Raw genomic sequence first — 144,179 nt, 5'->3', positions numbered from 1 at the left:
TAGTCACTACTTTTATCTTTAATATCACTACCTTTACATATCAGCAGTCACTGCTCATATCCCTAATATCACTTCCTTTACATATCACCAATCACTACTCATACCCCTAACGTCACTTCATTTATATATCGACAGTCAATACTCCTATCCATAATATCACTACCTTTACTTATCACCAGGCACTACTACTATCCCTAATATCACTTCCTTTAAATAGCACCAGTAACTATTCATATTCCTAAAATCACTTTCTTTACATATCACCAGTCAGTACTCATATCCATATTGGCATTTCCTTTACATATCACCAGTCATTGCTCATATCCCTAATATCACTTCCTTTACATATTGCCAATCAATTTTCATATCCTTATTATCCCTTTCTTTAACATATCACAAGTCACTACTCATACCCCTAATGTCACTTCCTTTACATATTACCAGTTACTACTCATATTCCTAATATCACTTACTTCACATATCATCAGTCACTTCTAATATTCCTAATATCATTTCCTTTACATATCACCAGACAATACTCATATCCCTAATATCACATCCTTTACATATCTCCAATCACTACTCATATCCCTAATATCACTTCCTTCACATATCATCAGTCAATGCTCATATCCCTTATATCACTTCCTATACATATTGCCAGTCAATACTCATTACCCTAATATCACTTCTTTACATATCGCCAGTCAATGCTCATATCCTTACTATCACTTCCTTTACATATCACCAGTCACTGCTCATATCCCTAATATCACTTCCTTTATATAACACCAGTCAATGCTCATATCCCTAATATCACTTCCTTTACATATCGTGAGTCACTACTCATACCCCTGATGTCAATTCCTTTACATATCACCAGTCACTGCTCATATCCTTACTATGACTTCATTTACATATCATCCGTCACTACTCATATCCCTAATATCACTTATTTTACATATCACCACTCACTGCTCATATCCCTAATATAATTTCCTTTACATATCTCCAGTCACTACTCATACCCCAAATGACACTTCATTTACATATCACCAGTCACTACTCATATCCCTAATTTCACTTCCTTAACATATCGACAGTCATTACTCATATCCCTAAAATAACTTCATTTACATATCACCAGTCACTACTCATATCCCTAATATCACTTCCTTTACATATCACCAGTCACTACTCATATCCCTAATATCACTTCCTTTACATATCACCAGTCACTGCTCATATCCCTAATATCACTTCCTTTACATATCAACAGTCACTACTCATATCTTGAATGTCACTTCCTTTACATATCACCAGTCACTGTTCATATCCCTAATATCACTTCCTTTACATATCACCAGTCACTACTCATATCCCTATTGTCATTTCCTTTACATATCACCAGTCACTGCTCATATCCTTAATATCACTTCCTTTACATATCTGCAGTCACTACTCATATCCCTAATATCACTTCCTTTACATATCACCAGTCACTGCTCATATCCTTAATATCACTTCCTTTACATATCACCAGTCACTACTCATATCCCTAATACCACTTACTTCACATATTGTCAGTCCCTACTTATATTCCAAATATAATTTCCTTTACATATCGCCAGTCACTACTCATATTCCTAATATCACTTCCTTTACATATCATCAGTCACTGCTCATACTCCTAATGTCACTTCATTTACATATCATCAGTCACTACTCATATCCCTAATATCACTTCCTTTACATATTATCAGTCACTACTCATATCTCTAATATCACTTCCTTCACATATCGTCAGTCACTGCTCATATCCCTAATATCACTTCCTTTACATATCGTCAGTCACTACTCATATCCCTATTATCACTTCCTTTACATATTGCCAGTCACTGCTCATATCCTTAATATCACTTCCTTTACATATTATCAGTCACTCATATCCCTAATATCACTTCCTTTACATATCGCCAGTCACTGCTCATATCATAATCATCACTTTACATATCACCAGTCACTGCTCATATCACTTCCTTTACATATCACCAGTCACTGCTCATATCCCTAATGTCACTTCTTATATCAGTCACTACTAATGTCACTTCCTTTACATATCGCCAGTCACTACTCATATCCCTAATATCACTTCCTTTACATATCACCAGTCACTGCTCATTCCCCTAATATCACTTCCTTTATATATTACCAGTCACTGTCATATCCCTATTACCACTTCATTTACATATCACCAGTCACTACTCCTATCCCAAATATAACTTCCTGTACATATCACCAGGCACTACTCCTGCCTATAATATCACTTCCTTTACACATCAACAGTCACTACTCATATCCCTATCGTCATTTCCTTTACATATCACCAGTCACTACTCTCATCCCTAGTATCACTTACTTCACATATTGTCAGGTACTACATCTATCCCTAATATCACTTCCTTTACATATCACCAGTCGCTATTCACATCCTTATTGTCATTTCCTTTACACATCACCAGTCAGTGCTCATATCCTGGCATTACTTGCTTTACATATCACAAGTCACTAGTAATACTCCTAATGTCACTTCCTTTACAAATTGCCAGTAACTACTCCTATCCCTAATATGACTTCCTTCACATACCGTCAGTCACTGCTCATATCCCTAATATCACTACCTTTACATATTGCCAGTCACTACTCATATCCTAATTTCACTTCCTTTACATATCACCCAGTCACTACTCATATTCATAATATCAATTCCTTTACATATCACCAGTCATTGCTCACTTCATATCACTGCTCATATCCATAATATCACTTCCTTTACATGTTACCAGTTACTGCTCATATCCCTAATATCACTTCCTTTACATATCACCAGTCACTGCTCATATCCCTAATATCACTTCCTTTACATATCACCAGTCACTACTCATATCCCTAATATCACTTCCTTTACATATCACCAGTCACTGCTCATATCCCTAATATCACTTCCTTTACATATCGTCAGTCACTACTCATATCCCTAACATCACTTCCTTTACATATCACCAGTCACTACTCATATCCCTAATATCACTTCCTTTACATATCACCAGTCACTACTCATAAACCTAATTTCACTTAATTTACATATCGCCTGTCACTACTCCTATCCCTAACATCACTTCCATTACATATCACCAGGCAATCCTCCTATCCCTAATATCACTTCCTTTACATATCACCAGTCACTACTCATATCCCTAATATCACTTCCTTTACATATCACCAGTCACTGCTCATATCCCTAATATCACTTCCTTTACATATCACCAGTCACTGCTCATATCACTAATATCACTTCCTTTACATATCACCAGTCAATACTCATATCCCTAATATCACTTCCTTTCCATGTCACCAGTCACTGCTAATATCCTTAATATCACTTCCTTTACATATTGCCAGTCACTACTCATATCCCTAATATCACTTCCTTTACATATCACCAGTCACTAGTCATATCCCTAATATCACTTCCTTTACATATCACCAGTCACTACTCATATCCCTAATATCACTTCCTTTACATATTGCCAGTCACTACTCATATCCCTAATATCACTTCCTTTACATATCACCAGTCACTGCTCATATCCCTAATATCACTTCCTTTACATATCACCAGTCACTGCTCATATCCCTAATATCACTTCCTTTACATATCACCAGTCACTACTCATATCCCTAATATCACTTCCTTTACATATCACCAGTCACTGCTCATATCCCTAATATCACTTCCTTTACATATCACCAGTCACTGCTCATATCCCTAATATCACTTCCTTTACATATCACCAGTCACTACTCATATCCCTAATATCACTTCCTTTACATATTACCAGTCACTACTCATATCCCTATTACCACTTCATTTACATATTGCCAGTCACTGCTCATATCATAATATCCCTTCTTTTCCATATCGACAGTCACTACTCTTATCCCTAGAATCACTTCCTTTACGTATTGCCAGTCACTACTCATATCCCTAATATCACTTCCTTTACATATCACCAGTCACTACTCATATCCCTAATATCACTTCCTTTACATATCACCAGTCACTACTCATATCCCTAATATCACTTCCTTTACATATCACCAGTCACTGCTCATATCCCTAATATCACTTCCTTTACATATCACCAGTCACTGCTCATATCCCTAATATCACTTCCTTTACATATTGACAGTCACTACTCATATCCCTAATATCACTTCCTTTACATATCACCAGTCACTACTCATATCCCTAATATCACTTCCTTTACATATCACCAGTCACTACTCATATCCCTAAAGTCACTTGCTTTACATATGGCCAGTAACTACTCATATCCCTAACATCACTTCTTTTACATATCATGAGTCACTCCTCATATCTCTAATATCACTTCCTTCACATATCGTCAGTCACTGCTCATATCCCTAATATCACTTCCTTTACATATCACCAGTCACTACTCATATCCCTAATATCACTTCCTTTACATATCACCAGTCACTGCTCATATCCCTAATATCACTTCCTTTACATATCACCAGTCACTACTCATATCCCTAATGTCACTTCCTTTACATATCACCAGTCACTGCTCATATCCCTAATATCACTTCCTTTACATATCACCAGTCACTACTCATATCCTTAATATCACTTCCTTTACATATCATCAGTCACTACTCATACTCCTAATGTCACTTCATTTACATATCATCAGTCACTACTCATATCCCTAATATCACTTCCTTTACATATTATCAGTCACTACTCATATCCCTAATATCACTTCCTTTACATATCACCAGTCACTACTCATATCCCTAATATCACTTCCTTTACATATTGCCAGTCACTACTCATATCCCTAATATCACTTCCTTTACATATCACCAGTCACTGCTCATATCCCTAATATCACTTCCTTTACATATCACCAGTCACTACTCATATCCCTAATATCACTTCCTTTACATATCACTGTCACTACTCATATCCCTAATCACTCCCTTTTACATATCATGAGTCACTACTCATATCCCTAATATCACTTCCTTTACATATCACCAGTCACTACTCATATCCCTAATATCACTTCCTTTACATATCACCAATCCCTGCTCATATCCCTAATATCACTTCCTTTACATATCACCAGTCACTACTCATACCCCTAATATCTCTTCATTTACATACCACCAGCCACTACTTATATCCCTAACATCACTTCCTTTACATATCACAAGTCACTGCTCATATGCTAAAGTCACTTCTTTTACATATGGCCAGTAACTACTCATATCCCTAACATCACTTCTTTTACATATTACGAGTCACTCTTTATATCTCTAATATCACTTCCTTCACATATCTAGTCACTGTTCATATCCCTAATATCACTTTACATTTACATATCCATTTCACTTACATACCAGTCACTACTCCTATCCCTAACATCACTTCCATTACATATTACCAGGCAATCCTCCTATCCCTAATATCACTTCCTTTACATATCACTGTCACTACTCATATCCCTATTGTCATTTCCTTTACATAGCACCAGTCACTGCTCATATCCTTAATATCACTTCCTTTACATATCACCAGTCACTACTCATATCCCTAATATCACTTCCTTTACATATCACCAGTCACTGCTCATATCCCTAATATCACTTCCTTTACATATCACCAGTCACTACTCATATCCCTAATATCACTTCCTTTACATATCGACAGTCACTACTCATATCCTTAATATCACTTCCTTTACATATTGTCAGTCACTACTCATATCCCTAATATCACTTCCTTTACATATTGCCAGTCACTACTCATATCCCTAATATCACTTCCTTTACATATCACCAGTCACTACTCATACCCCTAATGTCACTTCCTTTACATATCACCAGTCACTACTCATATCCCTAATATCACTTACTTCACATATCGTCAGTCACTACTCATATTCCTAATATCATTTCCTTTACATATCACCAGTCACTACTCATATCCCTAATATCACTTCCTTTACATATCACCAGTCACTACTAATACCCCAAATATCACTTCATTCACCTATCATCAGTCACTGCTCATATCCCTAATATCACTTCCTTTACATATTGCCAGTCACTGCTCATATCCTTAGTATCACTTCCTTTACATATCACCAGTCAGTGCTCATATCCCTAATAACACTTCCTTTATATACCACCAGTCACTGCTCATATCCCTAATATCACTTCCTTTACATATCATGAGTCACTACTCATACTCCTAATGTCAGTTCCTTTACATATCACCAGTCACTGCTTATATCCCTAATATTATGTCTTTTACACATCACCAGTCACTGCTCATATCCCTTATATCACTTCCTTTACATATTGTCAGTCACTAATCATATCCCTAACATCACTTCCTTCACATATCACCAGTCACTGCTCATATCCCTAATATTACTTCCTTTACATATCACCAGTCACTACTCATACCACTAATGTCACTTCCTTTACATAACACCAGTCACTCATAGCCCTAATATCACTTCCTTTACATATCGTCAGTCACTACTCATATCCCTAATATCACTTCCTTTACATATCACCAGTCACTACTCATATCCCTAATATCACTTCCTTTACATATCACCAGTCACTACCTATATCCCTAGTCACTTTCTTTACATATCACCAGTCTCTACTAATATCCTTAATATCACTTCCTTTACATGTCACCAGTCACTGCTCATGTCCCAAAAATCATTTCCTTTACATATCACCAGTCACTGTTCATATCCCTAATATCACTTTTTTATATATCACCATCACTACTCATATCCCTATTGTCATTTCCTTTACATATCACCAGTCACTGCTCATATCCCTAATATATATCACTACTCATACTCCTAATATCACTTCCTTTACATATCACCAGTCACTGCTCATATCCCTAATATCACTTCCTTTACATATTACCAGTCACTGTCATATCCCTATTATCACTTCATTTACATATTGCCAGTCACTGCTCATATCATAATATCCCTTCTTTTCCATATCGACAGTCACTACTCATATCCCTAATATCACTTCCTGTACATATCACCAGTCACTACTAATATCCCTAATATCACTTATTTACATATCAAAAGTCACTAGTCATACCCCTAATGTCACTTCATTTACATATCACCAGTCACTGCTCATATCCCTAATATCACTTCCTTTACATATCACCAGTCACTGCTCATATCCCAATAATCACTTCCTTTACATATCACCAGTCACTGTTTATATCCCTAATATCACTTTTTTTATATATCAGTCACTACTCCTATCCCTAATATCACTTCCTTTACATATTATCAGTCACTACTCATTCACCTAATATCACTTCCTTTACATATCTCCAGTCACTACTTATATCCCTAATATCACTTCATTTACATGTCACCAGTCACTGCTCATATACCTAACATCACTCCCTTTTTCATATCGACAGACACTACTCATATCTCTAATATCACTTCCTTTTTCATATCGACAGTCACTACTCATATCCCTAATATCACTTCCTGTACATATCACCAGTCACTACTAATATCGCTAATATCACTTCCTTTACATATCACCAGTCACTGCTCATATCCCTAATATCACTTCCTTTACATATCGACAGTCACTACTCATATCCCTAATATCATTTCCTTTACATATCACCAGTCACTGCTCATATCCCTAATATCACTTCCTTTACATATCACCAGTCACTGCTCATATCCTTAATATCACTTCCTTTACATATCACCAGTCACTGCTCATATCCCTAATATCACTTCCTTTACATATCACCAGTCACTACTAATATCCTTCCTTTACATATTTCATTTACATGTCACCAGTCACTGCTCATATCCCTATCACTTCTTTACATATCCAGTCACTACTCATCCTAATATGACTTCACTTACATATCACCAGTCACTACTCATACCCCTAATGTCACTTCCATTAAATATCACCAGTCACTGCTCATATCTCTAATATCACTTCTTTTACACATCACCAGTCACTGCTCATATCCCTAATATCACTTACTTTACATATCAACAGTCACTACTCATATCCCTATCACTTCCTTTACATATCACCAGTCACTACTAATAACACAAATATCACTTCCTTAACATATCATCAGTCACTGCTCATATCCCTAATATCACTTCCTTTACATACCACCAGTCACTACTCATATCCTTAATATCACTTAGTTCACATATTGTCAGTCACTACTCATATCCCTACTATCACTTCCTTTACATATTGCTAGTCACTGCTGATATCTTTCCTATCACTTCCTTTATATATCAACAGTCACTGCTCATATCCCTAATATCACTTCCTTTACATATCGACAGTCACTACTCATATCCCTAAAATCACTTCCTTTACATATCACCAGTCACTGTTCATATCCCTAATATCACTTCCTTTACATATCACCAGTCACTACTCATATCCCTAACATCACTTCCTTTACATATCAGCAGTCACTACTCATATTCCTAACATCAATTCCTTTACATATCAGTCACCAGTGCTCATATCCCTAATAACACTTTCTTTATATACCACCAGTCACTGCTCATATCCCTAATATCACTTCCTTTACATATCACCAGTCACTACTCATATCCCTAATATCACTTCCTTTACATATCATCAGTCACTACTCATACCCCTAATGTCACTTCATTTACATATCGCTAGTCACTGCTCATATCCCTATCACTTCCCTTTACTTATCACCAGTCACTTATCATATCCCTAATATCACTTCCTTTACATATCACTGTCACTACTCATATCCCTATTGTCATTTCATTTACATGTCACCAGTCACTGCTCATATACCTAACATCACTTCCTTTTCATATCGACAGTCACTACTCATATCTCTAATATCGCTTCCTTTACATATCACCAGTCACTACTCATACCCCTATCACTTCCTTTACATATCGCTAGTCACTGTTCATATCCCTAATATCACTTCTTTTAGATATCACTTCACTTCATATCCTATCACTTCCTTTACATATCAGTCACTACTCATATCCTAATGTCATCACTTCTTTACATATCAGTCACTGCTCATATCCCTAATATCACTTCCTTTACATATCACTACCCATATTCCTAATATCATTTCTTTTACACATCGCTAGTCACTGTTCATATCCCTAATATCACTTCTTTTAGATATCACTGTAACTACTTATATCCCTATTGTCATTTCCTTTATATATCACCAGTCACTGCTCATATCCTTTACATATCACCAGTCATTGTTCATATCCCTAATATCACTTTCATTACATATCATCAGTCACTACTCATATCCCTAATGTCACTTCATTTACATATCACCAGTCACTGCTCATATCCCTAGTATCACTTCCTTTACATATCGCCAGTCACTACTCATATCCCTAATGTCACTTCCTTTACATATCAGTCACTATCCTTCCTAATATCACTTCCTTTACATCACCAGTCACTACTCATATCCCTAATATCACTATATCACTGAGTCATCATATCCACTACTCATATCCTAATATCACTTCATTCACCTATCAACAGTAACTGCTCATATCCCTAATGTCACTTCATTTACATATCACCAGTTACTGCTCTTATCTCTAGTATCACTTCCTTTACATATCACCAGTCACTAGTCATACCCCTAATGTCTCTTCCTTTACATAACATCAGTCACTGCTCATATCCCTAATATCACTTCCTTTACATATCACCAGTCACTACTCATATCCCTAATATCACTTCCTTTACATATCACCAGTCACTGCTCATATCCTTAATATCACTTCCTTTACATATCACCAGTCACTGCTCATATCCCTAATATCACTTCCTTTACATATCACCAGTCTCCGATTATATCCCTAATATCACTTCCATTACATATCACCATTCACTGCTCATATCCCTAATATCACTTCCTTTACATATCACCAGTCACTACTCATATCCCTAATATCACTTCCTTTACATATCACCAGTCACTACTCATATCCCTAATATCACTTATTTTACATATCAGTCACTGCTCATATCTCTAATATCACTTCTTTTACATATCACCAGTCACTGCTCATATCCCTAATATCACTTCCTTTACATATCACCAGTCACTGCTTATATCCCAAATATCACTTCCTTTACATATCGTCAGTAACTACTCATATCCCTAATATCACTTCCTTTACATATCACCATTCACAACCTATATCCCTAATGTATCTTCATTTACATATCGACAGTCACTACTCATATCCCTAGTATCATTTCCTTTACATATCGCTAGTCACTGTTCATATCCCTAAAATCACTTTTTTTACAAATGGACACTAACTACCCATATTCCTAATATCATTTCTTTTACACATCGCTAGTCACTGTTCATATCCCTAATATCACTTCTTTTAGATATCACTGTAACTACTTATATCCCTATTGTCATTTCCTTTATATATCACCAGTCACTGCTCATATCTTTAATATCACTTCCTTTACATATCAACAGTCACTACTCATATCCCTAATATACCTTCCTTTACATATTGTCACTATCTTCCATATATCACTATCCTTCCTTATCCTTCCTTTACATCAGTCACTGCTCCTTATCCAGTCACTTCTTTACATATCACTTTTATCCCTAATATCACTTCCTTTACATATCACCAGTCACTGCTCATATCCCTAATATCACTTCCTTTTACATTCACCAGTCACTACTCATCCCTAATATCACTTCCTTTACATACCAGTCACTTCATATCCCTTATATCACTTTCTTATCACCAGTCACTACTCGTATCCCTAATATAACTTACTTTACATATCAACAGACACTAATTATATCCCTAATATGACTTCACTTACATATCACCAGTCACTACTCATACCCCTAATGTCACTTCCATTAAATATCAGTCACTGCTCATATCCCTATCACTTCCTTTACATATAACAGTCACTTCCATATCACTTATCTTTACTATACATATCACCAGTCACTGCTCATATCTCTAATATCACTTCCTTTACATATCACCAGTCACTACTCATATCCCTAATGTCACTTCATTTACATATCATCAGTCACTACTCATATCCCTAATATCACTTCCTTTACATATTATCAGTCACTACTCCTATCCCTAATATCACTTCCTTTTTACATATCACCAGTCACTGCCTTCATATCCCTAATATATATCACTTCCTTTACATATCACCAGTCACTACTCATATCCTAATATCACTTCCTTTACATATCACCAGTCACTACTCATCCCTAATATCACTTCCTTTACATATCAACAGTCACTACTCATATCCCTAATATCACTTCCTTTACATATCACCAGTCACTACTCATATCCTTAATATAACTTCCTGCACATATCGCCAGGCACTACTCCTGCCTATAATATCAGTTCCTTTACACATCAACAGTCACTACTCATATCCTAATATAATTTCTTTTACATATTGCTAGTCACTGTTCATATCCCTAATATCACTTCCTTTAGATATCAACAGTCACTGCTCATATCCCTAATATACCTTCCTTTACATATTGCCAGTCACTGCTCATATCCTTAATATCACTTCCTTTACATATCATCAGTCATTACTCATACTCCTAATGTCACTTCATTTACATATCACCAGTTACTGCTCTTATCTCTAGTATCACTTCCTTTACATATCACCAGTCACTACTCATATTCATAATATCACTTCCTTTATATATAACCAAATCACTGCTCATATCCCTAATATCACTTCTTTTATATATCATGAGCCACTACTCATACCCATAATATCACTTCCTTTACATAGCAGCAATCACTGCTCATGTCCCAAATATCACTTCCTTTACATATCACCAGTCACTGCTCATATCCCTAATATCACTTCCTTTACATATCACCAGTCACTACTCATACCCCTAATGTCACTTCCTTTACATATCACCAGTCACTACTCATATCCCTAATATCACCTTTTCATATCACTTGTCATTGTCACTACTCATATCCCTAAAATCACTTCCTTTACATATCACCAGTCACTGTTCATATCCCTAATATCACTTCCTTTACATATCAACATCACTACTCATATCCCTATTGTCATTTCCTTTACATAGCACCAGTCACTGCTCATATCCTTAATATCACTTTCTTTTCATTTCACCAGTCACTACTCATATCCCTAATATCATTTCCTTTAGATATCACCAGTAACTTCTCATATCCCTAATATCACTTTGTTTACATACAACTAGTCACTACTCAAATCCCTAAAATCACTTCCTTCAAATATCATCAGTCACTGCTCATATCCCTAATATCACTTCCTTTACATATCGCCAGTCAATACTTATATCCCTACTATCACTTCCTTTACCTACTATCACTTCCTTTACATATCGCTAGTCACTGCTGATATCCTTCCTATCACTTCCTTTATGTATCACCAGTCACTTCTTATATCCCTAATATCACTTCCTTTATATATCACCAGTCACTGCTCATATCCTAATATCACTTCCTTTACATATCATGAGTCACTATTCATACACCTAATGTCACTTCCTTTACAGATCACCAGTCACTGCTCATAGCCATAATACCACTTCTTTTACATATCACCAGTCACTGCTCATATCCCTAATATCACTTCCTTTACATATCACCAGTCACTACTCATACCCCTAATGTCACTTCATTTACATATCGTCAGTCACTACTCCTATCCCTAATATCACTTCCATTATATATTGTCAGTCACTACTCATTCCCCTAATATCACTTTCAAAACATATTGCCAGTCACTACTTTTATCTCTAATATCACTTCCTTTGCATATCACCAGTCACTACTCATACCCCTAATGTCACTTCCTCTACATATCGCCGGTCACTACTCATATGCCTACTATCACTTACTTTGCATATATCGTCAGTCACTACTCATATTCCTAATACTATTTCCTTTACATATCACCAGTTACTACTCATATCCCTAATATCTTTTCATTTACATATTGTCAGTCACTACTCCTATCCCCAATATCACTTCCTTTATATATTGTCAGTTGCTACTCATATCCCTAACATCACTTCCTTCACATATCACCAGTCACTGCTCATATCCCTAATATTACTTCCTTTACATATCACCAGTCACTACTCATACCACTAATGTCACTTCATTTACTTATCGCCAGTCGCTACTCCTATCCCTAATATCACTTCCTTTACATATCGCCAGGTACTACACCTATCCCTAATATCACTTCCTTTACATATCACCAGTCACTACTCATATCTTGAATGTCACTTCCTTTACATATCACCAGTCACTGTTTATATCCCTAATATCACCTCTTTTACATATCACCAGTCACTACTCACATCCTTATTGTCATTTCCTTTTACATTTCCCCAGTCACTGCTCATATCCCTAATATCATTTCCTTTAGATATTGCCAGTCACTACTCATATCCCTAATATCACTTAGTTTACATACCACTAGTCACTACTCAAATCCCTAAAATGACTTCCTTCACATATCATCAGTCACTGCTCATATCCCTAATATCACTTCCTTTACATATTGCCAGTCAATACTTATATCCCTACTATCACTTCCTTTACATATTGCTAGTCACTGCTGATATCCTTCCTATCACTTCCTTTATGTATCACCAGTCACTTCTTATATCCCTAATATCACTTCCTTTATATATCACCAGTCACTGCTCATATCCCTAATATCACTTCCTTTACATATCATGAGTCACTATTCATACACCTAATGTCACTTCCTTTACAGATAATCAGTCACTGCTCATAGCCATAATACCACTTCTTTTACACATCACCAGTCACTGCTCATATCCCTAATATCACTTCCTTTACATATCATGAGTCACTATTCATACACCTAATGTCACTTCCTTTACAGATCACCAGTCACTGCTCATAGCCATAATACCACTTCTTTTACACATCACCAGTAACTGCTCATATCCCTAATATCACTTCCTTTACATATCGTCAGTAACTACTCATATCCCTAATATCACTTCCTTTACATATCACCAGTCACTGCTCATAATCCTAATAACACTTCCTTTACATATCACCAGTCACTACTCATACCCCTAATGTCTCTTCATTTACATATCACCAGTCACTACTCCTATCCCTAATATCACTTCCTTTACATATCACCATTCACTACTCATATATTGAATGTCACTTCCTTTACATATCACCAGTCACTGTTTATATCCCTAATATCACTTCATTTACATATCACCAGTCACTACTCATATACCTATTGTCATTCCCTTTACTTATCACCAGTCACTTATCATATCCCTAATTTCACTTCCTTTACATATCGACAGTCACTACTCATATCTCTAATATCACTTCCTTTACATATCACCAGGCACTACTTCGATCCCTAATATCACTTCCTTTACATATCACCATACACTACTCATATATTGAATGTCACTTCCTTCACATATCACCAGTCACTGTTTATATCCCTAATATCACTTCTTTTACATATCACCAGTCACTACTCATATACCTATTGTCATTCTCTTTACATATCACCAGTCACTGATCATATCCTTAATATCACTTCCTTTACATATTGACAGTCACTACTCCTATCCCTAATATCACTTCCTTTACATATGGCCAGGCACTAATCCTATCCCTAATATCACTTCCTTTACATATCACTAGTCACTACTAATATCCCTAACTTCACTTCATTTACAAATCACCAGTCACTAGTAATACTTCTAGTGTCACTTCCATTACATATTGCCAGTAACTACTCATATCCCTAATATCACTTTCTTTACATATTATGTCACTACTCATATCCCTAATATCATTTATTTTATATATCGCTAGTCACTACTCATATCCCTATCATCACTTCCTTTACATATCAACAGTCACTACTCATATCCTTAACATCACTTACTTTACATATCACCAGTCACTACTCATATCCCTAATATCACTTCCTTCACATATCATCAGTCACTGCTCATATCCCTAATATCACTTCCTTTACATATTGCCAGTCATACTCTTACATTTATACATTCCAAGATTTTACAGAGGTGGAAGTTACTAAAAAAAAGCCTGCATGCAACTTAGTGGATTATATAGGCAGCAATTATGCATAAAGATAGTTTTTGCATTTCAGTAAGAGGTTGAGAATATTATGTTTAAGGAGAGCACCTGGACAGTATTGCACAGTGAAAAAGTTTTAACCCTGTGATGAGCATGTAAGGACAAGAATTGGCTAAGATACTGTTTAAGCAGTAATTTAAAACTAATGAGTTTGTCAAAGAGTTTTATTTCTGTGGGGATAATATTCCAGAGTTTAGCCACATATTGGGAGTAGAGCCGGTGTCCTGCAAAATTATTTGACTTATTTGTAAGTAATAAGAATGTGTTACTAGAACAGAGGTCCCTTACTGGACATTAGGGTACCAATAAGTTTTGTAGTACAAGGCATTTTTTTCTGGATGATGAATGAGTTTGTGTGCTGTTGTCAGTTGTGAACATGTTAGATAATTGTGCAGTTCAAGCCAGTTTAATTGCTTTAAGCTAAGACAATGGTGTGTCTACTCAAAAGAAGGTTTTGAGAAAAAAGATTATATCTAGCCACATGGTAACATCTATAAGATTATATTTTTTTGTATTGAGATTTGACATTACAAGCCATAACATACCCCTACTGCCTAATTGGGTTAATAACATATACATTTGTTATCTTCTTTAAGTTACTGGATGAGTGGTGTGTATCCTAGCAGTGTTGTGATGTTTTTTGGAATGCAAAAAATTTATTGTAAGATAGTTAAAATTCTATATATGTTTAGTTTTTTTCAGTTCTAGAATTATGCATATGTTACTTGTTTACTGGATTAACCTTTCTCCTTCAGAGGATAGTGGTATATGGTCAGGCACTAAGGAAATTCTGAAAGAGAGTTATGTCACCTTCTCTTCTCATGCTATTATTTCTCAACACACAGTAATCATTACTCACAATGCTTTGACAAATCCACCGCCCCCCCATGACATGCATAGTTAATTCAGGTACAGGATTATTCAAAATAATACTCACATAAGATGATTAACATAGACTTGTGGAATGTAAATGGCTTATAGAACATTAAGAAAAAATAGCTAGTTATGCATCTCATATACAAGTCAAAGTCAGATAGAACTTTTTTTGCAGGAAACACATATAACTATGGAACAATGGAACAAGGGAACAGAAAAAAAAACTAAGTGGATTCAGCAAATAATAGCAGCTGTGGAGAGTACCTCATCAAGAGGAACAGCCATAATAATTAAGAAATCTTTTAAAGGGAACATCATTAAACATAGTAATGATACTAATGGGAGATGGTGCTATTTCACGTTTGCTTCCAGCATACATAAAACCTGTATTACTTTGTAATGTTTATGGTCCTTGTAACTATCAGCTTGATTTCTTAATTGAAATTTATAACTTACTAATTAAGCACCCAGATCATCTGATTATAACTGGTGGAGATTGGAATATAACAATTAATCCATTCAAAGATAGATCGAATGAATATTATACTCAATCTCCCCAAGCCACAACATTTTTATCAGAACTAATTGAAGATTTCAACCTAACAGATCCTTTGAACTTAACAACACAGACAGACTAGGTAGCAAATACACATATCTTTCCCCATACCACAAATCCTGTTCTAGAATTGACATATTTCTAATTTCTCAATGCTTTGCTCATTATGAAGTGCAATATAACTCAGAACCTAGATTATATCAGACCATTCAAAAATAAATCTAAGAATTACACAAAATAAAACTGGTATTACTACCCACATTACATCAAACTGGACATTAAACTCAAACTTGTTGAAAATTTAAGAAGTGGAACAAGAGATTATAAACTCTCTTATTCACTTAAATGAAAACTTTGCAAACAGCAATACACATTTGGATATTCAATGGGCTGCCTTTAAAGTTATGGCTAAGGGTACCCTCATCCAAAAAGCATCATATTACAAAAAGTAAAGAAGGGAAAATATAAGTAAAATAGAAAGTAAGCTAAGATTATTGGAACCATAACTGCAAAGAAATTACACTTTTAATATTGAGAAACAAATAGCAAGTCTATAGAAACAGTTAAATGAGATTATAACACAACAGTGTACATTTACACAAGTTAGAATGCTGCACAAATATGCGGAGTGGGCTCAAACTCCTTCTAAAATGTTAGCAAGACTTATCAACTTAAGGAACCCCACATGTAAAATACAAGAAATAAGATATAAAGACAAAATTTATAACTCTGATATTGAAATAATAGCAGTTTTCAAAGAAATATTTCAAACCATTTACAGTCCACAAGATCATATTAATGACAACCTATTCCAAACATTTATGGATAATCTAGAATTCCCTCAGATTAATGACATTCAATCTAATAATCTCAAAAGTCCATTAACAGAAGAGGCAGTAGCTAAGGCTATTGATAAATTAAAACCTGGGAAAGCTCCTGGTCCTTATGGGTATGTAGCAGAATTTTATAAACATTTTAAGCAACAAATAACACCAGTACTTTTAAAATTATACAACTAGATAATAAAAGTTGGGATGTCAGACCTTTATCTGAACATCTCAAAAACCGTACTTATCCGAAAACCAAATACAGATCCCACAAATCCGAACAACTATAGACTCATAGCTCTGATAACTATGGATATTAAGATATTTTCAACAATTTTAGCACAAAGGATACAGAAAGTAGCCCCAGCTATGATTGCACCTGAACAGCTAGGCTTTATGAGTCAGAGACAAGTAAAGGACAACACATTAACCCTTAATGCCCTAACCCACTTATGTGCCAAGGACAAATCCCCTTAATACGCATTATCAGTAGATGCAACAAAAGCCTTTGATAGAGTCAATCAAAAATTCCTCCTCTTCGTACTTTATCAATTTGTATTCCCAAAAGAATACATAAAAATGTTTAAAACGTTATATACTAAAGCAACTACAACTCTCTATATTAATAAGAAAACTTCTAACCCAATACAAATAGCTAACGGAACCAGACAGGGATGCCCACTCTCACCAAACCTGTTTAATTTCTGTATAGAAACATTACTACTGCAAATTACCCAAAGAACATACCATAATCTTATTTCAGTATCAAAAACTCAAATAAAATATATAGCTTTTGCAAACGATCTCAATAGCATTCTATAGCTATGTCAAGAATCTCAATGGCAACACCCAGATCTGCTCTGAGTTACAGCACAAAGGCACAAAAATTACAGAACCAACTAATATTGCCAACATTCTGGCAGATAGGTTCAGTGCTAACTTTACCCCTCCCCCCCCTCACCTCCTAAAGGGCCCATATCTGTACAGGAAGAATGCAGAGTCCCTGTAATCACAACTACACAGGTGAAGGCTGCACTCTCTAAAGCCAAAAACTCAGCATCCATGGGACTGGACAACATCCTAGGCTGTGTTTTACATGAACTTCAGAATGAACTGGCTCCTCACATAAGCACCATGTTCAATAATAGTCTTTCATCAGGCTTTGTGCCCACTGAATGGCACACAGCAACAGTTATCCCACTCCACAAAGGGGGAGCCACCACTGATCTTGGGAACTATAGACCTATTAGCCTGATGAGCCTTGTCTGCAAGGTCATGGAACGTATCATCATGGAACTCATAAACAAAGACATTGGTAACCTCCAAACTCTGGATCCCACCCAGTTCAGGTTTGTGAAAGGCAGATCATGCCTCCTGAACCTGATCGACTTCTTTGAGGCAGTCACCAAAGCCATAGATGAGGGTAAGGTGGTTCACACATCCTATCTTGACCTCATCAAGGCTTTCAACACCATCCCCCATTCTGGAATTATAGCTAAACTCAATAAACTAGGCATAAATCCCTATGTCACAAGATGGGTTGCCAACTGGCTCACTGACAGAACCCACACTGTAAAAGTTGCAGACTCCAAATCTGACCTCAAACCAGTGACAAGTGGAGTACCACAGAGTTCCGTCCTGGGACTGCTCCTGTTTGGTATCTACTTCTCTGAAGTACAGGCTAACACAGAAGGCCTCTGGCTAATGAAGTTCGCAGATGACTGCAAACTGGGAGCCATAGTCAAGTCCCCAAATGATGTGAACATCCTACAGAAGGGCCTCTCTCAGACAGATGCCTGGTGTCAGAGCCATGGCCTCAAGCTCAATGCCACAAAGTGCAGTGTCATCCCCTTTGGTAAAAACTCTGTACCCATGAACTACCACATAGGCAGCAATCTGCTTAACACTGAATGCGTGATAAGAGACCTTGGGACCCAGGTGGACAGTAGTCTCTCCTTTGATAGTCATATTGCCACAGTAGTCAGGAAGTCCTTCTACATGGCACACCTTATCATAAAAGGGTTCTCATCCAGGAAAAAAGAGGTCATCGTTCCCCTCTACTCAACACTCATTAGACCTATTATAGAGTACAACGCCCCTTTTGGAATGTACCTCACAAGACATCTGCAGCAGCTGGAAAGGCCACAGAAGTACCTCACAAAGAGGATTACTGGACTCAAACAAATGCCCTACACTGACCGTCTCAAAAAACTCCAGCTTTACTCCGTAGCATATCACCTACTCCGAGGTGATCTCTGCCTAACATATAAAGCTGTGTCAAACCCAGAGCTGTTGGACATGCTACACCTAAAGAAATCCCAATCCCTCCAAGCTACATGCTGTAGGGACCTAAACCTTGTCACCACAATAAACAGGACATGCTGGAGGGATAGATTCCTATCCCAGAGACTTCCCATACTCTGGAACAGGCTACCCATCTATGTCAAGCAAAGTTCTTCATTAGCACTCTTCAAGAAAAATCTTGATGAGTGGATGGGAAATAAGAAATACACCCCAGGAATCACTTCTGTGTCTCTGCTCGACAGTGGCACAGGAAAATAACTTTCTTGGGTGGCGTAAGCCAGGGAACCTTGTTGGCTAGGCTTACATAGGCCCTTGGGCCGATAGCCTAGTACCTACCTATGAACCTATGAACCTATGAATATTTACTTTCAATATCCTAATACTGATTTAAATAAAATCCTATCATTCATAGATAAGTTTTCCCTAGTACCCAACTATGAAATTAATCCTAAGAAGTCCAATTAACCCACTGGGACATAATGAATTTTACTTTATGGAGACTAATGTTAAAGTGCAATATACTTTGAATTATTTAGGTATAAATTTTAGCCATACACAATCAGATATCTTCAATATTAATATAGTTAGAACTTGGTCAAATATAGTCAGTAACATTAATAAATGGGAAAAGCTTAAACTATCTACATTATCAAAAGTTTCAATTGTAAAAATGAACATGGTGCCTAATATTTTATACCATCTGAATGCCACTTTCATGAAAATTCCAGTTACCTTCTTCAACAAGAAAGGTCGACTGGCAAAATTCATATGGTACCCAAAAAGTACAAGAATAAGCTATAATAAGCTAATACCCTCAAAAGAAAAAGGAGGCTTATGCCATCCTGATTTTCAATTGTACTATGAAATTATCATTGCAAGTCACATCATGCAGATTCCAAATCATGATCCTATAGGTAATGAATGGTACCCATTGTGGATTAAATTATTTCACCAGAACATTACAACATATAAAGTTAATCCAAAAACAATTCCCTTCTGAAAACAAGAAACTCTTAAGACAACAAAAATTAATCCAATCTTGATAAACAGTTGTGAAATTTTCAAGAAGCTACTGATATCAATAAATTTAAAAGACGTGATTACTCTTCTGCAACCAATACATAACAACCTAGATATAAAACTAGCAAATACTATGGTAAACCTAGATAAATACCCTTTAATAAAAAATTATACAGTATGGGATTTTTACCAATTAAATAACCTTTCAATGGAAGATATCATGAAACTACTTAAAGCAAGCAATAACTATAAAATAATTAAACAAACCTTATACCTAGTAAGTACTATAACCAAAGACATCACTGTAGTTTAGCAAGATGTTAACGTAGCACAAAAATTTCTAAATTGGGCGGTGCAGTGGTGCAGTGGTTAACGCTGTCACCTCACAGCAAGAGGTTCTCCGGTTCGATTCTCAGCTGGGGTGCCTTCTGTGTGGAGTTTGCATGTTCTCCCTGCATTCGCGTGGGTTTCCTCCAGGTACTCCGGTTTCCTCCCACATTCTAAAGACATGCTTCTGGAGCATATCTCCCCGGGCCTCCGCTGAAAACAGGATCTGTGGAACCTAGTCGGACTTTCCCAGTCAACAAATGTTAAATAAATAAAATAAATAAAAATTTGCTCTTGAATAAAAATAAAATTATATCAAATACATATAAATTAATAGCAAATATTAAATATTAAAATATAATTCTTTTTTCAAAGTTTTGGGAAAGAAAAGATAACACCATAACAGACAATCAAAACCAAGTAGCTATTAGAAATACAATGAAACTGACACCATATAAAAAGTTAACATACACACAGATCATGATCTTCAACAATGCCTACCGTGCACCTGTTAACCTTAACAAATTCAACCCATCCAAGTCACCATATTGCCCCTTTTGTCCTAATAAAGAGGTAAATATTCTCCCCATCTTTTGGAGTTGCAAATCAGTTTATAAACTATGTTGCTCAATAAGATTTCTTTTAGAGAAATCAAGCTATTAAAAATTCACATTGTCATGGGAGACAGCTATACTACAAGTACTCAAATGCAATAATAGTAATTTCTCTAAACATATTATAATAACACTATGCACTATGCACCCTATTAATAGCAAAAAAATGGATAGACAGATCAAGATTAACCTGGTCAGAATATAAAAGCATGGTGAAAAAACATATATTGGCCAAGAAGCTTTATACAAAAAGTCAGAAGAACTAAACCTGCTACCAGAGGTACTGCAAAGCATTAATTGATATTCTGTCATAAACAGTAAGTTAAATGCTAAATATATAAGGATACTAAACACATCACTTAGTTGAGATTAATAACCACAATAATTAAGGTGACATATTTGTATATATGGACATATGGTATAGTAGAGTAAATTGTTATCACTCTATAGGTTTATGTTATACCTCTAGTACTGCTCATAATTGCAAAATAATGTACAAGAGAACTGCTATATGATAAAAGTTCTTGGACTAATCACAATATAAGCATATCCTCGTAGTAATACAAAATTGTAGATCTACCTAATTTGAATGTTAATTAGTAAAGTGTGCAATTTCTCTTATTACTTGCCTATGGCATGCATTCTGTAACATCAACTGTACTACATATATATATCTTGTTTATATTCTTCTGCATATTTTGTGAAAATATTTAATAAAAAGAAATTTGATAAAAAAAAGATAATGGTGTGTCCTATGATTGAGACTGGTGCTAAATTTATATATAAATATAAATAATAATTTGAATTGTGCTAGCTTTTTGTTTTTTGTTTAAAATGTAAATAATAAATACACACATGTATCTATATATCTACCTATCTATACACTACACACACACACACACACACATATATATATATATATATATATATATATATATATATATATATATATATATATATATGTATATATTTATATATATATATATATATATATATATATATATATATATATATATATATATATATATGTATATATATATATATATATATATATATATATATATATATATATATGTATATATATATTATTTTTCATTTATTGTATAGTTAAACAACACAAACACTGATGCACAGTATAGTATTTAAGTATTCACAATGCATTGCTGCATAACTCATTTATATTAGAACAGAATGCTCATAATGCTCGTGTTGAATCTGATCACCACAAAGAAAAGTAGGCATTGCAACCTTTCATTGAAATATCAACCAACACCATATTAACATATCACAAATATTTCATGCAATTACAGAATCATAAACTTCACACATTTAGGACCACCTTTCAAGTTAGCATACCAATTACCCACTCAAAGAAACTTGTCCAACCCAAGGTCTGTTTTTAAAACCTGACCTCTTGAGAGCTCAATGTCTGTCACTGCTCATGCTCAATTAAGTTTTCTATCAGTCAAAAAGCCTCAGAAAAGCAAGGGGAACCCAAAAACAGGGGAATTCCACCCCGCAGTAGGCCACCAGGCAGACATGTGCATTCTCCCTGTTTCCTAGCTGTACTGCTTGACCAGACTGAAATCCTATAATAAAATAACCCTTCAAAATTATATTATAACCAATGATATATTAACTTCAAAATGGAAAATGCTATATAAAAATATGATATAAACAACTGTCGAATTAAATCACAACAAATCATGAATCATCAGTGACAATTTCAAATTAAGCAGATTGTGGCCAATGTCTGATAGGTGAATGCCGTCTTGGCAAACCCAAACCAAATCTTTTTTCTAAAAATTTCAGTAATCAATTACTTGAAATAGTAAAGCTAGGGCTGCTTTGTAAATTCTGTGGTTAAAATTTTTTTATGCGGCCTCTGTTCCCCTTCCATGAAAAGATGATGGCTGACTAGCCTACCATTGTAATAAGATACTTGCTCTGTATTAGAAACACAATTCTAAACATTACAGAAAATGAATGCCTTTTAGGCAGCAGTCTAACATCATTGACACCGAAAGACAGCAACACTCCTCAAGGAATGCCAAGCTGATGAATAACAATTTGTAGAACAGGTAACATATGGATACATCATACACCTGGATACGCTCTCCAAACTACCTGTACACAAGCCAGGTCTAAGCTCTAGTTGTGGCCATTAGCTCTGACAGTTGCCTTTCTGGCTGCTAAAAACAATGTAAGAATTTTCAATGATGACAGTGTGAACCAACGTTTAAAAGGGAAGATGAAAGTTAATGGGATGTGGAAAATCACTATTTGAAGTATTTCAAAAAAAGCAGATTAAGACCAACCCCCCCCCCCCCAATTAAAAACATCAGTAGATTGTCCTTTCCTGGCCAGGCCAGAAGCTCTACCAATGCAAAAACTGAGAGGTAAACCTCACAGTCAGGAGGATCTGGATTTGAAGGGCTTTGTGTATCAGGCTACGTAATGCTCTAGATGTGATAAGTCTGTCATGGGGTCTTTAAAATACACTTCTACATATCAGGGGTGTAGCTAGGATTTTCAAATTTGTACTCACAGTTCTCAAACTGCTACCCCGCTACCCAGCCAAGCTATGGCCATTCTCGTATTTCACGGTTCGTTCTTTTAGTATCGATGAAGAGGCATTCGCTGTAATGCCTCTTCAGTAATATAATATAGATTCACTCAAACTCGGTTCCTTGAATTGAAAATGAACCTGAAAGGCAGTTCTTTGAAAAATGCAGCATGGTAGTTGGGGTAGAGGATTCATGCTTTTGTTTTCTGTAAGTATGGTACAGGTTTTGAGCTTGAGTAAATTACTAACCACCTGCTACCCCTAACTAGGGTGTTTCATTCACACACACACACCCCACCTACCTCTTAGTGCAAGAAATATGGACAAAGCCTAAAATAAACATGGACAGATATTAAATAATGCTCTCATGAACTTAGAAAGTTGCTAGAATAACAGGATTTGTGCTAGCATGAGAAAGTTGCTAGAATAACAGGATTTGTGCTAGTATGAATTTGACATGAAATCTGAAACTCAAATATGTCATTATTTAGCAACTTCAGCCTTCAATGATTTTCTAGAAAATCACAAAATTTATGAGGAAGAGACAAAAAATATGTGGCAAAAATCTGGACATTCTGCAAAATTCGGACAGTTGAGAGGTATGCTACCTACCACACACACACACATTCCTCTCACCCTCTTAGAGCAACAAACCCATAAATAAAACTGAGGCAAAGGCCCAAAAATAAAGACTTTTTTTTTAAATATTGCCCTTATAAATTTAGAAAGATAATAGAATAGTAGTAGGTCTTGCATTAGTACGAATTTTCTGAAAGGTATGAAATCTGAAACTCAAATGTCTGCCATTATTTTCTAACTTCAGTCTTTAATGATTTACCACTAATTTGCCAGAAAACTGCAATTTTATGAAAAACGGACCAAAAATGTGATGCAAAAATATAAAATTGCCAGATAATACAGCTGGGAACCTGTCAAAGAAGGGACACCATTTTAATATGACCACTGTTAACTTGTGCAGCTGACAAAATTAGAGAATCTACATGCATTTCTGAAATAAAAGTAATTTATAACTGTGATCATTAGTTATTTATAATTGTAAAGCCTCCACGTTTTCTTCCAAAATTGCTATTTTGTGGAGGGATTATTAGGGGTGAGCAACATTTTGAGCCAAAATTCGGAACAGTTGAGAGGTTTGGATATTCCTAATTCTATAAAGCGATTTATTTGCATGTACCTCTCAACCTCTTAATGCAGGAAATCTGGACAAGGCCAAATATATTGGGGGAACATACAAACAGTACTAAAAATTGATCTTGTATAAACTTAACTCAGTTGATAGAATAACAGGTCTTGCTTTAGCATGCATTTTTCTGAAGGTTATGACGTCTGAAACTTAATGTCTGTCATTATTTAGTGACTTAATTCCTAAATGATTTGCCAGAAAAGTTTTATTTTGCATTTTACAGCATGAACACCAATAAATATCTGCTAAACAAAGCAATGCAGTCTCACAATGAAACTAGACTTAGCATTAAAACTTCTCTTCCCTTGAAACTCACATTCATTGAAACAGCATTGAAACTCACATTCAAAGAAAATACATTTTGCCAGTGGCAGATAAAGATTAACTTTATGCTGTTTTCAAATCATAGGCCCCTTGCACATGAAACATACACGTGCTCTTTGATACACCTTCCTGATTGTATTAAATTATATTCCTTGTACAATACAGTATAGTTGTTAGAGAGCGTTTTAAATTTATTGTTTTGAACATTTTTCCAGTAAACAATGAAACAAAATGCATGCACCAATAATGACAAAACAGCCCAATTCAGAACATTTCCATCATAAAAGTCTACTCAAACTTCTACAGTCCACCAGTATCAGTAAATATGCACAATCTCTGAACTAGTAAAAGCCATCTACACAATTCCACATTAAAGAAATCTGTAACTAATGAAGAGGTTGCTGCTAGCAAACAACTTTATATTTCTTTTTTTTTTCATCTACAAATAAAGTGCCTGTTGCCCTTGAGGAATAAATTGCCTATGTTGCATTAAAAAAAGTGATACGCTAGTAATATTGCAATAGGAAATGGATGGCAAACTGATAACAGGTTCATAGTTAATACTAGATATCTTTGCCAAAAAGGACTACAGCATCCAGCCCCATTTACAACACAGTGCAGTATCAGCAATGCAACTATCTACTATGGGAGAAGAACCTACAGCCTTCTGCATCAAAAGCAAGTATATTACCTGTTGTGCTATTAACAACATAAGCAGACTCAGCATAAGCAGCACTAAACTTTAGTTCCCCTGCAGCTCTCAGCTCCTTGTAAAATGTACTCAACACTCAGCTGTATCTCTGAACTTTGCAGCACAAGAAATCTGGAAAAAAACAACATTTATTGTGTGTGTGTGTGTGGGGGGGGGGGGGGGGACAAAAGCCCAAAAACCAGGAAAACATTTTAAACATTGCTTGTATAATTTTGGAAAGTTGCTAGAATAAAATGCTGTACTATCACCATGCATGTCTTGAACCCAGAAACATATGCACTACAGTCAGTGCAACATACCCCTATGCTAAATCAGCAGTTTGAAAAATAGGAAGCCTGAAACTTAATGGCTATTAGATAGCTCCCAACCTCTTAGCACAAAAAACCTGGACAAACAAAGCCAATAATGAGGGAATACAAATTCAGTTCTCACTTCACACCTTAGCACAAAAAACCTGGACAAACAACAAAAATAATAATGGGGGAATACAACTTCAGTTCTCACTTCTCACCACAACTGGGGAATACAACTTCAGTTCTCACCATAGCTCACAACTGTTAGAAATAAAAATATGAACAACCTTCAGAAATGGTGGTGGTTAGGGACTTTAGGCTCTTCTTACCCTGAAGCAAAGGTACAGGGTTTGAGCCTGAACACCTGTTGTGTTATGTGGGAGCATGTATACACACAGGCATATATTGCAAGGTCTAGCAGTCCTGTGAACAACAAAAACTGAAAGCTCCTTATTAACCCATTTCATTTTTATTTAGATTACAACTCAATCAGCAGGGTCTTCAGCAAAGACTCAAGGTACAGAAAGTGTAAAATGAGCATAACACTGAATTTCTTAGCTGTCCCACCATGAAAAACTGAAGATATCCAAAGCAGCTGGGATACAAGTGCAGCATATGCTGGTCTACAGAGTAGGGGCAGACAGCTAACCACTTGTATAACTTGACTGCCAAACACACTCAGCAGACAGCTGCGGACATTTTTTCTTTCATTCTGTTCAAGGACCAAAAAAAAACCACAAATCCCTTAAGAAATCTACACTCAAATGTATCTGTCTTGAGGTAACTCCCTCCTGCCAAACTCTGAAAAACCATGCTGTGAAGTTCATATCACCATTCCATTACTATCTTGCAAAATGGCGTCAAAGTCAGGCATAAATACATATACATAGAATGATGCTTCTATTGCACTGTGTTCCACATAAAGCAAAGGACTTCTCTTACTTTATTCAAATGTAATTTGGATGAACAGATGAATAACCACATATTTAATCCCAGTACAGAACTCCTGCTCTTTATGGACGGGGCAAACATGTAAATGTCTCAATGTATCCATTTTCATCCTGTCTTTGGATTATTCATATGCAAAATACAAGGATTAAAATCTATTATGGGAATGTTAGACTAGGTGCCTTAATTTTCTTAAGGGTCAATAGCCTTGTAACTACCCATGAACCTACAATGGCACTGATCAAATTGGTAAAGGCCTGACAAGGGTATAGGGAACTGAGCATTCAGTACAAAGTACAAAGCATCCAAGTGCCAACTAACCTGGGTTTGTATAGTGGGAATAGGCACTGAAGGAACCAGCCAAGGATGCATAGGTGTGTGAGTGGCAGAAGCCACCCCACCCATTCCAGGAGGAGTGTTTGGGTATGGCAAGCACTGCCTGGAGAAAGGCTTGGGGATGCTTTCAATTTACAGGTATGAGGTATGGGCAGCTTACCAGGGGGTTCATGGACTGTGCTGAGGTGGATGAGGTTAGCTAGTAGTTCTTTCCTTCTCTGTTTGGTCCAGCACTGTGGGTTGGAGTTTACATGCTAATCAAAAGATGGGGAGGAGATTAGAAAATGTGGCCTAGCCCTGGATGATAGCTCACAAGATTCCTGAAATTTCAGCCTCCAGTACTGGCTGCAAAAGAATGAGAGATTCCAAAAAGATGAATTCTTCTTGGAGAAGGAGGGTTCAAACAGGATGGGGGGTTAGGGGAATTAGTTGAGGATGGCGAATATCATAAACAGAAGGTCAGAATTAAATACAGGATGACTGGCTGAAATGGAATATATTGAAGCCTATATCACAGCAGTCTATACACTAAATATGCTGTTCACTGCCTGAATAAAATACTAGAGCAATATGTTAAACTTTCTGGCTGAACTCTAACAAATTCAAAAACTGCCAGCATTTAAAAACGTAGCTGGTTGGTGTTTGCAGTGGTTGTTGTGTACCTGCTCTGTTCCTACAGTGAAAAGACTTTTCCAGCAGAAATTTCTCATTAAGAAAAGTTTGCAGAGTCCTTATTTGATCAACCATGCAACTATTTACAGACACATCATTGTTTAGGCTTAGACAAGGATCACATATAGGAAAGGTTGCTGTATTCTTCCCATCTCAATGTGTATGACAAGGCTGGCACTGTATCTAGAATTACATGTGATGCCAACACACACACACACACACACACACACACACACACACACACACACACACACACACACACACACACACACACACACACACACACACACACACACAAACACACACACACACACACACTCCATAATTTCCCGATCTGTTTCACACATACTCTCCTTACTTTCTTGATCCGTTTCCCGCTCGCAGTCCTATCTGTTAACGATTGCTCCATTCAAGCTAATTTCCCACTCACAGTCAGCCAGACATGAAGACAGCTCCAGTTTGCCTTCACCACAACACCCAGCAAGCATCCTTAAAGAGCCAACACTTTTTTTTTTTTTTAGTTAAAAAGCTACCGCACCCAGCAAGCATCCTTAAAAAGCCAAGGTTTTTTTTTTTTAGTTAAAAAGCTACCACACCCAGCAAGCATCCTTAAAGAGCCAATGCTTTTTTTTTTTTTTTTTAGTTAAAAAGCTACCCTCCTTCTAAATAAGTTGCACTGAAATCAGTACAGTGCGTATGCCTCCTGACATCCCTGCTACATATGAGTTGGAAGCTTAGTAACTAAGAAAAGTCTTATTCCAGCAAATAGAGCATAACATGATGGGCGGGTACCAGAACAACTGGCCAGGCTCAAACTGAGCAGTCTTGGAGCAATGAAGCCAGATGGAAATGGAATGATAAAAAATGTAAACATCCCCCAAGGTAAAATGATAAAGCATTTCACCAACTTTCGTGTTTTCTTGGACAAATCTTGTAAGGCCACTTGATTATCTGAATGAAACACTATTCTGCTCTCATGGAACTGATTCTGCCAAATAATAGTAGATGACCAGATAAGCATATGCAGTGTGATGTCTTTCACAACCTGAGTGGAAGAAAAGACTGGCTAAGGAAAATAAATCCAATGACCTTGAAAATACACCTCCATCCCCAATTACATGGGTGCATCAGTGAATTTATGCAACTCAGAAGAAAAACCTTTAAACCTTTCTGTCAAAAAATAATGGTGTTGCACTTGGCTGAAAAGAATCACCAAATGTGGAGATCCTCCATCACCTAGTGTATGTGATGCAAAGCCAGTGGTTCTTTTGCCTATCAGCATTAAGTAGGTTAGCCAAAGTTTGATGGAAAGTCCTGCCTGTGGCAATCGCCTGACTAGTAATCTTAAGTTGGACTAGGAGCTGAATGATGTGTGAAACTGTGACTTTCTTCACCTTTAAAAAGATGTCTATGTGACCCTGCAGATTCAATTGAATTCAATTTTGGGGGAGGTAACCTAAAAGTGGAAGAGGTAAAATCTGCCTCAAGACCCCAAAAACACAAAGGATTTTGATCTTACTCTTTCTTCTTTGATAAGTGCTCACCTAACTTGTGACATAATTCTGAAAAATAAATTCTAAGCATTATTTACCACCATAAATTATAAAACGTTCAGATAATGGACTGCTAGCTGTGATGAAGCTCACTACTGCTGTCCTCAATGAAGGACCAATCTGAACTTTTCACAGGTAGAACACATGACTAAACTCCCCATGGGCATTGCTGTGTCAAGGTAAAATGCCACATCTATGGTCATAACTAGAAAAGGGCAATCTTCAGGTGGAATAGGAAGCAGGTATAAGAGACTCTATGTTAAACTTAGCCATTAAAGAAACTAAAAACTGATGTATGATGCTGACAGCATCCTCAAAAAGGAATACTTTACCTGGAAAACAGACTTACTGCCATTTTGACCAAAGAACCTACTGGGGAAGAAACATGATGGATGACCCTGTATTACCCTGATGACTTCTTATATACCAAACCTTGTGAAATACCTGAAAGGGTGTAAAAGGAAAGGAATGGGCCTGCTACAGTGCCAGCTATAACATCCTTTTATTGATGAGTTCCTTAAGAATTTCCAAATTAGCTGACGACAAATGAGGCTGACACAGTTCTGGAATTTGGGAATGGAATGAACTTTTAGATGAAAGCAAAAAGCAAAAAAAAAAACAGTAATCAGCTCGTGTAAAATGAAAGTGTTGAGGTACTCTGCTAAGGTGTTGCCAAGAAACTCCACTTTCATAGGGAAGGCCAGTAATTTTGTTCCCCATGAGGGCCTTGAAAGGAAGACCCCTCCCCTTGTTAACTATGAAAAGAGGCACCTCAGTCTACCCCAGTATCCAGCTTAATCCTAATGAAGCTGATTCTGAAGAAGTACTGATTTTGCTGAGTGTATGTGCATCCTTTGACCAACCCCTTGAAAATAGGTAACCATTGCTGCAATGGGAATCCATATGAAGAAAGCATCGGGAAGATTAATCACATCCCTTAACATGGTTTAAATCTGTTATGACCTTCCTTGGTGCTTGTTGAAGCTAATGACCTAGACTTATCAATCCTAACTGTCAACCATATGTCCACATGTCTTTCTTCCTAAGTGAAAAATCTAGCTAAAGCTTTTAACTTTCTACATTTTTGGTCATTCTACAGCAAGGATAGGCCACCCCTAAAATGCTGTACTTCATTAATGGTACTAAAATAAAACAATAGAAGGAGTGCCTGGTTAGGTCTCTTCTCAAGTGTAATGGCCATAAAACATGAGTCTGGAGACACAATTATCCCATTTCTAAGCCTATATTTTACCTGAATAATTCTTCCCAAGCAGTGCTAAGGCTGCATTGAGATCTCTAATTCCTGTAACCTGAGCATCCACGAGTTGTTGTACCCTTTTACTGTTCACTAATTAAAAAATGTATATGGTCTCACCTTTTAAAACCTTGTCTTTTATTGAATGGAATATGACATATGATATCTGAACCATGAGAAAGGGAGCTAGAACCTAACGCAGAACTATTAGCTACATTGTTAACTTTTTATTTAAAGGAAGATGGGGAAAACCTAGGATGCCTGGGGGTTAGAGTACAGGCTTCCTTTTTTTTGGTTAACAAACCAAATGACTTTGCTTGATCCTGTTCTGATAATGCATATTTTAAAAACAATCCAAATATTCTTCCACTGCCTGCCCTGAACTTGAATCTTCTCTGATAATGTTTGAATCAAAAACCATAACTGAGGGAGCAGATTGTTTCTCTAACACAACTGAGGAAGGAGATGGTTCCTCTAACACAACTGTTCCAGCCTCCTCCAGCACTGGCCCAACTGCCTATTCCTGGCCCTTTTGAAACTACATCCATGAGTCATTCCAATAGAACTCTCCGTCCATGACCAAACCCACGATTGTGTTTGTGCTGCTGTTCAGAAGCTGGGACTTCCTTGAACAAAATCTTGGTGTGAGCAGCAATGGCCTCCAATCTGACCTGATTTTCTTGTATCATAGCTCTGAAAATAACTAAATAAATAAATAATTAAATAGATGAATCTGAAAGGATGCAAAGAAACTGTAGGGGGAAAGTCAGCATTATTAAAACTAAAGCACCTGCTGATGACGAAATATAACCCTGCAGTATTCTTCCATGATGAGCTATAAACTGTGACTAAAGACATCAGTTACAAATTCACAGACTATCATGTAAATTAATTAACAGTAGAAAACTGACTATAACTATAAATCACATAAAACAATCCTAAAATGTTGCCAGAGGCTGAAAAAGTGACTTAGTAACTGATTGTGCAAATGTTAATACACATTAAACTACAGAGATGTTCTAAAACAGATGAACAATTACTTTTAGCAAGACCTGAATTACTGTAGAAGATAAAAATAGAAGTCCTTGTATGGCCTTCTTGAAGCAAAGTACCTTAGGGTCTATATTAGATCACCGAACTCTTAAAAAAGTGAACGGTGATTAATCGACCCTATGTAAGCGAAAGCTTACAATCTTGAACTGTCAGAACAGCAATTTTTTTTCCTAGGGGAAAAAAATTGCTGTTCCAAAACATATACACACAACACAAGCACACCAAACAAACAGCAATCCACACACATACACCTAAAATCTGACACATAACCCTACACTAAACTATACACACACCACTAACTATCCACTTACCTTAACCCAAACCCTAACCCTAAGGTCCGTCACTATCACACACTCACCTCACCTGCTACCTAACCCTAACTCACCTAACCCGCCCTAACCCTCACATCCACACAACCGCACACTTACCTGAACCCGACCCGTAACTTTCCACCACAGCACTGAAAATACCGAAGCAACAGAAAAGGACAACCAAATTCTTTCCCTAGGAAAAAAATTGGGTTTCTGTTGCTTCGATATTTTCAGCTTTAGCTTACTTAGGGTTGATCAATCACTGTTCACTTTTTTAAGCATTCGGTGATCTAATATAGACCCGTACCTTATTATTCAGTTGGACATTTAATGATAGCCTCCTTCAGTGAAATGATATTAATTCATCAGAATGCCTTTATTTTATGGTCTGTTAAGTATATTTGTCAATGGAATCCTGCTCACCATGCACAATGAACATGACAAAATGATATGCAACCAAGCTTTATTAAACAGGACACAATATTGTAGCAATTGTGCAAAGAAAAATGTAAAACTAATGATTATAACAGCCAAATTAGCATGGCAATTATTTGTGTTATATAATTGCTTCAAGGATTGACTTTGAAAGGGTCTTTTATTTTGCTGGTATAAAAATATTACCTTTGTGTGAATTTCTGCTTATCTTGCTAGAAGCTCCATTGTGCCTGACTGAGAGTGCTTCTTAAACAATCTGGAAATACAGAGATGACATAAGTATATTTTTTGCACTTTTTCTAACTGTTCAGTGTTTGTTAATAGTGCTGCACTGTTTTTATTTATTTGCTTGACTGAATTAATTAGCTTCCTGTGTCTGCATTTATATACTTGCTCACCTCTGGCTGAATTTTGTTTTTCCCCACTCAACTGCTGTTGTGTCCTTAACATTGGTGGCTTTTCCAGTTGCCTGCCACTACTGTAAATATGATCTGGGACACTCCTCCAAATCAGTGGCGGCTGGTGACTTCAAATTAAAGGGGGGCTGCAGGAGACAGCTGAATGGGTGGGGCCAATTGGAAGGGGTGTGGTCAACTAGAAAGGGGTAGAGCTATGTTCAAAACCACAACAACTGGAACTTTAAATATGCTGCCCTGGGTGCCAAACCATCATAATGAGAGTCCAATCAAGACAAAATGAAGTGTAGAAGAAAGAAATATTTCAATGCATTGGCTACATGACAGCTTACTTAATATCTAGACGGAAATGCAAAGGTTGCGAGGCATGAAAAAATAAATTACTTTTTAAATGCATTACTGGAATGCCAGTCAAAATCAAGTATAAAAAAAAAACAAGCAGCACTCAACTCAAACCACTTCTCCTTGCACTGCAACTCTAATTATAATTTATATTCAGCTTTATAAAATTACCAAGTAACATGCTGAAAGTAGCAATTTCTGTGATACCCCCACTTGTAAAAATGTTTCTTATCCAAAAAAGACCTGCTGCCTGACAACTATCTACTTGTTTCATGGGGAAGACATGATCAAAGTAAAAAATGAACAGCAAACAAAAAACAAGTTCAAGATAAATTGCTTAAAGGATTACTGCAAAAGTTATGGACCACACATGATAGATGGGCAGTTTAGTTTACAGGTAAAGCCTGCAGAGATGACTGCAAGTCTCCAACAAATGTAATGCACTTCGGAAAATACTGTAATCCTGTCCTTTATTACAAATACTGTCATATGCATTTCAATACCTAAGGCTTATTTGTTATCTAATTATGCAAATATTTTCTGCATGGCAACAACAAAAAGGATTTCAATGTTGGTCATTCTTCAACAGTACACTTATTAAAGCTTACTTGCATCTTAAATCTCTGACAAGCTTACCTGATGGTCATTAAAGCATTGCTACTTAAACACAGAGCAGGAGGGCACTGCGACAGCATGCATTTTCTGAATAATAAGAAGCATAAATCAACAGTATAAAAATATGACAGTAAACCAGAACATTCTGCAAAATCAAGGACAAATGAAAAGCCACTGTTCTACTTCTGTCTACCTTGGATGGGGGAATACTCTGCACACTTGCAATGCATAACTCCTCCTTGCCTTGCTTGGACACATCCAGAGTCACTACATGGGGGAGTGGAAGTATGTCACAATTTGAAATGTCTTTGGCTGATGGTGACGGCTCTGACACTCATACCTCTCAACCTCAGAGCAAGAAATATGGACAAAGCCATACATAGAAGTGGGACACAGGCCAAAAATAAGGACAATTTTTAAATATTGCTCTTATAAACTTAGAAAGATAATAGAATAGTAGTAGGTCTTGCATTAGTATAAATTTTCTGAAGGGTATGAAAGGTATGAAATCTGAAACTCAAATGTCTGCCATTATTTTCTAACTTTAGTCTCTAATGATTTGCCACTAATTTGGCAGAAAACCAAACGGTTATGAAAAATGAATCAAAAATGTGATGCAAAAATATAAAATTGCCAGACAATACAGCTGGGAACCTGTCAAAGAAGGGACACATTTTTAATATTAGTACTGTTTACTTGAGCAGCTGACAAAATAAGAGAATCGACATGCATTTCTGAAATAAAAGTAATCTATAACTCTGATCATTACAGTTATTTATAATTGTAAACCCTCAACGTTTTCTTAAAAAATTCCCATTTTGCAGAGGGATCATTAGGGGGAGAGCAACATTTTTGCCAAAATTGGGGACAGTTGAGAGGTTTGAATATTCCTAATTCTATAAAGCGATTTATTTGCATGTAGCTCTCAACCTCTTAATGCAGGAAATCTGGACAAGGCCAAATATATTGGAGGAACATACAAACAGTACTAAAAATTGCTCTTGTATAAACTTAAGATAGTTGATAGAATAACACGTCTTGCTTTAGCATTCATTTTTCTGAAGGTTATGACGTCTGAAACTCAATGTCTGTCATTATTTAGTGACTTAATTCCCAAATGATTTGCCAGAAAAACACAAATTTTATGAGGAACAAACCAAAAATAAGAAGCAAAAATCTATTAATTCTGCAAAAATCTGGACAGTTGAGAGGTATAGTTCAGCCGGGGCTGTCTTTGAGTTTGCTGCCCTTTCCCCCTCACAAAATGATGGTCGAATGAAGCCTCCTCCCTGCAGCCATTCCAATGTCCTATTCCTTGGTTATTTCACCCCATTTACCATAAACACTGTAATGTGCATACTGCTTTACTTCTGCGATGATTTGGATTTCATTTGAAAGTTTTATTTTGCATTTTTACATCACATACACTAATAGATATCTGCTAAACAAAGCAATGCAGTCTCACAATGAAAATAGACTTAGCATTAAAACTTATCTGCCCTTGAAACTCACATTCATTGAAACAACATTGAAATCCACATTCAAAGATCATACATTTTGCCAGTGGCAGATAAATATTAACTTTGGGCTGTTTTCAAATCATAGGCCCCTTGCACACGAAATGCCCATTGCACACAAAACATACACATGCTCTTTAATACACCTTCCTGATTGTATTAAATTATATTCCTTGCACAATACAGTACAGTTGTTAGAGGGCATTTTAAATTTATTGTTTTTGAAAATGTTTCCAGTTAACAATTAAACAAAATGCATGCAGCAATAATGACAAAACTGCCCAATTCAGAACATTTCCATCATAAAAGTCTACTCAAACTTCTACAGTCCACCTGTATCAGTAAATATGCACAATCTCTGAAGAAGTAAAAGTCATCTAAATAATTCCACATTAAAAAGATCTGTAATTAATGAAGAAGTTGCTGTAGCAAACACTTTATATTTCATTGTTTCATCTACAAATAAAGTGCCTGTTGCTCTTGAGGAATAAATTGCTAGTAATATTGCAATAGGGAATGGATGGCAAACTGATAACAGGTTCATAGTTACTAGGTATCTTCGCCAAAAAGGACTGCAGCATCCACCCCCTTTATAACACATTACAGTATCAGCAATGCATCTACCTACTGTGAGAGTAGAACCCACAGCATTCTGCATCAAAAGCAAGTACACTACCTGTTGTGCTATTAACAAGGCAAGCAGATGCAACATAAGCAGCACTAAGCTTTTGTTCCCCTGCAGCTCTCAGCTCTTTATAAAATCTACTTGACACTCAGCTGTATCTCTGAACTTTGCAGCACAAGAAATCTGGAAAATGCCAACATTTATTGGGAGGGGAATACAAGCCAAAAGAAGGGACACATTTTAAATATTGCTTGTATAATGTTGGAACATTGCTAGAATAGCATGCTGTGTTACTACCATATATTTTACTGCCAAGACTTGAACCCAATACCCTGTCCAAAACAGTCAAAGCAACATACCACTATGCCAAATCAGCTGTTTTGTGAAAGAGAGGAAGACTGAAATTTAAATTGCTACCATTTAGTGAATTTAGTTCTCACCATAGCTGTCAACCTCTTAGCACAAAACACCTGAACAAAGCCAATAATGTAGGAATACCATCACTAAACATATTCAGTGAATTCAGTTCTCACCATAGCTCTCCACCTCTTAGCAAAAATACCTGGACAAAGCCAGTAATGGGGGATTATAGCCCGCAAACATTTTCAATGAATTCAGTTCTCACCATAGCTCTCAACATTAGCACAAAAAACCTGGACAAAGCCAATAATGGGGGAATACAGTCTCAAAATAGGGCCAAATTTCAAATATCCATCTTATAAACTTAGAAAATTGCTAGAATAAAAGGTTTTGTGTTGCCATGTACTTTCTGAAGAATATGAAGTCTGAAATTCAAAAGCCTGTCATTTTTATTTATTTAACATTTGTTAACCAGGAAAGTCTGACTTGGAACAAAAGGCAATTTTCAGCAGAGGCCCAGGGAGAAACACTCCAGACACATGTCTTTGTAAGATGGGAGGATACCTGAGCACCCAGAGGAAACCCACACAAACACAGGGAGGACATGCAGACTCCACACAGAAGGCACACCAGCCAAGACTCAAACCAGAGAACCTGTAGCTGTCAGGCAACAATGCTACCACTGCCCATGTAAGGAAAATACATAAACCACAGACTTTATGAGGAACAGAACAGAACAAATATGAGGCAAAAATCTGCAATTTTTTTACAAATGGTGGTAGGTAGGGAATTCAGGGTCTTGCCACCTGCACACAAGGTACAGCGTTCAAGCCCACCACCATGTATTCTGAGTTCTCTCTAGCCACCAGTATATAGCAACTGGGGCATTTCTCACACACACAGATTAATTAAACTAAAAAAAAATAAAAATTAAAGACTGCTTAACCTCAAACAAACAAACCCATGTCATTGAACCTGGCACCTTCGACAGCATGAACTCACTTTAACCACTTTTCATGCAGACCTCTCAAAGAATAACTTCCCAATAAAAGTTTTTAGGTTGGCTAGGCCTACACATTCTGTAGACAGTAAACTCTTGATTACCATCAGCAGCACACCACACATGTATAAATTATAAAAAAAAAACATATTTCTTTTCTTTTCTAACCAACCATTATGGCCCTTTGCCAAACAAACTTCCTTTCTTCTATCATATAAACCTTCATTATGACATTGTCTTAGAGTAGACTTAGAGGCATATAAAGAGCTAAAAAAAAATTCACCTGCTTCATTGCAAAAGACCTGTCTGTGCCATGGTGAACTTATTTAATAAGGATGCTTGGCTTGCTTGTCATTACACACACAAAAAAAAAAAAAAAACAACTCAGCAAGCTTCAGCAACGATATACTTGCTGTCTAGAGATGAAATAGGATTATTTTAGTAAATGTACTACAGTAGTATTTTGTATTTGTTCCCCCTACCTAAAAGTTAAAAAATGAGTGACTGTCCGATGTCTCCAGTCACAAAATCAATCTTTTGAACTCTAGCGTAAGCAAGGCAAAGCAAAGCAGACAAGCCAAAAAAATAATTTCTTGTTTAAAACCATAGAAAGTAACCATCCAAAGCACTGTGCTAGTGGTAGTATTGATTGTTTCTTGCTCTCTTTTTCAGGAAGCGAGCGAGAACCAATCAGTAGCCATACAGCTGTCCATGTCACGTACAAGACTGCAGACGTAGAAGTCCGACCCCCCTTCTATTTTACTGTGCAGTTAGACCGCAGAGCCTTCTGGGCACTGATGCCTTCTTTTTTCCTTAATCTGGACTGCTTTTACAGCAGTCTAGATTTAGATTTAGAGAGACTAATTTAAAAAAAAAAAAAAAAAAAAAAAAGGAACTCACCGAGCATGTGCAGTCTGAGTTCCAGGTCTGTGCGAGTCAGTTGGACTCACTTAGAGACACAACTGCCAGCCAGTTAATTATTATTTAAATAGTAATTTATAAATATATATTTTTTAAACTTTTCTTTTCAACTGGGGTGACTGCAGTCCTGCAGTCTGATGGCATGAGCCGCCACTGCTCCAAGTTCTATCTCATTAGCTCATTCTACCTAATACAGAAAACAGTTGGGAAGGCCAACCCCCTTAGTTCCTTAGCCTTGAATTATCTTCCGTTCCTCCTTTCTCCCTTTCCACTTTACCAAAAAAAAAAAACAAAAAAAAAAAAACACTTTATTCAGCTGTTTTTACTGTATTTGTGTTTCTTCCTCCTATTCTATCTCTTCATCTTGCTTTTTCTGCTACTTGCTGCTTGTTCTCAAAAGTGTTCTTCAATTGCATCTTTTCTTTTGTATTTATTACTGCTTGTTTATAGCCTGTTTAAATTGCAAGTGTTATGTCCAAGCCTCTTAATTTTGGTTTAAGCACTTGGGCTTTATGCCTACCCCTTAGCTCTGTATACCACATGCAAGGAAAAAATCCAAAATGAAGAACCACAGCTACAGAACAAAATAAAAGAAATTTATTTCTCTGTCTACCACCTTGGCTCAAAAAGCCTTCACTGGAGTACAAAAACCATCAAAGACAAACATTAAATACTCACAGTAATAAAACAATTAACAATTAAATAAAATCAATTAATTATATACTTCCAATTACAATTTCTATTTAACCATTTAGGGGCTAATGAGTTATACTATAAAATATAAATAATTTCTTTATACAACAGTTTATCCTTAAAATTTCCCCTTCGCCCATTTGTAGTACAACCTGTTCTAAAATGCAAACTTTTAATAAACTAGCATCACTATTATGAAACTCTTTAAAATGAACCACCAGAGGGCTTTCCAAACATACCTTTTTGACATTTCTAATGTGTTCCTGATATTTAATCTTGAAAGCTCAATGGCTTTCACCAATATAAAACAGCTTACAAGGATATTGTAAAGCAAAAATTACTCCCTGAGTGTTACAATCAAACTTTTGCATAGGTCTAAAATTTATATTGTTAATCTTAGGAAAATAATTTGTCAATAAGGGACATACAGAGCATTTTTCACACTTATATGTACCATAGTTAATTTTAAGAAGAGGACTAATTTGTGGAACAGGAAAGAAAAATTATGTATTATAAAATTTGCTATACTCCTACCTCTTTTATAAGAAACAGGGAAATCTATTAATTTGATTATACAGATGTCTATCTATTAATAAAATAGACCAATAATATTATAAAAGTTGAGTTATCTGTTCACTAAGTATATCATATGTGGTGACAAAATAAATATTCTCCCTTTCTGTATTATTCCTCAACTCCCCATGTAACTAATAAGTATTATACTCCATCCAACTACCATCTGCTTTATTGTATTTATTCCTCTAGTTACTCAGACTTTCAGTATCTCCAGATAGTATGTTACTATTTGTTTTGTTACAAAAATTACCCTCTGTAAAGCATCTTTAACATCCTTACTATTGTATCCTATTCTAATAAATATACAAAATGTTTTATAAACTTAATCAAAAAAATCTTTATCTCGATTACATAACCTATTATGCCTGAGAAACTCCCCAAAAGAAAGTGCAAGAATTAAATGGCAAGGATGACAACTGCAACCATGTAAATATATTGTTAAAAGTAAAAAAAAATGTTATTTAAACAAAATAAAATAATGTCAATAATAAAAGTGGTTTTAGGTGTATCTCCCAAAAAGTAATACAATGCTTCTACACCATGCTCATGTTGGATTTTCGTATATAGGCTCACCACATCCAAAGTTATCCAATACATATCCTCTTCCCACCACAAAGACGTCAGCTTTTGCAAAAAAAATCCTGTGTCCTTAATATAGCTAGGATGGCAACTGAGATCATGTAAATATATGTTGCTTCCACTTGATTTTCTATAAACAGAAGATAACATTTTCTGATATTTAATAGATCCAGTTAAAATCATATCCAAAAAATTAACTTGCATCCTCATTTGTAAACTGTCAAACCTAAACTGGAACCTGTTAATCTGTAAATCACTAATAAACTGTTTCACTGAGCTACTACTTCCTTTACATAAAAAAAAAAACAAACAAAAAAAGAATCATGAATATAATGGAAATATTTAACTACATATTTAGTAAACAATGGATGTTTATAAAAATAATCTAACTCAAATTTAGCCATAACTATATTGGTGTACATGGGGGCAAAAGATGTCCCCACAGCCAGGGGTGTAGCTAGGATTTTCAAATTTGTACTCACAGCTCTCAAACTGCTAACCCCCCCTCCCCAGCCAAGCTACGGCCATTCTCGTAATTCACGGTTCGTTCTTTTAGTATCGATGAAGAGGCATTCGCTGTAATGCTTCTTCAGTAATATAATATACAGTCACTCAAACTCGGTTCCTTGAATTGAAAATGAACCTGAAAGTCAGTTCTTTGAAAAATGCAGCATGGTTGTTGGGGTAGAGGATTCATGCTTTTGTTTTCTGTAACTAAGGTACAGGTTTTGAGCTTGAGTAGATTACTAACCACCTGCTACCCCTAACTAGGGTGTTTCATTCACACACACCCCACCTACCTCTTAGTGCAAGAAATATGGACAAAGCCTAAAATAAAGAAGGACAGAAAGTTGCTAGAATAACAGGATTTGTGCTAGCATGAGAAAGTTGCTAGAATAACAGGATTTGTGCTAGTATGAAATTGACATGAAGTCTGAAACTCAAATATGTCATTATTTAGCAACTTTAGCCTTCAATGATTTTCTAGAAAATCATAAAATTTATGAGGAACAGACAAAAGATATGGGGCAAAAATCTGGACATTCTGCAAAATTCGGACAGTTGAGAGGTATGCTACCTACCATACACACACACATACCTCTCAACCTCTTAGAGCAACAAACCCATAAATAAAACTGAGGCAAAGGCCCAAAAATAAATACTTTTTTTTTTAAATATTGCCTTTATAAATTTAGAAAGATAACAGAATAGTAGTAGGTCTTGCATTAGTACGCATTTTCTGAAAGGTATGAAATCTGAAACTCAAATGTCTGCCATTATTTTCTAACTTCAGTCTTTAATGATTTTCTACTAATTTGCCAAAAAACTGCAATTTTATGAAAAACGGACAAAAAATGTGATGCAAAAATATAAAATTGCCAGACAATACAGCTGGGAACCTGTCAAAGAAGGGGCACCATTTTAATATGAGCACTGTTAACTTGAGCAGCTGACAAAATTACAGAATCTACATGCATTTCTGAAATAAAAGTAATGTATAACTCTGATCATTAGTTATTTATAATTGTAAAGCCTCCACGTTTTCTTCCAAAATTGCTATTTTGGGGAGGGATTATTAGCCAAAATTCGGAACAGTTGAGAGGTTTGGATATTCCTAATTCTATAAAGCGATTTATTTGCATGTACCTCTCAACCTCTTAATGCAGGAAATCTGGACAAGGCCAAATATATTGGGGGAACATACAAACAGTACTAAAAATTGATCTTGTATAAACTTAAGACAGTTGATAGAATAACAGGTCTTGCTTTAGCATGTATTTTTCTGAAGGTTATGACGTCTGAAACTTAATGTCTGTCATTATTTAATGACTTAATTCCTAAATGATTTGCCAGAAAAGTTTTATTTTGCATTTTACAGCATGAACACCAATAAATATCTGCTAAACAAAGCAATGCAGTCTCACAATGAAACTAGACTTAGCATTAAAACTTCTCTTCCCTTGAAACTCACATTCATTGAAACAGCATTGAAACTCACATTCAAAGAAAATACATTTTGCCAGTGGCAGATAAAGATTAACTTTACGCTGTTTTCAAATCATAGGCCCCTTGCACATGGAACATACACGTGCTCTTTGATACACCTTCCTGATTGTATTACATTATATTCCTTGTACAATACAGTATAGTTGTTAGAGAGCGTTTTAAATTTATTGTTTTGAACATTTTTCCAGTAAACAATGAAACAAAATGCATGCACCAATAATGACAAAACAGCCCAATTCAGAACATTTCCATCATAAAAGTCTACACAAACTTCTACAGTCCACCAGTATCAATAAATATGCACAATCTCTGAACTAGTAAAAGCCATCTACACAATTCCACATTAAAGAAATCTGTAACTAATGAAGAGGTTGCTGCTAGCAAACAACTTTATATTTCTTTTTTTTTTATCTACAAATAAAGTGCCTGTTGCCTTTGTGGAATAAATTGCCTATGTTGCATTAAAAAAAGTGATACGCTAGTAATATTGCAACAGGAAATGGATGGCAAACTGATAACAGGTTCATAGTTACTACTAGATATCTTTGCCAAAAAGGACTACAGCATCCATCCCCCTTTACAACACAGTGTAGTATCAGCAATGCAACTATCTACTGTGGGAGAAGAACTTACAGCCTTCTGCATCAAAAGCAAGTATACTACGTGTTGTGCTATTAACAACATAAGCAGACTCAGCATAAGCAGCACTAAACTTTAGTTCCCCTGCAGCTCTCAGCTCCTTGTAAAATGTACTCAACACTCAGCTGTATCTCTGAACTTTGCAGTACAAGAAATCTGGAAAAAAACAACATTTATTGGGGGGGGGGGCAAAAGCCCAAAAACGAGGGAAACATTTTAAACATTGCTTGTATAATTTTGGAAAGTTGCTAGAATAAAATGCTGTACTATCACCATGCATGTCTTGAACCCAGAACCATATGCACTACAGTCAGTGCAACATACCCCTATGCTAAATCAGCAGTTTGAAAAATAGGAAGCCTGAAACTTAATGGCTATTACATTAGCTCCCAACCTCTTAGCACAAAAAACCTGGACAAACAAAGTTAATAATGAGGGAATACAAATTCAGTTCTCACTTCACACATTAGCACAAAAAACCTGGACAAACAACAAAAATAATAATGGGGGAATACAACTTCAGTTCTCACTTCTCACCACAACTGGGGAATACAATTTCAGTTCTCACCATAGCTCACAACTGTTAGAAATAAAAATATGAACAACCTTCAGAAATGGTGGTGGTTAGGGACTTTAGGCTCTTCTTACCCTGAAGCAAAGGTACAGGGTTTGAGCTTAAACACCTGTTGTGTTATGTGGGGGCATATATACACACAGGCATATATTGCAAGGTCTAGCAGTCCTGTGAACAACAAAAACTGAAAGCTCCTTATTAACCCATTTCATTTTTATTTAGATTACAACTCAATCAGCAGGGTCTTCAGCAAAGACTCAAGGTACAGAAAGGGTAAAATGAGCATAACACTGAATTTCTTAGCTGCCCACCATGAAGAACTGAAGATATTCAAAGCAGGTAGGATACAAGTGCAGCATGCTGGTCTGCAGAGTAGGGGCAGAAAGCTAACCACTTGTATAACTGACTGCCAAACACACTCAGCAGACAGCTGCGGTCATTTTCTTTCATTCTGTTCAAGGACCAAAAAAAAAACACAAATCCCTTAACTAAGAAATCTACACTCAAATGTATCTGTCTTGAGGTAAAGCCCTCCTGCCCAACTCTGAAAAACCATGCTGTGAAGTTCATATCACCATTCCATTACTAGCTGGCAAAATGGCATCAAAGTCAGGCATAAATACATATACACAGAGTGATGCTTCTATTGCACTGTGTTCCACACCACATAAAGCAAAGGACTTCTCTTACTTTATTCAAATGTAATTTGGATGAACAGATGAATAACCACATATTTAATCCCAGTACAGAACTCCTGCTCTTTATGGATGGGGCAAACATGTAAATGTCTCAATGTATCCATTTTCATCCTGTCTTTGGATTATTCATATGCAAAATACAAGGATTAAAATCTATTATGGGAATGTTAGACTAGGTGTCTTAATTTTCTTAAGGGTCAATAGCCTTGTAACTACCCATGAACCTACAATGGCACTGATCAAATTGGTAAAGGCCTGACAAGGGTATAGGGAACTGAGCATTCAGTACAAAGTACAAAGCATCCAAGTGCCAACTAACCTGGGTTTGTATAGTGGGAATAGGCACTGAAGGAACCAGCCAAGGATGCATAGGTGTCTGAGTGGCAGAAGCCACCCCACCCATTTCAGGAGGAGTATTTGGGTATGGCAAGCACTGCCTGGAGAAAGGCTTGGGGATGCTTTCAATTTACAGGTATGAGGTATGGGCAGCTTACCAGGGGGTTCATGGACTGTGCTGAGGTGGGTGAGGTTAGCTAGTAGTTCTTTCCTTCTCTGTTTGGTCCAGCACTGTGGTTTGCAGTTTACATGCTAATCAAAAGATGGGGAGGAGATTAGAAAATGTGGCCTAGGCCTGGATGATAGCTCACAAGGTTCCTGAAATTTCAGCCTCCAGTACTGGCTGCAAAAGAATGAGAGATTCCAAAAAGATGAATTCTTCTTGGAGAAGGAGGGTCCAAACAGGATGGTGGGTTAGGAGAATTAGATGACGAAGGCTGAGGATGGCGAATATCATAAACAGAAGGTCAGAATTAAATACAGGATGACTGGCTGAAATGGAATATATTGAAGCCTATATCACAGCAGTCTATACACTAAATATACTGTTCACTGCCTGAAAAAAATACTAGAACAAAATGTTAAACTTTCTGGCTGAACTCTAACTAATTCAAAAACCGCCAGCATTTAAAAATGTAGCTGGTTGGTGTTTGCAGTGATTGTTGTGTACCTGCTCTGTTCCTACATTGAAAAGACTTTTCCAGCAGAAAATTCTCATTAAGAAAAGTTTGCAGAGTCCTAATTTGATAACCATACAACTATTTACAGACACATCATTGTTTAGGCTTAGACAAGGATCACATATAGGAAAGGTTGCTGTATTCTTCCCATCTCAATGTGTACGACAAGGCTGGCACTGTATCTGGAATTACATGTGATGCCAACACACACACACACACACACACACACACACACACACACACACACACACACACACACACACACACACACACACACACACACACACACACACACACACACACACACACACACACACACACACACACTCCATAATTTCGCAATCTGTTTCACACATACTCTCCTTACTTTCTTGATCCGTTTCCTGCTCGCACTCCTATCTGTTAACAATTGCTCCATTCAAGCTAATTTCCCACTTGCAGCCAGCCGGACATGACGTCAGCTCCTGTTTGCCTTCACCACAACACCCAGCAAGCATCCTTAAAGAGCCAAAACTTTTTTTTTTTTAGTTAAAAAGCTACCACACCCAGCAAGCATCCTTAAAAAGCCAAGTTTTAGTTAAAAAGCTACCGCACCCAGCAAGCATCCTTAAAGAGCCAATGCTTTTTTTTTTTTTAGTTAAAAAGCTACTCCCCTTCTAAATAAGTTGTACTGACGTCCCTGCCACGGCCGTACCCTGTTTCTGATGGTACACTTCATTGTTAAAACTAAAAAAATTGTTCTTTAAACAAAATAAAATAATTTCTAAAAATAAATGTGGATTTAGGTGTATCTCCCAGGAAGTAATACAATGCTTCTACACTATGCTCATGTTGGATATTCGTATACAGGTTCACCACATCCAAAGTTATCCAATACATATCCTCTTCCCAACACACAGAAGTCACCTTTTGTAAAAAATCTTGTGTGTCCTTAATATAGAAATGAATCTCTTGTACAAAAGTAAAAAGATAACTGTGAACCAAATACCTACGTTATGCAAAAAATATTTATGCGCAGATACAGTTGAATGCCCTTTAAGTTCATTTAAGCCTTTATGTATTGTTGGAAGGCTATATAATATGGTTAAATTACAATTTTTAGAACTAAATTTCTTTTCAACATCATTTTTTTTACAAAATAACATAGTCTATATCCTTTATCAAGTAACTGTTTATATTCCAAAATTGCATTGCTAAAATTTCCCATATTACTTCTTTCATAAGTACTGTTATCATGAAGATGGTCATAATACATTTTTGCATACTGTTCGTAATTCTTTACCACTGTCTTACTGCCTTTATTTATTTATTTTATTTAACATTTTTCTTACTGGGAAAGTCCAACTTGGAACAAATCCAATTTTTGGTGGAGGCCCAGGGAGAAATGCTCCAGAAACCTTTCTCAGCAGGTTTGACTACCAGATCTTTATTTCTACCCAAATCCAGCAAAGATTGCCATTCATTTTTGGTTATATTATAAGCAACACTATATTTATCAAAATTCATCAATAGTTGTTAAACTGCAAATCTTAAAGCCGCACAAAAATGTTGAATTGTGACATTTGAAAATGGGGGTAAAATGCACTTCTACTTTCCACACTATTTGTATTTAAAACACAATACACATTAACACTATCAGAATCATCAATTTCATAATCAGAAAAACAGGAATGAAAACTCTTCAGAACTGAAGGTAATTATATCAGGTTTACTTTAGCACCTCAAAGGTTTAATAGCTTGAATGCATATGGATCGAATCATATGCATCGAACTATTAAACAATCGAAGTCCACAAAAAAAATATTTAAAATAGTGTAGGCAGGGGGGCCTCCATCTGGGGGGGGCTGCACCCCCCACACCGCCGCTACTTAAATATACCAACTCCGAGATCGCACTACATTGAAGTAAATGGAAATCTCCACCTATGGAGATTTCTGTTTACATTTTCGATGTTTTGTGCTTTCGGTGTACTCGTGTCGAGCATATCGTATTCTATATTCTTGGACTTCAAGCACATAAAGTAGACCCCTTCTATCAATATTACCATGGCGAATATTATTACTAAATAGACAAACTAAGTGTAATTTTCGTATTAAATGGAAAATTTCACAGTGCACCACATATAATCTTGGTAGCACAGTAGGACATATTTAAGTCCCAATTTAACACTGCTAAAGTTATAGCCCTAAAGTGGTCCCATAGCTACCTGTCTAATAGGAAACAAGCCACTTTATAGAACAGCAAACTCTCTGCCCAGCTCCCTATAACTGTTGGAGTCCTACAAGGTTCAATCCTGGGGCCATTTATATTCACAATTTTTACTAATGATCTTAATACTGCAACAAACTCAATATTAATTGTACAATACTCTGATGATGCTTCCTTAATCTGCTCAGCCCCCACAATCACAGAGCTCCAAGGAAAAACCCAAGCAACCTTCTAAAACATCAAAAGTTATCTAACAGCCCAGCAACTTATTCTAAACCCTTAAAAAACAAACTCATGGTTTTCCAGCATATCCTGACAGCCAATAATTTAGCCGCTATCTGTATTTCCTCTTCCAATGGCACTAAAATACAGCCCATTGAATATACAAAACTTCTCAGTGTCACAATTGATAGTGGACTGAAGTTTGACAAACACCTGGCACTAACTATTGAAAAGGTGCATGTCAAGCTAGGCTCACTCTACAGGGCCAAAGTATACCTCACTGACCAAGCTAGACTCATAACAGCCAGAACCCATCTATTATAATCTGTTCTATACTGCTCTCAAATATTTACCAATCTTCACAAATTTGACCTAAATAGACTTGAATCTTGCTATAACGAATTTGCAAAATTTGCTACCAATCAGTCCAGTAAATCTAATTACTGTACTGTCCTTCAACAGCTAAATTGGTTAGAGCTCCCTCATCAACTTACCCTGAATCACTTACTAGCTGCACACACAGTCGTATATAAACATGACAACTGCCCATCACTATCAAATCTTGTTGAACCTTACTGTAATCAAACTTCCCTTGGTTCTGCTGATAAAATATTCGTAAAGGTTACCAAAGAACTCATATGGCATCTTCTTGTATTCCCATATTATCACCAAACAATGGAATTCTCTTCCACAACATATTCTGTCTATTAATTTTACACATACATTTAAGCTTACCCTTAAGGAATATTTCACAAAACATAGACATTGTTCCTGTTCCCACCCAGGCTAATCATTTAAGCTCACCAAAATTCCATCTCCTTTGTTCATATTACTCTATACCTCCTGGCTTTATAAACCTTCTTATACTCAAAACATAACTTGTAAAAAAAAATGTTTGCTAAATCTTTTGTAATTATTACTTACTTTATATACACCTTGTATTTGGATCTTCTAATTTAAATGAGATATGCATGGTAAAAATGTTTGTTTAATTTTGCTTTCTTTGTAGACATTATGTTAAGAACCTTAGAGACTGAAGTTCTATTTTGAGTTTGTATTTGCATCTGCATGAATATTTATGTTCTATTTTTTTCTTGCTAAAATTTGCTTATCTCAAATATTATCTCAAATCAAACATTCTATGTAACCTTCTTGGAGCTTTTTTCCCTGGGTCTCCACTGAAAACGGGCTTCTGGCACAGTTGGACATTACCTGGTTACAAATGAAATAAATAAATAAATAAAATAAAAATATCAGTCAATTGTATTCCTAATATATTAACAACCATATCATTGTCATTACAGATTAAATTATTGCCATCTACCTTTCATTGTATTTTGTTTAAAATGTCCATACATTCTTTCACATTGTTGTCCCTGGCCATTACTCATCCTCTTCCAATTGTTATTAGATGAATGCTGTCCACTATCAGAGCCTCTCCAAAATCTATTCTCATGATTTACTGGATCTTGCGCATTTGATGAAAGGGGATAACCCCCCTCATCACTGTTTCAATCTGTCCCAAAATCTGTCCCATCTGAAGAAGCAAATGTAACAGAAGTCAGTCTTTTATTGTTTCCACTATCATGTGACACCCCTGGTTTACTGTGAGACTTAAACATCCATAGAAAAGCCGTGTCATTCTTACAGTCTTGCAAGTCTAATTGAAGCTTATGTTTTTTTTCTTTCTATCAAATCATTTTCATATGACTTGAGTTTTTCATTAATCTCTACAAGAAAATTATCTAAACAGGATGAGGTTATGTTGTGCAGTTAAGTTAGAACAAAGCTTGGGAGCCTCATCTTTTAACTTCCACTGCTTAAAGGTATCACGTTCAGTTAAGATCCTGACCCATTCTAATTGGCAACATTATGCAGCAGCTACCCAATGTCACTTAAATTCTTTATCTTCATTATTGTCAGGATCAAAAGATGTACTGGGGCTTTTGAAAACACATACGCCTCTTGATGATGTTTCTAGTTCTAAATATCTATGGAGGTTCAATATATTATAATGCATACTAGTTTCTTTAAACAACAAATTTACTAACTTACTGTACATATTTTGCAGTTTTAATGGCAAAGAGGTAACTTGAGTATCACCCACAACAGAAAACGGATTGTCCATCCTTCAATCTCTGTCCTTTAAAAGCATTTCCCAAATACAATTTCATTGATCCACATTCTTATTCACTCTGTCTTTCAATTGGAAAACATACTGTTCCATGATATGCTGCAAACCCTCTGAAGCCTCATCTTGAAAAATATGAGGCAAATTAAGAGAAAGGTCTGCAGCTATGAACATCCACTGTATATATATATATATATATATATATATATATATATATATATATATATATGGAAGTGGCCAAGAGAATTCTTTCCCAGGGAAATAATTTGCTTAAAAGCCGCTTTGCTATTTTGCCTTTTCGTTCTTTTAAGTTTGATCAAGGTGCATTCGAAAGAATGCATCTTCGATTACTTAATAGGAACCCAAATATTACCTGTGGTAACAAAATAAATATTCTTCCTTTCTTTATTATTCCTCAACTCCCTGTTAAATACATTTTTTTTTCAATTTCTACACTGCATGGCTAGTCGCATCTCCACACCAGTGCCTGCATGCCATTTCTCTCCCAAGCCTTCTCCTGTGTTCTGACTCTTCCCACCAGAGTTTTACAGCCACAGAACCATTGCTAGCCTCAGGCACCTACTTATTCCTAACTTTAAATTTGGACTCAGTTGAAACTGTCCTGACACTGCTCTGCTAAACTTATAAAGTTTCTCTCCCAAGCGTTGTCCTGAGTTCTGAATCTTTCAACCAGCGTTTTGAAGCCACAGGACCATCGCTAGCCTCAGACACCTTCTTACTCCTAATTTTAAATTTGGACTCAGTTGAAACTGTCCTAACACTGCTCTACTAAACTTATAAAGTGTAGGTGTCATTTAATTACTTAACTTGTATTAGTGCAATACTTTTGTCAGCAGCACTGGTATGCATAACACTGGGACAACAGCCGTAGGCAGTATTGTATCTGTCTCCATCTCCCTTATCCCCCCGGACTCCCACTACTTCTCAAATCTCAGTTATGTTCTGTCCTGTTGCCTAATACTTTTAGTTGCTGAGTGGCAGTGCACTAACTACATAACTCTTGAGCTGTACTTTTCTAGCCTAAGTTGAACTGAAAACAGGACTGATATTTCCACATATTACTTTGATAATACAGCAAAAGAAACAGTTTGTTTACCTGTCTGTAGATCGTTTTTTTTTTTTTGCTCTATGCTTACAGTGTAGCCTCCCCCATCCCCCCTGGACTCCCCTTCTTCTCATATCTCAGTTCTTTTCTGTCCTGTTGGCTCCTACCATTAGTTGCTGAGTGGCAGTGCGTTGACTGCATAACTGCTGAGCTGTACTTCTCTAGGCTAAGTTGAACTGATAACAGGACTGATATTGCCACATATTACTCTGATAATACACCAAAAGGTACAGGTTTCTTGCCTGTCTGTACATTGTTTTTTTGCTCTATGCTTCCAGTGTACAAGGTGGTTTCAGCCCACTCCATTCCCCTATATTACTCCCATTCTCACCCACCCCTTATTCCTTACATTTATATCCCTTTAGCCACACCCAATTGCTCATTGACCAATCCCATTTCCACTCCCCTCCTCCACACTTCCTGTCCCACCTCTCATCAGCTGTCACCCCTATAGTATCTCTCAAAATGTTCCCTTCTTTATACAATTCAATTATTTTATGCTCTCTTTTCCTAACCCTTTCTCTTCCCATCCTGGCAACATCTCTAAACCCACACTCAATATCACAGAATACACACTATGCAACCAGCTCTACTTTCTCCCCACAGGACTTTTATTCTAACACTGGCCCTAGCCTATATCACACATGCCATATTCCTCCTGCAAGCAAACTTACTATTTTCACCAACTATTCCTTACACTACTGTCCCAATCCCTTTGACTCCTTTCCACAATATATCTATTCCAAAGTATCTTATATTTTTCACCACATTTCACATATTTTCTCTTCCCTCATCTGTTGTGAAGACATCCACCCTAACCCTGGGCCCTCCAACTCTCCCTCCCCATCTCACATTACCTCTGCTCAGTGTTGTACAACTCTCCATATCACCACCCTAAACTTCCAAAGTATCTGTAATAAATCCCTGAACTTCAAGCCTGGCTCTCTCAAAACACAACCAATATTCTAGCTGCTACAGAAACATGGTTAAAACCTTCCATACAGGACTCAGAATTTCTCCCACCAAACTTTAGTATAATTAGAACAGCTAGGATTAGCAAAAAAAAAAGAGGTGGAGTTGCAATCATATATCCCAATACTTTAAGAATCTCCTCATTCATACATTCTATCCCTCAATTCCAAAATGCTGAAATTCTGATTTCCTTTTTGGAAATCAACTGCTAAAAAAACTCTGTATTATTGTCATATATATTCCTTCTGGAAATAACATATCAATCTTAGAAAATATCCTTTCCTGGATTTCCTTCAACATAAAAAAATGAAAGTATTATTCTTGGAGATATGAATATCGACGGGGCATCCATTTCCTCCATCAAATCATCCCCCTGCATAAAATTGTTCCATTTTACCCAACTTATCTCCACCTCTACTAGATACAATAACGAAACCAATGAAGGCAAAATCTTAGACTGGATTCTTGTCACTGACCCCCTCAAATACATAACTTCTGGTACCATGTCTAATTCCATTAGTGACCATCTCCTTGCCTTTACTGTCCATGCCTACTCCTCCACTACCAAAGTCCATAATACCAAAATTGTACAAAATCTTTTAAAATGTAATCCCTTCTTTCAACAACATCCTAAAAAGCATTAACTGGAATAGTCTTAAAATTCTCCCTTTAGATTATGCCCTTCTTCACTTCAGTAATACCTTTCTACATATCTTAGAGAGTCTAGCTCCCTCCAGAACCAAACGTATCAAAAGTAATTAAGCCCCTTGGCTGACAGGACCTACTAAAGAAATAATGTCTCACAGAGATAAAGCTTGGAAAACCTCACTTAGATCTAAAAATCCATCAGACCTCATATATTATAAGAAGCTCAAAAACCAGGTTAAAAACACATCGCTAAAGAAAAACAACATTTTTTCTACAACCAGCCTCCTGAACAAATTGCCAGTATTTTCACTGCCTTCTTTATAGGCACCATTGCCAACATAACTGTTACCTTCTCTCTACCTCTCCCAAATATTCCTATTTCCACCATTGCAGCATCCCAATCCCCTTCTCAACTATTCTCTCCTCCATTTAATATCACACAAACCCTGGTCCGCACTACTCCAAGCACCAATATCCCAACCCCAAACTCCACACAACAGTGTTTCCTTAATGAGTTCAATCTTTCTTTCATCCTTACCTCCGTCATTAAAAAATTACTCTCCAAATTAAAACCCTTTTCAAACAGCTATCAAAATCCCTGCCAAGTGTTCTAAAAATCACTACTGATTCTGTAGCCTACCCCATTAGCATCCTGATAAACAGATCAGTTCAAGAATTATATGTCCCTTGTCTGTGAAAAAAAGCAATCATTCTTCCTCTTCATAAGGGTGACCCTTCAACTGATGTCTCCATCTTTTGTCCGATTGCTATATGTTACCCTATCTCTAAAATCCTTGTAAATGTGTATAAAAAAAACTACTAGATGTCCACCTTAAGAACAAGATCCTCTCCTCTACACAGCATGGCTTTTGTCCAGGTCATGGTACATCTACTGCTTTGATTTCCTTTCTAGACATAGCTAACAAAGCTAGAGATTCAGGACACATTGTGTCTGCCTTTTTCTTACATCTGTCAAAATCCTTTGACACCATCTCACATTCTATCCTCCTATCTCAGCTAGCAAGCATAGGCATATCGCCCCTAGCACTTAATTGGTTTAAAAGCTATCTCTCCAATAGAAAGCACTCTGTTAAATGGCAAAACTCAATTTCCCCCTATCTACTTCACCCCGCAGGCATCCCCCAAGGTTCTATATTGGGCCCCCTGTTATTTAATATTTTTATTAATAATCTCCACCAGGCTAAACCACAGGACTCCCTTGTCCAATACCCAGATGACTCCACCATAGTCTGCTCTGCTGCCAATGCAAACATATTCAGCAAAAAAAAAAAAAATAGACAGCTTTTTCCACTGTGGAGACATGACTTCACAATAATCAGCTTTTTCCACTGTGGAGACATGACTTCACAATAATCAGCTTTTTCCACTGTGGAGACATGACTTCACAATAATCAACTTTACCTTAACTCAAAAAAAAAACCTAAACTCATGATTTTCACACCCAAGAAACAATCCCATATAAACAAACCCAACCTTAACATACACTCTTTCAACTCTACAAAAATTCAGATAGAAGCCCACACCAAATTGCTAGGCATCATAACTGATGAAAACCTTAAATTTGACTTACATATTCAAATCAATATATCTAAGACCCACAAGAAGCTAGGATTGCTATATAGACACAATAAGTTCCTCTCGGTCCCATCTAAACAAACTCTTGCACAGGCATACCTTTTGCATTTTCTAACCTACAGTGCAGCATTATTAACCAATCTGCAATCTTCCCTACTATCAAAATTAGAAACATGCTACAATAAGATCACTGAATTTGCTACTAACACCTGCCATTCAACTCACCACTGTATTGCCCTAAATAAATTACAATGGCCTGTACTTCCTCATGACCTGTTATTCCTCCATCTCACATTTACTCATAAACTTATTTACAAACCACAAGACTGCCCTGTGCATAATTCTCTGTTCTCCCTATATAACCCAACTAAGTCTCTGTGATCTGAACAACAACAGCTGCTTCAATCCATAAACCCAAATACCTGCAGGACAGTTATTATACTCATGGACCATGTACAAAAAAATGGAACACCTAATCTCCTTCAACATAATCTTTGCCACTTTAAAAATGCTCTTCATAACTACATCCTCACTAACAGGATATGTAACTACATAATTTCCTCATCTGCCATTACTTAATATGCCCAATGAACCTGGTAAGCTCATCTCTTCTCCCTGCTAATAATCTCAACTGTAGCCTAATTCTACTAAATAACTTATTACTAACTACAACCCCCTTCACTTCTTCCAGATTACTAACTGCCTTTGCAATACCTTACTCTTTCTAAGTCATAGTCTGCTTCTCCATTTAAATAAATAAATACAACTGCCCACAAACCTATATTCAATCTATCTAACTACCCTGGCCTTTCTTCTCTATTTACACTATACCACCCTAGCAGATATCTCTGCTCTGAAAATCAAATGTTCTTGCAAGTAGAAAAACCTAACCTCTCCACTGGTCAAATGCTCCACTCCTTTTCCACTGCTAGACTATGGAACTCTCTATCACCTTCACTTAGATCCACTAGCTTTAGATCTCTCTTCATGTTCTTGGGCTAGTTCCTTACAACCTGTAACCTGACTTTATCTCTCTACTACTAATGTTTCCCTTGTTCCTTACCAACATCCTATACTACCTTCTAAAACCTCACCTTGTTATTTGAAAGATAATCTGTTTTAGTACCTAGGTACACATGTATTGTCAGTAGATAGATTTATGTACAGCTGCATTGCCTTCTTACTTTGTTAAAAACTTTGTTTACTGTTTAAAACTTGTTGTATTTGACAGTTTCAGTTTTTATTGAATGTATGCATTTTATGAATCATTGTGGAGCTTTTCTCCCCAGGGCTCCACTGAAAATTGGTATTTTTTGGCCCAGCAGACCTTCCCAGTAAACAAATGCAAATAAATAAATACATAAATAAATAAATAAATTATGAGCATTATACTCCATCCTACTACCATCTGTTTTTTTGTATGTATTCCTATCATTACTCAGACTTTTAGGGTCTCCAGATAGTATGTTACTAATTTTTTTCTTTCAAAAGTTATCTTCCATAAAGCATCTCTAACATCTTTACTGTTGTATCCTTTTCTAATAAACATACAAAATGTTTTATAAACTTCATCAAAAAAAATCTTCATCTCGATTACATAATCTATTAAGTCTGAGAAACTCCCTAAAAGGCAGTGCAGCAATGAAATGGCAATGATGGCAACTGTAACCATGTAAATATATGTTGCTTCCACTTGATTTTCTATAAACAGAAGTTAAGATTTTCTGATATTCAATAGATCCAGTTAAAATGATATCCAAAAAAATTATCTTGGATCCCCATTTGTAAACTGTCAAATCTAAACTGGAACCTGTTAATCTGTAAATCACTAATAAACTGTTTCACTGGGCTACTACCCCTTTACATAAAAAAAATCATCAATATAATGAAAATATTTATCTGCATATTTAGTAAATAGCAAATGCTTGCACAAATAATCTAACTCAAATTTAGCCATAACTATACTGGCATACATGGGGGCAAAAGATGCCTCCATGCAGGATCATACCCTGTTTTTGATGGTACACTTCATTGTTAATACTAAAAAAAATGCTCTTTAAACAAAATAAAATCATTTCAGTAATAAAAGTGGATTCAGGTGTATCCCCCAAAAAGTAATACAAAACGTCTACACCATGCTCATGTTTGATATTTGTATACAGGTTCACCACATCCAAAGTTATGCAATACATATCCTCTTCCCACCACACAGAGGTCACATTTTGTAAAACAAATCTTGTGTGTCATTATAGGAAGGAATCTCTTGCACAAAAGGAGAAAGATAACTGTGCAAAAAATATCTAAGTTATGCAAAAAAATATATATTTATGTGCAGATACATTTGGACGTCCTTTAAGTTTATTTAAGCCTTTATGTGTTTTGGGAAGGCAATAGAATGTGGCTAAAATAATTTCAATTTTTATAACTAAATTTCTTTCCAAAATCATTTTTTACAAAATAACCTAGTCTATACCCTTTATCAAGTAACTATTCATATTCCAAAATTGCATTGTTATAATTCTCCATATTACTTCTTTCGTAAGTACTGTTATTGAGATGGTCATAACACATTTTTGCATACTTTTCATAATTCATTACCACTATCTTACTGCCTTTATCAGCCTTTATCTACCCCTTAGCTCTTCCTGTCCTTTCTCCCTCAGATTCTGACAAATAGGGATGGACAGTTTCCTACAGTTTCTCCTGCCAGTCTGGTTGATATGAGCATCCTAAGACAGTGTAGCAACTGCCTCATATACATGAACAACCATCTACTACTACCACCTAGGAACACAATTTGTGAAAGATGCAATTACATTAGGAATCCAGAGTCTATGCTCTCTCCCTCACAAGCCAGTATATCTGGCACTGAGAAGGATGTCAACACAATCACTACACCTCAAACACCTCCCACACCTACACAACACACACCCACATATGTGGAGGTCCTCAACAAAAACATACCCAAACAAAGGACACCTCCTTGGCAAAAACACATGCGATCTCCACAGCCCTCTACACCATATACCACACATAGTCCACACACCTGTGTCTCACAGCCAGTAAGGCTTAACCATAAACACAACATATTAATCACAGGAGACTTCATTGTGAGACACACAGATGTGTCTCTCACCAGGCTGGATAAAGATGAAGTCACGGTTCGTTGTCTGTCAGGGGACGGAATCCACCATATCACATAAGCACTTAAGTCTCTCAACAACAGGTACTGTTATGACTCTGTCATAGTCCATGTTGATGTGAATGACTTGAGATGCACCTCCCTGAACTATATGAAGAGACACATGATTGAGCTCACTGAATATGTGTCCCAGGCAGGTATGTTCCTAGCTTTAAGCAGCATTCTACCATCACCCAGAATGATACCTCAGTACAAACAGAAAATGATTGACTTTAACAATTGGCTTAGTTTCTAGTGTCATTCCAGGGGGATCCAGTACCTGACAGCCTGGGAAGATATGATCAACAGACCAAGATGCTTTGCCAGAGATGGCCTGCATCTATCTCACTTGGGCTTCAGGTTTCTGGCAAAGGCTCTTGCCTCCCCCATAGTGCCCTTTTTAGGAAAAGTGATGAGGTTAAAACTACTAACTTAAAATTTCAACAAAATGCAAATTAAAGGTCATGCTGCTAAACTCTGGGACTCTAAACATGAAACTGCACTCATTGTAAGCATTCTTAACCCTGGAAAATGCTGACATTTGCGTAGTCACAGAAACCTGATTCAAAGCTGCAGAGAGCACCTCAGTCTTACCTGATTACTCATCCTATCATACATTCAGACCCCAAACTATGGGCAGTAAAGCCAAAAGAGGTGGAGTTTCAACATATATTAAAGACATACACACCTCCAGTGTGGTCAAACAGTTTGATGCACAAGAGACAATACAGATGCAGTTAACCATTGACAATACCCCTAGTCAAACCTTAGCTAGCTACTGCCCCCCAAATATGACTCAAGATGTCAAATCTGCCTATATGGACCTCTTCAAATCTATCAAGATTCAACCTTTTACCCTGATTCTGGGTGACTTTAACTATCCAAACATAGACTGGAAGAACTACTCATGCCAGAACACAAATGCCCAGAGATTCCTCGAGTTTGTCAAAGCAAATGCCTTGGAACAGCTAGTCAATACCCCTACAATAGTCGATAATATCTTGGAATTGGTATTAACCAACATGAGTAACCACTGCAGCATCCTTGCAGTATTATCCTCCTTGGTACGATCGGACCATAAAGTGGTCACTTCCAAAATCACCATCTCCCTGACCCCCCCCCCCTTTTGCTAAGGTCAAACAAACTTCTCCAAAGATGATTACAGCCTCCTGAGGGATATAATAAACAACTTCACAGCTCCCTCCCTTCTCTAGGAACTTGCACCAGTATCCAAAACTGCAGTAAAGCACTATATGAGCATTTATATACATGCATATAATCAGGAATACCTGACAGGGCTAAATCATCCTCCGCAAGGAAGAGTAAACCTGTCTGCTGGACATCTGCAATAAATAAACTCTATAACAAAAGGAACAAATTGCTGTCCAGGACCAAGAAGGAGCAGGTGCCAAATTGGAGGTGACCTCTCCTTAGCCTGAACAAGCAAATAAGAGCACTAGTGAAATCCTCAAAAGCAAACTTTGAGTCCAAATTGTCTAGCTGTATTAGATGCAATCATAAGGTCTTCTTCACATATGTCCACAATCTCAAAGGAAGCACCTAGATCTGTTCAGAACTGATGGTCAAGGACACTACATATGCAAATGCTGTAGATATAGCAAACTTGCTGGCTGACAGATTCAGGGAAAACTTCACCCCTTTGCCCCCCCCATCAGTAAATCAGGACATCCCCAGTACCAGTCGCCTTCCTCTTATATCTAGGGAACAGGTCATCATTGCTGTCTCAAAGCCAAAAAATACAGCCTCCATGGGACCCGATAGCATCTCAGGCTGCATCGTACATGAACGCAGCCACAGGAACTTGCAGCACCATTAGGCTGATCAACTTCTTTGAGACAGTCACCAAAGCCATGGAAGAGGGGAAGATGGTGCACACTGCCTTCATTGACCTGGCCAAAATCCTTCGACACTATTCCCCACTCAGGCATAATAAATAAACTCTCTCAACTAGGCATCAATCTGTATGTTACCAGATGGGTAGCAAACTGGCTCACTGATCGAAACCACATAGTCAAAATAGGGGAAGCCACCTCAAGCAGTAGACCCGTAATGAGCAGTCTACCCCAGGGTTCAGTCTTGGGGCCTTTGTTATTTAGGATATACTTTTCTGAGGTGTAGGCCAGGCCAGAATCAGTGAGTTATGGCTGACCAATTTTGTAGATGACTGCAAGCTGGGCTCTGTCATCAGTTCCCCTAGTGATGTGGATATCCTCCAAGTGGGTCTCATCCAGACAAATGACTGGTGCCAGAAACATGGCCTCAAGCTGAATACCAAAATATGCATCATCATCCCTTTTGAGGAGAGTGACATCCCCACAAATTATGACATTAATAGCAATGTTCTAAGCATGCAATCAGTCATGAGTGATTTGGGCACCCAGTTTGATAGCAACCTGGCTTTTGACCACCATGTTGCTTCTGTTGTATGGAAAGCTTTCTACATGGCCCACCTCTTAAGTAAGGGTATCTCATCCAGGGACAACGAGGTCATAACATCCCTGTATTCTTCCCTTATAAGGCCCATTATTGAGTACAACACCTTGTTCTGTATGTACCTCGCAAAGCACATGCAGCAGCTGGAGAGACCACAGAGGTTCCTCACCAGGAGAATCCAGGGCCTCAAAAATCTGCCATACACAGATAGGCTAAAAGCCCTATCCCCCTACTCTGTTTCATACAGACTACTCAAAGGTGATCTTTGTCTGGCATACAAAGAGATTTCGCACCCTGCCTTGATGGGACTGCTGCATATCCACAAGTCAAGTTCCACTCGAGTAACCCACATGTGCGGCCTCAACTTGGTCTGTGACATCAATAGGACTTGTTGGCGGGACAGATTTGCTTTCTGCAGACTCCCCATCTGTGAACAACTCTCCCGCTCCATGTCAAGAAGAGGACCTGTTTACCCCTTTTTAAGCACAACCAAGATAACTGGATGGGAAACAGAAAATACATCCCCAAGATTCCACCCGTATCACTACTGAACAGGGGCATCAGGTGCCAACTTGTCTAAACATGGGATAAACTCTTGGATACACTTATAAGAGGCTCAGGGCCAATAGCCTAATAACTTCCACTGATCCTATGAAAATATAACTGCTTATAAAACATAGACTAACCATACCAGGTGGAGTTCACAGACCAATCTCTTATAACTAAATAACTGTCTAAAGCAGTGTTAAAATGCTCACTTTAGTTATCCACAATCCATTACCTATCAGGAGCAGCATACTTTAATGCTAAAAATGAATCAACTAAGCCCAGGGAAGAAAGGGCAACATATGTAACACCGTAAACAAAATGGTAAAAATATATGAATACTACTGACATGTAACTGGAAACAAACCAAATAAATCTGCAATACCCTAGCTCTTCGGCTTCTACCTTCTCTGAGGGACAAAATCTTTATTTCCACTCAGTACACCATATAAATAACATGAGAATCATAGGTATTTGGCTTCCAAAAGACACAAATTATATGCTGAATTAAAAAAAAAAACAATTGTCACATAAAATTTTCATTACATACTGCAAGGGATACCACTAAATTCATGCCTCTTTGTGCCATAGTGTTTTATTTTAGAATTATTCTGACTTCTAATTTATTATTGCCATCCAAAAGTCACCACATCTTTGTAACTTTGCTGAAGCTATTACTAAGAACCTAAAATAATCTAAACTGCTGTTATGGTCTAATAATGAATATGTGAGTTTTCCAAACTTTGTGACATGCATTGCATTCACCACATTTGCATACGTACATAAAATTAACTACATTTGATAATATTTACCATGCAAAACATTTCTGCTATATTTAAAACTCTAGTAATAAAAAATAAAGTTTATAAGCTTGCAACATTCTCTAACATAGTTATCGAGCGCCTTCTTAAAATTTATTTAAAACGTGATGAAAATGCGGTATAGTTATACAATAAATGTTTTCTGAAGGCTTTCCTTTCTCATCCCTCCTTAATGGAATCTGCTTAGATATCTGCCCAGGAGGCTGCCTAAAATTGCAAGATATTCCTCATTATCTTTCCTAGTCATACTTCCAGAACAACCACTTAAACCACTAACCCAAGTACTGCAAACCCACTAATTCCTTAAATGAGAACACTAAATCCATAATAAAAAGGACAACCATACAGGTCCAATCAGGACCTAACTCAGTAAAGTGCACCCCACCCTACTTAACTGGCATGAGATCCTTGTCAGCTAAATCCTAATGGTCTAATTCTGAAAAATATAGGGAGAGGAAGCTCTTGCGGTCCTGTGACTTATAGGCTCATAAGTTCATAGGTAGATACTAGGTTATCAGCCCTAGGGCCTATACAAGCCCAGCCAAAAAGGTACCCTGGCTTTTGCCACCCAAGAAAATGATTTTCTTGTGCCACTGTCGAGCAGAGCCACAGAGGTGATCCCTGGGGTGAATTTCATATTTCCCATCCAATCATCAAGATTTTTCTTGAAGAGTGTTAATGAGGAGCTTTGTTTGATATAGATAGGTAGCTTATTCCAGAGTATGGGAAATCTCTGGGACAGGAATCTATCCCTCCGGCATGTTCTGTTTATTGTGGTGACAAGGTTTACATCCCTAGAGCGCATAGCTTGGAGGTACTGGGGTTTCTATAAGTGGAGCATGTCCAACAGCTCTGGGTTTGACATAGCTTTGTACGTTAGGCAGAGATCACCTCTGAGTAGGCGATATGCGATGGAGTAAAGCTGGAGTTTTTTGAGATGGTCTGCGTTGGCATCTGCTTGAGGTCAGTAATCCTCTTTGTGAGGTATTTCTGTGGTCTTTCCAGTTGTTGTGTGGGGTCTTGTGAGGTACATACCAAAAAGGGCATTGTACTCTATAATGGGTCTAATGAGTGATGAGTAGAGGGAACAATGACCTATTTTTTCTGGATGAGAAACCTTTTGTGATAAGGTGTGCCACGTAGAAGGATTTCCTGACTACTGTGGTGATGTGATTATCAAAGGAGAGACTACTGTCCACCTGTGTCCCAAGGTCTCTTATCACACTTTCGGTGTTAAGTATACTACTGCCTATGTTGTAGTTCATGGGTACAGAGGTTTTACCAAAGGGGATGACAATGCACTTTTTGGCACTGAGCTTGAGGCCATGGCTTTGACACCAGGCATCTGTCTCAGTGAGGCCCTTTTGTAGGATGTCCACATAGTTAGGAGTTTTGATTAAGGCTTCTAGTTTGCAGTCATCTGCGAACTTTGTTAGCCAAAGACCTTCTGTGTTAGGCTGTACTTCAGAGAAGTAGAAACAGGAGAGGACCCAGGACTGAACCCAGTGGTATTCCACTTGTCACTGGTCTGAAGTCGGATTTGGAGTCTGCTACTTTCACAGTGTGGGTTCTGTTAGTGAGCCAGTTGGCAACCCATCTTGTGACATAGGGATTTATACCTAGTTTAGTGAGTTTATCTATAATTCCAGAGTGGGGGATGGTGTTGAAAGCCTTGGCAAGATCTAGATAGGCTGTCTAAACCACCTTAACCTTGTCTACTGCATTGGTGACTGCTTTAAAGAAGTCTATCAGGTTTAGGAGACATGATCTGCCTTTTACAAACCCGAACTGGGTGGGGTCTAGAGTTTGGAGATTACCAATGTCTTTGTTTATAAGTTCCATGATGATACATTCCATGGCCTTGCAGACCAGGCTCGTCAGGCTAATGGGGCGGTACTTCCCGGGGTCCGTGGTGTCTCCTCCCTTGTGGAGTGGGATAACCGTCACTGTGCACCATTCAGCAGGCACAAAGTCTGAGGTGAGGCTATGACTGAACATGGTACTTAGGTGGGGTGCCAGTTTGTTCTGTAGTTTGTGTAGAACTTAGCCTTGGATGTTGTCTTGTCCCATGGATGCTGTGTTCCTGGCTTTGGAGAGTGTGGTTTACCTGTGCAGCTGTGATTAAAGGAACTTTGCATTCTTCCGGTATAGAGATGGGCTCTTTAGGGGGTGAGAGGGGGATAAAGTTAGCACTGAACCTATCTGCCAGGATGTTGGCAATATCAGTTGGTTCTGTATATTTACTGCCATTGTGCTGTAAATCAGAGCAGATCTGAGTGTTGCCATTGAGATTCTTGACATAGCTATAGAATGCTTTGTGGTTGTCTTTATAATCAGTGGCAATTTTGTTTTCATAACTAACTTTGGAGGATTTTATCAGGGATCGCAGCTTCTTAGTGAGGCTGACCAGGGAGCTCCTCCACTCATGGGATTTTACTCTCTTTTGCAACAGTTTTTTCCTTTTGTCGTACAGTTTGTTTATGGCAGGGGACCACCAGATTGGCTTCCTTTTTTTGGAGGATAGCGTCTTGGTTCTGTTTGGGATAGCACGATCCATGCACTCATGTGAGTGCTTATAAAGTGCAATTGTGTAGGATTCAGTAGTCATAACTGTATTGTCCATCTGCATGGGTGTCATGAAGTTCAACACTTCTGTCTTAAGAAGCATGAAGTTGGCTTTGGAGAAATTTTTTACCATGGTTTCCTTAATAAGGGGGTGGGGGCAGGATGTGGATATCTAAGGTAATTAACTTATGGTCGGATCGGACCAATGAGATGTTGACGTCACTCATGTTGGTAATGACTAGATCTAGGATATTGTTACCCCTGGTGGGGGTGTGGATAAGTTGATCCAGGGGATTGGAGTTTATGAATTCCAGAAAGCGTTGAGCGAAGGAGTTGGTACATGAGTATTTTTCCAGTTAATGGTGGGGTAGTTGAAATCGCCCATTATTAGGGTGTTTGGTTGAACCCTAATATTTTCCAGTACATCAAGAAAAGAGGAGTGGGAATCCTGGGGCATGGTGGGGGATCTGTAGCAAGCTACAATCTGGACTGCAGTTTTGCCCAGTGTTAGTTGCACTTGGATATCCTTGGCTGCATTATGCTGAGCAACTAGCCTGGAGGTGTGGATATCCTTAATGAATATGGACACACTTCCGTCTTTGGTGTTCCGGTCCAGGTTACATGGCCGAAAAGTGTGGTATGAGTTATAGCCTGGTAGTGCAGGGGTGCTCTCTGCAGCCTTGAACCAGGTCTCAGTCACTGCACAGATATCGATGTTCTCCATTTTAAGGAGTGCCTCGAGTGAGGGCATTTTGAGATTTAGACTTCTAGCATTGAGTAGCATCACCCTCAGTTTTTGATTGCCTGTTCCTGTTATGGTGGTGAATTTGTCATTTGAACCTTGCCTAAAAAAGGCACTATAGGGGTGGCAAGAACCTTAGCCAGTATCCAGAATCCCAGGGGTGACAGGTGCAGGCCATCTTTGGCAAAGCATCGTGATCTGTCGACCATGTCATCCCAGGAAGACAGATACTGGATCCCTTTAGAGTGGCACCAGAAGCTTAGCCAATTGTTGAAGTCAGTCATTTTGTCCTTGTACTGCAGCATCATTCTGGATGATGGCAGAATGCTACTCAGGGCTAGGGTCATACCTGCCTGGGCTACAAGATCGGAGAGCTCTTCCATGTCTCTTTTCATGTAGTCCAGGGAGGTACATCTCAGGTCGTTCACACCAACATGGACAATGAATGAGTCATATTTGTACTTCTTGTGGAGTGACCTGAGTGCGTGGGTTATGGGGCAGATCCTGGCACCCAACATGCAGCTGACAGTAACCTTCTCCTTGTTTAGCTGGGTGAGTGGGACATCAGTGTGCCTGACTATAGAGTCACCTATGACTAGTGTGTTGGGTACATTGTTTTGCCTTATTGGTGTGGTTGAGTGGCACACTGAGTCTGCGGGCTATGTGTCATTTGGGTTGTGTTGGGGGGTGGAGGTTGCTTGCATTTCTGCTTTGGAAGTCTCTGTTGCTTGAGCAGATTATGACTGAGAGCCTCTGTGAATGTTTTTGTGTTTCTATGTGTGGATTTTGGTGGTGTAGCTTTAGTGAGACTGTGATGAGTGTGGTGTGGTGCAAGTGTTTACCTTCTCTTCTTGGACTGTCAAGTTCAGTTTTGATTGAAGAGAGCTTTACCTCCAGTTTGGCTAGATAAGTGCATCTCTCACAGGTTGTAGTGTTGGGTGGTAGGAGGAGAGGGTTGTCTGTGTACATGAGGCAATTTCTACATTGCCCCAAGATGCCCAAATTCATCAGACAGACAGGAGAGAACACTGGGAGCTGGCCCTTGGACATGCCTGAATAAAAAAAACTTTTTTCCTCTAGATAAGTGAGGAAAGTGAGTACAAGAGCTGTTTTTCTCTAAGCAAGTGAGGAAAGTAAGTACCAAAACTGTTTTCCTGTAGGTAATGAGGAAGGTTGAGTGCTGTAGTAATTAGTAGGTTATTTAGTGCTTACAAGTTCTGAACAAGTGCTGATCACGAATAAGCAAATTCAAGTGCTAAAACTAAGAATCTGTATCTGGACTAAACTAGTTAGAGGAAAGGGGGGAAACAAGTGCAGAAAGTTGAGAGAGATGGAAAAACTGCCCAAACGGCCAATAACTACAATTTCTGGGCCAGAACCACTCCTTATGACATACAGTCCTGGATACAGCAAATCTGAATCTGGACTACACTAGTTACAGGAAAGGTATTGTTTTTATATATACATACAGACAAGTTGCTAAATCAGCAGCCAAAACAATTCAAATGCAGTGCAAGCTAGCACACTTGAGTATGTAGCAATGTTAGACCAAACAGTTTAAAAAATGCAATTAAATTAAAAATGACTACAAACAAGTGCAGAAGGAGTCTATTAGGCAGAATGAGGTAAAGAGATGGGAATGGGGGGAGCGTCCCAGATCAAATCTACAGGGCAACTGCAAAAGTTTCCAAATTTAAACAACACAGGAATAGAGAGGATGGGTATGGGAAAACCAACACCTTCAGCAGAGATCTGAAAAACTATACAGTGAAGCAAAAATAACAGTGCACAACTCTGAAGTCAGCCAGCAATTATATAAAATTAGTCAAACAACAATTACCAGTACACAACTTTGAAGTGCCAGAAAAATATACTCAGCTCTGTATATCTCCAGATAGTTTGAAGAGCACTCTGTCAGGACACAGGAAGGCTCCAGCAATGATATATTATAAATGTCCAAACAGTCTCTGTGGCTGGTATTCTCACCATCTCTATCCAAAAAACTCAAATCATTACCATCCAGATGAAAACAATGCTGCTAGGTCACTAGAAACTGCCCAAACCTCTTCCAATACAGAAAAAGCTGACTCCTGTACATACCTATGCATCCCTGTCAAAGCACATCCCTTTAAAATGGGTCATGGCCAGAGAAGATCCTCATGGTCTAAACTGCTTATCTGGGTGTTAAAAAGATATACAAGTGACCCAAAGTCACACCTTTCTTGAATCCTGCAAAACAAAACAAATCAAGAACAGCTAATTGAACTATCAGACAAATTAAAATGAGGATGGTACTGGTGTTTTTAGTAGGTGTGGTGGCTTTCGATCAACTATAGTGTTTGTTCTGAGCTGGACCAGTGTATTTTAGAAGTCAATATGGGAAGGGGTTCAGCTGTAGAGCATGGGGGTGGAGGAGACCCAATGGAGTTTTTGGGTGGGTTTACAGCTGTTCAGGGTCATCTGGTCATTTTGTGGTTTCCTTTGAAGGATGGTGAGTGTTCATTATCTAAGGCACAGGTGAAAATATATCACTTGCAGGTGGAGGCAAGGAAACTGCAGCCAGTGGGGGAAGTCCCAGCTATAGCAACTAATTTTAGCATTGCCAGCAGCAAGAACTATAACCTAATAAGTGACCTCTTTGTTAGTCTTCAACCTTCCCATGCCAGAAATAATACTGATTCCCTTCACCAATGTCAGTAAGAAGCAACTTGCCCCATCTAGAATTATTGCACCACCAGCAGAATGTACAAATGACTATCATTGTCCCTAAAACACCTAATAGCCTGTAACCTTTTCTAGTCATCATCTCTTATTAAAGCACTTATTACCATCACCACACTACTCAGCTGCCCCTTATGCTTAATATCCATTTGTCAATAAGACTTACCCTATTACTTACCACATACTTTGCTTAGGACAGGGCCCAGCCATAACACCACCCTGCTGTAAGGCAAGTATGCTATCTGTCATGCCAGTCATTTCAGAATGTGGACATAAACTGCAAAATCATCACTCATTGGATCCAACCATAACCTTATGTTCTCAACCAACACATGCACTATAACTTCTGGGATGCTTATGATAAACTTAACCTTGTCTGACCTCAATCAACAGCAATCCACTGAAGCCAGTGCAACAACCAACATTTCCCTCTTTTTCTATTGACAATACAGGGGTGGAAGGACAAAACTTGGGACAATTTTAAAATATTACTTTGATTCACTTAGCAGTTTAATAGTATGAAAGGTTTTGTACCAATATGACTTTTCTGAACATAAAAGAGTAAGACTTTCTTAATATGTAATCTTTTCACCTTGTCTGCAATCCTCAGTGATTTAGTCGAAAATTTGGGAATGAAGAAAATTATAATAACGTCACAGGCATCCTGTATAATCAAAGAGAACTGAGAAGCATGTTCCCCACACAGCTATTGACTTATTTACTCAAGAATTTGCCACATACACAAAATAATGGGATGGGGCACAAAGGCCCAAAACCAAGGAAAGTTTATAAATATTAGTCTAATTCACCAAAATAAGTTATTTACTCAACAGTAATCATAGTGTGCCTTATCAATACCTTAAGAAGTGGGAAACTCTAATGATGGGCATGACTGACTGACCATAATCCTTAATGATTTACAATAACCACACATTTTCTGAGCAACTGGACAATAGAACAACAGGCTCAACATCAACATGTATTTTCTTACTATTAAGAAGTATGATAATCTAATATTAGGCATTATCGTCTGACAGTGATATTGATTGGAGGCTTCTTAAGTAAAACTCCTTTCAAAAATAGCTTGACATGATAAAGCCTTGAAAAAGGAGGATCCATGGGTAGATATCCTGAAATGGCTAATAAATGAACCATGATGAAGGAGTAAGGAAGGCCATAGGAATGTAACCCATACAAATATTGTAAAACCGGAGAACAACTAGCCCTGAATGGGTGCAGGAAAAGTTGTTATTGGCACCAGTTAGAATAACTTCTTCATTTGCTAATATATGATATTCTAGCAGCAAGTGTTTTGCCTTCATTATTACCTGGTATATGTCCTCAGTAATCAGTGCTCAGTGCCTAGAGGAAAATAAGACCATATCATACATGTAGTCAGTTGAAGCTGAATGCATCATGGTGTATTAAACACCCCTGATCTTGTTTAAGGAAGCTTGTGGCAATTGCCCTTAGCCATTTCCAAAAGAAGGTAGAACCACTGTTGTCAGGATCGGAAAAGGAGTTACCGTATAGATCTTGAGGTATTCTTTATGAATCTTCAGAAGTAACCTGGGTATCAGTGGAAAGGGTAGAAAAGCATACAGAACACTCAAAGGAAAAGAAAAAGTCATCTGTTTTCTGGTTCTTCTAGCATGAAGTCCTGGAGCAGAATCTTCCCAGGTGACTATTTAGAGAGAAGTAAATGGGTCTACTAGATGAACTCCCCACAGATAGATCAAGTTTTAGAAGACCCCTGATCTAATGTGCATTCATAAGCATCTGCTCTGTTTTGTTCAGCTTGTCTGCCACACATTATTGCTCTGTTTGAAAGAAGGATGTGTTTAGAGTAAGATTTTGCTATGAAGCTACATACCAAGCTAACATAAAGCATCTGCAAAGGGATTATGATCTGGTTCCACCTACTTGAAGTTGTACCATGACTGTAATATTGCTTGAAATAACCTGAAGAGGTCTTGGAGACAAAAAATGAGAGCTGTGTGCCTCGGTCAGGGCAAGTATCTTTTTCATATATATGTGCTTGCATCTGTTGTAGGTCTCCCATACACCTCGCACTTTTAGCCCACCAGAGACTGCTCCAGAAGCAAAGTCTAAAACATCTGCAATGACTGATTGCTTTGGAACAGTGAGGGATAAGAAAGATATGCATTTAGGGGATATTTGCTGTCTCCACAATATAATTTTTCTATTGACAAACCTCAGAAATGAGATTTAAAGAAAAGGGATGTTGCTGTCAGGCCCAAAGAGACTTTAGATACCATTGGAGCTTTCTCATGTGGAGTCTTGCCAGGGTTATCATGAGAATCATACATGCCATGAGACCAGAAATCCTGAGGTATTCCCTTGCAGTGACTGAGGTCTGAGTGGATAACCTTAGAAATAGATATAGATATAGATCTATTTTTTCCTGTAGAAAAAATGCTCTTTCAACTTTGTCCAACTGACACCCTAAGAACACAATATTGTATGAAGAAATCAAAAAGGAATAGCATAAGCCTGCCGTCAATCCTCAAAAGCCTCAGAGGAGCATACACCCCAGTAACAGTAAAACAATGAAGGGCTTGGTACACAAACTTGTCTTTTAGTCAGCCCAGCTCAAGCTGCCTGACAGATTGGGTGAGTGAAAGGTGCCCTAAAGATTTGGAAGCTAGCGGGCTGTTATATCCTTGACATAATGTGACTCGTACGCTAAGGCTACTGCAGTAATATCAGTATGATGAACATCAACCACATAGATATGCATTTTCTGAACAACAGTATGAAATATGAACATTTAATGTCAGACATTCTGTAATTCTCAGCAATTTTGCAAACCCAAGCCTAGCAAAATGTTGCACTACTTTTTATGTTCCCTTGCAACAATAGCTCCATTGCAAACTTTCTGTAATTCTCAGCAATTTTACAAACCCAAGCCTAGTAAAATGTTACACTACTTCTTATGTTTCTTTATAGCAATAGCTCCATTGCAAACTTTACAGGTTCAGCATGTTTAATATTACCTTCAAATAACCAAATATAATTATTTTATCTGACCAACCCCTTGATTTTTTTCTTTTTTCTACACCCAGCTCTTACAAGCTATTTTCTAATCACTTACAATATATATTAACATATTTCTTTTTCTGCTGCTATGAACCATACAATGCACTTGCATACAATTCTATATTTATAAAATGTTTACACTGTATTTTTACATCAATAATGTATGCATTCTTTTAAATTTTGTTTAATGTTTTATTAAATAACAGTCAGCAATTATCTATGTTTTTGTACATGCAATCTTTGTCAAATGACTTAATGACAGTATTTTTTGTCCTTGTTTTCTGTTTTGTACTACTAAGTGCATTTCTTACACATTATTGGCTTTTCCACTGTGACATGGGTGGTGACTGAAAAAGGTCCCTAGACTAGTTCACTTACCTAATTAACAATGTTTAACTAATTAATTAACTAAATAAATAAAGCGTCAGTGTGGCTATAACAGGTTGTGCATCAATATGCATTTTCTGGAATAAAAGAGGTCTGAAACTCTGTAGTCAGACATTAATCCTCAATGAGTTACAATAAACCAAAACTTCTGTGAGGGACAGGGTAAAATGTTCTGAACAGTTGAGAGGTATACCCTACCCTGCTCATGCTCACCTCACTCACTGCAGAACGTCAGACAGAATGAGCAGTCAAAAAGGGCTCACCCTCCCTGCTTAACCTCCAATCTTGAGTTGCAACATCACCAAGTGAGTGCTGCCACCTCTGAGGCTGACAGGCTGACTAAGGTTCAATCATGCTACCACAGAATTATTATTCTAGGTGCCAGCAGACCAGTTTCTTGCTCTTAAGATCCCTCACAACCACTGAGACACTCCATCAGACTAAATGACCCAGAACATTGACTATTTCTTGTCACCTGCTTCGAAGAACACCAGTCACCTAGCTTATTTATAGCCCATTAAACCACTTTACCCAGGTAAGCGAAAATTTACTCTCAAACCTTACTGTGACTAATATGATTCCCCATAAAATCAGATTACACAAGCACACTCCCTCATTCTACCTTGCAGATGGCTCAATGCCCACTCCTCATTTCCACAAGACCAATTCTTTAATTTCCTTTACACCCATGCTCCAACTTTTACCCCACAGTTTTTCCCTTTTTTCTTAATTAACTACCATAACAACATTACAAATACCAAATTCAACCACCTCCACCTTACCAAAGAAAAGATATCATACATACCTGAAGCCTTTCTATATCCTTCTACCTTTACTAGTTGGCCTGGTCTACTCCAGAATGCTGGCATTTGATGGGCATTCTTAATTCAATTGCCAACACCAAAGAGAGTGTTATCCTGTGACCTTGACCTAAATGTTCAGTTGCCAGATGCCTTTCCAAATGTCCTCGCTTCCTGCCTACCTGTCCTCCAAATCCCTTTTTGAACACATTTAACTTCTTTCCCCATCCATGCTTCTTAGCTTTACCTACAATCTCCTCCATTTTCCTATCTTACTTGGCAGAAATCAATGGGCAAAAGTGTCTGCCCACCAAACCCTCTTTGTAGACAGGCTGATTAATAAGAAATGGAAATGTAGAGAATTACTAAAGACAGTGATAGAGATAAGGACACTGTATCGGGCCTGGATTTGGATTGAGGTGGGCTCAGAGAAATTTCTGCCTTAGTTATAAAGCTGAAAGGGATTCCAGTCCTAATATAGCCTGTACTCGACCCAATTTGGTTTAAAAGAAGCTGAAAATAAAGAGTCTTCCTACTGTAGACAAATAGACATTACATCCCACATATACAGTTCATTATCCTTCTTCTCCACCATGTATAATGCAATCAGATCTATGGTTACTGTATATTATAAGGAAGAAAAAATGACCGCATGTGGGTAGCTAGAAAGGACAGTTTTGGACTCATTTCCAATTTGTACACTTATTTTCCCTCTTAAATTCTGCTCCACTGAAGCATATGTTCACATAATACATCCGTATTTTAATGTTAGTATTGCAAATTGGTAAAATAAATGTTTTATTTTTAAGTTTAAAAGATATTCAAATGACAATTTCTCAATATTATCTTTTGATAAATGATTTAAAAATTGAATCTTTCCAATATGCTGCATCTTGAAGTGAAGCAGTTTCCTATTGTGCTATACACATTAAATGAAAATTAGGAGGATATTTAACCAGCACCATACTGTAGAGGAGTAAAGCCCTGACAACAGTGCAAGGGATCCAAGTTTGATTACAAGACTTGGCATTAGTGAAACTAGCAGGGGAAGACAGTCATGGTGGTTATGGAAGATGAGGAAGAAGGGGTATAGTCACAGGGCACACACTACACTAGACTACCCTGATGGAGGCCAGAAAAATAGTCACATTTTACTTTGTAGGGTGTGAGGGATGACATGCCAATGCCATTCTCCTTTTAGAGAGAGGAGGAGATGGGTGCTGCCTGCCCATTAAAGCTTCCATCCATGAGATACTACTGTGGACATGTTGAGTGAGAGAAAAGAAGGAAAAACACATGCAGAGCAGTATGACAAGAACTAGGGATGCATTGCTTGCCACACCAGTCTCAACTCTGCTCAGAGTAAGTCTATGGGAGGTCAGAAGGGGTACAAAAAAATAGGAAAACAAGGAGAGGCACTGGGTCCACATCTGACTAGGTAGAAGGTACAAAAAGAATAAAAAAAATAGGAGACTATATTCATATAGATAACTAACTATGAATTTATGTTCTGTGTCTGTGCTGCTTTTTTAAACTAAAATGTACTGTTGTATATTATGAGTTAATGCAAGCCATTATGAACAAAACATAGGATTCAAAGACAGTCTACAGACTGTTCACCAGTCCTAGTAGAGAGGCAATCTTTCCTAACCAAAAATAAACATTCAGGATTCATAAAAAGAATCACACACCTGTTAGACCAAACTTAATTTCTTTTGTGACCTGAGTCATACAATAAATTAATGGTACTCAGGAGTGTAGTGTTGCAATATGAATATGGAATAGCAAAACAATATCCAAACTCTACAGTTATAAAAGGTGCAGGAGGTACTTGCTGAGAGGAGTATTCATGTTGATGTATGCATGATATTTCTGGTTCTATACCCATACAGGAAATTGAGCAAGAACCAATTGGACTGGCATGAGGTGAGGTTATAATATTTAGAGTAACACAGCAAAAGTATAGCAGACTATGCATTCTTCTTGCAAGGGGGCATCCGGGTGATACAAGCAGTTATAGTCATAAGAACTACAAATTATCTACCAGTTATAACTACGTAATAAATCAGTACAAATCATACTTTTCAGGGGATGGTTTAGTTAGAATGTAGGAGGACATGACATGCTGCATGTTCTCTTCATGAATACTGCATAATGTACTGTGCTGAGGGAATCAGAATGACAATGTTCAAAAAGGCAGCCCTAATTGCCCATCATCCAATTAACAGTGCACATGGTACAGTGTACAGAAAATATTACACTTACAATGAGGATGCAAAAGTGGGCAGAATGTATGCTCCCATAGTGCACAAAGTTCTGTGCAGAAGTACACTTTCAGTTTCAACGAGGTATGAAGTAGGGAAGTTTCATTATCACAAGTCCTGAGCAATTGATGTATTGTGAGAGGTGCATGTAAAACAAACATGTCCAGGAGAGCAGCACAGTATATCTTCCTTATAAGCAACATATAGAGATCTGTGCAGAAAGCAGTTACACTTATGAATTGAACAGGAATGTGTATCATAATTATAAACAGTGCGCAACATGAAGGCCATGATGGTTATTAGAAAAATGAATATGCATAACAGGGCATCACTGTGTACCTTACTTATGAGTTGTGCATGAACTGTTCGGGTGGTAGATTACAATTTTATGAAGGTGCACAGAAATGCACTGAACATCAGTTAACCCCTTCATCTCCCTGTAGTAAAAGTGCATGGCTAACATTTGGTAGATGCAGATCAGCAGAGCACTCTAAACATTCAGTGTTATAGCACCTGTGTGTGTATATAACAGCCATTTGGAAACCTATTGTACAATGTTTAATGTGTGCACAACTCTACATAGTGTGTATAAATTCTACAAGTTGTACTATGCAGACATGAGAAATGAAGTTTGGGAAGTTTCTGAAGTACATTCTTCTCATTACCAACTCCTTGATGTTACTGCATCTCAGTTTTGCTTCTTACTCTGAGAAAGATGTTATAAACCAGACATGTTATTGGCCTGTATTTGCTTGCACACTAATTACTACCCATTGCTACCTATGGGAGTCATAAGGATGCTTTTGAACTATACTACATTCCTTTCTACTAGTCCTTCTCTGTAAGTGCAACATAACATAGTTTTTCTACACAGCTTCAGCATACAGCATTATTATTAGTTTTTATTTTTATATTTTATTTTATTTATTATTTTTTATAATTAACATTTGCCCATTATACACTTACTGCCATCAGCTCTTAACAGTTTGATTTCCAGGAATGTAGGTAAAAGTTGTTGCAATTAAAAAGTTAAATCATGTAACTGGACAAGAGATCAGTTTCTTGGTGATTGACTTCTTCTCTGAGCATAGCACTTACTGATCCCTTGAGGCTATGAAACAAGTGTTCTCTGAACCAAAGGATTTACTTAGGGAAAAATGAGTGGGTCACTTGAATACTTTAGCTAGACCCAGTGAATTGCTTTTCCTTATTCTTATTCTTGATGCCATTTGGATTACATTGAGGTTTTTTTCAAATCTGTGTTGCATGCCAAGTACACACTTGTTGTTCAGTAATGTATACTTTTATGGCCATATCGCACAAATGAAAATGAATCTCAAGCTGACTTTTCCCCTACAATTCTCTTTTATTGACCCAAAACTTCATACCATGCCTCTGAATATTCCCCAAATAAATTATGGTATAATGACAGAGACATCTTTATTATTTATTTGAAAGAAAAATAAAACAAATGTATTTTTTATTGAACATAATTTATTGAAATGTAAGAGATGACGTCCTATCAGCAAAATCAGTATAACATTTTCAAAAACCTCATCTTGCCCAGAGAAAATCACATGACATTTCAAGGCTTTGCATTTTTGCAGCTACATCCTGTTGTTCAGAAATACACTGCTAAGACCTATGTTGCTGCTCCCACTTTAATTTATTATGCATTATGTTACTTTTGAGGACAGGTTAGCACTTATTAAAATAATTATGTTACCCAAAAGTATATATATACATATATATATATATATATATATATATCTATATATATATATATATATATATATATATATATATATATATATATATATATATATATCTTGCATTAAATAGCTTTAACTTTTAACTTCATTCTTATGGTATCCTAAAAAGCTAAGAATTGCTTATAGAAATCATATAAGATTATGTAAGTATTGTGGTATTAGCTTCCCAGATGTAGAATCTTATTTGATTGCAGCAAATGTTAATTTTATTATACTCTGGATAGACTTAACTTACACTAGTCAATGGAAAACCATCCAGGAGCAGATTATACTAACTTCTTATAAGTTTATTAAATATGATCAATTAGAAATGTGTCACAATCCTTTCATCTAGTTAACATAATTTACCTTAGAAGGAAATTCATTTCAGTCTTTAGAATCTGCATATAAGAAATCAGTTTGAAAAACTAAGAAATATGTTTTTTAAACTCCATTAATAGCAAAATGGAAATTTTTGTGCTTTCACATTGCACCCACCTCAGGATTTAAGGAAACTTAGAACAGTGTTGAAATGAATTTACCAAAAAGGAATGGATTAGTATTATGATCTGTTTATTTTGAAAAAGGAAATGCTAAGTACTCAGGATATAAGTTGGAGTAATCAGCTAACCAGTTAATATTATCCATCAGTAAGAAAGTAAATTAATTTGTAGATACTATGAGTGAAGAAGAACAAAACACTATTCTCCCATTATATGAATATATGAATGCTATCATTGAAGGTAGATTGACTTACAAAGTAAGCCTATCCAAGTTACATAAGTTAATTAGAGCTAATAATAATAATAATAATAATAATAATAATAATAATAATTTTGATGCAAAATTCTAGCACTTTTTAGACAGTAGTGGATTGGGTGACTCAATAGATGGTACAATTAAACTTTGTTACTTGAATCAGTTAGTCAAACTTCAACTTTATAATGGAAAGTTTTTATGTGGAAATATATGCATAGAATATTTGTTACTCCCTATAAAATCTCTAGGGTTATTAAAATGACTTATTCATTTTGCTGGGTATGTAGTAAAGATGTAAAAGCTGATTGGATACACATTTGTGGATTGTGAGAAAATAAACATATATTGGGAAGAAATATGTTTTTAAGGGGTTATGGTATGATAATTGTTGATTTACTAGATCAGCAATAATAATGAATATTCCACTTCCTGTTTCTGTAAAAGCCAATGAGCAAAAAATGTTTTGGGGTCTCTTGGCAGTTGCTAGAAAAGTTATTACAAAAAACAATTGGAAATCAAACCCATTTCTTACTTTCAAAGACTTTTTAAATTTAACAGCAGTACTGTATAAAACTAAAAAAGAAGTGATCAGAATAAGATCTGTAAATCATGCTGAGACTTATAGTGGTTGGGATAACCTTGAAATGTTGCTATTGAAATTCTAAGACTCTTAATATGTTAATTGCATAAGATTAACTAGATTATTCAAAGTATACCTGTTGTTGTATAAGAATATGTGATGCTGACATCTTCCTTCTGTGTATATATTGTAAATATGTTTAATTAACAACACTTTCTTATAAAAATAAGGTCTGTATGCCTAATAAATCATTATCTCTTTATCCTTTTTTAGAATAGGTGCTATAGGGAAAACGTAAAAGAAGTTGGAATAGTTTTGCCATCTATATTTACTAATATTTTATTAAATAAATAAATAAATATTGTTTTTATGCATAAATTTGTAAATGTATTGTATAAATCCATCTATATATTGTGACTATTTTAAATCCTTTAATTGTATCTGTTACTGTTTTTACCTTTAGTTTTGTTTATATTTGTTATTAAAGTTTGTGAGTTTTTTTAGTATAATTTACTTACAATGTTTTTATTTCTTTCTTATTAGTATTCTATATTTTGCTGATTTATGTTTTGTTAGTTGTATTTAAATTATTATAATATTTCCCCTGTTTCTGTCACAGGTCTGGTACCTCTAGTACATTCAATATCATCATTGTTAATACATTTTGTATCACTTCAAGTGACATTAAGTACAAATGAAATTTCAGTTTCTCAAAGGTAATGGCCGTTTTATGATTAAATAATTCTTAGTATTTTTTCTGTTAGTCTGATTACCTATGCTTTGTGTTTTCCTCTTTTTTACTTTAGGCTTCACTAAATTTAATTTTAGGTGTATTTCAGATAATTTCTGGAAGTTCAATAGGAGAAATTAAAATGCTCGATAACATTCTAAAGAAGGTGGTTGTTTATATGGCAAGCATTCTAGTCTGGATTGCATTTATTTCTAGTTTTTTCAATTTCCCAATTTTTATTATATTTTTACTTCAAGATATGATTTCCTCCATATATGTAAAATTTAGTAGAATCGCACATCATCATTATACTAGAATCATCTCTGTTATTAATATCTATGTAGAATTGGATTGCTTCCTGTAACCAGTTTTTGGAAATCCTCTTGTTTATTTATATATATTACACTTTTGCTAGTCCAAATTTATGTATTAATATTCATTAAAATTCTAAAACTTAAAGTGTTATGATCAGATTATGGGCAGGAAATTATTTTAATAGTATTTGCTTCGGAAAACTAGTTCAGTGACATGAGCATTTTGTCTATCCTTAAATACATGAAAAAGGTGAAACAGTAATGTGGAAAGTTTCATGTGTCAGCATCTATATGAAATAAATCTTTGATTACTAACATTTCTGTCTATTTTTAATGCTTTGACTATAACTGGAATCATTAACTCCTTTTATGTGCTTACTTCAGTTTTGAAAAACATACAATTAATGTCTCCCAATAAGCTCAAACTGCCTTTCATATTAATATATATATATATATATATATATATATATATATATATATATATATATATATATATATATATGTATGTGCTAGATTTTGTTTGCAAATGTGTCATCTAGTCCTGTTATCTAATAGATGTTGGCAAGTGTTATTAAATTATTTTTAAATTTAATAGCTATCTCAGATACCAATCTATCTCTGTTGTTATATTTTGTTTTCATTTTTGGTGTAATTATATTTTTAAAAAAGATTCATTGCACCCATTTCTTTACTATTAATTTAGGACTGAGATAAAATTTTATATTGAATGAACTTAAATCTATCCTTTTCATTTTCATTAACATGAGTTTCTTGGTGAAACACTACCCGTGCTTCTTAAATTTCTAAATATCTAATGAATACTCTGTTATTTTGACTATTCATATTAATAGAGATTAGTTTCAAGTCCTTTTGATAGTAAAATGTAATTAAGTAGTTTAATATAGAAAGCATGTGTAGACGATTGAGCTTTATTGTGATACCACCTTGTGTTTACAGATTTGCTTTCTAATCAACCTCTTATTTCTATTTAAATATTGTGTTTAATAAATTATTTGTTCAGGTACATAAAACTGAATTTAAAAAATGTGTTATTAAAACCTATTCCCATTTCTAAACCCTTTCTAAAAATATATTTTTCTAATTTTATTAGACTGTGCTAATTAACCCCACCCCTCACACTTTCTGTCTGGAAGATAAACTACCTTCAGTGCGTACTATGTACTTGTTCTTCAAATATTAAAGATTACTTTGGACCTACCAATCAGTACCCACATATGCAAAGAAAATCTCACTGAATATTCATAATGGTATCTATAGGGCGACCATGAATATTCTTTACAGATTGTTAAATGCAATAAATACAATTTACTTTCTACTTTTACATTTTGCAGGGTGGCTGCACCCCCCACCCCCGCAAAGGGGGGGCTGCTCCCAAACCCCCTGCAAATTAAATATACCAACTCCAAAGATTGCATTTATATATATATATATATATATATATATATATATATATATATATATATATATATATATAAATAAATACATAAAATATATAAATATATATGTGTGTGTGTGTGTGTGTGTGTGTGTATACATATGTGTGCCTGTTTTACTCTATATCAAATTGACCCAATGTCAGTATATGCTAAATGTTGATGCTATGCTTCAACACATGCGAAATTTAACTATAAAACAATGAAAAATATAATTTTGCAGAGAACAAGCCCCTTTCACCTCTAATATGGGAGGCTATGCCCCTACACCTCATCTAATTATATATACTAACTCCAAAATCACACAAACAGGAGGTAAAAGCATATTTCTCAACCCTGGAAATTGCTTTATCTCAGACACCTGTCAGCCAGCTGCTTAGTTAGTCATAAATGGTCATCTAAACAGATGCTGATGAGACTGACATTTGCTCATTTATTTTGTCACCTTTTTATGGTTTTAAATTTACAGTCCTTATCTTTGGTTCTGTGTATCTAATGTAATAAAACTATTAAAAATAATCTGATAAAGATTCCTTACACTACATCAAAAACTCTAATGATATAATGTATATAAGATTAAAGTTGCAAGTTATCATATCTTGTTTGAAACAATATTTTATAAACTAATTTTATCTAAGACATTTGAAATATAATTTTTCCTGAAAGTATATATAGGTCAGTGCTGTCGATTGATTATACATAATTAATTTATAGTCAGGTTCATTCATGGTTTGTATGTTATAAAAAATATTAATTCTAACAATATAAAGGATATTCTAATGCTTTCCTTTCCAATCAACCTTCTTCTTTTTTTATATCCTGTCACCTTCTTTTAATTTATCTGTCTTTCCTATAAAATTTATCTCATAAGATTTTGTTATTGTTCATCAAATATTTCTAATTAATTTCATTAAATTCTTTCATTTCTCTCAACATTTCAACAAAACAATTCTAATGAAGACAAATAATAAGGGAGATTTTTTACCTTAAAATCAAGAATAGAATAGAATTCAACGTTGCTTTATAAACCTATAAACTTATAATGCTGCCAATATATATATATATATATATATATATATATATATATATATATATATATATATATATATATATATAATTCTTCAAAATGTTGTGGAAATCTAAACATTTTACTAGACTTTGGACAGATAGCAGATACACATTTATTGTACAAGAATTAACAGACACATATATATTTAATATACGCAACCTTTCCATTACCCTTCCCAGTTATTTAAATTATATACAAATATGTTGAAAATCAACAAAAAAATCTTTCGATGTGATTACCTACTGTACTACATTAAAATTAACTCAGTCATATAATTAGTTAACTCCTTCACTCCAATGGAACTCAGGAAGTCTGCACTATAATTTCCAATGGAGAGAGCATATGCCTTTTGACAAAATCAAATTATGTCCTCACATTTCAAACAAATGTTCATATCTCTGGAACCATATGGGTTATGAAAGAAGTACAAATGGCAAAGCCTTCAACACAAACTACTTTATAGTGTTAGTATTCTTTAGGGTCTAGGTCTTAAAGTGAATTTTACAAGTCATAGTAAACACAGCAACTATTATGTTTGTAACATTTTGTAAACAACTTACAATATCTCAGCAACCACTCAACACACGTACTGTCAGCAACATTTTATTCATCTAGCTGACTGCTTTCATGTGAGGCTAAGGAGTTCTGTCTGTGTTACTTGGTTGTTGAGATATGTAGAAAAATGGGAAATGATATCTATATAAATTAATATCATAAAAAACACAGTTAATATCTCTTTACCTGCACTAGGCAGAGGTCAAATATTAAAGCAGTTGAGTTTGCTATCATGTAAGCTTTACGATTAAATCTTTTAAAACCTGGTACATAATATGGTTTTGGAATTACTGATGCAAATCTGAACAAGCAATATCTGATGTCAAGAGGTGTCAGTAGGAGATAACTACAGATGCACCTGGAGGCATCACTCGGATGAAATGAGTTAACTCTATTCATTTAAAATATACAGTGGCATTTTCTTTACTGTACATACCTCATCTTCTTCTTTATTTTCTCATATTCATAAATGCTCCAATCATTAACTTGCATAGTACTTAATGCTCTTCTTTCTCTGGTCTTCAACATACTTTTTCTCAAGACTAACAGAGTAAAAACAGTTTTAATTATTTTTATTGTTTACTCAATTATTTCCTTGCATTGCAAAATAATTTCCATATTTACTAAAGCTACATCCATATGTTCATGCTGATGTCACTAAACATCAGTCCATGAGGAAGTAAGTAATAATCAAAGTTTTTCTTATAAACTAACAATTTGGGGCAAATAAAATCCATAAATGATATACGTATTTGCATTCACTTTATTTAAATAGCACCTGCTTTCTTAATCATTTAATTTCCTCACCTTAATGTTATTTTATTTATTGCTTTGTACACATTGTGAGTGCTGTGCTCACATATTTATAGATCTAGTGTGTCTTTGGTTCATTGTATAACTAATCCAATAACTGCCTGCAAACAGGATCAGAATTCCATCAGCTGTTGTTCAAGCATACCTCTCATCTTCTTTCAAGAAGAATTATGGACATATTGAATGGTACTGTGGGGGGAAACAGCCAAATAAGGACAATTTTAAATATTACTCAAATTCACTGAAAACATCACATAACAATATGTGGTGAATGAATATACACTTTTATAATATTAAGAACTACAAGCCTCCAAACTTTAGCATCACCACATGAATTGGAGGTTGACATAATGGTTAATGTGTTTACCTCACAAATACAAGACACATGGTTTCATTATCACCTCGAAAGGGAAAGTGGATCTGCTTAAAATGGCCTGCAGGCTTAGCTAATCTAGTATTTATCTATGAATATATAAACTTACTGTCTGAATGGCTGCAATCCTCGGTAATTCACCAGAAAATCAAAATCGTACATGGAAAATCGCAAAAACAGAAGGCAAATATCAAGGGCATTCTGTAAAATCCTGGAAAGTTGAGCGGTATGTATCCAAACCCAACAGAAAACTAACAAATCACCTAACAAATCAGAACTTACAACATGTAGCCCATGTATATCATAAGCCTCAGTAAAGAAATAAGACTAACAGTGTAAATATCTGACAGTTGAAAACATCTAGTTAAACTTTGTTTTAGGTGATAATAGTATATTGCAATGAGGATTTTTATTGTATTCAATTAGTTAAGAGTTAGCATTCATGATTTATCTGTTCTGCTTTATTTCAATGACTTCAGTGTTTATGCTGCAATCTTTATAGGTGTTACAGTCATATATTAGGATTAACACATGAGACATATTTCAATAAAAAATGACACCAAACAACTTAAAAATAGAAAAGTGAAGTTTATCCATCTCTCTTTTGCATTTCTACAAATGTGATGTGCCAGGAGATAGTTATTAATAGAAATATCAAATATGTTATTGAACTTTTTATTCATGAATATGTTTAGATGATGAGCATATTCATTTTAAATATCTTATGTTCAAACAAAGCATTATAAAATCACAAAATAATACTGATTTACTGATCATATTAGAGGGCTTTAGCTTCAACTCTTTACTATTAATATGGGAAAGATATATGCATATGCATTTATTTATTCATTTTCAATTAATTGTTTCTTTGTTGAAAGACATAACATTTTTTCACAGCTAGTCCTAGTTTATTTACATGTAATAATTTTCTATTTTTATTATAGATAAATTTGAGTCTGCATTAAAGGTATTTCTTCAATTAAATGTTGATTTTTGTTTTACCAATGTTTTTATCCACTTCAGAATATTTTTTCCATTAAGTTATTAAATTAATATTTAATGTTATTGTTTATGTTTTCTTCTCTCTATTTGTTGATGCATAAGATGAAGATGTAGATGATGTGAGTACTCAATGCTTTTTATTTGAAAATTCATCCCAGGCATTCTTTTCTAATGCTGTCTTCAGTGATGTACTGGACCAGTTCATTTTGTCAGTTACAGGTACTATAAATATTCTGGGTCACTTAGCAATAGCTGGATAAATATATTGTTCCTTGAAACATTTTTTTCAGCACTTTGATAACAATTCCAGCACTCTAATTTTTCTGAAGTTTTCATGCATAATCACTGTCAAATCCTGCACTGTTTGAACACATTTTGATAGGAGAGTTTGTGTAACTGGTTTGAAATCAGAACTTTATCCTGATAAGATAAGCAGTGACCCACAAGAGTTCTGAATAGAGTTGGGGTGGCTCTATGTGCTCTTTCCAAAATATAGACCTTCCTGTAGGTTTACTACTTGCATATCCCAGGATGTTAAGAAAGTAATTATATCATTGAATTCATTTATTAGGGGGAGACATTCCAAATATTCTAATGTTATTCTTTTATTCTGTCTTCTGAGTCTTCAGTTTTAATAATTGCCTAAGTATTTTCTTTAAATAAATATTTTTTTCTGAACCTCTTCTTCTTTTAATTTATCATGAATATCAATGAGTGCACTCTTCATGTCAAGCATTTTGGTGTTTTGTTTTTCAAATACTTTAACATCTTAATTTGTTTTATACTGCTCTATTGAAGACTGCCTAATTTGTTTTGGAAGTTATCCTTTTGTATATTTAATCCTTGAATTGGTGTAAGTGCTTGCTGGGAATCTTTTTTCAGTGACATTTCACCATGTGAAAATTTAGTAGCACTTATCAGTGCAATTTGCCAAAGTCAGTTTCCAAGGAATGTTATTTTAACAGAAATTTTCTTCTTTAGAAACAATTCTTTTTTGATGACAGTTTTATATTTCCTCTTTTAAAACTACTGCATTCTTATAGGTTATTGTTTTTGAAACATTCCTTTCAAATTCCTAATGTTCTCTGCAGTTCTGATATTGTTAGGTGTTGTTCTAATTTCATTTCACTTTAATCTAAATATAACAAATGCCAAAAGTCATACACTACTGTGTAAGCATTTGAATTTTTTGGCTTTATTATCTACCCTAGGACACAATGATAAAATAGTTCAAGATTGACTTCAGTTTGAGACACTGTTGAAATAGCTTGGAAGAAAGCGCAATTATATAATTTTTGTCTGAATATACTGAACAAATGGAGAAGGGCAGCAAAAGAAACCTGACACATTATCACGAAAGCCCAATCTTCAGTATACTCCTGTTTACAGAGGAGAAGGACAATAGTAACCTTACACAATGCTAGAAATGCACACAACTGATAAACAAAAATGAAGCAGTTGTAGTATCTCTTTCTGGAAGAAAAAAAGAATATATGTTTTATAAGAAACGTATTAATGTTTCTTTACCACAAAACTGCAGCTAAGTTAATAAAAGAAGTCTGCCAAGAATCTTGAAGGGAAGAACCCATAACTGATTATATGGATCCTCATTTAAAGAGTCTGGCCACTGTGATAGTGAAGGATTCCTGTGTAGAGACAGAAAGAGAAATTAAGCATAGTCCTATGATACCCTCTGGAAGGACAAAACATAGGACTCTACAGCTGGTTCTTCGTAGAACAGAAACTACTGAGGTAAGAGTTCAGGAATTGTCAAAACATAAAGCAGAAGAAAGTCAGTGGCTTGAGTTACCTTTTATAATTAAAGAGCTAGAAGAAGAGAGACATGCAACTATATTTTTGGTTAAAGAGGCTGCTCCATGTACTTCATGTCAGTGAACTGATAAATATATGCCTGACTTGGCAAATGTGCAGAAAACCAATAAAATATTTAACAAGCCACAATTTAAGGATGATACATTAAGCAGAATCAGAAGACACATAGCCAGAGAAGAAGGAAAGATGGCTAAGCAGGTTGGCCTATCCCATACACATATCCTGAGTTAAAAACATGTACATAAAGAAAGACAAGTAATACTATATAAACTGTTATTTCCAAAACATTTTAGAAGATTTATGATTATATTGACAAATAATCATATTATGGTAGTACATTTACAGATGTATTAAAACAAAGCTAGACTTGCAGCAAGGTATTATTGACGTAATGTAACCACAGACATTGAGAGTTCTTGTACAGCATACTCAGAATGTAAAAGCACTGTGCCACATCCTATGTTTGGAACTCCACTGATACCTAGGGACATTATTGACCTCCACATATAACCATTCAACTTGCAGGGCCAACAATGACGTCAACTAATGGATACTATTACTTTCTAGTAATTACTGACTATGCAATTTAGGATCCTGAAGCAAGTCCTTTAAAAAAAGGCAAAATCAATAGCTAAATATTTCTCTAGAATAGGAATACTCAACTGAGGACTCACAGTCCAAGTAGCACAATATATGTTCCAGACAATGCCCCAGCTTTGCGAGTGTTTTCAAGTAAAATAATTAGGAACTTTCATGTAATACCTTCAAACTAATTGGTCAGTGGTGTATTTTAATAAAACTCTAAAGACTGTGCTAAGGAAGACCACAAAACAAGTTGGAAAAAACAGGGACCAGGCTTCAATAGGATCTACCTCATTTAAATTATTTTATGGGAGGCATTCCATGATGCTTGCTGGATGTAGCAAACGAGACTTGGAAGAAAGAGGAATCCCATTTAAAAGTGTAATGTAGAATTTACAGACTTGAATGACAATTTCAAACTGTTATGCAGGGTTGAAAGAACATATACAAAGGCACAGTAAATGCAACAAAAAGTGAACAATAAGAATGCCAGACTCAGGGAGTTTAATGCAGGTGGCAAAGTTTTGGTATTAGTCTCCTCTGCTGAAAATAACTTAATAGTAAGATGGCAAAGTCACTTTGAGGTAGATTATATGAACAAAAAGAATTACAAAATATGACAGAATGGAAGGAGAGCACCAATGCAGATGTATAATGTAATATGTTATAGTCTTGAAAGGAAGCCAAAGCCACTGTTGTTAGCCTCAAGGCTGAGACCATTACCAATAGAATACTACCAGGCCATTCTATCCCTGCTGTCCAGATAGATGTAACTTTGCCTAACGCCAAGAATCAATGAAATAGTTATTTCTATGAAATAATTTATTGTTATGAGTTTCTAGACAAAGCAAATTTAATTCAGTATCATACTGAACCTGTGCCAGGGAAGAAGGCAAAGCTAAATCCACAGAGGTTGCCAGAATTACAGACAAAAGCAAAATATGAAAAAGTCAGAAAGATGTTTAAATGGTGAGTTTTTTATGAAGTCCCAAAGTGCATGTAACCATACAGTTTACTTGGTTGGTAAGCCAGTTTGTGACATATGATTTTGTAAAGGCTTCTGGAAAGTAAATGGGACATCCACTTTCAATACTTAGTGGATGATTTCATATTTGTCTAGGCAAAGCAAGCAGTTTTAGCTTTCATTTGACTAATAGGTATTGAAAGATTCCCCTTTCCATTGGCACAAATGAAAAGACAGCGTGTTCCATTCTTGGAAGTCTTTTTCTTTACACTGTGTTATCTTCTTTGATTCATTGAGCTTCTGTCACTTTTTAAAGACTGGTACATAAAGATTTGAAGCTTTATGCATACCTTGTTGACGTACTGATTTATTTAGAAGACTGGAGTCACATTTGACCAAAATGTAAGATGTACTGGAATATTTAAGAGAAACAAGCCTTATTGTTAACGCTGCCAAAAGTATGTTCTTTATGACAGAAGCCAGATATTTAGGGTATATGATTAGCTGAGGAATAATTAAACGACAAACATACCAAATGTAAGCTATTAAGAGCTGACTGACACCCAGTACCAAACATCAAGTGAAAACATTCCTAGGACTACCAGGCTACTACAGAAAGATTGTACTCAACTTTGTTACTTTAACCTGTACTCTGACATTACAAAAGATAAGGCCTAAATTCTAAAAAGGTGGACTTTATCAACAGATGAGTCTTTTAAACAAATAACAAATAATTTGTGTTGAGGTCCAGTTTCATGTACTCATCACTTCAATAAATCCTTCATCTTATAAACAAAAATGAATTTAAAGTAGGGATACTGATATACTTTCTCAAGAAGTAGGTAGTGAAGAACACTCATTACGCTATTTTAACAGAAAGTTAAGCAGGGCTGAGACAAAGTCATTAAATGTACACACTTCATTACAATAACACTTAATAGGTCATAGTTTCTGATTGGCCACTGACCATGCATGCCTGCAATATGTATTCGCAAGCAGTAGTACATTAACAATAAATTTTATAGGCAGGCTTTGCCAATGAACTCGATTTTACAGTCAAACACATAATGAGAAAAGAAAACCAACAGAGATGGATTATCCAGGTCCTGTAACCCATCATAATCATTATACATCTGGGTATGTTATTGTAGCCTTGGAAATATTGAAAGCTTATTACAAAGCTATGAACATACATTTAAAGTTAAAATACTATTCTTCATTAAAAAGTAAAGCAATGCTGTTTTATTATGAAAATGCAGTATTTTGTCATAAAAATGCTGTTTATGCTATGAAAAACTGTCATTAAAGTTGAGCTGTTACGTATACTATAAGCAATTCAATAAAGCATTCATTAGTGCTATACAAACTGTATCAGAGACTGAGACCAAGGGTCATAACACTTGTAGGATTCCAGCAGGAGAAGTTACTTAAAATGAACACGAACCAGCAAGAAGACACCTCCACACCTCTACCTCTGTTTAGGTTTGCCTCAGGTTACTTTGAACTTCCCCTGCTATAGAAGTAAGCTTCTTTTTTTTTTTTTCATAATCTTTATTACATTTTAATAGTTGATGCAAAGAAAATATCTAATACAGCAGTTGCTGACACTGAAACATGGAAATATTGATCAGGAAGAGCATTAAGTACATAGTCAAAGAGTTTCAGGACAATAAACTATATGCAAAGCTATTTACAAAAGTGCTAGTTGCCTTAGAAGAAAGAGCAAATACTTGAGTATAACTAATAACAGAGTTTGTGTAGAGTGATAAAAATAAGTTATAGGCCCTCCCAGAAAAAGATGAAGATGAAGAAGGAGGAGGTAGGTAGAGTGACTCATGTTCTTTAAATTTTCTCTCAGTTGAAGATAACAAATGGGTTATTGCAAAATGTGGTCAGATAATATACTCCAATAATCAATGAGATGTGGATAAGTTTTATGATTACCATTTAGAAGCTAGTGAGCTGAAAGGTATTTAATTATCATCTGTTTAAATCCCCTCCAGGTAAGCAAGGGTCTGTCTTTCCAGTTTAATGTAATATAGAGTTCAATTAGTGCAAATGATGTGATTAGAATGCGGGTTTGTAACTTTGTCAAACCAGGTGGAGATATGTGAAACACAGTAAATTCCCAAGAGAGGGTAGATTTCTTATAACCCTCTCCGAGAACACTAGAGTTTATAGGAACATTTGCAACTCCAAAGAATGTGGAGAAGATCAGCTCTTTGAAGTTCATTAAGGACAAAAAGGGGAGTATGAGGTGTTAAATTTATTTTTAATGGTAGGAGTGATGTATGCATTGTTAATAATCATACATTGGGTGTAGCTGAGTTTTTTAGAGGGTATTGCTTTAGACATTAATTGGATAGAATGGATGATTTGGTTGTTTGACATGTCAGATTTAAGTTGGTCCAGTACTTTGAGAGTAGGATTTCGTTTTGATATCTAAGACAAAACAATTAATTTATACATGTTTCAGATCATTTTCTTCTTCAGTGAGACTAGGGTCCAGAACATTTTGCAAGTATTTATGTCATTATCATCTAGACTAGTGTTGGATAAAATTTTGGAACACAATTCTGTAACTTGTCTTAAGATGATATAACTCTTAGGGATATTTAGTGATGCGCTCAACTCTAATATGGATTGATCCCTGAAAGGAAAGAAATCAAGTACAGTGCACTCCTTTAAAAGAGGGTTATTTAAGTTTAGCATTGAGTTGTTAACTTTTAAATTTGGGTTGAGGTATAGTGGCTGCAAGGTAATGAAGGTACTGATTAAGTTCAATGATTCAACTAGATTTTGTAAGTTATTTATATATTCTTTAGGGAAATGTGCAAACTTGATCTTTTCAGGCCCAATTTATTCAGAAAAGGGAGGGCTTTGGGATCTTTGGGGTTAAAATTAAGAGACCTGACATATTTATAGTATAATTCTGTCCAGGAAGGGGACCATGATTTCCTATTTGGGTTACAGTCTGCTATCAATACTATTCTGATACTATTAATTATATCATAGTATAGTCTAAATTAAGGATGGTTTAATCCCCCTTTATCTTCAGGACCTATCAACGTTTGGTAAGAAATTCTAACTGATTTAGGAGACCATATGAATTTAGTAAGTGTAGAATGTAGTCTTTAAAAAATTGTTACGTACTATCCTGTGGAAATTTATGAAGATATATAAAAGCCTTGGTAATATATTATTCTTGACAATCAACACTTTGGACAGGAAGGGTAGCTGAAGCTTGTTCCATCTTTTGCAATCTTGTTGTAAGGTTGGCCACAGACTTGTGACGTTATTTTGATAGAATATCTTAGGGTCTTGCTGAAATGAGATTCCTAAATATTTCAGGGAGTGTCTTACATTGATTTCAGCTGGCCAGGGATATAAAAGAAGTAGGTCAGATGAGTTAATAGGGAAACCTGCACATTTGTCAAGATTTAGTTTATAGTTGGAAAATTTTGAAAACGTGTTAACTGAAATCAGAACTTTTGGTATGTCACAACCTGGCAGAGTAAAGTAGAGGTTTAAGTAATCTGAAAATGCTGAGAGAACAATCCTAGTGTTGGCATGTGGTGAAAGGTTTTCTGAGTAATAAGTAAGAATAAAGGTGTTAAAAGGTATGGGGAAAGATGGCACCCTTGATGTGTTCCATGTTTAATATTAATCCAAGCAGAGGTAGCCTTGTTTATGTACAGTGAGGTATAGGCATTAGTATAGAGTATCCTGATGGTTTGAACAAAGCTTACAGGTATTCTGAAATAGGGTAGTACTGCGAGCAGAAAGTCTAAACTGAGTCTGTCAAAAGCTTTGGAGACATCAACTGTGAGTGCAAATATAAGATTGTGGTTTAGGTTAGAAAGCTTGGTCATGGCATCTATTGTGAGTGTGTTGTTGCAGGTTTGTCTGTAATGAATAAAACCTGCTTAACCAGGTGATACAATGTGAGAGATAATAGGTTTTAGTCTGTTAGCCATTATTGTTGCAAAGATTTTACATCCAAATTAATCAGGGAGATGGGCCTGTAGTTCTTTTGGATTTTGGGATTGGCATTTTCTTTAAGGATAAGTATGGTTTTAGAGGAGTTAAAGTGAACATCAGTGATGGTTATCATTATGTAGTTAAATAAGTATAATAGGACTTTGGATATTTTCAGACAGAAGGTCTTGTAAAACTCTGCAATAAAAGCATATTGGCCTGGTGCCTTATTAGGTTTGAGGTTATTAATTATGGTTATTATCTTTTGCTGAGTAATAGGTGAAGAAATGTACCATTGATGAGTTTGTTCAATCTTAAGAACATTTAGTTGGTCCAGGAATTAGATGTTCTCCTCTTCTGATGCTAAGGGTGTTTGATCTCCATAGGTTTTGTGAGTACAGCTTTTCAGAAAGCTGTACAATATCATTGTTATAAAAGTATGTCCCACCTTGATATATTATCTTAGAAATAGTAGGAGAAGACTTATTTTGGCTTATTACTCTTGCTAGGAGCTTAGAAGGGATCTGCAACCATTCCTAGTAACTGGCCAGGATCTTAGTTTCATGAAAAGCCAGTTGTCTTGCATTAAATAAATATAAATCTTTCTGGAGAATATTTAGTTGACTTTCAATCTCTTGGTTAAAGTTTGTTTGTAATTCTGCATCTAGTTTGATGATCCTATTCTTTATTGAACTCTCTTTGGCCTTATGTAGTTTTTTTTGTAATAAGTTGGTTTATTAATAAGGAACCCTCATATTTGGGTTTTAGTTGAGGCCCACTCAATATCAAGGGGAAGTTGGGAAGTGGGCAGTTCCTTTAGGAGTGTTTCCAGAATCATGCTGACCCCCTCCTACAATGTCCTCTTTCACTAGTAGGTCAAGATTCAAGGTCCATCGTAACCCTAAACTGAAAACTGGTTTCGTAAGACCAGTTAATAGTAAGTGTGACTTTCAAATCATCAGGAAAACAACTGGGTTCAGTAGAGAAGTTTATATCAAGGTTTAGTAAGAATTCAGAAATTAAGAATAAATCAATCTAGAACAAGCTTTATGACAGTGTGAGTAAAAAGTAAATTTGTCTTTTGGTTATTTTTTTCTTTTGGAAATTATATGGATCAAATAACACAAAGTCATTTTTAACTCCAAAATTGCTGTAGTGGTGTGGATATTATATGACTTATTTGAGTTTGATCTATCTAGTAGGAGGTCTTGATAATAGTTCCAATCAACTCCTAAAATTAAGTAGTGATTCTGGAAGAGAGTTAGTATCTTGTATAACAACATAAATAAATGCTGTTGTTTAGAGCAGGGGGCATAAAGGTTAAGTAATAGAATAGGTCTATCAGCATGTGGACATCTGAAAGTTATATAGCACCCTCTAGGTCTGTTTCATATTGTAAAATATTGTCTTGTAATAACTTTTTAACAATTATAGCTGCACCCACACAATTTGATTCTTTCCAGATGCAACAATAGTCCATTTCTTTGTCATGTCCTGTGACCAATGTTCAGTGAGCATATGTGTTTCTTGCCCTAATATTATTTTGCCTTTGATTTAAAGATAAGGCAAAAGAAGAGTTTTCTCTTTTTATCCATCTGGATCCCCTTTACATTCCATGAGTCAGTCACCCACATCCTATGGTATTATGAATAAGGGTAAATAAAATAAAGTGCCCTGAGTTAACTTTAGAATTTACATTTACAGTTGAAGGGCCCATTAACCCATGGGATGACAAATAGCACATATCTCTTTCTGCCCCTAGGCTGTGCCTAACCACTAACCTAGTAGGCCTAGAAGAGAAGGGAAATGTAGAATCTGGAGATGTACATAGACAGCCAGCAAAACATTTGGAAAACAGATTGTCTGCCTTGTATATTTTTATTAAAATAGATTTTCCCAAAATAAAAATATACAGTAAGTAGAAAAAACATGGCATAACTTATCTAAACACATTAACTAATCTCCACTTAGCTCCTTATTTTTTTTTTAATAAATCAAGTGGTACAGAGCTAAGACAGCAAGAGAAAGAGGAAAGATTAAGAAGAATTAAAAGGATTATCAAGAAAAAGACCCCTGTAGAAGTAAGTAGCCTGTTAGATAGAGAAGAAAAAGGGCAAGTTTTAACTAGAGATAGAAAATTCCAAATCACCAGTATATTCATACATTAATAAAAAGCACAGAGAAGTTTCCTATCTTACAAATGATTATGAGGGCTAAGCATCTAACATAAAACACTGATAATCACAGCATTCTAACTGAAATTCTGTTACTAGTGTAACCTTTTGGCCCATTGGCCTTTCTCATTGACAAGCAGTGGTAAGAGTGGCTTTTCATCACTGTACTAGAGAGACTAAGTATCTCATATTTTTAAAAAAGGTAATGCTGAGCAAATAATAATTCTAGAGACATCAAGAAGCCATTTCAAAGTTTAGTGCTGATACATCTTGCATTAATAACCAGTAACAGTATAACTGCAATATCAGTCATACATTTCATAAATTTTAGACAGCAGAATTTATATGTAAAGATGCTTTAATAAAGTCATGAACCCATTCATTTCAACAGTATTTTGCCCAAAATGGCACTAATCATTTAGCTTAACTAGTAGGACACAGACTGATTTAGGGTCATAATCAAATTATAACTTCAATATCTATGGAGGCAGGCATGAAAGACAAAGTCAACAACAAGGAAGAGTATAAGAAATGGGTGCTTTAAGCCAAGAGTAAACTAACGTGCTGGGTATATTAACTGTCACTATTTTTAGATAGGGCTTTCAATTTAATAGATAAACCATTTCAAATTAAGTTCCGATCAGACCTGACTGTACAGACCTTTTCAAAGATTTTCTCTTTTCCTCTATTTTCTTTTCATGTATTGCTGTTCTTAGCCTTGAGTTGTAGATGCCCTGAGTTTCTGATTGTCAGATCTGGGAATCATATTGCTTTAGATGAATATGCAAGGGTTAACACAGGATGCAGTTTCAGAGAAGAGGAAACTCTGAAGGGGGATGATTTCTGGTGCACCTGTAAAGAGATAGCAGATCAGGTGGAAACTCATACTTCCAAACTTATGTTTTTTGTGTATGTGTATGGTTTTTATGCAGCCAATGCCAGCCAAAACAAGACTGAGTCTGATCATTCCTGACAATTAAATATCTAGAATAAGAAAAGAAAGCAGGTTAGTTGCTTCTAATGTCTGGCATTCATCAGCAGTCAGTGGTTATGTTGATGGGTTGCTCTTTGAAAGCAACCAAGAAGGTGGTCTTTGCTTCCCTGGCAGTTGAGGTAGTATATATGATTTCCTTGTGCTGGAAGGATAGGGTATTTGCATACCTTATTTGAAACTTTATCTTTTTCTGTATCAGGAACATGCAGAAAGGGGAAAGAATTTGTCTTGCTTGTTTCATCTGGATTGGTAAGTCTTGTGAGAAGGAAATTTTGCATCCATTCCAAATAAAGGGATTTTTCTTCCTGGTTGCTGATTATATTTGTTAAGACATCTTGCTGATTCAAGAGTTTTACATATGCTTGTCTCGGTCAGCTATTAGTTTGTGTGAGTCTAATTGCCCGATGTGCTCTCTCAATTACTATTTCTTTACCGTCGCCCAGATTTTCCAGTAGGGTTCTCAGAATTTGACTGATCATGTCCATAAGATTGGGGTCTGCATGGTATTCAGGAATTCCACGGATGATATTGTTTCATCTTAATGTTGCTTCTAGGTTAGTGATTTTTGATCGCAGGTCTTGCATAAGTTTGGTACTGTTTTTAGAGTCCTTCTGTAGTTGATCTACTTTAGTTTCATTGGCAAAGATCTTTGCCTTTGTTTTTTTTTCTGGTTAGGATCTAATTAAAAGATTCACCAAATGACTCGAGTTGCATGGAGAGATCCTGTATGGCTTGTTGTATAGGTTTTAGAGCTAGTTTCTGATCATCAAGGTTTGTGGGATGGTCCGTTTTTGTTTTATTGGATATTTTAGAAATTTCCTGCTATCAGCCATTCCTGGGTCTTTTGGGGATAGTTTCTTTTTCTGGAGAGGCAACCACTGAAAATTTTGCTTTTGTAGTCTGGCTTTCTGTACCTTCATCCTCGTTTGACTTCTTTGGCCTTTTCTTTATTTCTGGGTGTTGAGTAGCTGGCCATTAATACCTTGTGGTTGTGGCCAGGTGATTGGGATCTATTCAGTCCAGCTGAATCAACTTCTTTATATGGCACAGATCCAGTTTCTAAGTAAGGATACAGTGAATTATCAAAGTTTTAAGCAATTAGGAAGGTTTATTTACATTATTTACTTGCGCTCAGGACTGATAGGCATAGATTTTCACTGGAATTAGGTCGGAGCTAAGGTGCAACAGTGTCTACAGGATAGTAGCCATCTTTGTCTCCCAGAAGTAAACTTGTTTTAATTTTACCATTATATGCCTTACTACAAAAATGTGCACTTAAGTTGAAATCATTTTCAGTGTGTATATATGTATCTATACAGAGACAGTATGCATTGTTTGTTGCATACTCTGTGTGTGAGTATGCATGCATGTGTCCACACACACACACACACACACACACACACACACACACACACACACACACACACACACACACACACAGATATATATATATATATATATATATATATATATATATATATATATATAAATATATATATCTATATATATATATATATATATATATATATATATATATATATTCAGAAGCCTGAAACATCATAAGCCTGAAAATCAAAATCCTAAAACCAAACACAAATAATGCTAATATGTCACTATAAAGGCACTAATATATATATATATATATATATATATATATATATAAAAGCTGTTTGACTGGCTGCTATATACCTGCAATCAACTGAAGCACAAGCTGAGTTAAGTATACTTTGTTCTGCACTTGCACTGTTACAGATAGTACTGCATTTTATTTATTTATTTGTTTGTTTCATCAAAAATTGTGGTCTCTGTCTCTCTGCAGTTAGCTTGCTAGAAGTGTAGCAAACTGGTTTCACTGGAGGTTATTGTTTCACTTCTTTGATAGCCAGTGTTTAACTCTTACCATAGAGGATTTCTCTGTGCTTTCAAGTGTTAGTCACATATCTCTGTATTTATTTCTTCTCAACATCTAAGCTGTTTGGCTGGCTGCTATCTACCTGCAATCAACTGAAGTACAAGCTGAGTTAAGTATACCTAGTTCTGCACTCGCAACGTTACAGATAGTACTGCATTTTATTTATTGGTTTATTTATTTGTTTCATTAAATATTGTGGTCTGTCTGTCTCTCTGCAGTTAGTTTCCCACCCTCCCTGCCTGTTCTTGTTGTGGTATTAGTCATGGTGGCTTATAACTGCCAAATTGTAAATTTGTGTTTGAACACTCCACCTGGGCCCATCTCATTTGTTCACTCAATTGAGTACAGTGAGATCATATTTTGATTTCAGACACTCCTACCAGTCCCATCTCTTCAGCTATATCCACTGTGTACAGAGAGACCATTTGGGAAGGACAACCTCTGCAGTCTCTTAATTGTGATATATTCCATCCCTCTCCACTAACAACAAAAATATATATTTATACTTTATTCAGCTGCTCTTGCGGTAACTGTCTTCTACCTTCTTTAATACCTTAGTTTGCTGTTCTGTGTGCTCTTACGTGTTCAAGTGCTCTTATTCTGCTCTTATTACTGCTTGGTAGTAACCTCATTAAATTTGTCTGTTATTCTAAGCATCTTAGTTTTGGTTTTAGCATGTGTGCTTCAGGCCAGTTTTTTTTTTTATATTTAGGATTTTTGTGGACAAACCCTCATCAAACCCTGCTCTCCCTATATCCACCAAGTATTCAGAGGACTATGTCTGGAGGGTCTATATTATGTGATGGAACATTTAGAAGACTGAACACCTAAACATCAATCCATAAATGTTGAACTCTGACAATCACAAATGGCCATTTACATGAATTTTTTTTCCCTGGGGAAAAAATCACTTGGCCGTCATTGGTAGTTTGTCCTTATCCTCAATGCAGAGTGATCTTGGAGTTGGTATATTTAGTTAGGGGGTGGAGGGGCACAGATTCCCATGTCAGGTGGTGTAGTGGAGCAAAACCCCCCACTTAATTAGTGTTTACACGTTTGTTTTGTTTCCTACAGCCAAGCACATGTTTTTCTCAGCGAAATAATTTGCATAAATGGCCATTCGCAGTTTTAAGGTTTCAACATGTACGGGTCGACATTTAGGTGTTCATTCAGCTTAACATTCATTCACATAACATAGATCCTGTCTGGACAATTCACATCAGTTTCCCCTGCCAGTCTGGTCGACATGGGCATACTGAGATAGTGTAGCAACTCTCTCATGTTCACGGACAGTCCCCTTCTCCTAGCACATAATTGTTCTACTTGAGAGAGATGCATCTACATCAGTAAGCTGGAATCCATGCTCCCTCACACCACAGTCAGTACTCCTGACAAAGACGAGATTACCAGAACAAGTACCACACCAGCCACATCACAGAGCCACACACCCACCTATGCAGGGGTCCTCAACAAAAACTTACCTAAACAACAGAGACTCCCAAAACACACTCACATTCCACACAATGCCAATCACATCGCATAAAGTAGTCAATACACCAGTGTCTCACAAACACAGCTCAGTAGGCATAACAATAAACCAATGCAGCCCATAAGGCATAACAGTAAACCAAATATACCAGTCATTGGCGAGTCAGTAGTAAGGCACACTGATGTCCCCCTCACCAGGCTCAATAAAGAGAATGTCACGGTCAGCTGTTTGTCAGGCGCTAGAATCTGCCACATCATGCACGCACTTAAGTCTCTCCACAACAGGTACAGATATGACTCTGTCATTGTCTGTGTTAGTGTGATAGACTTGAGACATACCTCCCTGGTCTATATGAAGAGAGACATGATTGATTGAGCTCTTAGAATATGAGCTCTAGGCAGGTGTGACCCTAGCTCTGAACAGCATCCTACCTTCACCAAGAATGATGCCACAATATAAAAAAAAAATAATTGACTTCAACAATTGGCTTAGTTTCTGGTGTCTTTCCAAGAGAATCCAGTATCTGTCTGCCTGGGATGACATGGATGACAGGCCTCTTTGCTTTGTCAGAGATGGCCTCCACCTGTCACCCCTGGAGTTCCAGATCTTGGCCAAGACTCTTGCCTCCCCCATTGTGCCTTTTTTAGGCTATGTCCCAAAGACAAGTCTTTCAACATGAAAGATCTGTCAAAAAGCAAATTGAAGGTCATGCTGCTCAGGGCTAGGAGCCTTAATCTGTAAATGCACTCACTGGAGGATCTCCTCACATTGAAAGATGCTGATGTCTGTGCAGTCACAGAAACTTGGCTCTGGGATGCGGAGAGCAGCCCTGCCTTACCAGGCTATACCTCATTCCACACTTTCCTACCCCAAAATGAGGTTGGAGAAACTAAGGGTGGTAGAGTCTCTATCTCCATTAAAGACAGGCACACTTCCAGACTGGTTTACCAGCTTGATGCCCTGGAATTACTCCAGATGCAACTGACAGTTGGCAAGACACCCATCAAAGTTATAGACAACTATAGATTATCATTCCATGTCTTAGGATACCCACTCCTCCTACCTGGACCTACTTGGCTTCACCATGGTACCATTTAACACCCTGATCCTTGGTGACTTCAACTACCCTACCATAGACTGGGTGAACTATTCCTGCACTAATGCACTCACCCAATGATTCCTTGACTTCATTATCTCTAACGCACTAGACCAGCTGGTCTCATCCCCCAGAAAGGGAGATAACATACTGGACTTGGTTCTCACCAACATGGGTGACCATTGCACTACTCCCATAGTATGTTCTTCCATAGTGAGACTCAGATCATCAGTCTGTCTCATTTGAAATTTCTATCCCACCCAACCCCTCCCCAGCCATAATCTGGCTAAAAAGCTTCTCAAACGCTGACTACACCCTCCTAAGGGAGGGTATCAGCAGCTTCACACCACCAACCCCCTCAGAGGATGCAAACAACTATGCTGAACAGTACACCAGTGCAGTTTACAAGCACCTGTACAACTAAATTGAAAAACCATAACAACACATAAAAAAAAGATCAAAGCAAAAAAATCCTCTTCTGAAACCCAAAGCAACAAACAAATTGAAACAAAGGGAAGAAACAAAGAAAAGTCTTAAATCTAAGTGTTGATGAAACAAAACAAAAATCAAGCAAAACCCCTCGTAGTACTCAACAAGCAAATTAGATCACTGGTGAAAACTTTTCAAATAATTGCCAATGGTTCCAGTCCAGCTCAGAACTTCAGGAAACCTCAAGTCTGCCTTCAAGCACAGTCAACTAGCCCAATCAACATCCCACCCAGTACATCTCCCCAACATAAACATCTTATCCCCCCTGATCTTGTCCACAAACATCAAACCTACTGGGCACCATCTTGCAAAGAAAACTTCACCTGTATAACACACTTTCTCCAGCATCAACATACAATTAAAGCCCTACACCCTACATCTCCACAATTGAGCACCAGTATTCAATCTGGTTTTATGCCATTGACTCACCAAACAGAATCTCTTAAACCGGAGGGTGGATCCCATTGAGCAAAGATTCACCCACATCATAATTATCAAAAAAGCCATTAGCACTGCCATGGACTGACTATCACCCCATTTGGCAAACATTAACACCACTACAAACAAGGACACATATCCCCTTATTTGGAGATCTGATCCATTTTGATTTGACAGTAGCAGATCTCTGACTGTAAGGACATAGCAAGACCTTGCCACTGTCATAAGCGGCTGGATTACTTGGGACAGATCTTTGCCACTTGGCAGCGCTGAGGCATTTTTGACATTTGCTTCCCACCTGGGCATCCCAAAGTCAACACAGAACCACCACCTAACCTCATCTGAGGAACCCACCATGGGACCATGGTAGCATCATTGAAAAATGTGGTAAACTTGGTATTAATACCTATCTCTGTGCAGAACTATATTTAACCAGAGATCATGAGAACCATAAATCTGTTTTAACATGTACCTGGTGAACCTACTGACAGCAGAAGCATCACACCAGGTGTTCCCAGCTATCTAGAGACTCACCCCTACTTATCATACTCTTCACTGGTGAGATCTATACATAACCAAAATGCAAAAAGCTACCCAAGTTTTACGACAAGATGTAAGCCTCAATTGCTATGCAAATTATCCCATCCTACGCAACCCATTAAGCAAGCAACCTCTACAACTACATGCACTTGGTGGGTCTAAGCAACAATCTACCATTTGATCTGCAAAAAGAGGCAGGGGTGCAAAAAGCCTAACATTTGACCATCATGTGCCAGAAGGGATTCAGAAAAGAAAAAGCACGCTATATGTGAAATCTCAAAAGGATTACTCAGGTTGTTCTCAAAGTATTTGACCATCTCTGTATTATAGGACCATTGAACCTACATAACTTGAAGGCAGGCCAAAGTAAAGGTAACACCCATCCAAATACCACAACACCTGAATCTGTACAGACCACCACCTTGACTATCCAATTGGTATCCTGCCCAGTTCTCTTTACTACTCAAACACTATCACCTCAATTGGCCACAGGAATACCATCCCTGCCCAGGATGACCTCCAATTCCTGTGAGGTGATCTCCATAGCCGATATCACTCAAGCACCAAGCATCTATAACTCAGTAGGCAAGGTGCCTGAAGACCTGCTCAGTAGGCCTAAAGAGGGAAGAGACACATTGTCACCCCAGAGAAGAGACAGATTTGTCTCTAGAAGCTGCCTGTCTATGGAATAGACTATCCAGACTATTCAAAACGCTTAGACATATGAATGGGAAGTTGGAGCCATTTGTCCCTTGTTGAGATCACATATTGTCCCAGTTGTGTCACCTCATTGAAAGCCCTCTTTTTGGGGATAAAGGGCCCATTGGCTGGCTTTTGGGTAACTGCCCTGAGTTTATATACCTAGATCCCTATAATATTATATATATATATATATATATATATATATATATATATATATATATATATATATATATAATATATTATATATATATATACTACACACACACACACACATATATATATATATATATATATATATATATATATATATATATATATATATATATATAATATATATATATATATATATATATACTACACAAACACACACACAAACAAGAAAAAACTCAAATATATAAATATATATATATAAATGGGAAAATAAATAAGCTCTGTAGAAAACCAGTTAATAAAACAGAGAGATCTTTTCAGAGAAATAAAATTCAGATAAAATGGAAAACTAAACACATTTAAAATAACAAATAAGTAAAATAAAACAGATTAGCTCTTTCAATTCAAAAATTCAGCCAATAAAAGAAGATATCACAATAACAGATCAAAAAAAACCCATAAATCAACCCAAACCCATAATCAACCCATTCACATCAACGCTCCTGCACCAATATCCTGACACAATAGAAACATAGCCACCACTAATGGAAACAAAAATAACCACCAAAAACTACATAAGTCACCAGCTCCCATATATAAACAATCTATAGGGTATATACATATAAAAAATATATTCTCATGTTAAAAATATCTATTAAAAATATAATCAAAAAAATCAAATTCAACTGGTCAATTATTCTCCCAAATTAATAATATTCAGCAACAGCCAATCAATCAAATGACCTATCAAAGAAAAAAAAAAAATTAATATACTGCATTACTTATCAGAAACTAAAAGCACAAACTCAAAAAGCAACAAACTTCAAAACTGGTTACACACTATCTAATATAACAAAAAAAAGACAAATAAAATTACAAAATAAATAAATAAATAAATAAAAAATAAATAAAAAACATGCTAAAAAAAGAATACCATACTATAGAGATAAAATACATTAGATGTACAAAATATATAGAGTAAGAATATAGCAGAAAGAAATAAAAATAAACCAATACGAACAAATTATACTGAGAATATTCACCCAAGATAAAACAAAAAACAGCTCAAAAGATTATAGTGTTATAAAACAAGAGATAGCTCAATCCCAATCTATAGATACAAACATGAGATCCACATATATAAGATCTTTCCAGAGATTTAAGTATTTCCTGTTTTTTGCCTGTTTTTTTTTATTGTACAACTGCTTTTTTCTTCTATGGTGCTTATTTTTTGATAGTTTTTTTTCTTTTTGAAGTCTGTACTGCTTTTAATTTCTCTTTGATTTTTTTTTGTTTGCTTTTACTGCTTTTTTTGTAAAGTAGATTTTTGTAGCTGCTTTGCCTTTTTGCTAGCCTAATTACAGTGTGTGCTAAGTGTTTACTGTCTGTTTGTCTGTTTATATCAGTTTAGTGTGTTTATGTATTGTATTTTCCCATATATATTCGCTTTTTCAGGTTCCTAATTTCTATATATATTGATTTTCTTTTGGTTTGCTGCTGTTTCTTACTTGGATTTCAGGTCCTCCTCTCTTTTTCCCACCTTTTGTGTTAAGATGGTCTTAATTTCGGGTTTGAGCTGGAGTGGATTTCAGTAGAGTAACTAGTAGCTGGAGGAGGTAGCTTGGAGCTTCTATCTCTTCTATGTTCATCTCTTTTGTGATTTTTAAAAGCTATCTTTCCGTTTAGGTTTTTTAATACTCTTTTCAAGATGACTTTTTGCAAAACATTTCTTAAAACGGTTTAAACTATTCCTGCTTAAAAAGCACTTTTTGTGAACTTTGAGCGATTCTTTGTAACTCTTCACATTCTCAAAATTTTCATTCTCACCTTTTTCTCCCTAACTGCAGTATATGCTCTTGTAAGCACTCAGAGATAAATTTAATAAAAGCAAACTATACACCTACGTATTTCGTTCCTCTATAGTGGCTTTATTAAAATTAAAGCACTCATAAGCCTAAGCTTCCTTTATAAAAGTAGTTCTTTATATACTCCTTTTTGTTGTCAAAAAGTAGTTCTGGTTTACTCTCCAGCAATGCAAGTAGAATCTTTGTGGTTTATTCTGGAATGTCCAACTGTCAGGGTCTTGAATATTTTATAGAGCTCTCATTATAGAATCACAAAATCATATATAGCCTTCCAATGCAAGCTACTATACGACCTATCTGATAACAAGCTGTCCCCATAGTGAGAGATGCTCATCATCCAGATAGTCTCACAGCCACCTCAAACCAAAAGGCACACCACACATAGAAGTCCACAACAAAATGTGTAAAATCACAAAAACAAAATGCAACAAGACCTATCTCAAACAACAAAAAAAACACATAAAAACAAAACATACAAGGAATCACTAAAACCACAATCACAGCAGTTCACACAGTCACAGTGCCACAGTCACAAGAAGTTAAAGCCCTTAACACCACTACCACACAGACTCTATGATGTAACACTCGGACTAGCGTCAATATGCCCACTGATCCAAGGGCTTAACATAGACAACAGGAGCTGTACACTGCCTGTGTCACTGATTGTTCAAACACACACTGGCGTCTCCTCAACATAACAACATGGAGAAGGTCACTCCAAAGCTGCCTGTCAGGTGGTGTGAATGACCTGAGACACAACCTCCCTGGACCTACATGAAAGAGAGTACGTATATAGCTCTGTCATTGTGTAGACCACGATAATGTATCTGACTGACTACACGGAATGACCTTAAAAGAGACATGGGAAATCTCACATTTTAAAGACAAAATGATGACCCTGACAGCAAGGGGGCCATACCTGCAGGTCATCCAGTGACATTCCAGACGGGATTAGCAATTTTGCAACTTCAGCTGAAAACCTACTGTCACACGCTAGGGATCCAAGACCGGTGGGCTGGGAATCTTTGGGGCCTGGCTAATACACCTAAATAACGACCATAGACATAGGCTCAAAAAGATGGGATAAATAATGGAAACAGAACCCCAGAAGAAAAGATAAACCACAGAAAAGACAACACAAAAGAAGTCTCAAGAAGGGTATCTCTGCTCAGCTCACTCCTCATATCTCATCAGTAACAGTACTGAGCACCTGGTGCAAGCTCTGGAGAGCACCCCAGCACTACCAGTCCCCAAAACTGGTTCCCCATTCTTTGGCCCCAACAGGTTAGGACCACAACCACAAAGGAGCCCCAAAACCATCCAAGAATCCCACACCTACAGTAGCCATATTCATCAAGAGCACCACACAAAACATCCATGTGCAAAAAAAACAGCATCAAAAACTGCCTTTGTGAAGCTAACCTGCAACAAACCCTCCCCCACTCAGTTCCTGAGAATACTGGAGGAAGACGAAGGAACCTCTCCAAACATCATTCCAATGGGTGACTTCAACTACCCAAACATAAGACTTAAACATAAGATGGGAGCACTTAGTGGTTCCTAGAAATTTATAAACTCAAATGCTATGGAACACTCACAAAATGCTCCACAACAAGGAAAACTATTAACCACATGAATCAAAACATATTGACCCTCTATGTTCCATACATGGGGTACCTTTCCCCTGACCATAGTTTCTGACCACTAAATTAATCTCACTGGACATCCACCCCTCCCCCCCCACCCAAAGAATCCCCAAAGAAGAACTCAAAAGCAAAACACCACACTTTTCACCAAAAGGTGGATCTTCAAAAACCCCCCCCCAGTGGAAGGAATATGGCCCAAACCACAGAATCTTTTACAAACATTCTATGCACACTATGGAGGAATGCAGGATTGTATCCCAAATAAAAAAAAGAAGACTCACTCCTCCAAAGCAGGGAGACCTGTCTGGTGGACCCAGCCCATAAGCAAATAAAGGAAGAAGGAGGAAGCTACTAAGCAGTAGAGCAAAATCCCAAAAAAAGAAGGCATCTCGATCAGTACTAGCAAAAGAAACGATGATCCTCAAAAAAAAATCATCTAAGCCAGCTTTGAAAGAAAAATTGCGCAAGATGCTAAAGATAATCAACAAGGCTTTTTTGTTATGTCAGGAACCTGGGTGGCAACTCCCAGATATGCTCTGAGTTAGGGCAAAATGACAAAAAATACACTGAACCCACAGATATTGCCAACATCCTGGCAGACAGGTTCAGTGCAAACTCCCCCCCCCTTCCCCCCAAAGGAGCAAATGTCTATCCCAACAGAGTGTAGCCTCCCTGATATCACAGATGCACAGGTGAGAGCTGCCCTCTCCAAAGCAAAAAACACAGCATCATTGGGACCGAACGGTGTCCCGGGCTGCATCTTACATGAGCTCCAAGAAGAACTGAACCCTCACATAAAGTCACTGTTCAATCTCAGCCTTACTACAGGATATGTACCCAAGGAATGGCGTACAGCAACAGTGGTCCCACTTCACAAAGGTGGTTCCACAACAGACCCCGGAAACTATCGCCCTATAGGCCTGACTAGCCTGGTCTGCAAAGCTATGGAGCGTATCATTATGGAACTCATAAAGAAAGACATTGGGAACCTCCAAACACTGGATTCTACCCAATTCGGCTTTGTTAAGGGCAGATCTTGCCTCATGAACATGGTCGACTTCTTCGAAGTAGACACCAAGGCCACAGATGAAGGGAAGGTAGTCCACACAGCCTACCTGGACCTCACAAAAGCCTTCGACACAATACCCCACTCGAGCATCATAAATAAGCTCACCAGCTTAAATATGAACCCCTATGTCACAAGATGGGTTGCAAACTGGCTCAGGGATAGAACCCACATGGTCAGAATTGCAGGTGCCATGTCAGACTCTAAACCAGTTACAAGTGGCATCCCACAAGGCTCAGTCCTGGGACCTCTCTTATTCGGTATATATTTCTCTGAGGTACAGGCTAACACGGGAGGACTATGGCTGACCAAGTTCGCAGATGACTGCAAACTGGGTGCCATAATCCACTCACCGACTGACACAAGCATCTTGCAAAATTGTCTCACAGAGATGGATAACTGGTGCCAGAGCCATGGCCTAAAGCTAAATGCCAAAAAGTGCATAGTCATCCCCTTTGGGAAAAACAAAGTGCCCACAAATTACCACATAGGTGGTAATCCATTAAGTACGGAAGAAGTAATTAGGGATTTGGGGACTCAAGTAGATAGCCATCTCTCTTTTGACAATCACGTTGCCAAAGTGGTTGGAAAGACCTTCTATATAGCCCACCTTATCACAAAAGGGTTCACATCTAGATCAAGAGAGGTCATTGTGCCCCTCTACCCATCAGTCATCAGGCCCATAATTGAATACAATGCCCCATTTGGGATGTACCTTACCCGACACATGCAGCAACTGGAAAGACCCCAAAAGTACCTCAACAAGAGGATCAAGGGACTCAAACAGATGCCCTACGCAGTTAGGCTAAAGAAAGTCCAGCTCTACTCAGTTGCTTACCGCCTACTCAGAGGTGATCTGAGCCTGACGTATAAAGCCATGTCCAACCTAGAATTAATGGACTTGCTTCACCTCAGGAAATCCAAATCCCTTAGAGCTACATGTTCCAGGGACTTAAACCTCAGCACAAAAATAAATAGGACATGCTGGAGGGACAGATTCATATCCCAGAGACTCCCCTCACTCTGGAACAAAATCCCAATCCATGTTAGGCTGAGCCCCTCAATGACCCTCTTCAAGAGAAATTGTGACGAGTGGATGGGAGATCGTAGATTTACCCCTGGGATCTCTTCTGTGTCCCTACTAGACAGAGGCACAGTAAACTAACGTTAAATGGGCTATCTTCTGTGACCTACTATACAGAGGCACAGTCAACTAATCTAAAAGGGTGGCAAAAGCCAAACACACTCTGGCTAGGCTTATAAATGCCCTAGGGCAGATAGCCTAGTATCAACCTATGAACCTATGAACCTATAAAGTATTAACTACTGAATATTAAATAAGTACAGCCAATCATCACATATAGAGCTCAAGAAGTGTAACACTGATCATGAGATCATAAAAAGAGACTACATCTTTCAAATAAAATATAGACACTATAAAGCTATAAAAAATATGTACACTGGTAAATACTAAGCTCTTTGGTACTTCAGTGCACTTATTATTTTAGTGGCCCATTGAGCACCACTGATGAAGAGTAAACTTAGTAGTACTTCAGTGCACTTGCCATTTCAGTGGCACGTTGAGCACCACTGATGAATAATAATCTCATCAGTACCTCAGTGCACTTAACATTTCAGTGGCAACCTGAGTACCATTGATGAATAGTTTCTTTAGCAGTACTTCAGTGCATTTATCACTTAAATAAGAAACTGAGCTTCATTAAATATCTCCCTGACATCTGTCAGGAGTGCTCTGTGTCAAGAACATGAGGAGAGGTCCATAACTATCCAGAACCCTATCCATCATTCTTGTTTAAAAAAATAGATGGAGCTATGTTCAATGCCAGGATTAAATTCACATTCTGTTCTATTATGATTATATACTAGTCACGCAAACTCTTCTCATTGTATGGCACCTGTTGCAATCTGAGTTTATTCTCACTCAAAACTCCTCTTATTGTAATGTTATGTTTTGTGAACCATATCTTTTTTTGTTTGTTTGTTTGCTTGTTTTGTTTACCTGCATGGTGATTAATGGGATAAGACACACAGAAATGCAAAATGTGCAGTGTGCAGGTTGATCAGAATTGCTTAGTCTGCCTTATATTTCTATCACCTTACCTACGAAATAACCTCTCTCACCCTGTACTGCACTCTAATTGCTCTTTGCCTAATTCAAGCATGAAGATATCTATTGTTTTGATTCTACAACATCCACAGGAAGACCATTTCATGTATCTGCAATCCTGTCTTTGTAACATTTCCTTTTTGCATCACCCAGAAGCCTTTCTTCCAATATCACTCAGTCAAGCAATCATTCAGTCATTCAGTCTGTTTGTGTGCCTATAGAGCTATGCAAGCTGCAGTATAAAAAATTATGAATATCTAACAACAAATCACTTAAAAACAGTATGTCACATAAAATTATGTAAGCCAGTAATTAAAAGGGTTAAACAAACGTCTGTGGAAGAGATACTCCGTAAAGTACCTCTTATGATACTGGGTTGCTTGCTTCTAGGATAGTCACATTATATTTATTTAGTCCTTCTTGATTTTTTATTTTGTCTCTCTCTCTCTCTCTATATATATATATATATATATATATATATATATATATATTTTTTTATATATTTTATATATATATATATATATATATATATATATATATATATATATGTATGTATATATATATATATATATATATATATATATATGTATATATATATATATATATATATATATATATATATACGGATATATATATATATATAGATACACACACACACATACACACACGCATGTATATTTACACTTGGTGGACAAAAATCACAGACAGCTGATATCAGTCATATATAACATATGACTGATATCAGCTGTCTGATATCAGTCATATGTAACATTGTTCACTTGGTGGTGCAATGACATCCACAGACTTGATTAATCTGAACAATGGATGTATAAAGTGCAGTTGACAGCGGATATGTTGCAGAGAAAACTAGTGTCATCACTGGCAATGCTTGCAAAACTACATTTCCCAAAATCGAAACTATGGCTAGCTATTCAAAGGATGCGTCTTTTGTCATAGAAGACAACTAAATGAAATGGACTGGTCTTGAACCTTTAAGCTATCCAAACAATGTCTTGAATGTCAGACTATAAAGAAGACCAACACTGGATATGAGTTACTGTAAAGCTTGCCTTATCATTATACCCATGAATTACATCTGCTGTAGGAGCAGGTGAAGCTCTAAGTGCAATCAAGGCAGAGACAGCAACATCTGATGTACCCCAATATGCAGAGTTCCAGACAGATGAGGAACAGTGATGCAGCACCTATCATTGCAGGTGTTTGCAAAGAGATGAGTTAGGGCTTAAACAAAAATACCTTTCAGCAGTAAGCTGATGCTACTTCAAGTGTCTCATTCTTTTCAAGAGCCCAAAGCATGGGTCAAAGCAAGTCCAATGAAAGAAGGGGAATGTCAGGCAAACCATGTCTGGTACACCAGACGCAAGCATGGGTCAAAGCAAGTCCAAGGAAAGAAGGGGAATGTCAGGTAAACCATGTCTGGTACACCAGACTCAAGCATGGGTCAAAGCAAGTCCAAGGAAAGAAGGGGAATGTCAGGCAAACCATGTCTGGTACACCAGACTCAAGCATGGGTCAAAGCAAGTCCAAGGAAAGAAGGGGAATGTCAGGCAAACCATGTCTGGTACACCAGACTCAAGCATGGGTCAAAGCATGTCCAAGGAAAGAAGTGAAATGTCAGGTAAACCATGTCTGGTACACCAGACTCAAACACGAGTCAGAGCAAGTCCAAGGAAAGAAGTGGAATGTCAGGTAAACCATGTCTGGTACACCAGACTCAAGCATGGGTCAAAGCAAGTCCAAGGAAAGAAGGGGAATGTCAGCTAAACCATGTCTGGTACACCAGACTCAAGCATGGGTCAAAGCAAGTCTAAGGAAAGAAGGGGAATGTCAGGCAAACCATGTCTGGTACACCAGACGCAAGCATGGGTCAAAGCAAGTCCAAGGAAAGAAGGGGAATGTCAGCTAAACCATGTCTGGTACACCAGACTCAAGCATGGGTCAGAGCAAGTCCAAGGAAAGAAGTGGAATGTCAGGTAAACCATGTCTGGTACACCAGACTCAAGCATGGGTCAAAGCAAGTCCAAGGAAAGAAGGGGAATGTCAGGCAAACCATGTCTGGTACACCAGACTCAAGCATGGGTCAAAGCAAGTCTAAGGAAAGAAGGGGAATGTCAGGTAAACCATGTCTGGTACACCAGACTCAAGCATGGGTCAAAGCAAGTCCAGGGAAAGAAGGGGAATGTCAGCTAAACCATGTCTGGTACACCAGACTCAAGCATGGGTCAAAGCAAGTCCAAGGAAAGAAGGGGAATGTCAGCTAAACCATGTCTGGTACACCAGACTCAAGCATGGGTCAAAGCAAGTCTAAGGAAAGAAGGGGAATGTCAGGTAAACCATGTCTGGTACACCAGACTCAAGCATGGGTCAAAGCAAGTCCAAGGAAAGAAGGGGAATGTCAGGCAAACCATGTCTGGTACACCAGACGCAAGCATGGGTCAAAGCAAGTCCAAGGAAAGAAGGGGAATGTCAGGTAAACCATGTCTGGTACACCAGACTCAAGCATGGGTCAAAGCAAGTCCAAGGAAAGAAGGGGAATGTCAGGTAAACCATGTCTGGTACACCAGACTCAAGCACGGGTCAGAGCAAGTGAAAAAAAAGGAGTACCTGGAATGTCTAATAAATAAGTGGAGGCACTTGTGAATGCCAATAATCATCTGTGAGGTGTCAAAAAGGCTACAAAAATGTTTTAAGGATTTTGTTATCTATGACCTTTAGGATTCTATTAACTATGTCTAAGTGAAAGGCTACTAATTTAACATTGCCGTAACCTGTAAAAGCAAAATATTTCTGTGCATATTTTGCAGAAGCCTCATATCTATGGACTATTAAAATTCAGTCCTCTGCGATTATTTAGTACATTTGGAGGAATCATATAGCAGAGTGGGTTGCAGATTCCAAAAGATGGAAAGCACACAGACAATATACAATTATAAGGGATGTTGAAACTTAAATATAAAGGAACTAGAGAGAGGAAAAGAACTCTGCATAGCAGTGATACAAAGAACTTAATAAACTACAGCCTCATTATCAGTTATATTAAGTTATATGTTATATTATGCTATTTCTACATACTATGCTGAATGGCAAAACAGATTACATGCTCAAGGGATGTTGTAAACATAAATGTGTTTATGTGAGTGTGTGTGTGTGTGTGTGTGTGTGTGTGTGTGTGTGTGTGTGTGTGTGTGTGTGTGTGTGTGTGTGTGTGTATGTGTGCATGTGTGTGGGGGGGTGAACAAGTGCATGTGAGATTTGCAACAAAATGTACTGACTCAGACTAACATATGTTTGCCTTTCTTTGACTGTAGTCTTATGTTTAAGGTTTGATTGTCTCATAGATAATGTTTGGGGGTTCTACGAATATATGTGTTTATGATGCAAGCAGTATGAGTAAACTGGGTTAACACTCCACAAGACAAAATTAGATGTCTCATGCACAGTATGGTGCTATATTGTCTAGCCACAATGAAGGATATTTTGAATGCATTCGTTTTTTGATATTGTCAGTTCTGAAGAAGTAGCTGACATTTTAAAGAGTGAACACACTAAACCTGTATTTTTACATGTCCTCCCTGTGTTCATGTGGGTTTCCTCCAGGTGCTCTGATTTCTACCCACATTCCAAAAAGATACATTAGGTGGATTGGACACACTAACTTGGGCACAGGTATGAGTGTGATTGTTAGTGTGCTGTGGAAGTACTACTGATTGTCACTGCTGAAGTGACACCCTGACTCCATGTGCAAAAATGGGAAAATGAGTTTGTGGATTGATGGATGGATGAAAGTATTTGTATTTACATGTACATTTGCTTCAAATGTTATATTTTATTTATCACACATTCACTATGCTGCACAAACTTAGTTTTGCTTTTCTTACTTACAGGGAAAGAAATGTCAAAATTGATTAATGTATACCATGAGTTCTTACTTCCCCTTTTGGCTTGAATGATTATTTTACAACTGGGTGTAGGGATAGCTGTGAATAGTAACACATTTGTGCTTCCCACTTGATAGAAATCATATAGAAATCTTGTGCTGAAATTCTGGACATCATAAAAATTACAGCAAGCTTGAGGTGATACTGAGCCACAAGCATAAATTGTTTTGCAATTCTAGCCTATCAGTTCTGTTTTTCCAGAGGTTAATTTAACTGGCTTTGTTGTGTTACCTCTTCTTAAACAGGAATGCTGCACTTGATGCATGCAGCACTGGTCAATTAAAGCCAGGTGAAATGCAAGTAGTTTTACAAATGATTTTTATTACAAATGGTTTCTGACATATATCAGATGTCATACTGCGAGTGAACAATGCGTGAGGTGGCAGATTTAGCAATAAACATTTGTCATCAGACCTGAGCAGCAATGAATAGCCAAAAGATCTGGTTTAATTTAATGTGACAAACTGTATACGTCCCATTTCTCTGTTACATTGCTAACTGGCACAATAAATCTAAGTTTGAGAAGTGTAATGATGTTCCAGTTTTTGCTTGTTTGTACTTATTTATTTATTCATTTATTTACATTGTATATTTATTTATGTATTTATTTCAAAATTGAATAAATTCTTACCGGACTGCTAATTAACCAGGTAGATTTTCAAAAAATGACCAACTGCAAATTTCATTAATCCATAAAACTACTCTGCTTAGTATAGTTTTGGAAAAATTACTTTCTATTTCCTAGTGGCTGCAGTTTCTACAAAATGTAGTGATATCAAAATTCATATTTTGTTTTTCATTCTGCTCAATGTTTAAAATGGTTATGACATTTTATTAACTCCAAACAAAATAGGATGAAATTCAGAAAGCAATGAGCAGTAAAATATGAATGTTGTGTTTCACTGATTACTTAATTTATAGGGTTAATAAAATGGTTAAGCCTGGATTTCAATAAAGTTTCATATGATGATCCTTTCCTTAACACCACCATTACTTAGACAGCATTTATTAAGCAAGGACACTTGAACTGCTACATATTTCCTAAGTGTGCAATTTGCAAAATGACAAAATCGTCTAACTAATGTTATTTTAGGTAACTGAATATATTATAATAGCGTCTGTCACTTTATTTCTTTGCAGGATTTGTAGTCCACGTATTTCTTTCTTAATGAAAAAATTATTATTTCTGAAAAGATTTTCATTTTATGTATACACAAAATGGAATGAGTAATACAATAGTATCTACATAACTATTGCACATACTTTTACTTGAAGAAATATTGTTAAGCAATATAGTATTGATGTTATCCCTGCAAGACAAGCCCACAAAACCATTAAGAGTGAGCCTTTTTCAATAATCTTAAAATATTTGGTACAGAGAAGGTTATATTCTTCATTGACATAAACAAAACAGTGATAATGGCTTTAGGAAAGAACATGGTTATATCAAACACACAACAAATGGTCATGCATCTACTTCTTCTAAACTTATTACATCACTCCCTGCAGAATACAGTCTAATGTCTAAGCTGGCAAAGCTTGAAAGCCACATCCAGTTAAAACATAACCCCAGGGGCAGAATCTTCACCAAGAAACTTTATTGCATTTGATTTTCAAAGAAAGTACACTGTAGAATTCCAGTACCTGATCATGGCCTTAAAATGTATTATCTGATGTCTGATTTGAATTTTCTAGTTCATTTTGCAACCAATATGATCTGAATACAGTTGTTAATTTTTGCAAGCTATACAGAAGTCACTAAAAATGTTCCTGAGTTAAGCAAGCTTGACTACAGTTTTCTATTATAGTATTTCTCCTGGGCAGTTTACCTGATATTCAGTATCATATACTGTTGTTGAGAATTATTTCATCTCAGCGGTGCAGCAAACTGTTAAATATAAATGAGTTCTCTAAATCAGTCTCCAGATTCTGGCAAATAATCAGCAAGCGTGCTGTTTATTCAACTTATGGAAGCTATTACTTTAGCTCAGGAGACTTTATTAAAGTAATCAACATGCCGCTTAATTAAGCTATTCATTTAGAAAACAAAAGAGAAACAGACACAGTTCAGGCAAAACTGGGATCAATAATCAAGTGGAAAGAAAAGGAACCCAGTTACCTATTAAAATTCAAATAAATTTCTGCGGACAAAAATAGGAAGCATCAATATATACATAAAAATAATCTTTAATGCTTGTGTCTTGGACTCATCAACTGTTGGTCAGGTCCAAGTAATCCATAAACCTTGGCTGATCTGCTATATCAAATATATATAATGCAGCAGAACCTGGGTGTTGCTCTACAGACTGATGCCTTGATGTCTGTTTTTATGTTAGTTCAAAATAATTATATATCAATGCAGAAAATATATTGCAAGCGGTTCACTGAAATCAAAGACACTGTGTGAGACTTGAGAAATGTATACACACACACACATACACACACACACACACACACACACACACACACACACACACACACACACACACACACACACACACACACACATATATATATATATATATATATATATATATATATACATTTGGGAGAGAGGGTTCTTTTTTTCTTTTTTGAAGATGGCTTTATATTTTTGTTCTAAGAGACAATCAGTATCTCATAACTAAATCTGCATTGTATTATACAAATACATAAACAGACACAACAGATATATATCGAATGTTTCTACTATACATATCTGTTCTTCATAGGAAATCTGTTTGTAAACTCTTATTATAATAAAAAAATTGAATTTAAAATGTATTCACTTTGTTTAAAAAGCCATATTTTCTAGTTGTTGTGCATGTTAATGTCAAAGGGTTATATCTACCACTATTCATCAAACAATACCACATATGTGCACATACAGTCACAGTTTAGACTCATCATCATGACCAGAACATTCTATGTGAAATGTCACACAGATTTGTAATGGAACATATCCAGAAGAGCACACAAGATATACTTCTTAAACAAAATTAAAATACCATCTGTAATGCTTTTCTTAACACAGCTTTTCAAACACCACTTTTCAAAAAGCATCCAAAAATCCCCCTGTCTTTACAACGGCTTTGTCCCGTACTAATCCTGTCTACATTTTTTTCCTCCTCATTCCACCATCTTCACATGTACAATTACAGGCATCCCTTGTAGAAGAAAAAAACAATTTCACCCTGTCTTTGTCTTTTCTATATTAAGTTGTATTTTAACTTTCTAATATTGCCTTTACGCATGTTAATCCTGTTATAAACATGTCATTTTATATTCTCTTATGTAATGAATATTTCATTTTTACTATATCAGTTTTAATTTTTAAAATATGTTACTCATATGTAGTATTTTTTGGTTTCTTTAGAACAATGTTGTAGTGGAGCTTTTCTCCCCGGGCCACTACTGAAAATGGACATATATCCAGTTAGACTAGCCCGGTCAACAAATGTAAAATAAATAAAAAAATAAATTTTTATGAGGCAATTTATCTACCTTAAAAAAATAGAAAAAGTAGAGCATTAGGCAGTTTACAAGCTGTCTGTCACATGTCTCTTGTATTCAAATGATACACGGAGGCACTGTAATGGGTTCAAGTTGTTTATTGTACATAAACACATCAGGAACTGTCCTAACCATATAATAAATGGTTAAATTTCTATCTTTACTTTTTATATAGACTATCCCCATTCCATCATCCCTTATGAGACCAAATGAACATAAGAATTCTCATACTCTACTTGATGATGTAGTGACTTCTAGTGCATATATTGTATATATATATATATATATATATATATATATATATATATATATATTTAGATATGTATTTATACTGTTTATTTGTGTTTTTGAGTTATTCTATTGTTGTTATTATTTGGAAAAAAAGGAAATTGAAATAAAGAGATTTTGGAAAAAAAATAAAAGGAACTGTGATGGAGACATCCACTTAAGCTGACTCACTGACTCATTACTTTAAACAAAGTCGCATATGTAACTTCATTTATGACTACATTCACTCTGGCTGACTGTACCATATTGCAGTGTTCTTGCACATGCTCAGTACTTATTGCTGACTAGGAACAATACACACACTGATCTCCATCGTTCCTCTTTCATTTGTTCAACATGCAATAGGAAAACAACACAATCTATATGCTAGATACCACTTTAATATTAACAACAAATCAGAACTCGAGTCCAAGTTGCTTTGTATTTTGTATTGGGCCTGGAAATTCTATCAAAAATGGTCACATAAAAGCTTTGACTGGGTTTAGCAACAGGGATAGTCTACGGGGAATTCTTCTCAATAGGAACTTTGAGGATTACATCAGGATTATTTGAGGAAAGTACATTGTCCTCTGAAATCTGAACAAGCGTAGGGTCATTCTAAGAAACAGAGTCTTTGGAACAGGCAATTTGCTCTGTCACTGGTTCAGAGACTGGAAGTATATGTCTTCTGTTCCTTTTGAAATCCATTCTTGTTGATTGTACAATATAAGAGCTCAGATTTTCACAAATATTTTTGAGAATTTCCACTTTGTCATATCCTTTAAATGTCTGCATCCTTACAATCTCTCCTTGTCTTAATGGTCTAAGAGATTTCCTAAATTTGTTCTAGTACAACTTTTGTGACTGCCATTTTTTCAAAATTTGAGTCCTGACCACTCTGTTGTTCTTTGCATTTGGAATTAGTAGTTGTTGTAGATTGGTAAGGTTGTTCTTGTCTGCCTAGACATTAATCTCTGAGCAAGTTATCTTGAGGAATGTTTCTGAGGTTGAGTAGGTTAAGAAAAACATTGCTACCATCTCTCTTGGATTTCTCTAACAAACATTTTGCACTTGGAACTGCATTCTCAACTAATCCATTTGACTGTGATTACTCAGGACTACTAGTAACATGGACAAAGTCACAAGATTCAGCAAATTTCTGGAACTGCTGACTTGTAAACTGTGTACCATTGTCAGATATGACTTTGTGTGGACTATCATGAACAGAAAAATGTCTATTAATTTCTGTAATGATAGTGTTGGACTTAGAATAGGAAGAAGGTCAATCTCAAACCAATTCAACTAAGAGTCTACTAACACTAAATAATGTTGAACATTTCATTTGAAAATATCAGTAGCAACCATCGACCATGGTAATTTAGGAATCTGGTTTAGCTGAAGTGGTTCATTTTGTTGGTGCAATTTAATACTATTGCAAATAGAACATGCTAGAGTTTCCTTCTCTATATCTTTTCACATTGCAGGCCAAAATACTATGTCTCTTGCCCTTCTTGTGGTAGAATCAGTACCTGGAAGACCACAATGCAACATTTTAAGATATTCTCATTATAACTCTGAAAGAATTACCACTTTACCATCTTCCATCATGAGCTCATCTCTGCAAGGAAAATACTTCTGCATGTAAAGTGGTAGACTGGTTTGTTGCACTGGCTATACTTGACTGATAACGTCTCAGCTTCTGAAGAATAGGGTCTAGAGCTGTGTTATGTCTGAGTTCATCAAGATGGGATGAGAGAAAATTTCTGACTTTCATGACTTCAAACTCTTATTTGTCTAGGTGTTTTCGACAAAGAATCTGTAAGGTAGAGATACTTGCCTTTTGTATAAACAATATTGCAATTGTACTTTTGCAATTTTAACATCATGTGTGGCAGGCTTGCTGGGGATGTATGTATTGTTTTTTTTAGAATTGTAATTAGAGGTTGGTGATCAGCCTCAATTTGAAGAAGTTTGCCATAAATGTGGAACCGTGGAACTTCGAACATGTGAACATTACTGCCAAAAGCTCTTTTTCAATTTGCGCATACTGCATCTCAGTTTGGTTAAAGTTCTGGATGCATAGGCTACTGGTATGTCTTCTTGAAGACATACTGCACCAAGACCATACTTAAGCATCAAAGAGTTACTGGTTTGTGAACATCATAATATCTCAGTGTGGTTGGACTGGAAATTCTCTGTTTCAAAATATCAAATGCTCATTGGTGTTGTTCCAACCAGGACCAGTTTACATTTTTGCATGTCAACTCACGGACATACCTCTCAACCTGGAAACATCAAAAATCTGGACAAAGGTCCATGAAAAAAAAGATACAAATCTGTACGCTGATTAGCATATACTTTCCATACATAATTATGTAACCCCACCCACTGCAATGGAATTGTGGGATACCAACTTTTAAATGGAAACAGAAGAACAGACAACCAAAATATGATCATGAAACACAAAATAAGCAGAAGAACAATAGTGTTTTATTTATATTAATATTTGAACTTGTGCAAAACTAAAATACAATTTTTTTATAAACATAAAATTAACTGTGGCTGCACTTCAGCCTTCTTCATTAAATAACACAAAATATGAACCAGAACAAACTACAAAACTGTTTTATTTATATTAACATCTGAACTAGTACTTTGCCAACATCCTATACACATACATACACGCACACACACACACACACACACACACACACACACACACACACACACACACACATACACAAATAGAACAGAGGACACACAGAATAATGCCTGTGGCAAATAAAACGGAGGATGCACAAAGTTGAATTATGCCTGCGGCAAATAAAACAGATGAGCTGTAATGCTTAATGCGGTGGACTTAGGTACGCTTTTATTTTATCATGCTGCTATCTAATCTAAATGCAATAATATTACTTATCTAATCTAAATACAACAATGAGTGAGCGTCATCTAGTAGATAAAATGAACAGGCCAGCCCAAGCCACTTACCTACTCTAAATACACCAACACACACCACAGCCTGCAGCAGCAAATAAAATGGTTGAATCATACCTGCAGCAAATAACGGTTGAGCGGTAATGTGGTGGACTTTAAGCTTATGATCAATGCAGGCCAGCCCAGCAGATAAAATAAAAATAAAGCACACATATCTAAGCAGATAATACAAGAATGACAGTTGAGTGAGCGGCAGATAAAATAAACAGGCCAGCCCAAGCCACCTACCTAATATAAATACAACAGCAGGCACACACATTTAAATAAGATAATACCAGCAGCAAATAAAACAACAGATGAATACAGTCAGTGACACACACCTAATGATAAAACAATACTTGAGATCAATGCAGGCTAGCCCAGCAGATAAAACAAAGATAAAGTACACCTAGCTAATGTAAGTACACCAGCACAGGAAAGTTAAGTGAGCAGCAGCTAGCAGATAAACTAATACAGCAGATAATATAAAAAGAAAGCTTATGACAGCTAGCAGACAAAAAAGCGATAAAGCACACTTACTTAATCTAAATATATAGCAGGCAGGACGGTCCAAAATGAGTTTATTGTGAACCTTGACTTATCACAATAAACTCATTTTGGACCTTCCTGACTGCTATGTTGGTTCACCTTGGAGTCTGGTGTTAACAGTTTGTTCTTGTGTTTACTTAATCTAAATAAACAAGCAGAAGACAGTTCAGTGAGTGGCAGCTAGCAGATAAACTATATACAGCAGATAAAATAAAGAGCTTATGGGCCTGTTAGATACTGTTAGATAACACTTTTCTTTTCCCTCCAAGTCCAATAACTGCTGATGTTATCATGCACACCCCTGTAGGCTGGTGATGGGTGGTGGTGGTGACATCAGCCATAAATTTAAAGCGGCAATACTACAAAAAAAAAAAGACTGGGAAATTCAGAAATTAAGGAGACCATTCAGGAATTCGTGGCACCCCAATATTTTGCTCTAAAAATGGTAAATACCGAGGAATTTGGTATGGTTGAGAGGTGTGCTCACACAATGGTTCAGAAAGCTCACTCAGGTCTGGGATGAACTTTCCTAACTAGTTGACCATACCAAGAAAACGTTGCAAGGATGTGACATTTTCTGGAACTGGCATCTCAAGAATTGCTGCCTGCTTAGATGGATTTGGTTGTAAGCCAGAACTGGTAAACAAATGACCTACATAAGTAACTTCACTTAACTGCACTTAAGCTAACTGACTAACGCATTGCTACTAATACACTTGCATGTGCATCTCCATTCATGACTGCATTCACTCTGGCTGACTGTACAAAATGGCACTGTTCTTGCATGTGGTCAGTACTTATATGCATGTGCTATCTAGCTACAGTGGCTGATTAACAACAATACACACGATGATCTACACTGTCTATAAGCAATCCCAGTAGCAATCACTTTGCTTGGTGCTTTTTTTAAACATTTAGCACTTCCTCCTACAAGCTGGTTCCACAAGCAGTGGCTCCATTCATCTCACCTTTGCTCAGAGCCATAGCTGGTTAATTGAGTGACTGTTGTCATTCTCCAATCTGGCACCCCTCATCTATAAGATCTGAAGTCCAAAAATAAAGCCCTCTGGCTAGCTCTCCTCACTTCTGGAACAAATAGGAAGCAAGTTCTCCTGATGGCATCCCCCAAACAACTTATGCCAATAGCAGCTGCTCCCTTCCCCTCACTCTAGTTATGCCTCTTCCCTTCTGTGTCTTTGCTGTGACAGTAGCAAAATAAATAGTTATATTGTAAAAAAAGTGACACAATTACTAATGGTCTAGGGACCATAGTAGATAATGGTTTAAACTCTGACTAGTGTGCATGTATCAAACTCTAACAAGTATGTTCTGTACCATCTAATTCTAAAGAAAATGTCCAGTCACACAGGTGAAATCATTCTACCACACTGTATGTCAGCAATCTAACACATTTCTGAGATTCATTAACATCCCCAGTGCAGGTCGTATGGCCCTTAGTAAATACACCCTGTTTCCATGATGTGGCATTTTAAGATTCAGAGACAGATTAGCTACAATGAGGAAAGACCTCGTGATAGGCTGATTTACATGTTGCTGACTCTTGTTAACTACTACAAAGTGCAGACCAGCACTCGCTGTGGTAGACAACAAATTCGGTGGTCACATTGTGGAAACACAGGCATCCCCTAAAATTCAGTCTCCCACACACAAATCATGCATTCAAACACACAGTTAGACACACACTAATGTTTCTTTTATCTGCTCTTGGAAATCACGGATGATTGCAGTCACATATTTAATGTCAAACAGTTGAGTGCCCATGTCATTCCCTGCTAAGTGCTCACTGGATTCAAGTGGTTACCTCCAATTCCTGCACTGTTAAAGTGCCATTAATGCATGAAAGAATTACCTCTGGTGTCAAGTGGTACTCCTCCTCCTCCATGTACCGTTAAAGTGCCATTGAGGTACAGGTGAATTATCCCTGTTGTCTACTGCTTCCCTCTTGGTCCCTGTACTGTCAAAGTGACATTAAGTCATGAGATAGAAGAATTATCCCTGAATTTCAGTGTTTGCCCCATCACCTATTTCTTGTTCTGTCATAGCACTGCTCAACTACAACTTTTAGGAGTTATCTCTGGTACTTAGTGGTTCTGCTGACCCAATGTAGCTGGCTCTGCTCATTAGTCTAGGGTTGTGTGGAAATAGAACAGCCAGCCCATACCAAATGCATATACATACACACACACACACACACACACACACACACACACACACACACACACACACACACACACACACACACACACACACACACACACACACACACACACAGCATAGCCCCCCTCTCAATCTGACATCATTCGGTCAAACACTCACCGATTCACCCATACACAATCACACACACAAACACACACACACACACACACACACACACACACACACACACACACACACACACACACACACACACACACACACACACAATCACACATGCAACCCTTTGCATACACTCAAGCATATACCTCCTAACCCACCATACCACTAAAGACATTAGTATTTACCTTTGCCACAGTAGGTCAACACAGTCTTTTGGCCATATTCACAAATGTAATGTACAAAGAGCAGCAGTGCTAATTTACATGGCTGAGTGATTCTATAAATAACTATGCATGTAGATGCCTTTATGGTGGCTGTTCTGGGAGGTGGACAGCACATGGCTAATTAGTATATGCCTCACCCCCCTTCACATTCTGACTCATTAGTATGCAGCATAGGCACAGAAACACATTAAGCAGTTCCGAGCATGCCTTCATGCAAAAGCATCATGTTATAGCTGTCTCTGAATTGCAAAAGGTTATAGTCAGGTGTACACCTCATGAAAACCATTATAAATCTGGCCCATTTTTAAATGCAGTGTCAAAATTTTTAGCCATCAAGCAAGTTACATTAAACAACTTGAACTTGAAAACAAGGTTATTTATATATTTATTTGTAGTTTTATTTATTTGTCTTTCTGAGTTTGTTAACCATGTAGTTGAGCTAGTCCAAAGACCCTTTACAGTAACAAGCTGGTGAGGTGAGAGAAGCAAAATGCACCTATGGCAGAAAGGTACAGAGCTACTCCTCTGACCAGAAAGACCAATGGCAGGGTATCCAATCCATAACTGAACACAAACCCCTATCTTTGCAGAGTGAGGGCAACAAGCAATTCCTAAATAAGCTGAATGTCTACTTCAGCATTTTCGAGGAAGGGAACAGATCAAAAGTGAAGAAAAATGCCCATCGGCCATAATGAGAAGATGCTCAACCTCAACCCAACTGATGCCAGGAGGACACTGTGCAGAGTTAACCTGGGACAAGCATCTGGGCCTGACAACATCCTAGGGTGAGTGCTCACAGATTGCACAGTCCAACTAACAAATGTCTTCACAGTATCTTCAATAACTCTCTGAGTCAGCAATTAGTTCCCACATGCTTCAAGGACATGACAATAATTCCATTACCAAAGAAGTCTCCACCATCTTGTCTAAATGACTACTACCCTGCAGACCTCACCTCCACAGTGATGAAGTGCTTTGAAAGGCTGGTTAAAGCTGACATATCATCTGGGCTGCCTGCTGATCTTGACCGTCTGCAGTTTGCTTACCAAGCAAAGCAATCTATGGCAGATGCCATCTCTCTTGCACTCCATCTATCACTGGAACACCCTGAGAATAAAAACACCTATGCGAAGGTACTATTCATTGATTTCAGCTCTGATTTTAACATGGTCATCCTTCTTCATTTGCTAATGAACCTACTCCAACTAGGTGTCAGTACTCCACTTTGTAACTGGATTCTTGATTTTCTCACAGACAGACCTCAGAAAGTGTGTGCAGGAAATAACTCCTCGGATAGTATCACTCTTAATACTGGAGTCCCACAAGGATGTGTACTAAGTCTCTTGCTGTTCACTCTGTTAACATACGATTGTACAGCCAGGTATAATAGAAACCACATCATCAAGTTTGCTTTTGACACAATGGTGGTGGGCCTCATCACTAACAATGATGAAACCCCATTTAGAGATGAGGTGGAACAATTGATTACCTGGTGTGGAAATAACAACTTAGCACTAAATGTGAACAAGGTGAAGGAGATAATTGTGCACAACAGGAAAAATCACAAGGAACATTATCCCCTCACCATCAATGTGAAAACAGTGGAAAGAGTGAGCACCACAACGTTTCTGGGAGTGCACATTGATGAGGACTTGCCTTGGAACACCAATACAAATGCCATAGTCAAAAAATGCACCAGAGATTGCACTTTTTGAGAAGGCTGAGGAGATCAAATCTCCCATTGACAGTTCTCACTACCTTCTACAGAGGTACTATTGAAAACATCCTGATGAACAGCCTTGTGGTATGGTATGGAAGCTGCTCTACCTCTGAGCGCAAATCTCTCCAGAGTGTGCTGACGACAGCCAAGAGGCTCTTCAATGTCATCTTACCACATATCCATGACTTGTACTTATCCAGATGTCTTGGCAGGGCCATAGGAATAATTAAAGTCTGCACTCACCCTGCTTACAGACTGTTCTTGAATATATAATCTAAAAACACTTATAAAGCATACATTGCTGAAGTATGAGATTCAGGAACAGCTACTTCCCTAATGTCATCAGGCTGCTGAACCCTAGTAACAACTACACTCCATGATGGCCATCTGGGTCAGTACAAATTGTAGAAGCTTGTCTCAACTTGTGCATTAACCTGGTTACCAGTCTCATTTAATACTTAGTGCAATATTCACCATGACTTTTATAGGCCATCTACAGCAGTAGTAATGCAGTAAAATATCTCTTCTTTTAGTGCAATGCATGTTGCAAATTTGTAAATTAACCATAGTGCAATACTATAAGGTCCATAGTGCAATACTCAAATGCCTGTTTCTATGCAAGGATTAAAGCAATGCCTTAACCAACTACCTGTGCAATACTAAAGTCTCATGCAAGTAAGTGTTCACTGCAAAAAATGTTAAATGTGTTTCTAATTGCATGTAGTATTAGTCGGTCTACCTGCATATCCGTGATGTGATAACTACGTGTTATATATGTAAATGTCTGTGAAAGTACTACATATGTTGTCTGCACATTGAATCCAGAGACATTTAATTTCATTCAGTTTTTGCACTTGTGTGATTTCTGAATGACAATAAAGTTTACTTTGAGTTTGGTGTCAAAGGCATTAACAAGTACCTAAAAGTCATATAAATATTGCTTAACCACAAGTTATTTATTTATTTATTTATATAACAATAGTAATTTGTGCAAAAAGGTAAAACAATTCCCCTTTTTCTTATATGTTCAATATTCATGGGTGAGTTCAACTATCCCACCATAATCTTTGTTACATATGCAACCACTAACCTGCAACTGCACAGATTCCTGGATTTTGTCAATACAAACACTATGGAATAGTTATTCTACACACCAACCATGGGTGCAAATATCCTGGATCTGGAACTCTCAAATATGAGGGAATGTTGCACTCCCCCATGTGTTATGGTCTCACTGGTCAGAACAGATCACTGAGTGGTAACCCTTGAATTAAATATAAAGACTAAACTCCAACCAAACCCAGTAACTTTAAGAACCTTTCCAAGCCTAACTACCTACTATTAAGTGAAGGCATAGCTAAATTCCAAGCCTACTCAAACTCAGTGAACACAGTGGCCTATGTGGAACTGTTTATGGAAACCATGTATAAGCATGTAAATAACTGTGTAGAAACAAAAGTATCAAAGCAAAATAAACATTGGACACACTTCAAAAACAAGCCACCTGGGTGGACCCTCAGTACAAATAGGTTGCACAACAAAAGAAAAAAAATCCTGGCCAAAACAGTAAGGGGTATACCAAAAAGACAAAAAACTCTCTCATCAGTCTTAACAAGAATCTCAGTGGACTAATCAAGTCATCTAAACCCACCATCTAGGCAAACATACCCTCACAGGCTAAGGACAACCATAAGACATGTTTCAATTATGTAAAGGCAACACACAACAGTATGCTGAAATGATAGTAAATGGAACTTCCTATAATGAATTGTAGGATATAGAAAATGTGCTAGCTGATAACTTTAGTTCCAATTTCACCCCCCCCCCCCATCACCCCCAGTTCCTCCCCATGAAATACCCTGTATCATTGCATTCCTTCCTATGTAGGTCCTGGCTCACCCTTTACCCCCCCTTCCCGCCTCACTCAATCTCTCAGACCTGTTATAACATGCTTAACTACCTCACTTCGTCTCAACTCCAAATACATATCCTACTGACTTACACCTAGCTTCTTCTCACTACCACATATACTACTCACTCAGTCTCCTCTCTTACTCCTCTGTCTTCTCCTTCCATCCCATTAGCCTTTCTAGCTAGTTCCACTTTTGTGTGGAGCATCTGCTTTATATCAGTTTGAGTTTAGTGCAATATTTGTATATAAAATTTAGGTTTATGAGTTTAGAACAGTATCCATTTGAGCTTAGTACTATCTGTATATACATCCTACCTTTATTCCTAGCCTCTAGCTATATATTGGTATATCTGTCCATTACTGTACTTCATATTGTATATATATCTAATGTTTGCTGCAGTATGTATTATTTGCTATTGTATGTATATTCAATTGTTCTTCATGTAATCTGCTGCTCATTTATTGTTCTGTGGAGCTTTTCTCCCCCAACCTCCACTGAAAAAGGACCTGTGCCCAGTTGGAATTTCCCAGTAAAAAAAATGTAAATAAATAAATAAATAAATAATTCCTTCAACAACTATCACTAAAGCTCAGGTCCTCATTGCATGGTCCAGAGTAAAATCACTGCATCAGTGAGTCTTGTTAATATCCCTGGGTGTCTCCTAAATAGCTTAAAATATGACCTGTCAGGCCCACTAGAATCTCTGCTCAACCACAGCCTCCAGACAAGCTACATTCCTAGGGAATGGATTGCTGCAACTGTCATCCCTCCACACAAATGCAGAACATCAACAGACCCAGAGAAATACAGACCAATAAGTCTGACTAGTCTTATATGCAAGACCATGAAAAGATTCATTGTGGACCTGATAAACAAAGACATAGGAAATCTTCAAACACTAGTCCCATCCCAGTTTTGTCAAGGGTAGGTCATGCCTACTAAATTCAGTGGACTTCTTTGAGAAGGTCACCAGAGCCATGGATGAGGGCAAAAGAGGTACATACTGCCTACCTTGACCTGTTACAATGCACCCTTTAGCATGTACCTGGCCAGGTAACAGTCTTGGTGCCCACAGAGATTTCTCACTAAAAGAATACAGGGTGTACATATAAGTCCAATGTTTCCACCTCAAAACCCTATCCCTCCACTCAGGCTCCAACACATCGTTTGTGGTGTGATCTATGCCTAACCTAAAAATCATTATTCCAACTAGCCAAAATGGATCTGCTACACATTTGCAAAAAAAAAAAAAAACAGCCCTAGAATTACCCAATCAAAGGATCTAAACTCTATCTGTGACATAAACAAAATATGTTGGAGGGACAAGTATGTGTCTCAGAGATTATGCCTTCTTGGAACAGATTCACCATTCATGTGAAACAGCGGTCTTCCATAAGAGGATTCAAATGCAATTTGGAACAATGGATAGAAAATCACAAAATCTCCCCTGGCTTATCACATGTGGTCCTTATGGGTAGGGGCTGTTTGTAGATGCCATACGGCAGAGGTATATACCAAAGCCATTCTAGCCAGTGGGCATTGATAACTAGGAAAACTGAGGCGTGAATGATTAGGCTTAAAAAGGTACTAGGGCTGTTAGCCTAGTAACCTCATATGATGCTATGATTCTATGATTCTATGATTCTATGAAAGGTGACCTCTGTCTATTTGATAAAGCCATGTGCAATTTAGTTCTTTTTGAAAATGTATGCCATGAATTTTCTAGTGGGTGGGGGCATCAGCTTGGGAAACTTAATTCTAAAATTAAATATTGTTTAGCGGAAATCAGATTCAGATGCAATATATTACATCTTTCAAGCTTATGAGATATGCTCATTATTTTATTCAGAAAAAGTTGAAAATGAACTTACTTCACAAATACATTTGATATATCAACATGACAAAGTTATAATAGTCAAGCTTCTTGAAGTCCGGCAAGATGCAGCACTGAGATTATGAATTTATAAACATATGAAGCAATAATGCTGGTAACACAATCTAACATCTCAATGATATGTTGGAAATGAGTGTTTTACCTTGGAATATTAGATTCAAAGTCAATTTCTGACAACTACAGACCCATAAGTCTGACCTGCCTCATATGCAAATCCATGGAAAGACTTGTTATGGAGTTAATCAATCAGGACTTTGGGAATCTCCAAACAATGGACCTATCTTAGTTTGGATTCATTAAGGGCAGGTCATGCTTACTCAACCTGGTGGATTTTTGTTTTTGAAAAGTTCATCAAAGCAATAGACAAAGGCAAAATGGTATACACCATATATCTTGACCTCACCAATACTTTTGACACAATTCTCTACTCAGGCATAGTAGAAAAGATAAATAAACTGGGAATAAAACCATATCTCACCTACTGAATTGCCAACTGACTCACAGATAGGATGCAGATATCAAAATAGGGGAAGTTACCTTGACAAAGAAACCAGTCACCAGTGGAGTCCAATATGGTTCTGTGCTGGAGCCTCTCCTGTTTGGCATCTACGTTTCCAAAGTACAAGCCTATTTCAAAGGACTCTTGCTGACTAACACTGCAAATGACTACAATCTAGAAGCAGACATTGAATCTGCAAATGACTTAGTTATCCTGTAAGAAGGTTTGTTTCAAATAAATAACTGCTGCCAAATCATGGACTGAAACTAAATGGCAAAAAATGCATTATTGTATCTTTTGGAAAGTCATATAGCCCAGAGAATTACCAGATTGACAATACTCCACTAAGAGTTGACCTAGTTATTTGGGAGCTGGGAACTTATGTAGAAAGTGACCTAACTTTTGACCAACATGTGTCTATTGCTGTAAGATACCACTTCTATATTACAGAGCTTATAAACAAAGGGATTGTGTCTAGATCTATATAATTCTCCCCATTTACTCAGCTATCATTAGGCCAATCATTAAACATAATACTGCCTTTGGCATGCATCTCTCCAAACACATGCAACAATTGTAATACCTTACTAAATGGAGAAAAGGCCTAAACAACATGCCCTATATGGACTGACTCAAAGCCCTGTCACTCTACTTGGTATCCTAAACACTGCTAATAGCTGACCTGTGCCAGACATACAAGGCATTTTCCAACCAGTTACTGATGATTTTACTGCACATCAGCACATCAAATGGCATCAGAAATACTTGGTCTTCAGATCTAACCTCTTCTGCAACATCAACAGAATAGTTTGGAGGGACAGGTTTTATATCTCTCAGAGGATACCACTGCTGCAGAACAGACTACCCATCAACATAAAACAAAGTTCATACCTGTCCATATTCAACTACAAATTACATCTATGGATGAAAGTGGAACATTTACCCCAGAACTTTCCCCGGTACTACTAATGGACAGATGCAGCTCCTAAATTCTTTATTCCATGCACATGTCCCATCAAATTAACTGTGCTATAATACTGGTTATTCTGATTAGGGGTAGTATATAATTATTGATCATGGGATGGGTATGGCCAATCTACAACCAAATGGGATATGTTATTTCAGGCAAAAAAATGGAAATTGTCTAGCTTTAAAATGGCCCACAAGGACAGCTAGTCTAGTACTTAACTATGTAACTATGGACCTGTACATCGAATTTTATACATTTTGTTTAAGTTCTTGCAACTCTTTGAACCTGATTAAAAAAATAAATTGCTCCCAGTGTAAATGACCACTTACGCAGAGGGCAGGTCTTTTGGAATGTGACCCGCAGTGTAAGCCTTTTTGTATATAAAGTCCTTATACTGAAGCAAGTCACTTACACTGAGAGCAAGTGGTCCAGATAGAGAGATGAAAAGTCAGCAAGCAAAGGAGAGTAGTAGTGCTGAAATTGAATTCATCTTTAAGTCTTGGTGACTACCTTCATGAGGTGGACCCCGTTTTCACAAAATCTCACCAAGGCAACACTGATACATTGACTGTATTTATTTATATAGTATATATCATGGACAGAAGTAAATCAAAAACTAAAAAAGATAGCTGGGTGCACAAAACCAGGATAAAAAAGTGCCCAGTTCTGGTAGGCACACTGGTGCCAGGACTGGAACAGATGACTGTGCAGAATCCTCAAAATATCTAAACTTTTACTACAATGGGGCCAGGCCAGGTCCAGGGGAAGGATGGCCACCCTTTTGTACAAGGGAGTAGCAGTCCACAAAAATCACAAAAACTGACACGCCAAAGAAGAGCCATAAAGAAGACAAAGTGGACTATTAAGGATAAGAAAGAAATTATGTATTGCTACTATTATGCAAAAAACCATTAGTTCCAGACACAAGATATACAAAACAATTAAGAGAGAAATCAGAGGAAAGAAAAATACTTCCACAATAAAAACTGTCAGAAGCTTCAAATGAAAATGTGTGTTCATTAATATAACAGATATATAGATCAAGAAGCCTTGATCTGTTTGGAAAAAGAAGCATCTGAGGAAGTGCGAAAATATAAATAACAAAACCAAGAGATATTTGAAAAGTATAAAAAAGAAATATGGACATGGGAAAGAAAGAGAGATTTGATGCGGTGCAATATTTATGCAAAGGAAAAAGCAAAACTAACCAATACAAAAACAGCAGCACCAAAGACGTTTGAAGAGAAATACAGGCAAAGAATCTGGACATGGAAAACTTTACAATACAAAAAAATAAGACAAAGAGGAAAAGTAGAAAAGGAAATTAATAACGGAGAAATGGAGGATGAGAAGATGGTAGAATGGTTAAGGTGTTTACCTTACAAACACAAGGTGCAGGGTTTGATTCTCATATGGGATAATTGGCTAGGCTTAAAATGGCCCAGAAGGGTAATTAGCCTAGTACTAATCTATGCTGCTGGTGAGATGTATGTAAATAAAAAATTACACAATGCCACATCTACTTTATCAGTGTTAATAGCACAACGGATAGCACACTTGCCTTTGGTGCAGAAGGCTGTGGGCTCTATTCCCAGACCAGGTAGATGAGGCAATAAGGGGGTGCTGCACCCCTAATGGTATTGTCTAAAACACAGGTGGACAGTGGTCTCACCTTCAATAACCACAACAGTCAGAAAATCCTTCTATGTGGCACACCTCATCACTAATGGCTTTTCATCCAGGAAAAAAGGAGGCCATTGTCCCACTGTACTCACCCCTCATTAGACCCATTATAGAATACAACTCCCCATTTGGTATGTACCTCTCAAGACATCTGCAACAACTGGAAAGGCCACAGAAATACCTCACTAAAAAAATCACAAGCCTAAAGCAGATGCCCTATGCTGACCGCCTTAAAAAACTCCAGCTATACTCTGTCGCATATCGTCTACTCCGAGGCGATCTCTCCTTAACATACGAAGCCATGTCAAACCCAGAGCTGCTGGACATGCTACACTTAAAGAAATCCCAATCCCTCAGAGCCACACACTCCAGGAATCTAAACCTTGTCATCACAACAAACAGAACATGCTGGAGGGATAGGTTCCTGACCCAGAGACTCCCAAGACTCTGGAATAGACTGCCCATACATGTCAAGCAGAGCACCTCTTTGGTCCTCTTCAAAAGGAACCTTGATGATTGGATGGGAGAAAGGAAATTCACCCCGGGGATCATGTCAGTCACCCTGCTAGACAGGGGTCCAGGGAAGTAAGTAGTGTGGGAAGAAATAGCCAGGGAATTATTATGGCTAGGCTTGTATAGGTCCTAGGGCCAATAGCCTAGTACCAACCTATGAGAAGTTAAAGAAATAGAAAGTGAGGTTATGGACTACCTGCAAAGTGAAGTATTCAGTGTAGAAAATCTAATTCACAAAGCACCACAACAGGGTAGAGCAATATATACCCAAATTAAGGGGCAAACAGTGGAACAGGAAGCAATTGGTCAGGTGCCATATGAAGATAATTTGGAGCCTTCCACAGGAAACCAGTATAAATGTTCACTTGAAGCTAGACAGCAAGGGAAGAAACAGGAAACTGTGGAAACTCTGATGCAGTCAATGTTGAGTAGTGATAGGCCAGTGAGTTCCCATATGATAGAGCAATGAATGGGACTGGATGAAATTGAACAGAATGTGCCACAGGAAGATGCTATGGAATCTTCAATAGAATGCCCGCAGGAACTGGAAAACAAGGGATGTGCCCTCAGTTTGGAAGAAAATGAACTAAGAGAAGAGTTGCTTGATTTAATAGATATAGACAGATATATTAAGATCAATAAAAGAAATAGACTGCAGAAGGTTAATAAAACCCAAAAAGTTAGAATTCTGATAAAACAATTGAACACAGTAATTAGGACTGTTCATAGAGATCCATGCGATATAACAGAAGTAAACAGGATATATTACTGGTCAGCTAAATTAATAACTGATAAAGTTCTACCACAAGAACACAGAGTTGAAGTTCTACCACAAGAACACAGAGTTGTGAGGGAAAGGAAGGGGAGAAGTTGAATACCATCATGGAAATATCAAATTGAGAAAACTATAAAGCAGTTAAGACAAGAACTGTCACTCTTAGAAGACTATAGAAGAGGGAACAGATCAACAAAAATACTAAGGAAGATAGATGTGATAAAAGCAATGCACAGTATTAGAACAAACCAGGATCTATCATGCAGTATCGCAAATGACAAACTAAAAATTTCAGCACATGCAGAAAAACTTAGAAGACGCAAAGATAAATATAAAGGAAAAGTACAAAATAAGCACTTTATTGATGACCTAAAAAAGTTTTATAGAGAATTGAGAAATAAGGTAAAGGGAATTGAAAGACCACCAATAAAGAAGAAATAGATACATTTTAGAGAAGTATCTATGAAGATCCTGTGAAACATAACAAAGATGCTTAATGGATAGAAGATGTTAAAGAAAGAATAAGAAGTTTAAAGGTACGGGATATGAAATGGGATGAAGTAACAACCAGAGAGATTGAAATAAAGTTAAGATAAACCTCTAATTGAAAAACCCTAGGCCCAGATGCAGTACCTAACTTTTGGCTGAATGTATTAAAATCTTTGCACAAAGATTTAGCCATGAGTAAGAACTATTTATATGCACACCCCAAACAGACACCAACCTGGTTAACAACAGGAAAAACAATGTTCCTACTTAAGAGTGAACCTGCAAGCTACTCTAATAATTATAGACCAATAACTTGCCTTCCAACAACATATAAACTATACACAGGAACTGATGATGACAGAGTTTATAGTCATTTAGAAGAAAACTCAATTATGGCAGTAGATCAAAAGGGTAATAAAACAAAGTCATATGGAACAAAGGATCACTTGTTGTTAAATAAAGTCATAGTGGAGAACTGTGAAAAGGGAAAGAATCTAAGTATGGCATGGATTGACTATAAAAAAGCATTTGATAGTATCCCACATTCATGGATAAAAGACTGCTTAAAAATGTATAAGATACAACCTACACTAATCAACTACATAACAGTGACCATGAAACAGTGGCAGACCAGTTTGCAATTAAGCCATAATAAAGGACAAATTATTATCCCGGGGCAAAACGTTCAAAGGGGGATATTCCTGGGTGACTCTTTGTCGCCACTGCTGTTCTGCTTTACCCATAACCCATTAAGATGTCTACTTAACAGCTTAGGCCATGGCTATAATCTGGCTCTTAGAACACAACAACATGTAAAGACTTCCCATCTTCTCTTTATCAATGATTTAAAACTATATAGCTCATCAGATTAGTAGCTGAAAGCACAACTTCAAGTTGGCAGATCTTTTTCAGATGATATAAGAATGTCATTTGGTCTTGATAAATGTGCAAAAGCAAACTTTAAAGCAGGAAAACTACAACACCAGGAAAACATCAGTTTGGGACATGAATGTGATATAAAAGAACTTGAGCAAGAAGGAGTGTATAAATATTTGGGAATTGATGAAGGAGCAACAATAAAACACAAACAAATGCGATTAAAACTTAGTGAAGGATACTTCAGAAGACTTAAATTAATCTTGAATACAGCACTGACAACTAGTAACAAAATCCGCGCTATAAACCAATATGCTCTTCCTGTCCTAATTTACAGTTTTGTAGTGACTGACTGGACCCAAAACTTGTTGGATAAAATAGATAGGAAAACAAGAAGGATGCTTCATACTGACCAAATGATTTATAAAAATCAGTGTATACCAACATTATACATTCCCCATTCTGAAGGAGGGATGGACCTCCTTGAAATTGATTATATGTATAGATCTGCAATTGTGGGACTCCACGCATACCTGCTGACCTAACAAGACCCAAATGTAGTGAAAGTTTTGAAACATGAGGAGAATATATCTAAGATGACTTCTCTGCTTAATCTAGCAGAAGCATATTGGCGTTAAGCAGGAATGGAAATCAAACCAGAATTAGATAAACATCAGGCAGCAACTGAATGTGCCAAAAAACAAAAGAAAGAATATAAGGTGAAGGATAATATGAGATGAGAAGGCAAGACATGTGGAAAATGCATAAATTTAGTTGCAAGTATAGAAAACCTTTGGAAGAACCTCATGTTGATCAGGAACAAATGCAGGAATGCTTAAGGAGAGGTGAATTCAAACCAAGAGATGAAAAGTTGATATTGGAGGTCCAAGATTGTGGGCTGTGTACACATTGGTTTACAAAGTCCATTGAATATGTGGCAGAAACAGACAAATGTTGGTTTTGTAAAACCAGATTGGAAACAGTTGCACACCTTGTTGCTGGTTGCGACATACTAATGGTGGAAGGACTGTATATTGAAAACATAATAATGTGGCAAGATTGTTGCACTGGGGATTAGGCAAACATTATGGTTTGAAGTAGCTGAAAAACACTGGAAACATGAGCTAAAAAGCATTGTAGAAAGTGAAGACGTCTACATCACATGGGATCATCCATTGCCAAGAGTTAAAACGATAGATGCTAGAAAACTGGATATACTGGTCCAAGAAAAGAAGACAAAAGTAGCATTGATCATTGAAACCACCACACCCAGTGATTATAGTGTCTTGCATACAGAGAGACACAAAACCATAAAATATCAGGATTTGCAGGCAGAATTGAGAGCAATGTGGAAAAAAGATAACCAGACAGTTCCAATAGTAGTAGGAACAACAAGTCTTATAAATGAGAGTTTGCAATCGTATTTAGGTATGCTACCAATACATGTGATTCCATACGAATTGCAGAAGGAGTCATTACTGGGCACATTACAGATGCTGCAAAGAGCACTACTAGCTGACATCAAAGAGTGAAACAATATTAATTTCATGAACATTAATCATACTTTGACTTAGCAATGGGATCCATTTCCATTATGGTATTAGAAACCCAAAAGACTTGGAGAAATTAAAAAAAACGAATAAGTCTTTCAGATAGCAGACTTACACTGAGAGCAACTCTTTTGGAATCTGGTCTTTAAGTTAGTAACATCTTTACATGGATACTACTCAGGAGTGCTACATCATAAATTTATACCTAAGGCTGTGAGTTCCTTTCCCACTTCAGGTGAATGATTGCTGACACTGCACTTTACCATTAGTGAGTGCTGTATCCCTGAGTATAGGTGAATGTAAAAGATCCAACAGCATCTATCAAATTGAGAAAGGAAAGTTCCCTGCTGCCCTGACCACATTTCCCCAAGTAGTACAAATACCACCTCAGATCGTCCCTGAAAAGATGCCTCTAGCCTAATGGGTCTAATTCTCTCAAAAAATATAAGTAGATAAATAAATATCTTTTGAACTAAGAAGGCATGTTGGCAATTAAGTGATAACATAATCCAATGTGCCATAACTCTGGTAAAAGAGAGAGGGCAGTATCTGCAATATGAAAGGATTGACAAGGACAACAGTAGGAAAAGCCTAGTAGAGAATGTTCTGTATGGCTCATGCAACCCTATACTATGCTAATGAGCCAGTATGCATGGATTTGCTCATACAGCCAATTGTTGAACACAACATGTTCGAAAGCAGAATGCCAGTTCCACATAATTGCAAATGCAATTATGTCGAAATGCCAACCCTCCCCCCCTTTTGACCCATGGTAGAGCTTGTTTAGGTAGTAGAGCGGTCAGAAATGTAAAATTCCGAATTTTGTAAGACATTCCGACCATTCGACACCTAAATCTTCAACATATAAGTTCAAGAAAACCCTGCTCGACATTTGGTTGTACGACCAATTCCATGTAATCCTAATGAGCCATGCATCTTAAATATAATCCTTATGCACCACACTACTATAGTGGTGGAGAAAGTTTTAAGTCCAGCTCAATTTACTTACAGTGGTAGAACTAGTTTCTTGGAGGTCTGGTGTGAAGGAAGGGTTATAATTTTCTCTCACTCAGTGAGTTAGTCAAGAGTCAGCAGAGTGTTCTGGAGGTAAAGCAGGATTTAATAACTGAATGGCATTTCTTCAGTCATAGGCAGGGCACTGAGGGTTTGAAAAGCAGCATACACTATCCAATTCCCTGATCACTCCCAGGTTTGTTGACTGTAGGGTATATTACTTATTATCCTGGAGAGTTGGAGATCAGGGATATAAAGCAAACACTGAATGAATATTAATTAAGGTAGCCAGAACTTCTGTATCTGGTCAGAAGAAAAAGAGGATGCAAAAATATTCCAATCACTGAAATGTGAACAGTGATACAGACCCAAAAGTATGATACTTGAATGGCGTTTTTGGTGATAAAGGCAATGACGTCAGTCATTGACAGTATGATGTAGATTTCAGATAGCTCTAAAATTTACATCATATATCTGAGTCGGTGGTTTTACAGCTATGGTTTAGCAATTGCACTTATTGACATTTAGTCGTGAATGGGCAACTTGGCACCATAAAAAATCTACTGCCAATCATTAACGGACTGGAGTTCCTCTGTGGTGACCCCTAACCGGGAACAGCCGAAAAGCCAAACAACAACAACTTATTGACATTTAGTCTTTTGGAAAAACTCATTAAGACATATCTGTTTTACAGGAATATTAGCAGATTGGAAACACTCCTCGAGTTTCTAGACTATTTTCTAGTCAGTTAGCCAGTGGTGTGGGTACAATTGTTTGTAAATGCTATGGATCCAACCACTTCATTTACTTTATTCTGTTTAGCATAAATATGCCAAGATTCTTTTGTATGAAAGTAGTCTTAGCTCACCCGTGCTCTCCTAATAATTTGTTGGCAGAGTTAAGTGAAAAGCTCTATACAACAACTTCACTTAAAGGTGAGCAGAAGGTCAAAGCCTATTTATGAGGGGGTTTATGTGGGAAAGAAACTCACATCATGTACTTTGTGGTCAGCAGCTTTACCAAAAGCTGTAAGCACTCAGAAATGAGTATTTCTGTAGATTATACATCAAGTATCCACAAGGAAACACTTGTTCTAATCAAACATAAGCTAGAGCCATCATGGCATTTTACTTCCTCAATTATATTTCTTCTAAGATGAAAACTATGGACCAGATTCACAAAGAAAGTTGCAAACAGCACAGAGAACCAAAGAAGACATTGGCGATTTAGTGGCATATGTGATTCCATAAGAGATGTAATGTCATGAGCAAGTAATAACTTATTCATGGTAGGATAACTGTATGCTCTACATACACATGCCAGATTCCAAAATACACCAAATGTGCCCAACAAAATAAAATGCAACAGAGTAGTACACTAACAATTTTATGAAAGCACTCATCAGAGGCCATATGTACTGACAATTTTTTCAACAAAATGTATGAGTTTATCCACAATCCTACAGAATCTGCAGTATATTTATTTAAAAAATGCAAGCATCAGTTAATGTACAACAGGATCTGAAAACGCTTCCCAGAAGACAGCTAGCAAGTTAATGAGCCAGGCTGCAGTTAAGCCAGCCCTCTGACCAGGAAATTGTAGATAGATACAGATTAGAAAGAGCACTGGTACAGGATGGGGGAAGAATGTGTGCATCCCATGTCTTCATGCAGATTGTGGTGTAACTCTGTCCCAGCAGAAACAAAAATGTGCCTGAGTCTAGACACAATGGTCTGTGGGAGATTTCATCAGCATATGGTGATGCTGTAGGGGTCATCAAGGCAGGTGCTAGTCGCACACTACAGCAGATCCTAGAAGTGTTGTGCAGGAATGTAGATTAATTCATCCACTTCCCAGAAACACCCATGAAGTGCAGGACTGCCATGACACGTTCTATGCTATCACAAATTTTCCATGTCCTTATTGCAATTTGTTGTACCTATGTATTATTCAAAACCCAAGCATCAGACAATGCTGAACATTAATAGAAAGAGATGGCCATCACTCACCAGTCAGGTAGTGTGTTCTGCAGTTAGCCTCATTATCTGTAACATGGCAACTTACCCCAGTAGTGCGCATGATGCTGCAATATGGAGGGAATGTGAACTGAAGGCCACTTTCCTACAGGGTGACATTCTGGATAGGTGCCTACTCGGTACATACAGGACCACAGCTGTGATGCAATCTAAATTAAGACCTGTTAACAGTAATAAGGATTACTAAATGATTAACATGTGACCCACAAACAAAACTTCAGCACATTAAGAACAAATTAACATCTACTTCTTAGAAGTGATATCTCAATGTGACCACAAGAAGAGCAGCGCAGTCTGAGTCATCTGTTTGTCATTTCAAACCCATTGAATGGCTTGGGAGCTTCCAGTATAAGTCACAGCATCGGTGAATAACTGCAAACCATGCTTTATAAGTAAAATTTGTAGACACTCTCATAACCCATTGTTATCTGTGAATGCTACTATGGACTAAAAGGTAGAGCTGCATTCCAGTGGATATGATCTAAATGCATTTGTAGTCACAGTTCATTGTGGATGATGGAAATGTGTCCATTCACTTTCATATAGTAGAAGAGCAACCTGTACCCTTTGTCAAGATACACGTTCATATACTGATGTCCTCTAAGTGTAAACTTTGTGTAATGTGACTTAAATGGTACATACAGGACAATCTGACTATCCCAGAACAATTATAAGATCAATATTTGAATACAGAAACACAAGCAACTGACCTCATGATATCTTTCTTTTGTGGGTATGTTAAGTCAGGCAAGTACACCTAACAGTAAAGGTATCTCAGCACACACAGCCTTTAAGTACTATTTGATCCACACATAATTAATGAGTTTTATTAGTACAGACTGTTTTTGAATCTTGTCTGTAAACATCTAAGTTCTCAAATCTTGGTTCATTAATGAACAGCTCGGCCTAAGCATATCAGTGCAAATGTCCAATAGTTATCATTGTATAAGCACACATAAAACATGTGCCTAATGCCCACCATTAGGCTGCTTTCAACCTCATTACACCAATTGTAAAAGGTGATGATACTTTCACAGGTATTTCCATTGCTACCTGTGAACTTTCTCAGCAAGCATTTCTAGAAATGCATTCTTCATTCTAGCACGCTGTTTGTTGATTTTAGGTTATGGACTGCATTTGACACGGGGGCTGGAAGACTCAGGTGTTATTTGAACTTACGTTAATGTTTTCATTAGTTTATATGTTATTGTTTATTTTATTCATTGTTACAAGGAAAAGATCATTCTTTGTCTACGTTTTTCCATTTATGGTTAATAAGTACTGCCACATGCTTTCTTATTGGCTGGATAACCGATATTGGTCATAAATTGGCTTCTGAAATGTTTACATTTTTCTCACTGATGTGTGTTGCTAGATTTGAAGGAATATTCGAGTCTGAAAGTACTTATCTGTTACATATATTTTTACTGTTCATATTAAAGTATACTTTTTACCCTCAACTTGATGGACGTAAACTATGCAAACTATGGAGAAGGATCTGCTTGTGTGTCCTAGAAGGCAGACAGCTAGACAGAGAGCAAGACTGCAATTAAGCCAACAATCAGACCAAGAAATCATTGACAGGTACTGCCTAGACAGACAGCTGCTGCAGGACGTGTGCATTATGTGTGCTCACACTTGTATGTGGACATTGTGAGATAATCTCATCCCTCTCAAAACAAAAGTGGGTCTGAGCCTCAGTGTACTGGCATGTGAACCATTCTGAAGACACTTGTGAAATACCATAGGAGTGTCACAGACAGCGGCCAAGTGTATTCTGTGAAAATTCTTGACAGAAATGTGTAACACAGTAGATGAATACAAACACTTTCTCATCTACCTCCCTGCATGTAGAGGATATGTATTATGCTCTGGTTCTTGGTGCAACAGACTGCACTCACATCCCTATTAAGATCCCCTGCATCAAGAAGAAAACAGATACACCAACAGAAAGGGATGGCCATCACTGAACTGCCAGGTTGTGTGTGCAGAAGATAGCAGCATAACAGACATCATGTCAACACACCTTGGAAATGTCCACAATGCTGCCAAATGGAGCGAAGTGGACTGAGGGCTGCATTCCAGCAAGGTGAAATACCTGCGGGACTGCTACTGGGTAAATACAGGATCACAGCTGGGATGTGAGCTAAGGACATCCATGTCAACATTATTCATGATGATAGTATACGTTTTCACACCCTACAACAGTTGACTGTGGATATACTCTCAAGCCATGGTTAGTGACCTTGTACAGCTAATTGTCAAACCCTGCAGAGAAGGCCTACAATAGACCATGTACAACAACATGAAATACCATTTAGTGTGACTTTGGTATATTGAACTCTAGGTTCAGATGTTTGGACACATCCAGGGGTGCACTGTAATGCACATCTGAAAAGGCAGCACAGATGCTAACTGCGCATGCAATATGTTAATGATAGCAAATGATGGTTTTCCTGCAGATGTTGGTGAAGTACCCCAAGAACTCCAAATGTCTAAAGATGATATTCTGTAGCTATTAGAGGAGGAGCAGTATGACACAGGACACAGAAGAAACAGGTGTGGGTGATGTAGGGTGCGAAAACAAGTCTATACCTAGCTAACATGGTAGCATCTGGTACAAATCTTTGAGTCATGACAAGCCAGACTTAGAGAAGTACACACATTAATCACTGATGTTCAGGAGATGCCCTGATGCACCAGCACAGAGTGCATCTAATGGCAATTACCCATTAGATGTACACACTGAGCATCAGACATAACAATGTCATTCTCCCATATAACAGTGTGAACATATACAAATCTATCACAACACAGACCATTAACTCAGGCCACAGCTTACACAGGTATGCATATAGACTTATAGTGGTGCATGACAGACAAAAAGGGGCATACCTCTGTGAAACACATTCCTATCTGTCTGCTATCAGAATATGCAAACAGGAAAACATCTCATGACATAATGTTGAAATGTTGTCAATATATCAATATTAAAATATGGCTAAAGTGTAATGTACTAAATGGAGTTACTCTATGGTTAGTAAAAATGTCAGACTTCCGTGGCATCAGACTTTACAACATCTGCAGACAGATGACATTGTCAGTGATCTGCACAGGAATCATCATCACCACTGGGTGAAACTAACACAACAGGACACTACTGGACATAATGGATCAACTATCACTGTTAATCTTATGCAATCTTGGGAACCCACTCTGATAGCTCAAACCACAGTCTGGTCTGCCCCTACTATGTATGGAAATATTTGGCCCAGGGTGCTCCACATAGGAGACTAAAGGAGTGATACCAGCATGTGGAGGTGGGAAGGAGCATGAGTGTGAGTTGATTGTCTAGTCATGACTGCCAGGTCCACTTTAGATGGGCGATCAGCAGTATGTGCATGTTGCAGCATAGCTATTGATGCACAATAGGCAAGGTTTGGTCTGCTGAGAAATGTCTGCTGCTTCCATGTGGCACTCAGATTAACAGGGCACATAGAACCTTACTCATACTACCTCATTTCTGTAGCACTACCCTAGCCAAGGATTCAATGGACCATACCACAGACAATACGCTGCACTCCTGTCTTTCATGCAGCACACTCAGCTGGTTTGCAGTATGATCCATGGCACAGTCAAGTGAATGGATGTCAAATTCTTGATGTCACTGAGAACACTCATTTTCCTGTAGGTGTAGGTGGACAGTCTCTGACATATGCCAATGCACACTGGCTACATGCCTATATCTACTGCAACAGGCAGTATCAATGCATTGTGGGGAAGTGTCAACATCATCAGCAGACTAAGTATGGGACTGTGGTCCAGAGGCCTCATCCTGTCCACCATCTGATGTCCCTTCATTATCAGAATAGCTGAACAAGTTTCCCTCCACATCTGAGGCTACAGCCCCATCCACATGACTGTCACCATCTGGGCTAGATTGTATCACCAAGTCTGTATCCTGTTTGCCACGGACCATGTTACCATGCTGAAACACATCATATCATTAATGACATATGCCACAGACATCTCACTAAAATGTTACAGATAATAGTGACTTACCAGGAGGTCTTTCCCATGTATGGCCCATTGAACTTTTATAACAGGGAGTTAACAATTATGTTACATATGAAATGGACATGCCATATGTGAGGAATACAAGCATAACACACACCTGACATGTCATTGTGGTAAGCTGGCACTGGAGGAGTGGGATGAAATGCAACTGTTGTAGGGAAGCAAAGGCATAAACAAAGCATTCCTAATGACATTCTTAACAGCATGTAATATTCCAAGAGAAGTAAAACATACAGTGGGTAATACAAACACATGCCTGTTGTTTTCAGCCTAGATGCTGATGTTGGCTGTCCAATGCAGGGATATAAGGACACAATAAAAATGGAGGACAACAAAGGGAGTAACAGCGATGACGTATGAAAGAGAAGTAATAGCATACCAGTGACATCCTCCCAATGTGGTGAGTTTGTGTGTCATAATAAGGATCCTGCAGTAGGAAATTGCAGACAAAGCAAACACAGTCATGTATGCAGGCACTGGCCTTGACACAGGATGACATTTGCAACACAGAAACAGAGTCTGGTGATGTTCATGTGAAGTACAGTGCACCTATTGGCCAGATATCCCTGTGTACAAAAACAAATTAATTTCATACAAGATAGGTCTGCTACACATTGCTCCAGCCCAAGAACATGTTGAGGAATCATACTTGGCTTGTCTGTACTTGCATCACTTGTGCCCCCAAAAGATGTACCTGTATTTTACAATGTGAGGGAAACATCAATATGGCAGTATACAACACTGGCATGATAGGAGAATGAGGCAATAACTGGAAATGTTCACAGTATCAGTATATGGAGACACTTACTTGTCATGTCCTGCTGTGAATGGACCTGTGCAAATAAATGCAGACAACATTACACATCAGAAGAAAACAACTTGCACTTGCAGCGTAACCAGCAGTAGCAAAACAGTGGAAAATAAAATAGTAACAGCCTCAGTTACTCACAGCAGGATGTAGAAAAAATAACATTTATTATGTGAGCACTTTCAAGGTATTCACCACTTCATCAGACATGTCTGATGAAGCAGTGAATACCGTGAAAGTGCTCACATAATAAATTTTGTTATTTTTTCTTCATCCTGCTGTGAGTAACTGAGGCTGTTTCTAACGTTGCACATCAGTTGCATCGTTATACATGTACTAAGGTTATGTTGTTTATTATCACCCTGTGTGGACTCATGTGCATGATGGAATTCTGCTGCTGAAACACAACAATGACAATACATGAATATGCGGTTTACCTTTGAATGTGTGAAAGCACATTCGTCGCATGTGCACATCCGCCAGCCGTTTACGTGAAAAGCGAAGTGCCGACTTCCTGAAATGTCAAATAAATATTGACTTTCGACATTTCTGATTACTCCACTGCTGAAACAAGTGCTACCATGAGTCAAAAAGGGGGCGAGATTTTGGAATTTGGCACTTCGTTTTTTTGCAGTTTTGGAATTTCGTGATTTGCAGTTCACGGTAACAGTTTCGAAGATGTTGCCATCGAACATTCAAAGGTAAACTGAATATGCATGCAAAAGCAACATATACCGAGTTACTCTACATGAATCAATGTTATGCAAAGTAACACATACATGTGTGGTAGAACACCTGCTTCTATGCGACCCCTGGGTATGAAGAACACCCCATTTGCCATATGCAGTGATGAAAGAAAATGTGTGATCACTTCAGGGGATATCAGTGGTGAGCTATCACAAGTGGCATCCCTTGACCTCTCATACTGGTATAGCCTGTAGGCTGCAGAAAGGATCATTTCACAGCACCATCAGTGTAAGCCTCCAGGGATCTTTTGTGACCTCCTAAAGTAGTAATCATGTTGGTGAGGTTGGTCAAGACTCCATTCCTTCATACTATATTTCCTGCCCATCCAAGGACCGCCCGTCCATGTTGCAACAAAGCATATATTATAATTTAATTTCCTGTGTGGAGAAATTGTCATCCTGAGGTCTGTTTCCCATCTGAAAGACAGTTATATGCACATGGTTAGATTGATGTAGGGCCCACATATGGTGATGATTATATGGACAGCTTATGCCAATTTAACACCTCTGCAGTCCTGTGCAATGCCAAAATCTAGGAAATAATCCCTGTGTCATCTAGTACTGTGACATATAAATCCATATGTGATACGAACACCTGCGTGAATACATAATACTTGGGAAAACAACATGAACTGTAATATCTGTACATGGTGTCATTGGGATTTGAATCTGTTTCTGTGGGTATCACAGTAGTGGATATCCAAACACAGCAGCATTGTGCCACTGCCACATGAGCCACATACTCTGCATG

The sequence above is a fragment of the Protopterus annectens genome, chromosome 5.part1, assembly GCF_019279795.1.
Source record: "Protopterus annectens isolate FY-2018-M chromosome 5.part1, PAN1.0, whole genome shotgun sequence".
NCBI lineage: Eukaryota > Metazoa > Chordata > Ceratodontiformes > Protopteridae > Protopterus > Protopterus annectens.
Note: the sequence above shows the minus strand (reverse complement) of the source record.